This window comes from Pieris napi, chromosome 15, assembly GCF_905475465.1.
Source record: "Pieris napi chromosome 15, ilPieNapi1.2, whole genome shotgun sequence".
Lineage (NCBI taxonomy): Eukaryota > Metazoa > Arthropoda > Insecta > Lepidoptera > Pieridae > Pieris > Pieris napi.
The window spans coordinates 6,095,120-6,239,298 of record NC_062248.1 but is presented as its reverse complement, the minus strand read 5'-3'; the positions used below and the strand labels follow the sequence as shown (position 1 = coordinate 6,239,298).

Sequence of the window (144,179 nt, the reverse complement as noted above, 5' to 3'; positions counted from 1 at the left end):
GATGCTGGTTTCCTCAACATTTTTCTTACGTACGAGCAATAAAATACGCACGTAGTACACGAACGTTCGACCTAATGATTGAAAGTCACCCACTTTCCCAATGGGCTAACGTTCCTCCAAAACACTTACATACATTTACCTTAAAATCTCCCACATTTTAGTTAACGCAAAAATAACTATTTAGTCAAACACAACAAAAAACTCCGACTATTAAGATATTATTCGTCTAGTATAATAATCGTATTATTTTCGTATAATAATTTGATTATATTATATGAAACAACATGTTCAATTCACGTGGAAAACAAACAGAAATGGTAATAACATTTTAGGTAATACCGTCAGGTATCCGTTTCTCATAAAGCCCACTCTCATTTTCGTTACAATGTTAATAAAAAGAAATGGAAAAGTTGTTCGTGTACGCATCAAATGAAAAAGTTATGGAACGTGATTATACTGCAAAGACACTGGAGCCACCTGCCGGTACACAGAACTAATTACCAACTCCCTAACTTCCTCAAACACTAAAATATTCTACGAAAAACGTCACCTCGAAAGACACTCGTACAGAATCCTAATGCGCTCTGTTTATTACCGCTGACATTATTCTGATTACATATAAATATGGATGGGGTTTTTTCTATTCCGCAGAATATTTCTAATGGTATACGTGTATTTGCCTTATGTGAAACCATCAACGTAATTTGTTGAGATATCTTTATCACATTACTTAAATATAACTCGAAGCAGCAGAGAGCAATTAAACAGTTAGAGATTTAATTCTAAAAAGTTAAAATATAAAATCTCGAGAAGTGAGCGATTCTCGATTACTAAAAAATTTATTGTTATCTTAGTCACTACACAAATCAATAAATTAAACGTGTATTATAAGGACGCTGTGTCCTTTTTTAGATTTCATATTCTATTAATATTTATTAGAACGCGATAAAATGCACGACAAATGCTTCAGAAATAGTTGTTAATTTACAAAAAAGCTGCAGTCGCTTGTTACAAATTCACACTGGCTAATAATCAGATAATGCGAAATATATAACGACCAACAAATTAATGACCTTAATAAGTCCATATAATTGTAGGGTTAGAAGAGTCTCCAAGCGCTCGTCATCCTTGGAAGTATGACGCACAGCTACCCTTGAGACCGATGATTCACGGCCAAGATCTCATTACGCAGCGTAATCTGACTCTCATTTCCAAAGATACATTTAATTAGAGCTAGCATTCCCCGTAAATCAATGAATTATTTATTTCACTAATTGTTTGACATCAATTAGTGAAATACTTACTTAGAACTAACTATTTCTTCATAAATCATTTACTATGAATTAAATAGGTTTTTCATAGTTTTTCCTTATTACTGTCGTGTTTCTTAAAAAGTAAATGTACGTGACAAAAGAGTAGAAAGTAGAAGGAAGAAGTCGTAGTAGCTGAAAATACGGGAATGCCCATCGCAACCGCCACTGAACGGATTCTTTTCGACCAGCTCAAGACGATTTAAATTGTAGACAGCACTAAGAAAGGTCAGTCATGAAGACCTGAATTAGAAAAGCCACATTCTTTATCAAATCGAGTTTTATAGTACATTTATGATTAAGACCGTGAGTTCCTAAAAGGTTCGATTCTTTTTGGTTAGTGAAAATATATGAAAAGTTTCCATGACGAGTGGCAGACGTGAAGGCACAGTTTACGTTAAGCTCAGAAGATAAGAACATACAAATTACCTCGAAAAAAGCTTAAACTCTGAGAATCTACTTGTTCCAGAAAAAGTACCTGAGATTTCTAGCAATTTCCAGCACAGATTTCTAGTAAGGTCATTTTAGAGTGAACATTTTATTACAAAAGATACAATTTTAAACTTTTTAAAAATAATTAGTACGAGGCGATAATTAAACTATTTTAGTTCACTGGTAATATTATAATTATCAAGTGTTAAATTAACATCTATTTTCCGATACGGTTTTATTAAAAGCCTAATTGCAAGAGTTGCATTCACTAAGGGCATTTCAAGAATTTTTCATCAATACTTTTTACATTTTTAAAACTGTTTTTTGTCATTTGCCTTTCGACGTCCATTATTAAGTCTTTTTAAGTTTTGTTAACTTTTCAATGGAGAATACTCTTCATATTAACATAAGATTTTAAAGATTTTGATACTCAATAAACAAAGATAAAAATCGTCGCTTATTCAATGATTACTGTATGTTTAAAGGCTTTATAATAATTACACGTTTATCAGCAAGTATTTTAAATATGTATCAAGATATTTTGTTATAAATAAGGAGCAAAACAGCTTTAGCAGAACAATATGAATCCTTTGTAGCGTCCATTCGAGCGGTTATTGGCCACTATACGTCGAGAGCACTGACTATAAAAGGCAATATCCTAGCGCGAGTATTTAAAAATTTTCCCGCGAAAATCAACTCTCCGCTGTTTGCGGTAGAAGCCTTTTTTTAATTAAAATCCATAACAAATATACAGCATGTAATGCCGTTATAATAAAATAAATCAGTGGCCCTACAACCTCTTTAGGTCTTGGCCTCAGATTTCTGAATCTGTTTCGTGATCATTTTTAAATCTAATTGACAAGTAGGTGATTAGCCTCCAGTGCCTGACTACGCCGGCGACTTTTTGAGTCGTTGACTTGTCGGTTTCCTCACGATGTTTTCCTTCACCGTTCGAGAAAATGTTAAATAGAAAGAAAGTCTATTGGTGCACAGCCGGGGATCGAACCTACGACCTCAGGTATGAGAGTCGCACGCTGAAGCCACTAGGCCAGCACTGCTCAATGCCGTTATCTATCTATACTAATATTATAAAGAGGAAAGATTTGTATGTAAGAATGTTCGTAACGAATTGATTAAAAAGTACTGTACCGATTTTAAAAATTCTTTCACCATTTGAATGCTATATTATCACTGATTAATATAGGCTGTTTTAATTGCAAGAAAAAAACATCCCTTCTAAAAGTACAATAATATTACCCAAGTTGTATAAAAAAAGCCTATATGTTTCATCGCATGCGCTGCGAAAACTATTGATGATAGAACAAAAAAATGTTCCACAATATTAAAGAACATATCAATATCTAAAAAAAATGTTTAAAAAATAAATGTCCACCCTTGCGAAGCCGAAACGGGCCGCTAGTTTTTAGTTATATTACGTTTTGAGATTTATTTTTAAAGATTGTTTAAACGTATGTGCCCAAAAACAAAAATATATGTGTGTTCCTAATACAAGAAAAAATCCTACGTTGTTTTTAATATACTAAACCTGGCTATACTTTCAAGTCAAAATAGTAAAAAGTTTTTTATTTAAAAATTATCTTCAAACGCAACACATGAGTGGCTTAAGAACCCCTAGGGGTGAGAATGCTAAACAAAATGACAATACCGCGTTTCATTTGATTGAGATTGATCAACAAAGACTGTAGTCCAATCACGAACGCACGAAACGATCTGTCATTCCGTTTAACCAATCACATTCTAACGAAACGAAACCTCATTCTTTTTTATACATAAAAATAACCAAAAATCTCAATTCCTTTTTTAAATTTACAAAAACAAAACACATTTATATCTATGCATTTCTATCTCAAAAATATAAACATAATATTCTTACAAACATATGTAATTTCCATACGTTGTCCCCTTTCCCACAAAACATTAACATGAGGGGCTGTCTCCTAAGTTGCAAAAAATGTACGTGATTTTACTTCAAAGTCCCTTTTGTCTTTATAGAGGAAGGCATAAAAGTACAGACACGCGAATGGCGCATACAGAAAAATTACGTAGCGTAATGATGATGTGGCGCCCTCTTCTAAACAAAATATTTTCTTTTACAGTGAAGTAAGGAACAAGGTTTACTGATTTGGGTTGCTATAAGAGGTTTTATATGAGATTTTACAATATGCATTGTGTACTTTAGGAAATCTTATTTAATATATCAAATCTTACTTATATTTGTTTTGCATACCTGTTCGATAAAGAAATACGATCTTATTAATTCATACTGTTACCGGTACTAATGGTCAAGGCTAGAGAAATTATTATTAATTACTAAATATGTCAGGTGGAGCATGGTGTAGTGGTTGCAGCTTACAAATGTTGTGAAAAAAAAATGGCGATTAAAAAGAGTGGCGGAGAGTTTATTGCCAGTTCTTTTCTTCCGTTCTACGCCCTTGGTTTGAGAACTAGCAGTAAATGTAAAATTAGAAGCATTAAATATGTATTTCTTTATTGACGAGTCATAAGTGTACATTATGTTACCTATATGACTAAATGATTTCTACTTTACTTTACAGAAATGACTCTTTTGTTAATTGTAGGATATACAATAAATTATTTAAATTATGTCCAATGCCGTAGCATCTTCCGTAGGCAACTTCATTCTGTTAATTTTGTGTCACGGTGCGCGCGCATCGTTAAATTTCACTCTCATCAATTTTTCATAACGCGCCTAAAGAAGTATAACTTCAAAAACGTATACGTCTAATTGCTTTCAGTTTTTGAAGTTGATGAAGAAACTATATCTAAGTTACGAAATTTAGTTCGGATTTGATTAAGTCAGATACAGTGAAAGCCTTTTCATAGTTTTCTATTGAATCTACATGAATTGATTTGTCTTTACTAAATGGCTTAACTCTTAACTTTCTAAACGTTCTATACTATGGTATAATAGTGTGGGTTTGTTTACCAAATATTAGATTAACCTAGAAAGGATAAGGGACGAGACAAACCACATGCGGTAATTTCCTCTCGACGGTTGCAAACCCACAACGGAAATAATTAAACTCACTACATAAATTATTACTACATTTTTAATTCTTATCTTTGATAAAGTGAGTAAAATATAATTCGGGTAGCAGATATAAAAATTTATTCAAATTCAGTTAAATAATTTATATCCTTAGTGGAAGAGTAGAACATAAATCACAAAAAAACATTCTGCTAGATGCGATTATTTCTTAAAACCGTTTTCAGTCATTTTAATAAAATTCTATACTGTCTAGAGGAGATCGAGTGGACTTGTCGCGTCATCCAACCCTGGTTTTGCAATGATGGCTATTTCTTTCTATGTGAACAGGTATTATATCTAATATATAAGATTCTCGTTTCACGGTGTTTGTAATTAAACTGCTCCGAAATCTGTCTGCGGATCGGACAACATCTATTTTTCATTACCCTAAATGTTTAAGGGTGGTCCACTCCTAAATTTATTGTTTTAATTTTTTTTATGATACAACATACAAAAATAAAAAACAACCCTTAATTTTCACCACTCTACGTTCTACCCCTATTTATTATTATAGTCGATTTTTATTGAACTAAAAAAATGTTTCCTAGAAATAATATACATACACGGCAAAATATTGTTTGCCGGGTCAGCTAGTATACAGTATATATTCCTTCAGTTGTAAAGAAAACAGCAAAGTTAAAACTATTGCCATAATATTAAAAAAAAACAGCATATTGTAGTTTCCAAAATTAACGACATAGGTTAGGCACGCGAGGCTTAGGTACTTACTTGCCTATAAAAATAATCATAAAAACCATCTCAGGCTAAGACCTAAAAAGGGTTGTAGTGCCAATGGATTTGAACCCAAGTACCAATTAACAGTACATAACAGTACAGTACAGTACACAGTATATGAGAAAGTATGAAAACATTATTATCGTTTCATAATTGAAAATTTCATCTAATAGTACTTTACACCAAAAGGAATGAGCTTAGAGCAAAACATTTCCCATACATGTACATAACTTATATAAAATATTCAGGATATTTTCATGTAAATTAATATATGAAAAAGGTCGGAATGGCCTAGCTCCTGGACAAGATGAGACACCGGCCATATTTCAATACCTAAGTTTTACGATCGCGGCTCCGACTTTACGACATCACCGTAACTTGTAAACTAATCTTGTACGCAAACATATAAAACACCTTGCTTTTTCTTCTTCGTTTAGTTAAAGAGATCTACATATATATAATACATATTTAAAGCCCGTATGGTCGAACTATTAGCTTTAATCTAAGTTTACCGCTGCTTTGAGAGAACTTTAGTTCTTGTACGTTTTATATTTATCCATTGCTATATTCATCATTCGCTGAGTAACGTGTTATAAAAATATACTTATAATATATAAAGTGTTTATAAATGTCATTTTTCTTTCAAACAAATTTCTATTTACTTAGCTTGGCTTTAATTTCTTTACCAGTAATCAAATTCGTAACTATGGGGGAAAATTATAGTATAATTAACTCTGTTGGTTTTCATAGATAAACTCAAACCCAAAATAACTGTATTTATATAGGTAAACACTTATGAACGTCAGAAAATAAATTAAATTAATTTTAAATTTACATTTACTACCAGTTCGCAAGTCAAGGGCGTGGAGCTTGCAAGAACTGGCAAGAAACTTTCCGCCACTGTTTTTAAGTTTTGAGTCATACAAGTTGTTTGATCTGGAACAAACCAATCTCAAGGATAAGGATCATGTAAATATTCGTCAAATTTATAAGAAGCTTTATTGATTAATTTAAGTATAAAGAGAGCTTTGACTTTATTTAGTGATAATTCTCTAATTTCGCTTGGGAGTTTGTGGTAAAAACGAATACAATTTCCATATAAGGTGTGGTTTATCTTCTTTAATTAGAACAATTTTAAGTTAAACTTTGCATTGCCAAATAAATCGATAAAAATCACCAATTAACGCCCTTAACTGAACAAACAACTTTTCCGTAATAGGCTTTTATATTCTCATTAAGCGTCTCAAAGATGTATTTACAAGGGTAAGACATTTGTATGCGGCGCGAGTCCCGACCGAGGCGATAAGGCAAATTCGCCTGACCGTCTCGTTAATAGAGTTTCACTAATTTATAAGAGTGTTAAGCCGCGAATATTCCGACCCCATAAAGTGTCCGCGGCTCACGAAAAAAGGATTTCAGTAGACCCCGTTACATATTTAATGGCACCCAATCTCTCTGCCGAGGTAAGAACGCTTAATTATGAACAGCTTCTGGAATTTTACGAATTGCTCCAACTCGAGATTGTTTCCTTGTTTTAATTTAATCAAGATCCTGTATACCTACTTTATTATAAATGCTTATGCTGTTGTTGGACTACGTGTCTACTCATATCTTTATATCTATATTTGTACCACTTTAAAAATTTCATGTACCAAAGCAAATAGGCTAGGTACTTGTTTAGATTTAGATTATATTGTAAATTAGGAAAAAGATTATTCCTGGTTTTTACTAAGAATACTCTTTATAATATGGATTTTGAAAAATTTGAAAAAGTTATTATACTTATGGTTTTGTTACAATTTAAAGAAATGAAAAGCTGTCGTAAAACTGTTTCAGAAACAAACTCAATATATTCATAGTACTAATTTTTTTTATATCATGAAAAAATGAATTAATCTAATATTTTTATACTCCCATATAAGAGAGTCAATCTAATTGCACCTTTTTAAGTGTTCTACTTTTGCCTCTTCTTTTAAATTGTGTTTAAAATGTTCATAAGTATCACGCAGACTACCCTTGCTATATCTAAAGTCTGTAAATGTCAAAGTGTCAATATCGATCAATGTAATGTAATCAACGTTTTATTTTTATTCAAATGTTTAGGTTGTAAGTAATAACAAATCAGTATTTTGAACACATTTTTGTATGAATTCTATTTCTATGAAACTGCACTTCATTAGGTAGAACTAACAATCGTAGCTAAGTGCAGTCATAAATATAATGAAAAACCAGCGTTAAAATTGGAATCTAGTACGTAACACTGCAAATAATATCAAAATATTCGCGGAGAGCGAGATAATTTCATTGGTTAATCCAATTTCGTATGCGTATCATATTCAGTCCAACAGAAAGTAAGTTAATTTACAAAAATACTCTGCGAATTTGCCCATTAGTTTTATCACGTTTCGTTATTCAAATATAAATGAAAATAACCTTTATTAAATTATACTTAAGAAGCATACGCTGCGATGGTGTTATTGTGTTTGAAGGTGACAAATAAAATAAGTTTAAAAAGATTAGAGTCGTTTCTGCTTATACCTTTTGAACTACGCAATTGATTGTAATACCATTTAACAAAAGACAGAGGTGATGTAAGACGAAGTGGATTACTAGCTGACCAGGCAAACGTCGTTTTGCCATGTATATCATTTATAATAAAAAATAGGGTTTGATCGTAGAGGGGTGAAAATTAGGGGTTGTATGTATTTTTAATGCTGAAAAATAATAAAAAAAATAACTTAAAATTAGAAAATCATAATTTAGGGGTGGACTGGACTACCCTTAACATTTAGGGGATTGAAAAATAGATGTTGTCCGATTCTGAGACTCACTGAATATGCATAAAAAATTTCATGAGAATCGGTCAAGCCGTTTTCGTTTAACTACCAACACCGCGACACGAGAATTTTCTTTCCGAAGCATAAAATCTCTTTTCATCCGCTTATACCTTTTAAAATGTTTTCTTTCTTCCTCATGAAGCTAGTTTAGTAATAAAAGCGAATTATTTCTGTTTTAGGTTATAAAAACTAATAGATGTCACAATTCCGGGATTATTCTGCAGAATAAGTTGACCTTCTCTTATTCTATGTGTACGGGCTTTGTGCCAAAGTTCTATATTACGATGGGTGATGGCGTCACATGTTTTTGGTAGTTCGGTATTTAAATTAAAAAACTTTAGAAGAAAAGATTTATATTACTTAATACCAAGTTTATTCTGTATTTATTTTTATTTGTCCATTGTTTTAGGGAATTATGGTGTGACATCTTGTTCCAAAAGGACGAGTCGCAAGGGACCAAGAAAAATCGAAGGCTTTTGTCAAATTTGCTATGTATTGTATAGTAATAAAATATTTCATTACTATACAATAATTAGCATGTATCGCCTAAAAATAATTGTAACTTCTAGATTTATTTCATTTTGTTAAATGCTCTTGTAGTGCAAACTCGACTCTGAAACCTTATTCTAATAACAGTGTACATATTAAGCTTACTTAAAAACATTTTAAAGAGGTTTTGAAAAAAAACCTTTGGTATAATATAGTTAGAAAGGCTTTGTTTTTTAGCTTCAATTCCAACGTAGAAGCAATTTCCTACGTAGAAGAACTTGACTGTACAGTGTACGCTTCAATATGTGTCTTTAGATTTTAAAACAAATATAATCCAGCGGAGTGACTACCCTTTATGGCTCTTGCCCTCAGATTACAATTGTTTCTTTGATATTTTATAGAGATGTACGTGATCAGCCATCCGTAACTGATACATGTCATCCATTTTGGTTTTAAACAAACTCTCGCTATTCGCTTTTACCGTTGGAACAAGAGTTACTTACAATTGGTACTTATTATCTAATCTATAATATCTTTGTTACATGTATTTTTAAACTTTCTAAGTTGTTCAGAAATTAGCTTCGAAGTAGACAGTCCCAAGAAGTTTTATAAATACGAGAAAGATCGGAAGAATTTTACAATTTGAAACAAATTATTGTACTATTGTGATAATTTACAAATAAATTATTAGTCAATTGTATTTGTTAGTACATAATGTTCTTCGTATATATGGTGTAATCTGTTTTGCAATATTTTTAATTTAAGAACTGTAAATATTATCTTTAAAAAATCTGTGGATGATCAATAAACTGTTAAATAAAATAAATAAATACTTATAGTTAGAAATCATTATGAGTTGGAAATGGATCAGTATATTTTGCCGTCACGAAAATAAAAATCGTAGAAGATTCTTGACTCCAAATGCCAATTTCCCACCCTGCCTAGTTGTATTGTTACAAAGAAGAGGTAAATTATTTTCCTGTATAAAGTCTAACAAAAGCGTTTAATCTTTACAGTAAGCCCACGCACAGCTTTCACGTTCAATCACTTAAGCAAACATATCTATTAATAAACTGGCGTTTTGGTTCATTAAATGGTTAAGAGAGCAACGTTTTTGTTTATACGGCAGACAAAATACGATAGTTATACTTCTATGAAACGGTTCCACCGATTTTTAAATTTAAATTAAAAATCTTTATACACGCGCGCATCATTGGATACATATTTACGTAGAATCCACTGTATTAACCACTAATTAAAACTTAAATATTGTTCTCAATTCAAATAGTTGAAGAATAGATTTTTTATCCAGGAACACAAAAAATATAGTTTGAAAGTATTTTATATAAATTACTCCTTTAGCCACGAATATTTTATGAAATATAATTTTGCGTTTATCCTCATCAGACCCGTGTCACACTTATGTTTATAAAGAACGTTAAAGTTCATTGTATTTGCTTCTATTATTGTATTGGAATGACCCTTTATAACATATTGTCTTTATGGAAATTCACCAATATATTATATGACCTGACCTGCACATAATAGAAAAATAAACCAGTGGAGTTACATCCTCCTAGGTCTGGGTGTCAGATTTCTGTATCTATTTCGTGATCATTTCTTTTTTTTTTTTAATAAAAATAAAAAATAAAATATGTTTATGACATAGGGTGTAGGCCGAGAAAAAAAGCCGGCGTAAAAAACTCAACAGCAAATCATCAAAGCATACTTATTTTAAAACAAATATCCCAAATTAATTAGAATTAGCCTGTCTAGCACTAGTCCCAGGCCCTTTTATCAACTAGATAATCGTTAACTTTATAGTAAGCCTTTTTAGAGATATTTTAGATTTAATAGACAAGTAGGTGATCAGCCCTCTATGCATGACACACGCCGTCGACTATTGGGGTATAAAGCAGGCCGGTGTCCTCACGATGTTCTTTTGAATGCGCACATAGACCGAAAGAACATTGGTGCACAGCTGAGGATCAAACCTACGACATCAAAGATTAACGTCGCACGCTAAAACCACTGGACCAACACTGCTCTTACTGCACTACATAGATATAGATACACGAAGTAGAAGTAGAAGAAGAAGAAGTACGTTTAATTTGTATTTGCCTTATAAATAAATTATCAAATCAAATGAAAGAAATACCCGTTTAAGACCGAACAAAAGTAATATAGAACGAACGAGTATTCTAACAAGGATTTATATGGCACAGGAAGAGGTTCACTAGAGAACCGGAAATCGTATCAAGACGCCTTTGAGGTTACTTAGAGACCGCCCGCTAAGAAAATATATCCCGTTTTAAGTTGTGCTCTTATTAGGATACCATTATGCCTTAATAGAATTAGCTTATGCATGCAACGTGCTTATGGGTGAACGTGGACATCAGAATGTGAGTTGCTATTAGAAGAACAGTTCCGATTTGATGCCTGCTTAAAAACGTGTTTTTTGTTGGCGCTACAGCCTTTTTCCAATTCCAATTCTGTTGTTGTTGATGTTTTTGGGTTTAAGGTATGCCGTATCCTCACGATGGTTTCCTTCACGTTGCGAGCGAGACTTAAATGCGCACATAGATAGTCCATTGGTGCACAGCTGGGGATAGAACCTATGTCCAGCCGTACGCTGAAGCGACTAGGCCAAAACTGCTCTTTTGGGGAACAAGTCCAATTATTTCTCCCTCCAATTTTGGCCTTCTTTATATTTCTTCTTTACCTTCTATGATTTCTACTTCTTATGTTAAACAATATTAAAAATAAATATTTTATCAACTTAAAAACAACACAACATTTGGTCGGTGATATAATTCGTTTAGCCCGTCGTTCGATTCCTGGCGACAAAATTATTGTTTTATGTTCAAAATAAGACATATATTTATCCACTTAAATAACTTATTAAAAAGAAGAGATTCCTCTTATATTTCATTTTTAACGATTAATAAACATATTTTAAACTATTTAATTATACCTTCCGTCTACCTGTGTCCCCACATTCTTTGTAATATCGCAACCGATCTAAATTCATATGACCGGGAAAAACATTTCCGGAATGCTCTCTCCAAAAGCTTCTGTTTGTATGAAACGCAATTGGGTCTGTTTGCATTTTTATCTACTTATTTTCGTGGAGTGAATATGAATGCTTCGTACGAGGTGCATATTAACAAAGTGTCTAGTTTTTAAGTTAATTTAAAACATTATTTTTATGATTATTTTAATTAATGGTAACTCGTTGAATGTTTGATAAAAAAAAGGGTGCGGGTACTTAAGTACGCGCGTAAGAAGTTATACTTCTTTGGCTTTCTTTATTTTTTTTAAATATTAAATTATAATAATAAATATTTAACGTTAATAATTTAATAATATTTAATATTTAGTATATTATTCAATTATTACTTAATATTAATAATAATAATTATTATTATTTATTATTTTATTATATTATTCATTCAATTTAATAACTAGGTATGTTTTATAACCTTTTAACTAAGTAACAATAGGTCTTTGTGAAAAAGCATTACTAAATTTCTGTGAAAAAATAATAAAAACTCCTTTATTTGTTTAAAATGTACTAAAAAGGTCATTATGGTCATTCAAAATTCTTGGCATAGCTGCTAACTTCACGCACTTGTAGATTGTCTTATTCCCATCTCGCTCGCGCACGCTCGGCGCCCGGCTGGTTTAAAAAGAATTCGTTAGTGGGCAACTTCATTCTGTTAATTTTGTGTCACGGTGCGCGCGCATCATAAAATTTCACTCTCATCAATTTTTCATAACGCGCCTAAAGAAGTATAACTTCAAAAATACGAGAAATTGCTGAATGCGCACGTACAAAGAGAAATCACGACTTCAGTTTACATTCGGACGCTTAATCATTAATATATAGTTCCACGTACAGAAGAGAATATACTTAAACCTAAGAAAAAAAGGAAGTCTTGGTTTGCATTGAAGTAACTACTATTAAAACTTTCCGTGTAATTGGTAGCATTAAAATGTCAAGAAACATATTCACCCGCGAGCGTCGTAAATAATAAACATAAACAAAGGAAGCCACGTCCGCCTCAGCTTTCACAGACGTAATGATAATATCATAAAACTTTTGCACTTCACAGAAAACCTCGAAGCTTCAACACGATGTCTTAGAATCTCGTAATCAGAACTTAATGAAAAGTGCCTTCGACCGTCAGACGTTACCAAATTTTAGGGGTCACGTAAAATATTAAAGAGTCGCGTCAAGTGGCCAGAGATTCATTGCTTTCCTTGTTTTTATTATTCGTGAATAAGACCGACACGTTTGTGTGTTCATAACATAAAATTGCGCCAGTAAAGTTTCTCATTTACATAGCCTTGTGAGTCGTAAATGTATCTTATTAAGCTTCAAACGTTTGTCTTCTGTTTAATTTTATGTAAAAAAATAATACCATTAACTTTTTCTATTTCAATACCATTGCTGCCTTTGTGGCTTAGTTGCACCGCATTATTTTATTTTAGGGAAGCTTACAGCTAAAAAAGGTTCAATATTATATAATTAATATGATGAAGGCCAATTATCAGTTTCCACATTTAGGTATAATTGCATCTTTACATACTAATGCTCAAAAAACTCTCAAGGCAGCCGTATCAAAATCTAAATCATTAAAAGTATTGATCACATAGGGCTTTCTTCATTCTAGTAACACCAGTGCAGAATAAATCCAAATCAACCTCCCGACATGCCACATTAAAAGAACGACATGCTCGCAATAGGTATGAATTTTGTCATTCTGCAAAACAAAGCAAATATAATCATAGAATCATAATCACAAATGTCTAGAGCAAACATGTCTTAATGATCAAAGGGCGCCATCAATTAATACGTTGAAACAAGCCTCAAGATCTAACTTGAAACTTAATTGTACGAAACGATTGAACAATTTAACTCTATTACCATTGACATACATGAAAAACTTCGTTAACTAGAGACAAGAGGTTCGCAGGCTGAAACTACGGCTTTGATTGTATTTTGGAAGCATTCCAGCTCTTTTCATAAACTCGGTCATCGTTTTAAATAGTAAAAATTAATAAAAGAATCCATTCTGTATACAGATGCATATTTTAACAACTGACTTTTAATCACTTATACGAAAGGATGAGAGTTTCTCTGATACTGCGATGTTTTGACGTCTGCATTTTTCCTAATTAGGTTCGGTAACTTTGTTTTTAATATTTTGAATTTCGAGGAATAAAATGGCGGCGTCGGTTGTTTAACAAGGAATATATGAGGTATCTACCGATTTTACATTATTCAACTTCGATTTTGAGTTGTTCTGAAACTATAAGTAAAATGGCTACTAATGAGCTTTGAATATATAGCTGAGCTTTTGCTACCGGAAGCATGCTTTTTACATACGATATTTATCAACCGTACCTATACTAACGTAACGCCCGAGCCCATACGCCGACCATACCTATTATACAAATTAATACACTATCTTAGAGTACCTTAAGGCTTCCTAAAACTCATCGACGAAATATTTAAAAGTACTTAATTACGTCTGTGGGTGGTAATTATAGCTAAATTTATGGTAAAAAATCAATTGTAGCAAAAACATTTATTTTACATACATATTTGCACAGAGATCACAAACCGTTGGTTAGAAAACTGGTAAATAAATTACCATATAGTTTGGGGCTGTAATTCTTGCAATGGGAACTTAGTATAAAAAAGACTTCGTGCTATATCCTTAGTATTTACAAGCTTCTGAATGTAAGAGATAAATGGCGCCTAACCGTTCAACGTTTTCTTTTTCTTGGACACCTTCCAGCTAAAACCTTTGAATGAACGGTGGCTTTTTGACTAAGTACCCGGTTGAGGTTAGCGGATATTTTAAACAAAAGATACACGTTTCTAAGAAAGGTATATCATGCGTTTTCTAATGTTTATATAAACCAATAAACACTTAAATAAATTAAGTATTTTTTCAAAATACCTAATGCCTAAGTTTTTTTTAAATACCTTTAAAATGCAGGAAAAAGACATATTGTTAGTGCCATCTATATTTTGTCTTCAGTTTGACGACCGCGTTATTATTTTGTAAGCGATTCATTATAATGAGCATTGCCTATAATGAGGGCTACCCTTAAATGGTCCACGATCTTATAATTGCAACCTGACTGGATAACATTGGATCCGGGAAATTTATATAAACAAAAATAGTGTAATTGACATTTACAAGTAAACAGTTTTAGAAGTAATTACATAATACATCTGAATTAAAAGATCACAGAGAATAAAAGATTTCGCTCATCGCCTTAATTTAAATGCAAACTCAGTAAGAATTTGAGCCATTTCTAATAAAAAGTCTTCGTCGGGCCCATTAACATAAAATGCACAATACTGATGAGATATTCGCACAACTATCTATTGTCCACAACTTCATCACGTATTTAATTTGATTTTATAATAACTATACTATAAAGAATAGGAAATTCTACTTTGAAATAAAATATTGCGTTAATCAAAAACTGTTTGATTTTACTGTATCACTAATATCACTATAATATTATATTTAAGTAACATTAGTTATCATGCTCCGTAAAAAGCGCCTATAAATCTTTAACTGTAAAGTAAAAAACAATACGATATATGTAAGTTTAGAGTTGAGACAACTGTCTAAATAAACTTATAGAAACGTGTTTTAAATGGTAAGTTATCAGCGGGTTTTATGTTTCTTCTCATACTTTTTTAAATGCAGAATAGACCCGGTAATATAGGTTTAGATTATATTTACGTGTCACCTGCATACGTTCCTAGTTCATCAGCACGAAAATAATTCAATTCAAATCAGTTGTTACTAAGACTAAGCATTTAAGCAAATAAAAAGATTCTACCCTTGTTATTAGTATAGACTGGCAATAGAAAATTCAGAAAGTAACGCTTCTAGCCTCTCCCTAATTAGCCTTCTATAGAGAATAAAAATTCCCGACGTCAAAGTTGAATTAAAATTTTAGCAGAAACTCGTTTCAAATCTATCTATTAGTACCGGTGACCCCAGCTGGTGCTTTCCTCGCTTAACGAATAAATATCACGATACAGGGAAATGCTGCCAGCATTAAAGGTACTGCCACAGGGACCAAACTTTATAAATTTGTTATATTTATTAATTTTTAATTATTAATAGCTGAAAATAATTAAATATATCTACATTAATAAAATTGGTCTTCACTTGCGTCGTTGAAATGACGTTCTTAATGGACTCCCATTAAGACAATACAAGCATTGCATTGCAGCATATTGGGCATTAAAAAATCGACGTTATTCCCTTTAGTCCCTACATCTTTATTACTGTGTAACAGCGTTACATTTTTGATTATGTGAAACTAAACTTGCTCTTTTACAACCAACCATCTGAGCCATTATTTCGATATATATCTGGACGAATTACGTAATACAAATCTCAATATCAAATCGGAATCGCTATTGGAAGACGTAGTACCGATGTATTACTGTCGATAAATATTTATTGTAATTATAGAATCTATAAAACAATACTGGCATTAAAATCAAAGCGGTACTGTATTTCGTAGCACGCAGAGGATGTCACCAGGCCATAAAGCTTTTCTATATAGGGTTCTGAAGAAAACTATTGAGATTTATTCTTCGTAGCGGGCAATAAGTTGCAGTGTTACATGGCGTATAATGGTATGACACGACAAACAACTTTAAGTGCGTAAAATATGGATCGTAGCGTCAGCGAAGCGCAACCAGATTCTAGACTAGACTTTACTGTAACCGGATGTGAACTACTCAAGCGGCTCCAGTGTGCTGTTATACTGTTTTATAGACATCGCGGACGCGCATGGATGTAAAATATTTTACACTAGTATATAAGAGTTTGTTGGTTTTTTTAAAGGCACTAATTTAGGAACTATTTTTTTTTGTGGAAAAATCACGCAGATGAAAATTCATGAAGGTTAATATATTAATATATCACCATATATATTATTTTGTAAATATGGAAGAGTATAATTTATTCTTACTCATGCTACGACCAAATTAAGGCGAGTACAACCACAGACAATAGTAGCCAAAGTAAACGGAATTTGGTAAAATTAAGAACTAATTCTACGCAAGAAGAGCTCCCAATGTTGTCTTTGAATATTTGCATAAATGTCCATTTTATTAAACTATCATAAGAAACAATGTTAAAAATTAGCTGGCGCTGAATAAGTATAGGATCCGCGTTATTGGAATCACTATAAAATATAATTATGACAGGTTTCCGATTATTCGACTTAAATTTTAAATTAACAATTCAATATTAAGTGTTAAATGGCAACATTGCGTAGCCAACGAACAATATTTTATATTAATATTGATACTGGGTAGAACTATTCTATGTGACAAAAGCGTTTATAAAATTATTACCTGAATTCTTCCTATGTAACACAAAAAAGCATGCGCGTCCTTAGTTTCAGCCTCATAAAATTTTTGAAAAATTATTATACGTCAAACTGAAAACCTCCTCGTTATTTTTAAATAAAAGCATCTCCACATTATTGGAATGTAATAAATGACCTTTATCTCATATTAAAAAAAGTCATTCGAAATATGTTTCGTTAGTAAATTAAAAAACGGTCTTTAACTGCCAACTTCTGTAATCTTATAATATGCAAAATTAAACTTTAAAAGATTGACGTAAAGTATAAAATATTGCTAAACTGAAATAAATTAATTTTAAATAGATGGAGCGTGATCTCATGAGAACCGTATTCCCTCACATAATTGCGATGCGGGAATGAAATAAGACTGTGAGGGCTGGCTTTGTTCAAATAAATAATTAATTTATTATACTTAGTATGACAATAAGCCCATTTCCTTATTGTAAGTTAATTTTCCCGAAAACATATTAGAAGTGAGTATATTAAAGAACTCAACAAGGGTGTATTTAACATGAAATAAAACCACAACCGAAATCGTATACTGTATACGATGTTTTGTGATGTGTAGATGAAAATGAAAAAAATACTATTTGTATCGTCAGTCAGTCAGTTGTATAACATACATATATAAGGAATATTTTATTATTTATCGAACGACGTTAACCTAGTGTTGAATATTCGTACCCTGACTGTGCACCGCGTGTGAGAAAAAACCATTGCGAGGATATCGAGTGATGAGTAAGAGGTTTTCTTGAACTTTAGTTTTTATACAAGTGTGTAATCGAACACCTATAGAATATTTCGTTAATACACATAAGCTATTTATATATAATGTTTTTGCTTTCCCTTTTAAAGTAATTTCACTAAAATCTTTAAACTGATAGCCCTAAACATTTTCAATTAAATCAATGTGAATACTTTGGTTTTTTCACCTTAATTAAACCTTTGCCCGTTGAATTAAAACTTGTAAGAAATGTGGGAATACTTTAAAATTTTCAGTGGTTCATAAAAATGTTAAGTTTGAAGTCCCGTAGGTTACGGGAGTGGGGTGTTGATTATTTCTGAATCTGATTCCGAAACAATAATTGTTTTGGTGTGAGTTGAACTTTTATCTCCATGTGTTTAAATATTTACAAAACTACATACGGAACACACTCGACGCTAAACATTAAATTAATAAAGTTTTTTTCATTTGAATCAATGAATCATGAGGCAAACGGCCAGGGCACGGCTTAACTGATAATAATGGACGCTGTCCGTGGACGCTAGTGCGTTATCGCTCACTTAAGAATCGATATGCTCATTGCTCCAGTATTAAATGACGTCATATTGGTTAAAATATAAGAATATATAAGTTCCACATATATGGTATACCATAGTTCCACAGCAGGAAATACCATATAAACGGCTATGGAACCAATAATAATAGAACTTCTTTAGTATACACTAAAATTAAATACTTATGTAAATACATAACTCGACTTTTCGAGTGATTTTTAACAATCGTGGTCGACTGCTCTACAATTTTATTGAGAACTATTTGAAATTGTTAACAGACATATAAACGCCATCTATTGACGACAGTTGGAAGTTGAAAGTTGGAACATTCTGTCGGACCTTTACAAAACCACGTATCCTCCTTTGTATATATTATCTGCGGTTTTAATTTATTTACTACCTTAAACGATATCTATATATTTTAACTGTTAATGAACATAATTATTTACGAATTACCCAACGTTTACTTGGCAAACAACCCACGAATTCGATTTATGATCACTTCTGTGTTTCAAAGTACACGTAAACATTATGTGCACATCTACACATAATGTGCGTGTAAAAAGATATAGCTATCGTAAAACACCACGAGAAATAATTTAAGTGATGTTATTCGCTTTTCACGAGACATTCGCTGGTTGGATACACATTAAACTTGAATATGGCAACCCTAATGGATTAGATGAGTAACTGACACTATTTTTAATGTAACAGTAATAATTTTTATCGTGATTTAGTAATACTGTTAGATTTTCCTGATTACAGTTTTTAAGTAAAATTAACACAGTTAAGGAAGTGGAAATATGTGATTAAGTAATCGTAAGTTAGGTTAATATATAACCGATATAAAGAAAGCTATTTTTCAATATTAACAACCACTTATATTAATTAGTCAACCGAAACAGAGTCAAAGAAAAAGAAATAACGGTCAACAAAAAAGTACGACTTTATGAAAAAAGTGTAGCTAGCAGTCATTTATTCTTTTTACAATTGACACTTAATATTATAGATGTCACACTTCAACGTCAAACAATGCACAGATAAAAGCTAAATTTCATGCCCTTGCGAGCGAATATACCAAAAGCGCCATTAAGTTCTTTATGCCTCTAAATCGAAGTTTAGAAGGTGAATCGTAGTAATCCGGACTTTTTTTATCTGGGTCATTCACTGGCAAATGTGTCCCACTCGATTTATTTCCACTTTTACTGCAATGGCTATCGTCCAATTCTCAAATGTACCGAGGAGACTACATGTGAAGCACATTTACAAAAGACTGCTGTGACGTGTTTTGCACGAGTTTATGCTTTGCAATACATAAGGTATTGTGAACTTTAGCATCCAATTCCGTAGATGAAGAATATAAATGACGTATATCGTACGTGGGTATCGCGCTTTGTAAAGAAAACTTAGATTAAAATGGGTTTATATCAATGACTTATATTATTTGAATTTGGAAGACGAGTTTAGACGAAGACAAATTTAGTGATGTTATGAAGCAGTTTTTTAATGTTTTAATATTTAATTTTCGATTTCTATCTAGTCGAAATATAAATAATAATATAATTCATTAAGAGAGCAAGCTTTAATTTTATATTTATGTTGTTTATAAAAATTATATGTTCCTACCATGAATAGCGTTTCCTGTCCATATTCCGATTTAAATAATGAGTTTTCGTAGTCCCAAACATTATATATATTTTCCATTTTTCTATTACAGCATTTTATAACTTACTCGTTACGAAAAGGCTCACTTTTTACAAAGCCATCCCGATTTGTTTTTAATATTATATATATAGTGTAAACTCTTTATAACGAATTTCAAGGGACCGAGCATTTTTATTCGTTATATAGAGGCATTGTTATAGCTTGCGAAGAATTAATGTATGGGTATTGGTTTAACCAAATAATTTTTGCGTTATAGAGAGTTTTTCTTAATAACGAACGTTATAATGAGTTTAAACTGTATTATTATAGTATCGGGCGTTGTATTACATATGTAAATAGAAACCGCGTCAAAGTCGGCAACGTGGAAAAACATTGTCTCCACATCCAATATATAATTAAAACGTAAACATTTTTTAAACCTAAATACTAATGTTTTTATGTATAAGAAAATAATAATAACGTTCGTGCTAATAAAAGACTATAAAAATGGTATTCCGTAATAAATTCGAATAATATTAGTACAACAACTCATATTTACTTCTCGGCACGTTTGTGTAGAATAAGAAAATTGTTCACGCACTGTGGCTACTTATGCGATTTATGCGCGGGACACAAAATAGGATTTAGATAAAATAACACTGGACCAGTACATCCCTTCTCGTAATTTACATCGTTTTCTTACAATATCGTATTATTGTAATATTAGCTTTTGTGGTCTTTGTATCGCGATGTAGCTATTCCCCAATAGGCCGACCCTTATTATCTCATTTATTGCGGATTGTAATGAAAAAAATGCCAATTTTTATACTACACAGCTTTATTCCTTTATTTACATAATATTATTGCTTGGAAATTTTTCGGTCTCGAGAAAATCGAATTTATAATAGATTTGTGTACTATTTTGATTATGTTAAACTACAGTTATTTTTATTTTCTCAAATACTATTCATTTCATTTAAACAAATTTATATCACTACAATTAACCAGAATCCGCTTAATAGTTATGAATAAATTCTCTTTACGTATCTAAAGTATGGGAAACCGTTAAAAAAACGTTCGATTTATGTACTTTAAAATACTTTTTTGTCAACTTTGAGAACAAATACAAATAAATTAATTGTAAAGTTCGGTAAATTCCAGCACGGCCCCCACGAGACACGTTAGCCACAGACTCTGTGCCACGGGATGTTCTCTCGCTGAATTTCATTTGTACTTCTTTCCATCTATTTTTAATTTATTTAAAGTACTTTTAACTATAAAAATGGGTAGGTATAAATAGAAATATAGGCTTTTGTTTTATTCAGATAAAAGTTTAGATCCTCAGGTCGTGAAATACTCTATCTAATAGATATCTTAGCGAAAATTCGACCCCACATTGAGTACTGTTCTCACCTCTAGGCGGGAGCCTCCAAGCATCAGCACTTCATCGTATCCAACAAAGAGCGGTTGGAATCGTGGACGACCAGTCACTTTCACAGTTGCGTAAAGATGTGGGTCTCTCTGCATCTTCCATTGCATTTAACGTGGGGAATATTCAGAGGAGTTTCATCATCGGATGTCAAAGTGATACGGGTGGAATTTCGTATACCATCGTTCTGAGTGTTAATTTAGGCAGTTTTAGCCGCGTACTACTGCTAAGCAGCTAAACAAGCCTCCGAAGTATTTCCGAACAAACTCGACTTAGGATTCTTCAAGGAAATAGTGTAATAATTTTTAAGAGGCCGGCAACCCACTCGCGAACCCTCCTGCAGTGGGAGAGTCCATGGTCGGCGTGTCCATCACTTAACATCAGATGCGCCTCCTGCCCGATTGCACATAAACCAAAACAAAAATCACTCACTCTACCCCGAATGTGTGGAACATTTATGTATTTATATTTTTGGTCGAAATAGTCAGGAAGATATAAATGATAACCCAAACCAACGCGTATTTTAGATATCAATCAATATAATCAATAATCAATCAATCATCAATGTTTTCACTTAAATATGTATTCGTATAGGTACACGCGTATCAATAATAAAATAAACATTACAAAAATGTATTATTCTCTCATTCTATTTCTAAGTGGGAACATTTAAAACTATAAGGAATCGTTATTCGATCACTGCATTGATAAAGTACATTTTCATTCTTCTGCGGGACGAACTCATCGAGTGAAACTAATAACATTTTATTTCTCTAGAGAAATGCATTAATTTCATTTGCGGCGACCACGACACCGCCTTTATCAACTCTATTTTCTATCAGAAAACCAGTTAGCGTCTTGGAATCTTAATTCGATAATGTACTAGAAACGTAACAACGCTGGTTTCATAACTGTATGGGAAAAACATTCTTATAAAACGTAAAACTTTTATTTTAGAACCGGACTCTTAAGTAGCTTGCTTGGTACGTTTTGCATTTATGCAATCATCCTGTCTCAAGTCAAAAATTATAACTAACAGTTAAATCGCTTTTAGGGAACTAATTTGATAACTAATTCTATAAATCAACAAATTTTACTATCAAATTCTCTTTGTCAAGTATTCCATACTCGTACTCGACATGACAACGTAGGCACAAAGTATTTATTTATTAATAATTGGTAGCAAAAAAGTAATATATGTTCGTTTCTTAGTTCCAAATCTTTCATACAGGAAACTTTTCTAAAACTAGGCCTACGGTATTCTACTGAGGGTGCTGCTGCAGAGGTTCAATCCATACTTGTGCTCCAGAAACCGGCTGTTCGGGTTATTCGTTGTGTTTCCCAAAGGGAATCGGTACGGAATAAGTTTAAGGAATTTAATATTATGACACTACCTGGTCAATATATTCTTGAAGCCTTGTTGTATGTACAAAAGAATTTAAATGGTGACTTTCACCAGTACTCAAAACAGAACTAATATAAGCGTACGACTTACCAGGTTCCAGAAGATAAACCACTCCTTATATAGAAAATGTATTCGTTTTTACAACAAACTCCCAAGCGACATTAGAGAATTATCGCTGAATAAATTCAAAACTCACGTCAAACGTTAATTAATCAATAAACCTTTTTATAAATTTGACGATTATTTAAATGATCCTAATCCTTGGGATTGATTAGCTCCAGTTCAAACTATTTTATGACTCAAACCTTGGCGGTTAAAAAGAGTGGCGGAGAGTTTCTTGCCAGTTCTTCTTGCCCGCTCTACCCTTGACTTGCGAATTGGTAGTAATTGTAAATTTAGAATCAATTTGACATCTTTCCTGTAGACGTTCATAAGTGTACTTGCTTACCTATATGAATGGAGTTATTTTCATTTTGAGTTATTACTTAACATCCAATTTAACGTGGTTTCGTATCATCTTGTATCATCAAAATATAATATTCTTACTAGATTTGCATAAGGGGTTTTATATTAAATACAATGTGTATGCATCTGGTTGACGTATCAGCAAATGGTTGACGTATATAAAAACTGGTTAATATAACGTCAAGGTACATACAAAATTATAATTAAGTAAAATATTTATTTTGCTAGTAAAAACCGTAATATATATGTCAACCGACGGCAAACGCTTCTTAATCATTGATTCTAGAGCCTTCTGAATTATATAAACCCTCGATGCTACCAAGAAGTCAGCTCTGCGGTCCCACCATACTGAATAAGTAATTTTTACCGTCTGCGCAGTGTTACAAACAAATTAACGACTTAATGTTGTTATTTTAATAAAAGTTTCTTGTTAAGTTTCACGAAAGTTCAGTTTTTACGACTCTTGCTATTTCTGTTGTGGGACTGTTTCCTTAAATCAGTTTTATATTGGTTTCAGTTTATTAGACACATTAATTTAAAGCAATTTATATTATGATAAATAATTTAAGTTATATAATATACTCTATATAATTGATACCTAATCTTTTCCATGCTCAAAATTCATTCGTTTTAGTTAATTTATACAGTCATCGGCAGATAGGTTCAAAGTAGTAATGGTAAATTTAATAGAACTTCTTTTGCATCTAAGGTTTTTGGTCGAAGATTTAGAATAATAAGATATCTAATAATTAAATATACAATAATAATAACTTAGAATTGAATCTAACTAACTTAGAATCTATTTACCATCGTGTAAATGTACCCCTTAGATAGAATTAAAATTGAATAGATTAATAATTGGTTGCAAATTTTAATATTAAAAACATTACTAAACTTATTAAGAGAATAATAACAATCACGAACCGTAACTCGGTTTCTATAACATCAATACAATCATCGACTGCGCAAATATCCCTTATTTTATTCCATGGCAGATAAGAAAACGCAATTTGGGTATCAGACAGCAACGTAAGCGCTCTCTACACTTAAAACTCCTTATTCTAATTTATGGGCGCGAGTATTGCACTGCTTATTACTTCCGCTGCAGTTTCAGAAACCGAAAGTACGTTTAATGTCGTTATAAACCACCAGAGACTTAGCGTAACAACATAATTGCTGGGCTCCATTCAATTAGTTTTCACATCAGTTATGCACTTACGGCAATTAAGACGATATCTCTATTGTACTATATATATTCTACGAATTTCTGGGCTCCTCTCAGGGCGCGTTATTATCAAGCTCGAATCACAACACGTGAAACCACGCACACGTGCGTTCAAATTCGTTTTGTAGATTTTTTTTGCTAATTAAAGACCAAAAGAGTTTCAAACATTTGAAACTCAAATATACAATATACAAAGCCAAATGCTTAGTGACGCAGTTCGAACAAACCGTTAACCAATCCATACTTTTAAACGCGAAGTGGATTCCTAATGCAAATGTTAATTGGGCGCCGGCGCCGCAACAGATGGGCGCGACGCGTCGGCCAATTGTCGCGCCAAACATTTGTAATTTAAAAAGCAAAACGAAATAAACCGCTCGGTCGCAGTACATAAATTTCATGTTTGCCTCGGCCGGCGAACTGGCAGTGGATATTAATCAGCGGATATTGAAATATGTTGTTTTTTGAGCCGATTGATAAACGGCCCGTTTCGCTACGGTTGGATTAAACATTGACGTAGCTCGCTCAATTACTGCACTTACCAAGTGCTGTAAGCTTAGCAATCGGATGAAGCACCCTGATTACTTAAAATCCCGCTTCTTTACAAGTAGAACTTTATGTAACAGGTCACCAGTCATGCGCTAAAAATGTTACAAGATTTATATAAGTTGTGAACTGTAATACCTGTTTTATTGCGCGGCAATGGAGTCATTCTCGAATAGTTAAAATTTAATGCCGAGTAAAGAACCTCGCATATCTTTGGTTGTGCTCGTAAATAAAAACAGTACAAAGTACATTGTACCCGCGTAACATGCAAGGAAAATTAAGCTATGTTTCATTAAATATGAAGGCGGAACGTACGGGAATGCAGGTTGTCGCAGCGCTCACAAGATTTATGATGCAACCAACAGGCGAATATTGAAAATCTAGAGCACTCAAGAAACCGCTAGATGCACTATAAATAAAGACAGTCGCCCTCCATATGAACACTCTTTACAAACATTAAACGACACTTGATAAATCGTACCCGTTATTTGGAAGGCGAAAACCAATTAAAAAGTTTCTAACGAAATACTTGTTTTATAGACACTTAAATTATTTTATCGAAAGTTGTTCTTGCTTCTACTGACTCCAGTTGATATGATGAGGTACTCAGTAATAAGAAATGTACAGTTTCATAAACATACATTTGGATTCGCCTTACAATATGAAGTATTTTTCACAAAAATATGTTGGATAACAATTGAACGAGGATTTTATGTTTTTCCTACTAATTTTATTTCTCATTACAAAAAATATATTCTTTTCCACGAGAAACTTAATATTTACGAACGAGATGACGATTTATCGCCATCCGATAGCCGTCCTAATTTTAGTTTAATTATATGTGATGTTGTAGGTTCAGTCTTAAGGTAAGTCTAGAGCCGAGACATTGGGCTAATTATGACTCCAATGTCTCAAAAAGTTACCCTACATCACAAGGGTTTTCTTACGATGTATTCTTTAATCAAATGATAAATTGCACCTATAGAAAAAAAGATATAGCACATCCTTGGTACTTTAGCGTTTAAAACAGCGCGCTAGGCACTGCTACTTATAAAACAATTAACATTAAATTCTGTAATAAAAAGCCTGATTGCAACGGACGGCCTTATAAGCTATTTCTTCCAGAAAAGCTTGCTAAAAGAGAAATGAATGCATGAATGCAAAAAAAATCTTATAAAAAATTTATGATCAAGGCCACATTATCTATATATATAAAAGAAAGTCGTGTTTGTTACAACACTTATAACTCGAGATCGGCTGGACCGATGTTAGTTATGTCTTTTTTGATGGATTTTTCTCCACTCCGAATAGCAGAATAAGTAATAAAATATCGGATAAGTTATCGAATAACAATTAATTAATTAATTAATTTTACGAATGCACACGGCATGTGGTGACATTTGTTGACAAAACTACGCATCATTTTACGTCGAATTCGTGTCACTTCAAGAAATTCCGAACTTGAGGTAAATGAGGAGATGCATAACCAGGCTTTGATCTTGATCGAAAACATGTGTAACCTCATCAAAAAATGTTGTAAAGCAGAAAGTGCTTTAACATGCAGTATCGCAATATTGGCGATAGAGAGAAGAGGCCTAATGTGTAAAACTGCCATTCTTCTTTTGCAATGGCAAGCAATAAAACATTTCTCTATTTGAAAAAAAAAGTTATCACCTTGATGAAATCCTAAAATAAGTTTAACTAAAGTAACAACGACATTATTATTAAGGCGGAACGAAGTTAGCCGGGTCAGCTAGTTTTATAATAATAAAATGTTTTACTGTAAAAGAACTTCAATAACAATCAGCATTTTAGGCAGATGTTCCCTCCTGTATGAGCAATTCATTAGGGACAGTGGAAAATATCTCCATTGTTTATTGCATACAATGCTAGATACTGACCTATCCTGTATTAAAATGGAATTCTGGAAAAAGAAAATCTGCGTCATTCACTTGATTCATATTAAAGTAGGTAAATATTTCATTGGTCGTTTTAAGAATCGTGCTGAATATCAGTAGATACGGAAGCCATTATTCATAGATAATTTAACTTTAGTCGAGCAATAAAACAGTCTCCGTCCATTAATATCGTAGAATCCAGCGTATTTAATTCACGTTTTGTTACACTTTGTCATCGCGTTTCAGTCAGAAGTGAGGGGCGCGTCACAATTGAACAATATCTCATTTGCTTATGATGTATTTTACCAATTGCGTTTTTCCATTTTCCTGTTCAGTGATGTATAAAAAAATATGATTCAGCTTAGTCAAAATTAGACAAAGACCTATATTAGCTTACTCCTTTTCAAGATAATCGATGTAATTTAGCGTGATAAATAAAATATTTACTAGTTCTAGTTAACACACAAACTTACAATAATATTCACTACTTATTAACGGTAAATTGCCATAGGAACTAAACTTTTTAAATTTATTTAAGTTCTCTATTTTTAATTATTATTATTACTATGTAGGTTAAGTTTGTTATAAAATCTATATTAAATCGATCTGTAAACGATGAGCTGCTTTGATTGAGCTAAAATTGTATAAAATCTTTCCAAGTCAATTAATATTTTTAGCCAACACTAAAATAAATATAATTAATTTAAAACTAGGCACAAGTGATTTTTTATATATTTATTTAGACTGTCTAACAATCGTATGCGGCCACAGACTATATTAATAACCCTTTTGATAGAATTGTATTACTGCCTCTTCTTATAGTACCATCACTTTTCATTTTATTAGATTGCGTTGCATATTTTTGTCGTGGTGAAAAATACATATGCGATACTGTCTTCATCGATCTGCTTAGCTGAAACCAAAAAATTGAACAATATTATAGGGCAACCTAAGTGAGTGGTCCTCCTAAACTGCTTTCAGCAGTATGCTTCATATCGTATCATTAATCTGAACAAACACGTCGGTGCAGTGCCGTGCATCTTATCGTACGATGGAATCGCAAGTGGTTATCGCCTGAATGACATTATTTTGCTACGAAGGCATTATGAAAGGATTCTTTGATTATAGAATCGATAATAAGCTTTATTATATTCCATAAAAATAAACACATATACGCCAATTAATAATGGTAAATAATAAAATAAAATGTTATATTCATATTCTTATGGATACCCCCCCCCCCACACAGCCTTCTCCAAGGCATTCCACAATTTTCTTTTTTTTGCTATCTCCATCCATCCAGCCATCTACATCAATTTAAAATGACCCAAGGAATGTGTTTTTGGAACCACTTTTCTAAACCTTAATCCCTACTGAAACTCTATTGCAGAAGTCAGACATAATTATTAGTAATAACGTAGTTGATACTATATATGTTTTTATTTACAATCAAGTATACAGTATTGACAATTTTCTTAACCTACAAAGTAGGTAATAATAAAAATATTTTAAAATTAGATATTAAAAAGAAAATCAAAACAAATTTATAAAGTTTAGTCCCTGTGGCAGTGTATCTTTAACGCTGGCAGCATTACCTCGCTGTATTGCGATGCTTATTCGTTGAGCCAGGAAAGTGCCAGCTCTGGGGTCACCGGTACTAACTACTAGGCGCCAACTTAAATCTTTAATAAGCGCCTGTGCACTTGAACCCCACAGCCCAAGAGTATTAACGTAGTTTGTATATGTACTTATCATATTTAAAAAGTATACATTTCTCCCCTAGGGTGGGGAAGATTGTTGATGTAATGTTAAAGTAGAAATTGCTGCACACCCGATAAATATAACTAATGGAGTGTGTTCGATTCTGTTTATTAAACGTATTAAATATATATTTTGTAGGCAAGCTGATATTTTTAAACTCTGAATTCCTTTAATAGCCGTCGCAATTTTCAGAATGCGTCCAAAACTCGTTCCACATTTGAAAACATACGTAGAAAGCTCGCAATAGAATTGTATTTTCACGTTGAATTTCCCTTTTTCATGGAGAATCCAATCATTTTTCATAGCCTCTAAAACAAACAGCGTGTCCGATTGGGCAGTAATATCATAAAGCAAAGAGCGTGGTGACATATGAAGAGTGGAGAGGTCCACTCCGACATATTTGTATTTCATCATTGTGAGCCTTGGGTGAAAAATCACTGTTCTTGCACTTGTTTTCCAGCGCTATTTCGTCTAAATAATATTTGTTTCAGTGCTATTGTGTGCATTGCTAAGTTCAGGATAGCAAATGCTATGGATTATTTAGTATGGATTACAAATATGCATAATCTTTAAATATGGAATTATACATTGTCAAAAAGAGCAATATTTAATTTAGTTAATATAAAATACCAATTATAGATATATAATTGATTATTTACAATCGAAATTTTTTAAATAATACTGCAGTGATTTTAAACGTAAAAAAGCAAAACAATAGTTTTTAGTTATGGTTTTGGTTATAAAAAATACACCACACTCTCATTGTGAGGCACTCTACGCTTGCGGTTTTGGCTAGTATCAATCAATATTTTTCTATTTTCTAACCCATACATATCATAACATATCGTGTCTGCCGTGTGCGATGAACTCAAAAGGAGAATGAAGCTGAGGAGGGCATTATTGACTAAATGTAACGATTATTGTAGAAGGTCACAAAAAATCTTCTACAAAATAATCGTAATGGTGTACATATTAATCCGACCTAAGGTCAGTATCATTGCCACCTACCTACCACCATACCTATGTACACTATTATGTATCTTTGCCCAACTGTCAAAAAGTATAAGACAAAAATAAAACTTGCCGTTCATAATTTTATTTGTTACGAAATTATCGTATAGCTCAATTGTTAATAATAGTATTGTGCCTAATAAAGATGTAATAACTTTCTCTTTCAGAAAATTTTAAAAGCTACGTAAATCATTATCTAGTTTCAACTAAACGGTAACCTATTTATTTGTCCGTTTCGGCAACAGTAAAGTTTCCATTATGTCCGCAACGTCACGTACGTGACAAACTGCTCGTCTTAGGGATCGCCAAATATCGTTTAGTACGTGCGAGGAGAAAACCAACCCACGGGGTAAATAAAATAAATCAAATATGTAAGTAACAGTCTGTTTTCAAGCAAAATAATTCTTAACTGTTTACGTCGAAAGTGTCTGTCTTAATATAAGAGGGAAGTGAAATAACGCTTCTATCGTAGATATAAAATAAGTATTGCGTAAAAGGCTTTTTTGAAAAACATAAACTAAAAATTACAACTAGCTATTGATATATAAGTTACTAGCTGTTCCCTGCCACGCTTCGCTGTGGCACATTGTGATTGATTGGTTGAAAAATGTAAAACAAAACAAAGAATACTTTTCATATAAGTTTAATTTTGCAATACTTGTGGAAAAAAATGAAACAACAAAAAAACAAAAAAAAATAGATAGAAAACAAGCTGCAGAACTTTTTGAGTTTTTAAAGCGTACACAAACCAACATAACATTTATATATACATATATAGATTTCGTGATGTAAATCATTGTACATTTCACACACTTAACAGTGGTTGAAAAAAACTTGGATTCCTTATAACATTATATTAAGCGCGAGAAAGCTGTGGTGACCACTCGGCGACACGCGATTTCAACCCTGAGGTCGTGTGTTCGAATCACGGCTAAGCACCAATGGATTTTTCTATGTGCGCACTTAACATCCGCTCTCATGGTGGACGAAAACATCATGCCTTAGACCCATAAATCGACGGCGTGGCATCTAAAACAGACACGGATTTTCTTTTATAAGGTCATAAAATTAATACATATTGCAAATTTATTTTCCCAAGTCAAAGTTCTAAATGAATTTTCATCGTTCACTGTCGTGTCAAAACCTTTTTAATACGGATGGATTCCACACACATCGCATTAACAAAGAAAAGCGTGGCTTTTTAGCTTCGCAAAGATATGGAAATATAAAAGATAAAAGCTTTACTCAATTTTATGTCAGGATTCGAAAACAAAATTTCGGCATACTCGTATGTATTACATTAGCGTGTGGGCGGGAGACGTAATAACATCATGTTGTTTTCGCGTACGCTGACCCCATATAAATAAGGACCTCAGTTTTTCAAAGACATGTTGACACGTGTGAAGCATGCCTTTACCCTGGAGAGTAAATTAAATTTTTCCACCGTAAACAGTTAAAGAATTCACTTCTGTTGAGTTTTTGAATAATTTTCAACTATTGCTTACGAATTATTCAGCATAGGGTACAGCTTACTTCATAGGAAAGGTAAGAAAATATAACGGATAATATAGGCAATAATTATCTTTTTACGACACATTGAAAGTATATATTAGATAAAATACTCCTTTGTTATCCTTATTAGATTAAATTCTCGATAAATTTATTAAAAAATATCATAAAAATTCTATTAAATACGACCAAAATACTTAACAGTGTAGCGAATTATTCTATTATTAATTAACGCTATTAAGATATCGACAATCACAGCTTATAAAGGCTGAGAAATGCATAATGCGAAAATATAAACAATATTTTTGCCAAGGATTTTAATTGATTTAACATACCTACTTTTTAATACAAGGTTCATTGTATAGTATCTTGTGATGTTCTGTAACAAGGGGAATTATTGATATAGAACTGATTGAGTAGTAAAAAACCACTAAAACACTTCTTAACTAAAACTACGTATTCCTTCTTGGACATTAATATTTTTATGTAGCTTGTAATTCACTTCAATTATTACATAATATCTATTTTTATCAAATTTTTCTATTATATCGTGGTTAAATGAGAACACAAACGAGGGTAAATGATGGACTTATCAAGCGATCTCTTCAGACAAACTGTAAGGAAAAAATAAGGCAAGCGCAAGAAGTGCAAAACTACAAATAATATTCAATAACTTTAAACATGTTATAGCACTTGTAAGCATAAAGTAAGTATATTTTATTGAAAACAAAGTTAACATGAACTAGCATGACATAAAACTCGCATTTAACTCTAAGAGTTTACCTTAAGTATAACTGATTCTACTTTGAGAAGTTAGTGTTGTGAGTTACAATACGGCAAGGGTGTTGAGAACGCTCAAGCTTCTTAAGAAGTGAATGTTTTTATTGTTTGAAATACCCGCTATTTTTATCATACATCTACGGCGTAAAATTTTAGCGTTGTATTCATTCATTCTTTGCAATGGCGTTAGCAACCTGAAATTAATATAGCAACGTTAATTGGGAAATTTCCGTCTTAGCTCAGTGATAAGCTTGAACAGCTCATTGGTCTAGTGATTAGTACCCCTGACTGCGAATCCATGGGTCCCGGGTTCGATCCCCGGCTGAGACAAACATCGATGTGATGAGCATTTGGTGTTGTGCAGGTGTAGGTGTGGTGGTGTGGTGTTGGTGTTGTGTAGGTCTTGGGTGTTTAAATATGTATTTATATGTCTATCTATCTATAATATGTATTCGTTGCCTAGTACCCATAACACAAGCTTCACCAGCTTAGCATGGGACTAGGTCAATTGGTGTGAATTGTCGAATCAAAAAAAATAAGCATAAGTTACTACACTTGATTTTTGCTTTAAACGTAACGTTGCTTTGATAATACTAGTTCTACAAGATTAAAAATAGCACTATAGCATATAGAAATTAAAATATCTAAGGGTATAATGGAAATAATACTTTCATGGAACGGAACAGATAAATAGGTATTTTTTTGTTTGTTAATTACCGTCAACTTCGTATCAATGCATAAAATCATCTATATTCCTCTATTACATTGAAATATTCACTTTACAAAATAGTAATTATATTCCTTCGTTGAACAGAGACGTCATTCGTAAATAATGCCAACAGTATTAAACAACAAAGCACGTCGTAGGCAAACTTTCGATTCCAATTCGGTGTCAAACAATATTAAATTAAAGGCACCCACGCATTCCTCCCGCGTCTTTTTCCTGTCCATTTGCAAGGACCGTGTAGAACTCGGGGTCACATCTCGCCCGCTCCTAACGCGTCTAAACTCTACAATCTTAGTAAGGATACGCATCGCAGCTATAATTTGTTTATTAGAAGCGTGCAAATGTTTTCGCCGCTGCTTAAAAGTATACAGTAACTAAAAGTACTTATATTAACATTAGTTAAGGAGACGGTCGTCCCTGCTTTTAAAAAACTGTGTTACGCGAGGAAGGTATTTGGTACACCTAAATTTATAGACTTAGCACCGTTTTTTGGGTACACCCAACGAGCCACCAAAAACATTATTTTAAGACATAGACATAAGACATAACATTTACCGAATTTTATTTTGAAATTCTAAAATCTTATAAATGACACAATTCACGAGTTAGTGGAATTAGTCTTGGGTCAGAATGCCTATTCAGTATTATTTATTTTATAAGAGGTGGCGCATGTCCTGGAACTCACGTTACAGTGCGCTTGTGTGGTATCTAGGGTACCACACAAGTGCATGGTATAGGGTATAGTTTTTACGATTTTAAGCAAACATGCTTCATGTGTTGCTTTGTTTGTAATCGATTTTAAATATTAAGAGGGAGAGGTTCATCTCTCTGGCTCTCTGTAAAATTTTCCTCAATCTATTTTCAATAGGTACAACAATTTTTTCATTGTATCTGTTACATTTTATTTAATAATAAATATGATAAAACCAAAACGCATCTACCTTTTTTGACATATCTTTCTTAATCAGCAAGCAATTTTTGACGTGATAACGTCTTTAAAATCGTTTTAGTCGGGTGACATGTTCAGAAACTTGTGTCACACCAAAACCTCACGAGCGCGATCGCAGGTATAATGAGAGAGAGACGGACAGATCTCCCGTCTCATCTCGAGCGCTGCCAGTCATTCCGTGAATGTATGAAGAAAAATGTATATCATAGTCGAATAAGTAAACTTGTCATTTTACACCCGAAATTTATCATCAAAAGTGTGAATAAAACGATAGATGTAATTTAAAATTTGAAAAAATTGTTATCTTCATTAATTCCTTACTTCCCAAAAACTTATATCACCAATAAGACGTTATCACGTAAACATCTCGATCGTAAACCTACTTTACAAACAACCAATATTTTTTTTTTGTTTCTAAATCTTATCAACGAACGATAAAGGAATCAACTGTAACAAATAACTTGAAAAATTCAACTGTTTAATAAAAGAGCATACTCCTCCCAAAAAGGCCGGCAACGCACCCATTAAAATGGGTGCCCATGGACTGCGACGACTGCCCTTTTTGGGCGGTAGGTAGGCTCATTTGCTATAAATAATAAACAATTCATTTACCGAAAATATTTCATGATTTTCTTTACATTGGCGTGTCCATATTATCTAACACAAATTTCTAGGCAAGCTATTGGATGGCAACGCATACTTGAGTGATGGCGGACTTTTTTATTTGATTCGTGTACGAATGCGACCCAACACTATACTGGCTTATACTTTAAACATAAAGTACTATTATTTACTTACACGTTTAACTAGACTCGACAAATGAGATGTTTACTAAATCTTGTATTAATATGAACCCTTTCAGAAGATTCAGTGTATTTAAACTAAATTTAATAGATTTTTTTCCATATTGGGGGTGCTTCTGTGTTAAGAAATGTTTAAAACGCGAGGAGTGAGTCATTTTTCACCTATTGACCGGTCTTGGTCTAGGCTATACAAAATTTATTTAGATTTTAATGTAATCTGTTAAGCAACATTGTTATTTGGAACAGAAATTAACAACACTAGTGTAACATATTTATACTTGAAATTTTAAACACGATTCGGGCATCTCCAAAGTATGTCAATCTTAAAACATAAAATAACAAGTGTTAACTTCAGCTTAATTCCTTATACTGTATTGAACAACAATGTTTTTTTATTAAAGTGATTGCGTTTGTATTTTTTGTATATACACATATACAAAAAATTTAATCTTTAGCTTTAATCAAATAAATATTTTTCATTCTTCCCTAAACCATTCACTGGCCAATAAAATGTATAGTGCGTCTTGGGAATTTAAATTTACTCGCTTCAATACTGTTGAAAAGACTGGAAAATTCTGCACATTCATGTAATTTTCATAAAGAAATGCAGTACACAAGAATATCTTTTGGTTACTTTATCTCGACGGCGCTCAAAGATGTTTGCTGCACACAATGTCTCGCGGCTTACTTTCCTTGAGTTTAAAGCGATAAAACTTGCATGAATAATAAAAAAACTCACCATTTGAAATACGGTTTATATGACAGTTTAAAACATAGTTTACTATTTTGTATACGTTTTGTGTCTTAGGTAATTCTTATTAATTAATACGATATTTCCTGACTACATTTCTTTTATAAGAATTAAAAATCATAATTTATTTATCTCATTTCATGACCAGCGTCTGTATCATTAGCTACCAAATTGTGTAAATTTTTTTTTAAATTGTTATATAATAAACATTACATAAAAAAATATTTTACAATTTACAAATTATTTTAATTGCACCATTTTAAAAGAACTTGTTTAGATTTCATTGAACATTGGATCAACCGCTGCTGACAATGTTGTCCTAAATTTTAATAGCTGAATCGACAGCTCGACCGCTCACTTATTGTTTTATTATAAATACATTAAACTTAAACCATAAACTTTGAAAATAATACCTAATAACCCCCCCAACCCCTAATCGCAATCTTTAGTGATACAGTATTCACTAAAGATTAATAACATGCAAACAACAATAAGGTTTTTCTCTCTGATTCCGCTACAATTCGATCCACATCATGTCACAATACCAGCAAAAAGACTGTAGCAAGAAAAATGTAGCGAGTTTCATTACCCATTCTCGGATCCTATTTTCTGGTAGTGCCTTCTTCACATTTTCGTTAATAGATGTGTCACTAAATTTGCGTTTTCAATTCGGTTTCGGCCGCGGCACGGGCGCGGTTTCAATCAAAACAGGCACGCATTCGCTTCACATCCTCACCAGCCGGAGCCTTTTAGAATAAGAATTGTCTTTTTCGCTGTACTCAATGTTGAGTGAGGGACAAGTATGGAATACAAGAAAATTTATAAGGAATTTCATTAATAGGTCTTTTTGACTGTAGTTTTATTTTAATATTATACGAAGTCCGGTACATCATAGGTATGTAGTAGTAAACAATTTTTATATTTGTCTGGGTTATATAAAAATGATGAGGCATAGTAGTGGCATAGATTAATATACTTATGAATATTATTATTATTTAACAAAAAGATATTATTATGAAATATTCTTTTAAGTTATTCAAAAATGATTTTGAAATTAAATTGTTATTTTATTATTGCGACACAAACAGACTAAATTAGTCTCATTATTAGGAAACTTCGTAAAGAAATATTGGTAATATGTGTACTTTGTACGTTTTTAGTTTTTGAATAATATATTAGGATTAAATATAAAATATTAGAAAAATGTCTCCATACTATCACATCCCTTCTGCCACTCGGGGCCCGTACGGTGCCCACCCGCCATGAAATTAAAGCCGACTCGCACCGAACGAATGATTGAATAATAAACGAAAGAATCCGCGTCCTGCCCTTGTATTACGTATTCATGACAACTGGCCTCGTGGTCCGATACAGAGACAGAATGACGTGCATACGAGCCACATCTGTCGCGGAACAAGATGAAAAATTCCGGATAAAGGCTCTTTTTGCAAGGTAAGCCAAGTACTGAAAAATGCATGAACTATCTAGCAAAACTTTGGCATACCGTAGTATTTAGTTCTTGAACTAAACGATGAATCTAATCACAACATATGTTTACTTGATTAACAACAATTATAAGACAAAAATACTTCTTCTTTACATACGTATGTCATCAAACAATATATTTAAGTAACTTGGGGGAAATTAAAACGGAACATTACACATGTACGATGAAAATGGGAAACAGCCAACACTCACTATTTCAAGAGTTTTGACATGTTACATAATTTTTTGACATATTAGTTTTTTAACTTATGTTTCTTCTTATTAAATTAACTTTAATTGTTTTCAATTAAACCAAAGAAAGGTTAACCAATCGAGGCGAGTGCTATCATTGAATACACTAAAATTACTTCTTACAGAGAAACGAAGATTCATCGTAAAAGTGTTGGGTGCTGTGGGTGGTAAGGGGGTCGTCTGAACGGTTTTCCGTGTTCTGCAGACGTCCACGGCCGACGATTACGCGCACGTAGCGTACGCCGGACGCGTAGCCTAATGTTGTGTTATAAACATGAGAAACCGTTTCGCTAATACCATAAACGTTAACAGCTTTGTATTCCACTTACTGCACTTTTATTCCTTTTTTTATGTCTCATTAATCTTTATATAAAGATTATTCAATATAGGGTGGGCATATACCTCGTGAGAAACAGCTGCCTCTAGGTCATAAGAGTTCTGGAGTGGGGAGAATTAAAAATATAAGACGAAAACAATTGAATGAAGAATTATGATGTTGACCAATCACAGTAAAACAGAAGACGTTTTCTTACGCCATCACCTTGATGGCTGGAAGTCTTCTACGGTCCACACATAAAACTGTGGAATTGACTCCCGGTGGGGGTCTTCCCTGGGAGATACAACCTTCAATTGTTTAAAAAAAGAGTTTCCTCCCTCAAATGCCAGCATTCACTAAAGTGAGTTTCCAAAGGCCTTAACTAACTGTCTTTTTTGACATCCCGTAGGCTCTAACACCTAAGTAGACGGACGATCTGGTGGAGGAACTGGAAGAACTTTCAGAACTTTCTGAATACAGTCCCATGTTACGTGCATTGTACTGTAGCATAGTAAAACCGATTTTAAGTTAATGAGTCAATTGACCAATAATACAGAGGCACAAAATGATTTCCAATAATTAGAGCGTCATCCGAACCCAAATTCATTCATATAATATCCGTAGGAAACATGAAACGTGGAACGAAACTCAATGTTGAAATGGGGTAAGCCTGCTGGTAACTTTAACTGTAACGGCATTAAAATGAATTAATCTTTAAAAACCTAACCACTAAAAATAAATCCCTGTTTATACTGATTACTTATATCTATATACTGTCATTTTGTATTGAACAGAGTCAGCAACGTTCATAAGTTCATCAAGTTTTTTATTCTAAGTTTTATATGAGTACAGCACCGCACACGATATGCCCCGAAAACTGCCAACAAGGTAACTAGTGGCTAGTGAATTTTAAACAGACCAGTCGGGAGTTTTACTGATGTTTTACTGACCGGTCGTTACTCAAACAAAAACTGCTGTCGTTCTCAAAGTGCTACAGCTTCAAAGGGTGTCTTTTAAAATCGAAACTACAGCTATTATTTTACGGAAACAGGGCTGAGTAAAATTTCCAAAAATATACCATAGTTCTAGATTATAAAGGCCTTTTGCATCACTTGGACTTTTGAGTAATCACCATTGTGATCATTACGTGTTACTATATCTCAAAATTATTGCTTGCATATAAGTATTTATTTATAATTAATAAAAACGTTTAAATCTTATTAATAAAATAAACGAACCTGAAATTTCTTATTTTCTTTCTTTATAATAATTATGAGTGTGTTTAAAAATGTTTTCCAGCTTTGGCTATTATGCAATGTGTAATTGTGTAGCTAATATTTTTTTATAAAAAAGTGATCTAAGATTATTCACATAATTCGCCAACGCCTTAATAGATATTTTAGCGTTGATTCTCGTATGATGCAAGGAGACATAACTGCGTCTAATAAAAACACAATAACAAATAAAGAAAATTACTAACCGCACTCCGCTTACGAAACTGCTTAATTAACTATTCAAAAGTAACCGTAATTAAATTTCTCCTGTAGGTATTATTAAAATTAGTCCTACTTTCATAATTAACGAAAAAGCCCCGGCCGTAGAGGTGGAACAAGCGAAAGACAAAGGGTCTTACAATTTACGCGCGTTGGCCCGCCACCTGGGTCATGTCTCCTTTTACTTTATCCCGTAAAGATTAAGTCCCCCGAATACGTGGCTCCCCACACCAAAGTGAGTCATTTAGCTCCTGTTTACTAGATTAGGGATTTTTATACGGCACAGCTTTTGCGACGCCTACCTCACTTGATATAGCCACAAAGTAGCTATTTGTTCGGATTTTTGTATCATTTTTATTTCGAGGTTTACTGAAAACTTATTTTTCTTCTCACCAATTATTTTGGTTTACTTGAACACTACGTATTAACATCAACGTCTAGTTAAGTAAATAATTATTTAGTTCAAAATGTATGGCTCCGTTTCAAAACATATATATATTATATATCTATATAAAAGAACATCTTTTTCAGATAAAATGGGATTGTGAAAGTCGTTCTAGATATATAAGATATATATCATATATCTTATTAAACACAATAGCAATTACTGTTTCGTAGCCAATTAGAAATTAAATACCAATATATTAGACAATGGCCCCAATACGCAAGGAACCAAAATGTTTAGACATTTTATTACGACGTACAGGATAAAAAGAAATTTCCTCTAATTACATTGATACAATGTGTATCACATTCAAGGTCTGAGTTTTCCAAGAACCATTCTCATTACAAAACAACCTTGAAGCATCAAAAAAAAAATATTGTTAAGTATACGTTGGTAAAACATAAGGAATTTATATTCTTATTCTTAAGATAAATCTTCTATATTACTCGTAAAACACCTTTAACGCATTCAATGTATAATATTATATTCACTTATATATTGCTACTATCGGTCGACACTTCATTTGCCTTATTAAATTTTCAAAATGTTTCTAACCTAACAATATAATTATTTATTAATAATATTTGACTTATATACTTATTAAAGAATAATGTTACAAGTGTTATTTAACATATTTTGTTAAAGTGTAATGTATATAGATTGATAAGTCATTTACTAACTTACTCTATGTATAATCCTTTATATTATATAATACTCTATCTCTCTTCTTCTTCTTCAGCCGGTACCTAATGTCTGAGGGTCATGGTCAGCAAGGAAACTTCTGAAGCGGACAATCTATTTTTACCGTGTTCTGTCTCTTGAACAGTTTTGAGGACGATATGTCTTTTACTTTATCGGTCCATCTGTTTGGTGATAAATTTCTTCAAGTTCTTATCGCCTCTGCGCATAGTTTTTTTTGTTGTTGGTATGGTAGACGGGCAAGTCCATATGTGAGTTGGATCAAGATCGATGTAGTGGTGCGCTTCATTTCGTTATACCACATCTTAAAGGCATCAATCCTTTGCTCGTCTCTAAGATAGTCCACGTTTCTACTCCATACGGGAAGATAGGGAATACTAGAGCCCGTATCAATTTGATTTTGGTTGTGATACCAATTCTTATTTTCTTCCAGATGTTGCTTAAACGTGTCATGGTATTTTAGCGATGCCAATTGCGCTTTTTATCTCGGGGTCTGTGCTGCCGTCGTTAAAGATTTGGGATCTTATATTATATGATACTAACTTATATTTATTGGTAGTGATTTTTATGCGAACTGGTATGTATAAATTTCAGTAAAATTTCAAAGTTTTGCTACTAAACAATAAATGTGTGACTTACTGGACATAAACAAACCAGGAGTACTACTAATCATGCTCTCGGCCTCAGATTTATTTATGTATTCTTATTTCTCTATATATCGCTGTTTTTGCGTGTAAAACATGCCGAATTCTCAACCATTCAAACGCACGTCTTCACCGTCGAAATTCGCGAGCCTAAACATCAAACACTGCTTTCCATAAAAGCACAAAATAAGGTAATATATATTTACGTTAGATTTTTAAATAACACGTAAGACCGATGTAAAAACACTCAGATTAAACCTATCCATGTAGTAAAAACGTTAATTCGGCAACATTTGTGTATAGCAATAAATAGCCCTTGAGATCAGCGCCCCAAAATCCAATCAGCTGTTGAATTAACTCGGGCCGTGTGACGGGAATACAGATTTGTCCTGTCCTCACATCAAATGTTTATCTTTCATCTGGCAAACGTTAGTGTAAGTGTGAAGACAACGTGTAATGGAGTCGACCGGGTGCGAATTCACCGCATAATCATGGATTAACACGATTTGAACTATGATTTCTCCTATTTCCAGTTTAATTTCATGTATTTAACCTACAAAATCGCGTAAAGACTGTGTTCCTACATATTTTTCGTACAGCTATTTATGCGAATAATTATAAGTAACAAAAAACTTCTTTTCGCAATATGTATTATCTTATTAGTACTACAGAAGAAAGCTTATGGACATTTTCAGGTTCATCTAAGTACTTATATATTAACTAAAGTAGCGTCTTAAATTCAAAAGTTTTTACGATTTTTTTATTTATAAATAAACTAACATATCATAGAGAAGAAACTAATATAGTTTCTGCATATTGCAGCATATATGTTAAAGACATTGAAATTTATCTTTCAAACATGCTAAGTTTAAAAGCAATTTGATACATTTGCAAACGTAAACATCACGAATCTAATTTCAGAATTTCTTCCAGACAGTACAAATATTATGATTTCAGTGCTATGACTAAACAACGGACAATATTTTGCTAGGCTCCCGCGATATTCAAATGTAACATGTCTGACCCGATCAAAGAATCAACCTGCATAATATTACACATATTGAAATTCTTCCGCCCGGCAAACATCTTTATACATTTCCATGAATATGTTTGATACAAATGCGAAAGATAAACAAAAATAGGAAATATGTATTTTAGAAGTTCTATTCCTTCATGGGTTTGAGCAGACATATTGCTGCGTTGATGTTTTTAAAGCCAGTTGAGTCTTACTCGTCAACCAGAATCAGTAGCCATAAATCTAAGTACTTCCGGACTCTTCTCTATGTTCTTTAAAAAGCCCCAAAGTCGATATGAGTTTAAAAAAACAGGTGCGTGTACTTATGTACGCGCGTAAGAAGTTATACTTCTTTGGCATTATTAAAAATTGTTTTTGATTGCATGCAAATAATTAATTACAATTAAATAATCAAAGACTGGAAAAGGAGTCATTATTGTCAATAAAGTTCAGTTTACATTTGAAAAATTAAATAAATAAATATTTATTTGTATTCTCTTACATTAAGTGTAACATAAATTCTATTATTATTCGAATGTTGTTTTTAAATTATGTCCAATGCCGTAGCATCTTCCGTGGGCAACTTCATTCTGTTAATTTTGTGTCACGGTGCGCGCGCGTCGTAAAATTTTACTCTCATCAATTTGTACGGATAGGTAACATTAAAAGTAAATAATATTTGAAGGAAAAAAGTAACAAAACCACAGATTAAATCTAAGCGATCGGACAGATACTCTATTGTCATGAGTGATCAATAATATGAATGTAAGGGTTCCAATGATTGGGTCAGATGACTAACAAAGCCAAAGGGATTATAACATACTGAGGACATCAAAGCCGTCACTGCTACTTCAAAGCAAAATTTTATTGGAGACATTTACATTTTTATTGGCATCCTATGACACCGCCTGCCGCCATTGCCCTGAAACGTAAGTGATTTTTGAATTTTCTGATATGTATTTTATGTTCTATGCGGTCAAAACGGAAATATTATTTTTATCGCTTACATATATGCCTCACTAGGCCATCCATATTTGTTATATCTTAATAAAGCTGCATATATGATAAGTGCAGGTTAGTCAAATTCGGAGTGAATTATTTTACAAATTTCTTAAACTTCCTATGTATGTATCGTAACTAATATTTTTTAAGTTGCATTCGTAAATTTACAATAAAATAAAATTATCAGGATCCTAAATGGTTTTGATGGCAGTTTTTCGAACCAAGTACATTTTCATTTAAAAATTACAATGTATCAACATAATTTTCGACCCTAGTTAGTAACAGATCACAGAGATCATACTAAACTCTCATAGTTACATCATAAAACTGCATATCGTCACTGCAGAATGATAACCTCGTATGTCAATAAACCATTTATTTTTTATTCTTAGACTTTTATGTCATTTAACTGGTGAACTAATGGTAGGGGAGCCCAAGAGAGGATTTCGGGATTTACTAAAGCGCGGCAGATTAATATATAGGGGGATACCTTGTACCCGGTTAAGTACCTCCACAAAATATGAGGCCCATATATAAGGCCGCCCGTGAAGGAGACAGGATCAGATTAGTAAAAAAAAATTGACCATCAGAAATTCCCGAGCGCGTCAGATTAAGGTAGGGTGAGTTAATTACATCCTAAAAAGTGTATATTTCACTAATCTGACAATTTGAGAGTGACGGAAAAAAAGGGGAGGGCAACAAAGTTGTAAAAAAAAACCGTCATCTCGACATTCTCGAGTGTAGCTAATTTTTTTTTTATTTTGAAGGAAATAATTCAAGAATAATGAAAAATATATAATCTGACGATTTCCGCAAGCCGAAATAACAAAAAATCGTCGATAAAGGTAAATGCGTGCAGCTGCGTGATGCCTACATTTCCTTTAACCGATCGGAATCTACTAAACGGCGTTCTAAATATTTCCCTCAAAATTACATTTCCTGTGAATTTGAACCGATTCGGACCGATAGATTTTGAAAAATCTTAAAAAAATAAGAAATATTTTTTTTTAAAGTGGTTTCTTTATTGATCAACTTCAAAAACTAATCCGCCTTTGAGCTTGAAAAACCACGTCGATCGCCACCAAGCTCGTCAAAAGCGGTTGATCAGTTCGAGAGATATCGTGAACGAAAGAAACCCGAAAAAGTGTTTTTTCGGGATTACTCCGAAATTTGTGGTTCTATCAATTAAAATTACTTATGATGATGATAAAACTGCGTCGAATGCCGCCAACCGCGTGAAAATTGCTTGATCCATTCAAAAGTTATTGCGGTTTGAAAATTCCAAAAATAGTGTTCTATGAAAATTCTATCAGACTTTCGAGCTGGGAGAGCTCAAATGCATAGACATGTTATTTCTTTGAACTCAGCGAGCTCAAAATATCAATTTTAAGCGCCCAGGAATGGAAGTAGCGGGAAGTTGCAGGAATGGCCCTTTCGGTGAATCGTTTTTCTAAAAAAATTTTGTCAGATCAGGCGAATCCCTCTAGATAATCGTCAGATTATGAGACAGTACGTTTAGAACATAAAGATGAACCACATACATCTTAATCTGACGCGCTTGAGTATTTCAAAATTGCGATTTTTTTTGCATTTTATGAAAATGGCCGTGGGTTTGCGTCCCATCGAAATCGTCAGATTAGTGAATGAGAGCTTTTTTTTGGTGCACGTAACACTCCCTTAGAAAATCTGACGCGCTCGATAATTTTTTTTTTTTTCATTTTCAACCCTTAAATACAACCACCCGCATCATGCAAACGATCAGATTAACATACGTACATTATTAAAAATACGTAGGGCATAGATGCTATCAATATCTGACGCGCTCGAGGATGTCCATGCAACAGTTTTTTTTTACATATTTAACTATCTATAGCCGCTTCCCCCACCGATGAAAAGGAATTTATCATATAACATTTTTTTCTTCTTTTTATCTAAGCTTTGCATCCCAATAGGTCTCTACGACGCTCGAGTAAATCCCCATTTAGCATCGTGGGCTCCCCTACCATAATGAAGTAAGGACTTATTTATGTTATTAATAAATAAGTCCTTTTTAACATCCCAAACTATGGACAAAAGCACATAAAAATATTTTATCGAATATTGAAAAATTAAAAAAAAAATCGTTTTCTGTCATGTTTGATTCTCTGGACATACGAGGTTATCATTCTACGGCGACGATATCTGCATTCACCCAGCACCAAAATGCAGTATTTCGTGATAACAGGCATTGAAATCAAATCAGATTAAGAATAGCATCACACGACAATGAGCCTTATTGATCCGACAAATTGAACCAATTTCAAATAACCCTGAAATTTTAAAAGAATTTGTGTATTCGATAAAGGATAAGATATGGAAATCCAAAAATTATTCAGAAACAACTTAGTTCCAATCCGTGCTAGAACTATTATAGTGCCATCAATCATCATGGATCTAATAAAAGAACTTTAATATATAATAATACAGACGCAATAGAGAAAAACGAAGGGAAACTTCCAATATTGTAAAATATACATTAATAGAGAAACTTTATTCTTAATAAGAACACAAGAGTTCTGAAATAATTTAAAGCCAATCAAGGGGTTTCTATAATATAAATTTCTAATATATCTAATTTATTGTTTTATATAAGAGTTTCTCAGTAGTAGATTCTCACTCAAAACACGTTATACTAAGTTATTTATTATCCCAATAAAGGGCACAATGTGTCCTTATCTATCTTCTATATTATCTATGATTAATACCTGCAGCTAAGTCGGCATCGGACATCGAGGCAAAATACGAAATTCCACCAGTATCACCTTGTCTGTTCCATTCCAGAACTGAGTGTTTTTTAAGGCAGTTTTTGCCGCGTACCACCACTTTGTGGAACCAGCTGCCCACTGAAATATTTCCCAATTTGACTTAGGGTCCTTCAAAAAAGTGCGTAGCAACTCTTTAAAGGCCGGCAACGCACTTTCAAGCTTTCTGGCAGTATAAGTGTCCATGGGTGTGACGTAACATCAAGTGTGCCTCCAGGTTGCCCCGTGTGCTATGAAAAAAATCTTGAATATACGAATTTTAAATATCACAGTGCAAAAAAATAGCTGTACAAATTATGTCCAACATAAATGATTAAAGTGTAATTGATATCGATATAAACTTAAGGGTTAAAAGGGCCGACACTCACCTTGAAACACCAGTGTAGAAGTAACGCACGTGCCTCGTTTACCAACGAGATGACAACAGTGCTAATTAAAAAGATCCAAGATATAGCGCATTTTTTCACAAACGAGCGGTAAAAACGCTACTAGTTCGGTGTTAAAATATGGAGTAAGAAGTATTTTTAGTTTGTTATATCTTTACACAGTTACTCCGACCAAAAGTGACTTGGTCTCCGAAGTGAGAAACTTCCAGCGCTCCCTATCCTGTGCCATCTCCCGCCAATTGCTGGCTTTGATCTGCAGCAGGTCTTCCTCCACTCTGTCACTGTTATGCTTTCACAGTTCATTTATTCAAATTCAGTATAAAGTGTGAAAATCGAACACATGACAATTATTGTTATGTATTGTTATATAGCCACATTTTTTAAAATACTGACAGAGTAAAGGATCTTAATTATTTTATATACATACTAGCTGACCGGGCAAACTTCGTTTTGCCATGTATATCATTTATAATAAAAAAATAGGGTTTGATCGTAGAGGGGTGAAAGTTAGGGTTGTATGTATTTTTTAATGCTGTGTCATAAAAAAATAAAAACAAAAAAGAATATCTAAAAATAAAATAAAAATATTTAGGGGTGGACTACCCTTAACATTTAGGGAGATGAAAAATAGATGTTGTCCGATTCTCAGACATACCCAATATGCACACAAAATTTCATGAGAATCGGTCGAGCTGTTTCGGAGGAGTTTAACCACAAACACCGCGACACGAGAATTTTATATATTAGACACAAAACCAACAATCAATCGATGATGGAAGGCTGGTGACCACAGGACTTCGATAGTCGTTTTGTAGGTACTAGCCCCAGGTGACAAAGATGGGAAAGTATCCTGTAAAATTCAAAATTATCTTCATAATAAACGTTTTTTTTTATATTTTTAATAAAACCTTCACGTAAATACTGTTTTGTACTGGCCATTTTATTATGATCTATATAAAATGTGTTTGATCTTGGCATAGTAAAGAGATCTCATATTGTCAAATTCGTTCGATAAATATGTTCCCTTCAAGTAAAGCATAAATGTGGAACAAATTAGCCGCTTTATTTAAAAAAAACGCTTAAACCGCTCGTCTACATTCAACGCAATAACCAGGCGCGAGGGTGACAGGAACTGCCAACAGATATTGCCGTCAATTTGTTCGCCGGCCGCTACTTACGAGTCAGCCTGCTTAGAATTCGAGACGCGCCAACCTAGCCGTCTCAACTTATAAATTAACCCACCAATAACAACAAGAAAGTTGAGACGTCATAATTTTCCATCCTTTGGAGGAAAACAGTAAATAATTGTCTTTGCAATAAAACTGTATATTGCATTTGATAATTTAATGACGTTTCCAATTATTCTATTAACGACATAATATAACGTTCGATATTTAAAATTTAGGTTAGATTTTTAAAATTGGAGCAACAATTATCTTTTATAATAAATTTAAGAATAAAATTATAATTTATCACGTAAATACGCTTTATTTTAGACATGGACGTAAGATGAAGCGGGAAATAAGCCTTATTTGCGACGGGCGCGCGTGACGGGAAACTGGAAACGCATCTTGTATGCCGCGTCGAATTCTCATCAAATCATCCCGCGACAATGTCGCAAATCCCAACACGGGATCAAGAGTATTAAAGCCAAATTGAAGCTAGATTGGCTACGTATCTCACGTAAATTACACTACCAAATAACTTTCTTGAAAACATGCCTTGTACAAAATCACCTTGTGTTGTTATACCATAGAGCAAGCAGTGAGTGATTATAACTTACCAAAAAACATAAAATAAAACCTTGCTAATAAGTTTTCTAAAAAAGTCTAAAAAAAACAATGCCGCCGGCATCCCCGATTTTTCCGTCACCATAAAGCACAGCACAGCCGGTGCTCGAACCTACGACCAAAGTAATGAAATTCGCACGCTGAAGCCACTAGGCTAATCTTAGGGGTTCTATATATCTGTAATACTTTAACTTATACTGGTTTATATTTTGATGGATTTAGGCTACTATTATAAATAATTAGTTTCTGATACTTTTTAAATTAAAAAAAAAACCTTTAAAATATATTCCCTTTTCTATCTAATAATTAAAAGTGAAACAAATGCGACAGATTAGGCCGTCTTCGCTAATTTAAATACAACATTACCTCAATAGATATAAAGCGAGATGGCGATAAGATAATACGAAGCTCGCGGCGCGTTCGCGAGTCATTAATTTTAATTCTTTCGTGACGGCGGCTCTAATGAATTATTGGCAATCGCTGAAGTGTTCACCCCGAACAGTTTCTACAGTTTTTCTTTGGGACTTAGCATAATGTAAAAAAATGTTGTGCGTTCGTCCCGCATACTAATTGCTTGTTGTGCTAAAGCCAAGAAAATTCACCGTACAAAACTTTGTCGACCCGTCCCAAGATTATACTTTCCTTCATCGATCATTTACATCAGTCACTTTTAAGCTTCACTTTTCATTCTTTAAGAAGTCTTATCTTTTATGTGGGGCATAAAATTAACTTCAGTCAAGACCCTTTAAAATTGTTTCAGCTAGAAGTCAGATCCTACTAGCACTATAAATAATAATAATAATAAAAACTTAATATATGACAAAAGGATTGTGACAAAATTCATATATCGCTAGTCCCCACACTAGAGAGTCCCTGTGTTGTGCTAGCGTAGATAACAATTATTCCGTGGTACATGTTTAAAACAGTTTAGTGTTACAAATATTTGTAACAGACAAGACATATACAAGACTTGGGTGTTGTTCCCAAGAGAATGTAAGTGCGTGCTCCTATATGTCACCATGCCCCCTGCTGATAGAGGACAAATCTTTGTTTTTAATTTATTTTCTTAAGATGTCACGTGGAACATCGTGTAATTGTTGCAGCTCCTTACAAACGTTGTGTAAAACAAAAAACTTGGTGATTAAAAAGTATGGCCGAGAGTTTATTGCCAGTTCTTCTCTTCCGTTATACGCTCTTGATTTGAGAACTGGCAAAAATTTGAAGCATTTCATATATATTTCTTTTTTGACGTTCATAAGTGTACATTGTTGTGACCTATGAGTAAGTATGAGTGAATGGGTGTGTATGTACATGTATTTGAGAGTGTAGGTGAGAGTTGTTAAGATCGTGCGCTGTCTGTGTTAGGTTTTGGAACCACAAAGTCATGCCCAGGTACATAGTTTAGGGCTCAGTAGATTCGAAATCCAATTTGGCTGGTGTAATTTTTAATAATAATTAGCAAACTTGCACATAAATCTACCAGATATCAAACATTTTACCGTGAGATGTGTATCCGTAGTAAAATGGAGTGGAGAATCACTCACTTAATGGAGAATAAGTGTTTTAATTACAAATTTAAAATGCTCGTAGCATGGTGCCAATACTAAAAATGAATTGAATAATCGATTTATTAATATTAATAACTTTCTTCTTCTTTTTAATATTCATTATTATTAATAACTTATGTGTGAAGGTGACATTTCGCGTTTTATGGATTTTTTTTTTCATACACAAATAAATGATCAGAGAATCGACTTTCAAATTAAAAAAAGTAGTTGTCTTTATTACCGATAATACCGATATAGTTGTATAAGACACATATATTTAAGGCATTTCATACACACAATAAAATAAAACCCCAATCTTAAAAAAACACGCAATCAAAGTCGTAAATAATTTACAGACTACTCTCACAAACATTCTTAAAAATAAATCTTTTTTAAACTTTCTTGAGTGTACTCTTTCTGACTACAGCTACTAATTATATGTATATATTAACAAGTACCTTCTTGTTATGCACCAAATCTTTTGAAACTTAATGGAGTTGAACTTTTCTTATTCTGAACCAGATTACGGCGAATGGATTCCGAGTAATGAGGGATGAATACCAATTATTATTCTTAAAAACCTTTTGTGTATTTCCGTAAACAAGTTTTATTTTACTTTAAAAAATCTTAAAAAGCACAAAACTTAAAAACAATGCACAAATGACAAAATTAAACACTTTGAAGAAAGTAATTAATATAACTTTTATAATTTTTTGTAATTAAGAGTTTTTTTTAGATATGAATGATAACTCATTAAATGGGAAAACAAGTGAATCGGAAAAATTAAAAAATTTAGGTCCAAATGTAAACTTTAATGGCAAGTAAGTAAACGGCCTTTCATATCAGGCATCATAGCGCACGCTTAGCCACTAGAATAAAATGTATTCCCCGGAAAGTCAAAAACAATATAAGCGCTCAATATCCCAAATATTTTCTTTTTTATACACAAACGAGTTTCAAATTCTTAGAAACAACAACTTGTGTACGTTCCCATAGGGTCTCTGAACGTGTGAACCTTGTGTACACTCGCTAGGCAAACTTGTATTTTTTAAACTTCGCCTTCACGTATGGGACACGAAAGTTACAATTGTATTCCCCACCCCCTTCAATATGTGACCTGTTTATTTATTGCAGAAGCATCGTTGGAGTTTAGACAATATGTCGCAATACACGCAACTGAAACACGCAAGCTTTACCGAGATATAAATGCAAACAGCTATTACTTCTAAGATTATAAATAATTTTAACTGGTTGAAACGGCTGACGAAAGGGATTCCATACATTTCGTTTATGTATTTCCTAGACATAACTTGGACCTATCTAGGTCATTAATGTTCCAAACGATTCATTCCAGGTGGGAAATGGTCTTATAAAGTTGATGAATAGAAAAAGTAATCTTATAAAAACAATACAGAATAAACATTTTTATTGCAAATTTTTTTATAGGAACCCAGGGCCAAAGTACTTAACTACCCAATTTTTATTGATATTCAAACGCACATATGGGGGACAGTTTAGTCATCATACGGCTAGTTAAGGAGTAGCAATAACCTAAAGTATAATTAGTTCTGATATTTTGTTTTTAAACTTAAATCGTTTTTAATATACTCATTTGATTGCCTTTTGTTACATATCCTTTGTTTAAAGAAACTATATTTCAAATTATTTAAGTAAGGTGCGAATAAATAGTAAAATTTCCTGATTGTCCCGTCATAAATATTTAGCAAATTAAGCTACAATGGGTTATAATATAACATCGATTAAAAAAATGCGTACAAAGATGCGTTATGTTTCTTACCATTGTTACCAGTCTCTTGCATGGAAATATACCATAATTATTATTTTAAACAGTGCAAATTCGTTTATGAAATTAAAAATGGCTGACTGGCAATTACAGAATTATTTTTAATAATAATTTTGGGTGGCATTGCTTTCTGAAACGGAGATATCTTAGTATTAAAATTGCACGTTCTGTATTCAGAAAAAGGCAGTGTAGAATAGGAAATGATTCTCTTCCGTAGTACAAGGTACCCTGAGACTGGTCACTCAGTATTCAGAGCGTAGTCGTCATTAGCTGAGCCAGACGGATTCCCACAAGCAGCACGATTGAACCTCAGTCTGAATAATGATTATTGAGAAAGAATATTTATTTCTATTGTAATGGATCTATATTCATTTTACAGGGCAGGTACTAAAATCGCATATAAAGTTCCTTTAAGTATATTTATATACTTAATAATACACTATAATTGCAGAAGTTGATAATATAATATAACATACAGGTAAATAAAAGTATTGCACACCTTCGTAGTTAACAAAGCATGCATATACATATATAGACTTAAATAAGTAAGGAGCAGTGTTGGCCTAGTGGCTTCAGCGTGCGACTCTCATCCCTGAGGTCGTAGGTTCGAGCCCCGGCTGTGCACCAACGGACTTTCTTTCTATGTGCGCATTTTAACATCCGCTCGAACGGTGAAGGAAAAAATCGTGAGGAAACCGACATGTCTTAGACCCAAATAGTCGACGGCGTGTGTCAGGCATTGGAGGCTGATCACCTTGCCTATTAGATCGAAAAATGATCATGAAACAGATTCAGAAATCTGAGGTCCAAACCTAAAGAGGTTGTAGCGCCACTGATTTATTTTTTTATTTACTTAAATAAGTAAGGTAATTAAGTTTATTTTATGTAAAAATAAGTAATAATTAGCTGCTCCTTTTTCATTTCTTCGCTGTAGCGAAGCTTATCAATAACTATGACGTGACTATGCCACATTTACGTAATATCAGCAAACATGACGAAGGGTTTTATAATACTTTAATGACAAACTCCATTACGAATCTGTACATAATAAATAAAATTGCTATAACAAAAAACAATAACCAACCACAAAATATATTATTAAAAGGAGTCCCTTTAGGCATGGATCGGAAGATACTGGCAATTATGAATTATTATTCTATGTCAAGGCTGTTGAACATTTTTAAATATTACAGCTTACGATCTATCGGAACTGCAATACCCTGCATTTAATGTTTGGCGTCGTTTTACAAAACGCCCAAATTTAAATACAGAATCCATTTAGTGTTCAAATGAGTTTTTACAATAGCCAATTAGTTGTTAGCGCCCGCCCGCCCCTGTTTTAATTGCTCTTATTATACGTATAGTTTTTCAAATATTTGAGCCTCTCAAAATTATCCTCTTAAGTCGAGAGGATTATGAAAAAACCCTAAATTGTATATAAAGCAAAATAATACCTTTTAGGATGGTATTACGCTTATATGCGCATAATAAATTTATATTTTTTTTTGTATAGCATTAAATGAACAAGATTATTATGTTTTTAAAGAGCACTTTTTTTTAATGTGAAATAACAATTTAGAGTTTATATTGCAATATGCAACTCAAGGTATATTAAAGGATATTAAATCAAGACGATACGTTATAATTTTTATATACTATGTCATATATATTAACGCGACATTAATATATAACATCCTGTGACAAAATATAATCTTAAATACTTTTTAGAAGTATTCTTGAGAACTTATACAAGGTGAAAAGGAACTATAAGAATTTATTTTATTTGTCTATTTAATATAACAATTTACGTTATTATTTTTTTATGGAATTAAGTTAAGAATATCATAAATACATTATAGTTATTGAATTAATCCTTATATACTATTTTTTTATTATTTTAAGATTCTTGTGAGGTCTACTTCTTGATGAAAGTATAAAATTGATTAAAGCGAAACTGTAATTAAATGTTTACACGGAAATGGATTAGCAATTGTTTGGAATGTGCAATCCCTTTCTTATTTCATAACGCAATCTCCTCCGTTTCTTATCTTGGGGCGAACATATCTCCCCAGCTCTTGGGGAAAATCATCCAATATAAAATCGCTTTAATTTGCGCTTTTCGCACTCAATGGGATGGAATAATATCAGGCAATTTGGTTACCGCTGGCATAAATATGGCGGGCCGCGTTGTAATTGTAACGCGAGCAATTCGCGCCTCGTAACGACCAGGGAGAGAAAACTTCAACCGTTTGTTGTACCCTGGCCATCTCGGAGAGCACGCTTCAGTGACCTCCGACTTTGAGTTCCTGAAGGTCACTTTCAATTTATATATATTTAAATATCGAATAATCGAACTTTTACTGGAAATGATTCTGCCACAGGTACCATAGATAATCCTAATTTACAAGAACCGCCACAGATACGCACCAGGTAATTTTAAAAGGTAAACACACAATGGTGCTGTTTACTATTTCATTATATATACAATACATCTAATACCAATTTCATAAAGTATTTAGGAACATAAATATTAACACTTTCTACTGTCGTAACTATTTATACAAACATTTACCTTTTTCATTTGGGTTACACAGTTGAAGTACTTTTACACAGATTCAGCAGTTGTTTAACATATTTCCTAAAAAATATAAGCAATAAATATTCTTTAATAAATTAAAATACTGTTACGGCAATGAATAGAATAACAAAATGTCATAGACCCTTTCCGCGGTACATGCAGGGTATCCGAATTTCGTGAAATTAGAATAAACCTGTTGTAATTAAACCGAGTCGCTGGCCGCCCATCTTTCTTGTCTGGCCTACGAATTAAACACCGGATTGCTTTAGTAATTCGAAATATATATTCTTGGGATCCGCTTTAATATAAATCACTTTAACTGTCCCGTTTGAATCTTTAAAACGCACCTTAATGTAATTGTAGGTTTATTGTAATTAAGCGTAGTTCTAAAATAAAAAGTCCCTTCACGTACTTCACTCCGGGCCACCGCATGCAACTATATAAAGCGCAAATTCGGCCCCACATGGAGTACTGCTCTCACCTCTGGGCGGGGGCTCCCCAGTACCAGCTCCTTCCACTTGACCGTATACAACGCAGAGCGGTTCGAATCGTCGACGACCAATCCCTCTCCGAGCGGCTTGATCCTTTGGCGTTGCGTAGAGATGTGGGGTCACTCTGCATCTTCTACCGCATTTACCATGGAGAGTGTTCAGAGGAGTTGTTCGGATTAATACCTGCAGCTGAATTTCATCATCGGACGTCGAGACAGAATACGAAATTCCACCCGTATCACCTCGACGTCCGCCGTTCCACAACTGAGCGTTTTTCAAGGCAGTTTTTGCCGCGCACCACCACTATGTGGAACCAGCTGCCCACTGAGGTTTTTCCGAACCAATTCGACTTAGGGTCCTTCAAGAAAAGAGCGTACCGATTCCTGAAAGGCCGGCAACGCACTCGCGAGCCCTCTGGCATTGAGAGTGTCCATGGGCGGCGGTATCACTTAACATCAGGTGAGCCTCCTGCCCGTTTGCCCCCTGTTTTATAAAAAAAAAAAAAAAAACGTGAGGCCTTTTCGGAGGTATTTTTTCACAGTAGTCTTATTGGTCAGTAATTAAGTGTGAATCTATAACTTACGCAATAACATTTGCTTATACGGAGAAGAAAGACATCGTGAGCATAATAATAATAATAAAGCCCGTTTTATTTCCAATCATGTTAAAAAAACAAATTATTATACACAGCTTAGATTATTTTACATTTTTATACATTTTTTTTCCTTTTGCTTGTTATTCTATATTCTAGCTTCCTTCAGTACCGTCGATCGGAACCCCTTCACGGGTAAAGGCCTCCTCCAGCTTTTTCCAACTGACTCTGCCTATGGCTCTCTTTCTCCATTCGTTTCCTGCTACCGCTTCTATTTCTTCTATCCACCTTTTTTTGGGCGACCTCTTCTCCTTCTTCCTCTTGGCCCTTTCCATACGGTTGTCTTTAAGGTCCACCTATTATCGGTGTATCTTGCTATATGCCCCGCCCATTGCCACTTCTGTTTTAGGGCATAATGTAAGGCATCTATAACTTGTGTTCTTCGTCTTATGTTTTCGCTTTTAATGTTATGTATTTTTCTTATTTTAAGTACGCTTCTTTCCATTGCTTTCTGGCGTGCTACTAGTTTAGTTTTTATTTTTGTATTGTAAGTCCACGTTTGGCAGCCGTATGTGTGAGTAATTTTCTTGAGGTGAAGAGGAAATTGACCTTTTAAGATTTCCTTAATGGACCAAAACTTTTTCCAGCTCGTCGTGAGCATAGTTGATCACATTTTGTAAGCGTAGTGGATGAAGGGCAAGAGGAACAATTATAAGTTTGATGTCATTTTTATAGTTTTACAAATAATTAAATTATTTTAAACAATATAAACTCTTCTAACATGTGTCATGTTGAGAGAGGTTTTTCTAGTACAACACCTCCACCGGTGCATCTTAATCTACTTAAAGATATCTCCTATTCCTCTCTAATTCCGCACTTTACATAAAATTTATCTAAAACGATAAAATCATTAATTGAAAGCACGAAAACTATTAATAGAACGGCAAAGTGAAAGTAGTTAGAACAACAGTAACACTATAGTCGAATTTTTAATTAAACGAAGCTATCTGACAGTAGCTAATGTCACTTAGTAAAATAATGTTGCCACATTTAAAGTAATAGTGATGCGTTCAGTTCTTGTTCAATCAGATGAATGAACAATGAGTGTGAATAGTCAATCATTTCAAACAATAAAAGAATATTATTTCTATTTCAAAATTATATAAAAGTGCTCTGATATAAGTTAGGTACTAGTACTATGTAACTACAATCAGTTTTTTGACGTCTTATTACAAAGCGCGGCGCGGCGACTAGTGCCATCACGGATCATTAATTCAGGGGTTTTTACTTTGTCACAACACTATTTTTATTTCATTAAAAACTGACAACACCGTAAACGTCAGTTGATATCGTCTAATTAAAAATTCGACTATAGAGGGCGCCACGAAGGCGACAATCACGACAACGCAACAGTTTAGAACAGACTTCCGCTAGCCTCCAGTCAAACTTGACAAATCCTCAAATTACTTAATAGGGTTGTTCGAAATCAAGTTTTGCTTAAAATTACTTGTTTTTTATTGTCAAAGTACTAACAATAAGAACTATTGATTTTTTTGCGCTTTTCACATACATTTTTATATAAACACCTTTATAATAATAAGGTTAAATCATTTTGTATAGGAACGTGTAGCATGTTTTTTAATAGAACAGGGGGCAAACGGGCAGGAGACACATTGGATTTAAGTGATACCGCCCATGGGCACTCTCAATGCGAGGTCTCTCGAGTGCGTTATCGGCCTCTTAAGAATACTCCATGTGGGGCCGAGTTTGTGCTTGCCGTCTTGCCTTGGTGAGCACACCAAGCTTCATAGACGCTCATTTAGCCGAATCGAAAATTATAAAACAAACTGACTTTACAATTCTAAAATTACAATTCAATTATCTACATTTAGCAATGTGATCACGCTGTACCATATCTAGTCCACGCGACTTATAATAATCACAATCAAGCTATTATTATTTATTAATTTAATACTTCGTTGCAAAGTTCAATACGATTATAATAATTAAATAATAAAGACCGATACGGCTTACCAGCGATCTCTTTCAGACATTATATTATAGTACTAAGCAATAATTAAGACTTTGATTTCCGACATTTCTCCCTACAAACAAAAATAAACTCATGTTATATGGATTTACGTATCAAACTATACAAAAATGTATACCAGTACGAGACATTGTAAACGTTATATCATAAATAATACGTTGGAAACAAGACAAGTTTGAGCGCTGAAACTCGCAAACTATGCAATCGTTGTGCAAACATAAGGACACTGGATGTAAAATAAGTTACGAAATTGAGTTGCTGTAGCCGCGTGAACTGCTGACTAAACTAAATTTTCCAACTTACTAACACGGCCAATCGAAAAATAGAAAGTTCCTGAGAATCGAGACTAACTATGTAACTGGCATTCTTCAAGGAAGTTTAGGTGAGAGTTCCCTCGAGTTATTTACTTGTTTTCTTTACATTGTTCTAAGACGAAATATATCGTAGCAGTTAGTAATATGACAGGGTTACTTCTTGAGAGGGATAGATTACAATAATCGGATGTTGTTATCTCCAAAATAAAATTCATTTAAATTACTTAGTCATGTTTATGTATCATTTAAATATCATTACTTGCTCATCGTAATGATATTTAAAAAAATACTTATTAAAGTTCCTGTACCAGAGCAGTGTTGGCTTAGTGGCTTCAGCGTGCGACTCTCATCCCTGAGGTCGTAGGTTCGATCCCCGTGTACCAATGGACTTTACGTGCGCGTTTAACATTCGCTCGAACGGTGAAGGAGAACATCGTGAACCGGCTTGCCTTAGATCCAAAAAATCGACGGCGTGTGCAGAGGAGGATCACCTACTTGACTTTTAGATTTACAAATGATCATGAAACAGATACAGAAATCTGAGGCGCAGACCTAAAAAGGTTGAAGCCACTGATTTATTTATTTTTTGTTCCTGTCTCATTTAGACTAGAATATTTTCTTCAATTATTATTCTTCCTATCCCCGAATTTGCGTGAAACCTCTGAGATAAATAATTAATAAAATAAACACTCTACACCTTATAAATTGTTCAGTACCAATCCAAACACTATTATGGTTTTTCAGTTGGTAACAAATATCTATCTTATATCCATTTTATAAATATTTAGATTGCGTGTTAAAAATAATTTTTAACGAAGTTTCATTAACCAGGTCTCAACGTGATTCTACCCTAACGACACTCCTTTCAAAGCATGCTCTTTTTGAGTGGCACTTAACGCAACAGAATAAACAGACGCGGCAAGTAAACATGGAAACTCCATCCAGACTGTTATACGCCCGGGGTCATTCAAGTTTCATTACCAATACCTCCACCCTCATAACTTATTCAGTTTGGGCCAGGTAACGCGTTTTTGCATCCAATTTATTGCTCCAAGGAATGTAATACTGTGAAACGATTGTCTTATTCGGTCATTCTTACGATACTTTTTCCTATCCTGTCTTTTTTGACGTTCATAAGTGTACATTGTGTTACCTATATGAATAAATGATTTCGACTTTTACTATCCTGTTCTTTAAAATATTCTAAGGAAGTTTATTAATTTATGATATTTTTTTAATCTAAATGTATTTAAAATAGATCTTTTATAACACTCATGAAAAGTATTCCGTATAACGCAAGCAGGATGAGCTATGAAAATGTATTAAAACATAATTGAAACGTTAACCAATATATTTATTTATATCATACAAAATCACAAGTTCAAGACGTAGAAAAACACAGTACTTATGTCTAAATAATTGATAATTATATAACCATTTATAGTACATAAGTAATATGTATGAAAGTACTGGCGTGGTATATAATTCGTAGTAGTTGATATACGTAGAGTAATACGCGTAACTCGTCAACACCCCACTCAGGTAATAAAACCAAGAAAGTAGTTTTAAGTAAGCTCGCGGCGTTGCCTTATTACCCACAATACCCTTATTACACGACAAACAATTCGTTTCAAATTGAAAACTTCTACCCCTACAGGGCTGTGGGCCATAAATTCCCGCCAATTTTGTTTTATTCCACCATGCACGGTAATAAAAGTAAGCTGGACGTGAGACAAAGCCCGTAGCTAGGATTACGCGGCCATCGCAATGGATCACTGCAGCCTGTGATACGGTGTCTAAACAACGGCGCCTTACTGATGCATTGTAATTTATGGCACTACATCTTTGTCCCTCATTATCACCTTACAATCGGCAAAATAAAGAAAACCTCTACTACTGTAGCCGTAAGGGCCCTAAACCCTGCGTCTATTATTTTACTTTGGAGGAAAATAATTGAGGGTCTCTTTATAGATTAGTCTATAAGTCCCTCCCGATCCATGGACAACACTGACTTGACTTGACGAGGAGACCGAGAGAAGACCTTATATTTAATAACAATAGTTTGATATTAATGTATAACTGTTTTATCTTGTATTTTAGACAATTTGGTGTATCGATAAAGTTAACATAATTAGAGATTAAGTATAGCATTGATACTCAAGTATTATTTTACTGCTTTAAAGAAGATTTATAAATAGTAACGCCTTAAGGAATCTAAAGATTTCAAAATGCAAAACTACATTACAACCAAAAAGTAAGCCGTTATTAAGTGGTCATCATTATATCCGTGGTGTCAATCGAGGGTGAGAATGTGAACAAACAAAACATTTTTTCTCCAGGTACAGAATGTATGTACACAATTGTTTAGCTGTCTCTTGGAGATGAAGAAGCGCTCAGCTATTGCCCCATCATCACCAAATGGCGATGCTGAGGCGCGTTAATAAAAGCATCTATTCGATTCATCTTTCCATTCGATCACAATCAATGTCTTTCATTTTACACGCTCACTCTCGTACGGCTTCGATATTCACAAGGATATCGCGAGCCCAGGTTATAAAGCCAAAACATCTGACAGGATTTCTACATCAAAATGTTCATTCCAAACTTTTCGTTATATAACAAAATTCTAGGTCATCTGTTCTGTTATTTATGAAAGTAATATCATATTTTACTGTAATTACGTCTTGTTGAATCTGGACATGCTCCAATCCCATTTACTTGGATTGGTATTCTTAAAATGGGAGCATGTGTGATCTCCGCTGCAGACTCATTGTTCCATTCCATACGAAACGTGTCGAGTAAGCACAAGTACATCCGAGTTCCGTAAACAACGCTTTTGTTCGCTTATCACTAATTTTGTTAAAAACACTGCAAACTAAGTTTTATGGGTCTTCGAGAATAGTGTTTGCATAGACCAAACTTGAGGTCATAAAACAAGTTTGCGATTGCAGAAGGAAAATAAACTTGAAACAAAATCGAGGGTAATATTATGCAATGTTTGAAACACCGTCTGTTTTACGAATAGCACTGCAAACATTTTGCTGTGTCCGACGGTTATGATCCGTCGTTGGAGCGTCACGCCAAATTTGGTCCCCTCATAAAAATAAAAAGCAGAACAGACTGCGATAAAACACGCCGGGCTCCTAGTTTTAACCGCATAAGAGAGTACAAGTATAAAAATTTCAGTAAGATTTTACTAGTTCACGAAAAATGTTTGAAGATTTTATAACACTCATAATAAAACGCCTTGAACAAGTACTTTGACCTGAAAACGTTTCTAAACAAGCAAAATTCTTTGCTTAAAAGAGGCCAACGTAAATTAAAATGCGTCAATAAAAAATATCCTGTAACTGCTAGCTCCATATAATTGTAACTTATATATAAAATAATATACAGGCAGTGTTAATTTAATCTGTAAATCCGAAAGAGGATTTGCCTTATTTTATCCAAACATTTGTGACAAAACTACGAACATTAAATAACTCCGACATCATATTTCCTTCAGTTAGTTCCATAATAAAAATCATAAGCCAATCGTAAGAATTCATGACAAAATCAGAAGAAAATAAACATAAAACCCGAGTAATAAAAAAGTACTAAACAAATCCTATAAAACCACTATTATTATCAATAGCAAGCTCGATTGGGTAACAGATACAATAAAGTCGCAAACCCTAATGTGCGACAAGAAAGAGCGTGGAAGCCAATTAATTTTTGCTGTGACTACGGTTTATGTTTTCCGGGATAAATAAGATTTAGCAGCGCCCGGGGCAGGCTCATAAAATGGTGAGCTCGTAACCTGGCTTGACCGGCGGCCTTACTAGCTTTTCTCGACAGCATTCGCACTATAAATAAATGGACATATTAGTTTAAACTTTACGTTCCTAATTGAAAGTAAAATTATTTAAATATTATTTTTAAGAATTATGTAATACTTCTTTGCACACAAGAAAACAATAAATCTTAATCTAAACGCTGAGTGCAACGGGCGGAGTAATCGCTTAGCGGCGATCTCTTCTAGGCACGGGTTGCCAAAAGAGAGCTAAGAGCAGGCATTATTTTCAAACGTAAATAGTTGTTATAAGATAGGAAAAAAATTAAATTAAAGCACATTATTAAATAACATATTTATTTGTAAATATAACCACAGCAATACTCTTTCGTAGTATTTTTTTATGCAAGCTAAATTATCTATTTTATCATACTACCTGATGTCCATTTTGAGTGGAATGTTTATTTTTAATTCATTTATTGAAAAGAACTACAGGCCAAACCACGTTGGTGCCCTGATAAATTATATATATATAATACATATATTAATATTTAAAAAAATGCTTTCCTCAACGCAAATTTTTATTCCAGTTAACTACTCAGAAGAGACGATCTTCTTTTAGTTACCATCGGATGTAGGTTCTAACAGAAACAAATAGATAGACCTTATTCCTATTTTGTATGGATTCTTACATTACGTAGGATTTAGAATGTAATATAGCGTAAGACAATATAAATATTTTACGCTGGTGCACGGCATAAAAGTCATTCAGTTGCATTTTATTTTAGACTTGGAGCGGTTGGGTGATGACTAAATAATGACCGGGATAACGCAGTTTTATTGCTGCTTTCGTGTTGCGAATATACAAAATAAACCCTCGAGGGAGTGTTAAAGATGCCTCCGAAGAACTCCTGACGAAACAAGCTCGGAGATACGCCGTAAAGCTCCCCATCCACTGAAACCCGGACTTTATTCCTAAAATGTTGTCTAGACAAGAATTTATTATATCTATACATATAACCTCAATACTAAGGTTTAGCTGTTAAAAACAATATGTAGTTCTAATTTAAGTTAAAGGCTTATTTGTGCTTATAAGGAGTAATTCTAAATAAATGATTTTGTAAATAAATACTTATATACATACGGTATTTTTATAAAGTAGCCTATATGAATGGTTGAGTCCTTAAATTTTGTGTACCTACTAATTTTATCGACAAAAAGTGCACGTCTATTTTTTATTTATTTTTTCAAGTTTACCACATCACACATCATAAAATACTACTACTACTACTAATGTTATATATATAGCTCTTTTATCTTCTTTTTATCTTCTTATATATGACAATTTTGGTAAACATAAATGTTAAACACTTAAAAAATCATGCACCCAAAAATCCTGCCTATATGATATATAAATACCTTCTACTATCTCCACTTAGGTTAAATCAATTCAGCGGTTCAAATTCCATTTAACACATTTCAAGTCAAGTCTGTTCACTTCTGTAAGTAAAGTCTAAATAATAATAAATAAAACGTTACTTGTACTAAGACTAATACTTAAGTCATCGTCGCTGCCGCGAAGCCTTGATTCACTATTAATGCAATTGTTTGAAAACAGCGCTAAGCAATAAAATGTAGCCTTCAGGTGAAATATTCTACCCCACTTTGCCCCTTAGGCTATAATTTTTCGCATTGCAGATCTCAACGAACGTGTTTCTTCGTTTATTTCTTGCTACAAGCACTTAACTTCTAATTATGTTTCTTACTTTATTTTACATTCGTTTTACCCGCGATTGCATTTGCCGTAAAATGTATAGAAATTTTACTATAATTGTTTAGAACAGTTGCAATTTAAAATGTGTTTTATCAACCTTTTTGCTATGGTGGGATCTAGTGATTAGATCGAGGCTCTATCAGCTTAAAACTATTTGTATTTGGGATTCGAACCCACTTTACTTTAGCTCCAAAGATTGACTACGTATTTATGAAACAGGTAACAGGCAAAAATTAACCCCGCCGGAAGTGTAAAAAATGTCAATATAGTTAAATGTCGGCTATATATCAATCCCAATCAAAAGTTTGTTTACCTCGGAAGCGTCGTGTCTGAAACTGGAGGTACTGAAGAGGACATCACTTCACGCATTGCCAAGGCCCGAGCAACCTTTGCACAACTTCGGCCTGTATGGCAGTCACGGATGTTGATGCGTCGAATCAAGTTTAAAATATTCGGATCCAACGTCAAGTCTGTGCTGCTCTATGGGTGTGAAACGTGGAAGGTCACCAAAGACATCTCGCACCGACTCCAAGTCTTCGTCAACCGCTGTCTTCGCCGTATTCTGGGCATCTACTGGCCTGAAAAAATCTCTAACGAGCAACTTTGGGAGCGCTGCCGAGAAACCCCGATCAGCCAGCAGATCAAACGACGCAAGTGGAATTGGATAGGCCATACACTCCGAAGGGATCCCAATCATATTCCCAAGCAGGCGCTTGATTGGAACCCGCAAGGAAAGCGGAAACGTGGCCGTCCCAAGCAAACCTGGCGCCGTACAGTCGCAGACGAGGCAAAGAGAGCCGGAAAGACTTGGAGTGAGGTAAAATACGAGGCTCAAGACAGAACGCGATGGAGACTCACTGTGGACGCCCTCTGCCCCAACTAGGGGTTATAGGACATTAAGTCAAGTAAGTCATATATCAATCCCACATAAATAATTATTTAAACAGTAATATTATGAAATATATTATATTTCTTTCCTTTTTCATACATTCATAAATGTCATCAATTCTCATCCTAAAAATTACTATTAAGAAGGTAAAGAAATGGTGGGGCAACTGCACTTACACAGAATACTGAGTATAATAAGTAAACAAATTATTTTAATTGGTTTATATATTTAATTTGAAATAAAACAATTACGATTTTTAAGCTTAAGGATACTATAGCAAATTTATAACAAGTATAATAATAATTTACAATAACAAAGATACATTTCATCTTACACTAATCATAATAATGACTGTTATGACTCTTCTTAAATACATCACATTAGGATTTAGTATTATAATAATAAAAATATATTTGAATGTACAGTTGAGCTTTTATTGCAAATCGATTAAAATTAATCTTTGGAAGAAGGTGCAGGCTTTTGTTTTGAAAATACATTGAGAGTACATCTGCACATTTTGTACTAATACAAGAAAGTTGTTCGCGTGACCACGGAATGTAATTAAGGCGCATAATTTCATAAGACGATAATTATTCATGCCTTTACCACAGTCAATACATCTCCACTCACACATTTATACTCAGCTGTAAGTGAAATCAGAATGAACATATACATTCTTCTACCCTTTGACTTTGGCTAGTGACAGCATTCTTTGGCAAAATAATTTATAATATTCGTCTCTCGTAAAGGCTTAGTAATTCAGTTGCACCACACAGATAACCTCATTCACAGTACCAGGTTGTTCTGCGAACTTTCTTGTCCCCTGAACAACGAACCTCGCCGGGCACGCCACGAAGGGAATTGTCTGAAATGAAAGAACAATTGCTTTATATTTCTATCGCCATTTCTCAGCTCGAGATAATTCAACGAATTGTCAATATTCATAAATGTGTGAACGAACATTCTGGCATTGTCCATCCAAGGGCGGTTTGCTGATCTTCTATAAAAAGACATTAAGTTTTCATAGAAACAAATCGAACTTTTATCCTACGTTTCGACCTGATTTATAAGTCGACACAGATATACTGGCAAACAAATGTACAATAAAATTTTTACTGAAATGTTTAAGTACAATTTAATATCAAACAGTAAGGCGTACTACAAGAATAAACTCTATAAATCTGGCTATAGACAGATTTCAATTTGAATTTAGAACCTAACGTAGGAAACAAACTATTTTCAGTCCATGTCAAAATCACAATGCTAGCTAGAATATTATAGTCTGAATATTAATGTATCAATTAATATTTGACTTACGACATAAAAAAAAAAGAATAAACAATCCTTGACATTAGGTCACACTGGATCACGTCTCTAATTCCATACGCCTATGCCAAAGTATTTTTGTCTATATCCACAGTTGATATCAATCACTAAATGATTCCATCTGTATAATTATTTTCGATTTTTTTGTTACTTACTATTGTTGTCACATAGAGTGGCCTTAACTTTTCTACCTAAAATATCTATTACTTTGCCAAAATCGAGCTCAAACCCCAGATAATATGGATTGTATTATCTCCTGCTTCATTATTTCACACATCAGATTACAAGGATGTAAAATAGCGCGATTCTTTACCAAACGAAATCGTAGACAGCCAAAAATAATTATTACAATGAAAACAGTTAATTACATTCCCAAGCCACAAAGAAAACCCATTTAAAAGTGGTTCAAAACTTTTAAGAAAGAAGAAGAAAAACAAACCAAAAGCATGTGTAAAGTCCTAAAATTTCTACTGACCTACAAAGTAACTTATTGGTGCATTTTGACGAAAACGAAGTCTATAAAACCTGGAGGAAAAACACTAATAATTAATATGTTAATATTTTAACTGAAAGTGCCATAATTCCCACTTATTTGTACATTTAAATTAGTATTTGAATTGAGATGTTTGAAGAACTAAAATTAATGCTCACATTTATCATCTTTGCTTTCTGTTTCCGTTGAGTTCTGGCTGTCCATTGATGCCATGGATATCCTCTTCTTACGTTGTTGAAGCAAAAGTTCTGAAATATATGAAAACAAATTAGATCTCAAAAATGCTAAAAGGAAAAAATCTTAGACCTACTAATAACTAAACTATTATAGGAGTTAATTTTAAATGATTGTTAGCACTTGTAGGAGAAGTGTTGGTCTAGCCTCTCATCTCTGATGTTGTAGAATCAAACCCCAACTACGACAGTTGGGGTTTGATTCTACACTCTCACTGTGTGGATTAAGCGAGCGCACAGTGAAGGAAAACTTCATGAGGAGACGGGCATGTCTTAGGCCTTAAAAGTTGACTACTTGTCTTTTACAAAAAACAAAAGATGACGATTCAGATACTGAAATATGAGGCCAAGACTAAAGGTTATAGCGCTACTGGAATTTATATTATAACTTGTGTTCAAATTTCACTTGAACATTGACCAACTGCTGACACGGCTCACGTGGCTGTTCCAAAATATATACCTGAAGATGCGCGATACACTGCCAGCTCACAAGAGTAATTTTAAATGTGTGTGAATAGGTGTAAGTACTATTTAAGATGTTGTTTTATAATAATTTTAATAATCGATCTGTCTTATTTATTTCTCGCTTCCTCTCAAAGTGGCAAAGCCAAAGACCAGTAAAAGGCTGGTGCACTATTATCAAATAGTTGTTTTAAAAATTACCGCAATGCATTTTAAATATCTGCAGGTATAGAGACAAATATTATGTCGAGGTCGCACCTGACTAAATAAGTGTGATAACACAGCTGATAAGGCCGATAATGTTCAGTAAAGGGCCTCACTAAATCTTTAAATATCCTATTAGTATCACAAACTTGAAAGTGTCAATGTACTCAATGATGACCTTATAAAATTGGAACAGTTTTATATTCACACATTTATCCCGGCTTTTCTGATGTGGATGGTGTGGACCTTAGTTAAAGATCAGCCCTTATCCATCAAACCTAATGGTCTAATATCCCGATATACAACGACCTTCACCGAGATGCTTATTTAATGAAACGTATTTTATATTTAATTTAATATGTCAATAAATATAATTCATATGGGTTGCCTAGCAAATTTCAGTCCAGAGTATTTTAATTAATATTAAAAATAAAAATATTTTTTTAAACATTTCACCGGTATGATTATTAGATAAATTCTATACCAATCGAAAGTATGAAGCTCATAGAATATGCAAACGTTAGGTTGTTTTTAATCAATTAATTATTTATGTGTATATTTTTTATGTGACACTAAAGTGTGATACATCTTTAGTAAAAAAGAAAGTTATAGTGATACATATATAATACTACCCAGATTAAAAATATTGATTGAAAAAAATTAAAAAAAATTACTACATGCAAATTATAAAAAAATATTTTTTTTTTTAGATATTAATTAAACATACTCTGGACTGAAATTTGCTAGGCAACCCATATGGATTATATTTATTGACATATTAAATTAAATATAAAATACGTTTCATTAAATAAGCATCTCGGTGAAGGTCGTATATCGGGATCTTATACTATAAATAAATTAGTCTAATTGCATCGTTTTAACTAAAGTAGTCAACTGTCTTATTTTATATAGTTACGTAATAGCACTTCAGTTAAAAGAGTGCAACAATTTTATTTTATTATGAGATATAGCAAGTCGTAACGTAATTAGTTTCTTTTCGCTTTATAGTGTTATATGGTTGTGTGTACGTAACGTAAGTTATATATTTTTCAACTCCTACAAATAAATATAAACACACTTTTCGAAATACACATTTAATTGAAATCGAATTGATGATTATGTGATTAGTATAATCCAGTATTGTCCAAATAATGTTCTCACATTGAAATCTAATAACAGCGGAAACGGAGGCCTTGTTTATAAGCTGACATTTGATACACATCAATTTTGCCAATCCATTGTACGGTATCTTGGCATATCACATACTGTCGATTAATTCAAATAATAAGGAATTGGTTATAACACCGATTATATAATATTAGCAGTCTGTCCGGCTTCACTATGCCTAAACTAAATTAAATAAATAAAAATAAAAAATCAGTGGCGCTACAACCTCTTTTAAGTTTAGGCCTCAGATTTCTGTATCTGTTACATAATCATTTATCTAATAGGCAAGTAGGTCATCAGCCTCCTCTGCCTTCGACCGTCACGCACCTTCGACTTTTTGGTCTAATAAAGCCGACGATCTTTTCTTTAACCGTTCGAGCGAATGTTAAATGCGCACATAGAAAGTCCATTGGTGCACAGCCGGGATCGAACCCACGACCTCAGGGATGAGAGTCGCACGCTGCTCAAACATTCATGAATATAAATACAAAATATGTACATAAATTATGATTTGCGTGGAACATGTGATCACATTTTCAATAATTCTTAAATTATTTGTATCAATTTCATTGAAATAGTGTCTTAGCTGTTAAAATATATTTATTTAGACGACAGCTTTATATCATAATTGATACCTATGGTTTTGCTTCATTTTAAGACGCTGACTCTCATCATGTATCAAACATTATTATTCACACAAAATCGTAAGCAAGTATCTAGAGCTGTATGATCATCAAAAAGCATCGATAATGCTTGCAAATTGTCTATTTAGAACAAAAACGAACCAGTTTTTACCGAACAACTAATCAGTTACTTCGATATTTCATGAGTCACTCGGTGACATATTTCCTATGGCACCGACGTAATTTTGCAAAACAAAAGGCTATTGTTTTTCAAAACAGTCTTTGCTTTAAAGAAATTAGTAGTAGTAAATTTAAATTTATGTCGTCACGATAAATTAATTCCCGCGAGTTTTAGAGCGCAGGTTTGTCCCGGTTATACCAATATGGTCTCAGTATGGATATTATGTTCTTCGTATAAACACATATTACCTTAAAATTGAAGAATTTCTGAATGAAAATAAAGAAATGCGTTTGCAATATAGGCTATCATTAAATTGTTAAGATCTAACAGGCTCGTTCAGGGTTAATGAACCATATTAATGAATAATTAAAAATCTAAAATTAAAATAAAGCAACGGTACAACTTAACTATGGAATGTCTGATTCATTAACTACTGATTTAAGTGCAGGTCAGCGGATGCCCATTTTTAGATTGTGATTGTATCTTTATTCTTTATTAATCTTTAGTAAGTTTAAAGAAAACTACTCTGAGTACAGCTGTGTAAATGAACAGTACATAAGCGACATATCTCTTACGTAAAGCATCCGCTTTGCCAATTAATCTTTAATATTAAAAAAAATAACTTCCTGCCGTTCCCACAAGCGCAGACGCATCAAGTGCACATGGCAATAAAACAAGTCAACGACCGCGCATGCGTCACCAGATAACCCTCCCTTGTCACGTACAAGACGGGAGCAGATGACGACCAATTAAAAAGTTTTCTCGCATTAACTTGGACCAGATGCGTATAACATTCTTTATGTTAATACAATCAAACGGCTGTGTGTACTGATCAGTGAAGTTAAACGACACTTTTTACGGCACAAATGTGATGGGTATCAATAGTAAATTTGCTGCTCGCGTTGAAGCGGACAAGACAAGTTCATATGTTTTTTCGATGATAGACAGCTAAGATATATATATATATATATATATATATATATAAAGGCTATGCCGCTATATCACGAAGAGAATATACAATATACATGGGCTTGTTAAATCATAATATAATGCTAATTATTTAAACTGACCTGGCGTATCATTCATTATACAATGGTCACATAAATTTGGCCATTTTTGAAATGGTTGGCAGTATTTTTGCTTAAGTCCAATTCGCGCAAGATTTGCCACTTTATTTGTCCAAACAAAAAACACTAGTAAACACTAAACAACACTTCTGCTTAGTTAATTTCCGCGAAGGCAAAAAATACGCAAGCAAAGCCACGGATGGCTTTATTACGTCAAGTCAGGGCAACGCTAGTGAAGCGTAAAATGAACACTGTTAATAATAATTCAACAAATAAATCGTGTATTGCGGTTTGCGAATCAGTGGATGTAAAATGAAATCCAAACAAACGTATTATGTGTTCAATAATTAGTTTACTAAAGTTTCAATGGTTTCGTGGAGAAGTGACAGATTAACAAACAGTAATGTTGACTTTGGCATTCACGTAACATAATAAAGTAACAAAATTATTGAAGTCTTGTTTCATGATTTGGAAAATATATGCTTGCCGCCGAAATACACACTAAAATGGTTAAAATGAGAATAAACATGTAATAAAAATATATCTTGGGCCGTGGGGTTCAAGTGCATGCGCTTATTAAAGATTTAAGTTGGCGCCTAGTAGATAGTACCGGTGACCCCAGAGCTGGGCACTTTCCTGGCTCAACAAATAAGTATCGCAACACAGCGAGGAAATGCTGCCAGCGTTAAAGGTACACTGCCACAGGGACCAAACTTTTTAAATTTGTTTTGATTTTGATTTTTTTTTTTAATTATTTTTATTGTTACTTTGTAGGTCAAGAAAATTGTAAATACTGTATTATAAAATTAGTTATAAATGAATAATAAATATAAATTATGATAATAATGAAAAAAAAATGTCAAAAAAAATAAAAAATAATAATGATATTCGTAGTGGTAATTATAAAATTGTTTAACTTACAGTTCTTAATTTAGCATAGTTAGCAGATTATATTTTAAACTTTACATATATGTATACTGTATATGCAGTACATTTCATGCATAGCCAACTTCTAAGGATATCGTAAGACGTTGAATTACATTTTCATTTTCCACGCATTATGGTTGTGGACTATTGAAGCATATATTTTTGTTGTTTTAGTGGTAATTTTTAATAATTATTATAACAATTGAGCCTTATTGAAAATCATGTTTTTAATAACTTTATTTATTATGATTTACGGTAATGCCCATGGCACAATACACACAATACTTTTATAGATAAATATATGCGTCATGAATATGTATATCAGGTATGTGCAAATTTAACGCAAACGAAAACACAACGGCCCTTTGTTTGACTAAAGTTGTATATATATTAAGTTTTAATACAGTTATTAAAACCTGATCAAACTGATACTGATTTAGTTGCCATGGAATTTATGTATTTTTACACAACGGGTAAATAGCAGGCTCATCTGGCATTTTAAGAATCGGTAGGCCATGAAAGATCGAAAGTCGATACCTAGATTTGTAATTTTAAAGCTGTTTTGTCTGAATAAACCATACCCTTTTTCTGCATCGCCTGCTCCCAAAGCAGTGAGGTGATCTCTTCCACCCAGCCGTTCCGGATGACTGGGTCCCTTGTTTCAAGTTTGTAAGACTTGAGATTCCTCTGCTTGTACCAAATGCTGAATTTGTATTGGTCGTGTTCTTTTGCCGTTATACCGAGATCATCGACCGGTATGTGATCTTTGTATATAAAGAACTCGACTGTCAATTGCTGGAAGATAACATACATTTTAAGTATTTATTATAATGTATCCTAAGCTGTTATTGACATATTCATGTCTTAATTTATTACAACTAGCAATGTTTCTGCACATAAAATAATAACTTTGATATGAGTACAGAAATATTTATGAATCCATGAGTGTGAATATTGTTGTTGGTAATATATTACTTGCTATTAAATAAAAATGTTAAAACTTAAATTCCGCTATTACACTTAAAATCTATAGCTGTATTCTTAATAGATAGATACACGCGAGTGTTTTAAAGTCAAAGTTAAAAATCTTTTATTCATATAGGCAATGTACATTTATGAACGTCATAAAAAAAAGAACAAGTTTGTGTGTGTTTTCTTTAATTATGTACATTGCTTAACAAGAAATAAGTAAATTACAGATTGTGAACCAATAAAAACAGAAAACCACTTCGTTTTCGCATATCAAAAGAGTTTTATTTTTTCCCTTACTACACGAGATCTAGACTAAAACAAGTCCGAACAATTTCTCTGTCTGCGAAATCTTCCGACGCCACCGAGGCGCGGCCGCGTAATAAACTATTTTTGTAATATCTTCCCACTATTTCATTATACGCAATAAGTGCAAGTATCTACGTAAAAGGTAGTTTTATTTCTACGAATTGTCGTCTCAAAGTCTATACAGTCCAATAATCCGTATTGAATTAAACATTTTGGTCACGAACGTAATTTTAGTAGGATAAGGTCGACCGGAGTTTTTATCTCTATGATTCTTATTTGAATTAATGATAAGGATTATTGAACGGCAAATTACTGTTTAAATATATTAAGGATGTCTCCTGCCAGTGACTAAAGTCGAAATGGGACAGAGGGCAATTACTGCTGTTACTTATGTTTCATTTAAAATTCACTATAAAACAAATATATATTTAGTCTATACCTACTCTTTGAAGGACTCGGTAAACTTTTAATAAAAAATACTTAGACATCTTATTTATATTTATATACCATTTACATGTGTTGCCAGATGGCTAGATATTATATACACGGCGTTCCAAAGTTATGGGACATGAAGGGAAAGTACCTTAAATATCGTAGATAGGGTATTTTACTGAAAGAAGACTTTATGTTATTTTTAAAAGTTAGTAATTCTGCATTTAAAGATTTTCTAAAAATTACTTGCCTCGTCTGGGAATCGAACCGACTTAAATGTAAAAAAATAACAACCCTACTTTTATGATGCCAATCGAAAGAAGGACCAAAAACTAATAACTCTTCTTAAGTAACATAGTATTTTAAAAGAAAGGAACAGTGTGAAATTTGTCATTTTAATCAAATTCAACACATTATCTATCGTATTTGGTCTAAATCCCCTACGAGTCACTGAAACGAATAACCAAGTGCGTTTTGCTGCGTTTTTTTTTTAACTGAACTGACTTTTAAAAAAAACGTATTTTCTGAATCCATTTTCACCAAGGAACCTTGAACACAGCAAAGTATTTAGAAATACTTCAAATTGTAAGAGATGAGATAAGAAATCTTTCCGCGGCGGAGCAAGAAAAATAATTTTCCAACAAGAAGGAGGCTCCGGCTTATAATAGTCGGAGAGTAGCAGATTTTCTAAATGAACGTTTTCCTACTTGGATTGGTACGAATGGACCGATTAGATGGCCGGCAAGATCCCCAAACCTTACACCATTCGATTTCTTCGGTACGTACGTACGTACGTTTAATCTTTGATACGTGAAAGATATGCTATACAAAAAGCGATACGAGAACGTGGGCGAGGTACAAACTGAATTGTGCCATATCAAGTATTCACCATAAAATGATAAGAAAATCAACAGGCAGCAGACTCATTAAAAGATTAGCGATTTGCGTAAGACAAGAGGGATCACATTTTGAATATTTATTTAATTAATTTACAAAAAAATACCCACTTAATTGACTACGGCAGTTTAATGTATGTTTTTAATTTGATTAAAATGAATAATTTCACGCTGTTCCTTTCTTTAAAAATACTATGTTACTTAAGAAGAGTTATTAGTTTTTGGCCATTCTTTCGATTGGCACAATAAAAGTAGGGTTGTTATTTTTTTACATTCAAGTTGGTTCGATACCCAGACGAGGCAAGTAATTTTAGAAAATCTTTGAATGCAGAATTACTAACTTTTAAAAATAACATAAAGTCATATTTCAGTAAAATACCCTTCATGTCCCACAACTTTGGGACGCCCTGTATATGACGTACTCGTACAATGATAAACTTTCTCAATATAGATGAACTTGCTAAGTACTATTTCATAACATTATTATCATTAAGAACTACAATCATATCGCTACCCGCAAAAAATTTATGGTTATAATTTATGAACCAGTATTCATAAAGCATTACAAGGTAATGTATGTAACTCTAGTATACATATGCAATATTTGAATTAAGGTAATTAAGGTACGTAAAGGTTGGAAAATACATTTATTATACTATAAGTGCTGAACGAATTAATAACCCTGGTGTAAGGGATTTGATGTAAGAACGATGCCTATACATTCAAAGACCGAAACTCAGAGATAACTAAGTAGGAACTAAGGGTAAAATTCAGATTCAAGTCTTCACGCTAAGTTACTAATTGCCAAATCCGATAACCAGCTAATATTAATAATTCATATTATACTGCATATTACGACACTAAAATCTATTGAATATGCCAGTAGGGGAAACTGATACGGAATAAAATGTATTCATTTTTAATGCCATTTGATATAATATCAAATTGATGAATCATATGATGAGTCATTATAAATTGTTTACGTTAAGATTGTTTATATGTTTTTTTTAAATAACTGGGACGTTGATTTAACGTACAAATAATCTTTATTGCGAACTTAATAACGCTTAGCTTTCTTGGAAGTTGGTGCAATTTAAAAAACATCATTAATCGATCGAAATCATACTTGAATTTTCTTATTAGAAAACAATTTGTGTTATCGCATTTGAGGTATTTTTGCATTGAAAATGTATCGTACTTATTGCGTTTTGAAATAGTAATTATTTAAATGCTATCTGAAATCTATATATATATATATACGGCTAGTATATATATATATATATATACTAGCCGTTTCGCGCCCGCTTTGCTGGACGAATTAAAATAAATTTTATGTTTCATTATTTTATTTTTTTTTCATATTTTTATTATTCTTCTTTTTAACTTCCCGCTAAGAAAATTGAAATATTTCGAAAATCGAGTTTTTAACAGATGTTGACGTTTAGAGGTTCTAGGAAGCCTCTTTTGTTTTTATTAGCGGGAAAAAATTTCATAAAAGTAAAACAGAAATAAAAAAATGAAGGAACGTTGGAATAAAAAAAAATAAATAGCCATAAACCATCTAGGAAAAATTTCGCATCGAATAGTGGTAGTTTCATGTCGATACGATCAGTGGTTTAAGCGTGAAAGAGCCTCAAACGAACACCATTTTCTTTTTATATATATAGATATACGAGAAGCAGGTGAAATCGGGGTCTTCGTGGTGGGGGTCTTTTAAATTAACAACTACTATTAGACCCAACAGTGGAACTGAAGATGTCAATAGAATCAGAAGTTTTTACTTTAGAATTATTTAACGTTCTCCTTTTATGAGGTATTTCAGGACAGTAAAATAGATTAAAACATCTAGGTATAAATATATAAAGGTAAATTCTTATTTATAATAATACTAACTCGAAACAGAACAAATCTAAGCGTACGACCAACCAGGCTCCAGAAAATAAACCACTCCTTATATGGAAATTGTATTCGTTTTTACAACAAGCGAAATATATATATATAATAAAAATTGAGAATTATCACTGAATAAATTCAAAACTCTCGTTAATCGTAAATGAATCAATAAAGCTTTTTATGAATTTGACGATTATTTAAATCTTGGGATTGATTTGCACCAGTTCAAATATTTATGGTTTCTCTGCTTTACATACAATTTGTATGACTCAAAAATGGCGATTAAAAAGAGTGGCGGAGAGTTTAATGCCAGTTCTTCTTACCCGCTCTAAGCCTAAGCCCTTGACTTGCACACTGGTAGTAAATGTAAATTTAAAATCAATGCAACATCTTTTCTGTTGAAGTTCATAAGTGTATTCGGTTACCTATACGTATATGAATAAAGTTATTATGAGGTTGAGTTTGTACTGTACAAACAAAAGTACCTACTGGCAAAACAAACACTCATTTCAATCATAAACATTTTGCATATTATAGTATGGAATAGAAGAGGCTTAACTAAAAAATCATGAGCCATTTTTATACATTATTTATGAAACCTTAGCCAAATACGATTCTCAGAATAAAGTTAAAATATATTTTATAGTAGAACGACAAACCTTTCTATAAACAGTTGTAATGAGCACCAATTTGTCAAACAAAAAGATTCTCATGAGCTGTCGCCGCCGGCGCGCGTTGTCCATCGCGTAGAACTCACTCTGTCTTAGCAGTCTGCCCTGATTCAACAGGTTCAAATGTGGCTGGAAAATGTATTACTTTATTGTTCAGTTTCTTAATAGATATTGATAGATATCTGTAGCAAGTACGTTCTCGATAGCTTAAATATTACAGCCACAAACACAACAGTTTAGGAACTTCTAGGCTAAAGTTGAGCTCTTATTTCTATGAAAATTAATTTTATACTCAAAGAATTTTAGAAAATTGATTCATGAAATGGTAACAGCCTAGCTTAGAGTGATAGCCCAGTACGATTCCAAACGCAGAAGTCGTATGGTCGATGTTCCGGTGAACTATTATTTCTCTTTTTATAGCCCAATTAAAACTACATACTTTATTCCGAAACACATGAAAAACCAATTTAGTCTTAGGTCCATATTCTAATTCATACCAAATATATCATACTTCATACAGAAAAAATGGTTTGACAGCTCTTGAAAATAGATTTAAGTTTGATTGGTCGTTCTAGAATATCGGGCTTAAAGTGAGACTAGCACAACAGGCTAATCACCTCTTTAAAAAAACTACCAATAATACAGATCAGAAATCAGATATGTACAATGTACATCCATAAAGGGTTGTGTGTCAGTCAATGTATGAATTGTCAGAAAACGATAAGAATTTGCGTTTGTGCAAGCTAGTATAATAATAATAATATTTTTATATTAATCAGACAAATACAGTCTATTGATTGATTATGACGTGTCAATTCAAAATCCCCTTGTTTTCATTTACCGATGGAGTCATAATTATATAATATACTCGACTCTTGTAGCTCGCTTTTTAAATTAAACATGAAACATAAAACACTTTTAGCAAAGTAAACAGATAACGTTCATATAATATAAAGACCTTATCGATTATTAGAAATCCGATTACATACTTGAGGTATTTAATAAAGATTAACAAAATAAGCATATTCACATCGGAATTATTAATATCATAAAATTTTAAATTTAAATATTATTACAAGTGAAAGAAACGGATTTTGATGAAACTATATCATAACGTATATAACAAAATACACAGACTACAGTTTATAATATTTATTTATACTTTATTACCTTATACAATGTATGTTTATACACATAAAAAAATCAGGTTACATAAGTTATAAGGCAACGGGTGGCCTTATCGCTAACAAACGATTTCTTCCAGGCAACCCTAATGTGGAACAATAAAAAAGAAACACCTAATATATAATAATATTGAATACCAAACGACCTTGGTTAAAAAATTTTTGTTCTTTTCTTCATATTTGAATGATTATTAATACTTCATAAAATCATAGTTTTGCACTTCTGGGGCTCTCATTATGTTATTTTTTCTTGCAGTTGTTGCTTGGTTATTAAATTATTTTCATATATATATATAATTTAAATTTATTTAAATTAAAGTAGTGCCTAAAAATTTAAGCCTTCAGCCTAAAGGTAGTTTTCGACTCCTCTACATCGTAAAAAGCGCCGCGTTCTTATAGATCTTAACTACGCGGCGGACTTTAATATGGCCCTTATCAATAGACAGTGATTTAAGAGGTAGTATAAAAATTACTTACAGGGCAGTCCCTTATGTTCTCCAATGCCATAATCCCGTCAACAGCTGTTAGAACACACTCGACCATAGTCTTCGCTAGTTTTAAACTTTCTAAAGGCGTTTCATCACTTTCAGATTCTCCGTTGCTTCCACCTGTCTCGTCACTGTCCACACTTAATTTAGATATTCTAGAGTCGGACTCACATCTCTCATTTTCGTAATTGATGTAAGTTTTCACGAGGTCGTCAAGAAATAGCTTATACCTAGGTATCCTTTGAACCGGCTCTAAAAGATAGCTAGAGAGATCCAATCTATCTCCCAACTCTAATTGTCGTCGCTGCAAAAAAGAAGATTATATGAGGTGCGATAGAAAAAATAAACAGGATGTTTTTATTGCTAAATTGGGTACATATGTATTATGTATATAATTATATATCTTAACTCGTTTCCCGATAAAACAATAGGTACTTCATTACGCCTTGTGGGAACTACCCGAGGTGGTTTAAGTGGGTATTGCTTACCCAGTCTCTGTATAGCAGAGATTCTGGTGGGGATCAAGTACCACATACACGTGCTTTCGTGGGCAGGGGATACGCAAATGCATTTTCACCTTGGATATAAAGAAAGTTATAAAATCTGTCAATACTCGTAAGAATTTAAATCTGTCGTTGCCTGCTTTGGTACTCAATAACTTTGATTGAAGCATTTCCGAAACATCCAGAACAGAGCGTACTAATTCTTAAAAGGCCAACAACGCACTTGCGAGCCTTCCGGCAATGTATCGCTTAACATCAGGTGAGCTTCCTGCCCTTTTGCCCCCAGTTATATGAGAAAAAGTAAAGGATTTATCTTAACTACTAACAACGTTTTAACAATTTTCAAAGTTCAAAAATCTTAATCATCATTCATCGCTCATCACTCATCACTCATCTCATAGTTATGTTAATTAATAAATAAGAAAATGCTTTACTCAGATTAGATATATTATTATTTCACTTATGGTCATGTAATAATCATAATAAGGAATCTGTGGAGCTAAAGAATGAAACAAACATATCCGCAATGTACGATCGGTGGAATTTAGACTAATTATTTTATTTAATAAATAATATAATAGGATGTGCGATCACGATCATGTGGAATTACTGGAGCAGAATTTCATCCAACTAACTAGACTGAGAAGTTTGTTAGGAAGGAAATGGCGCGTGACAGACGTACGAGCTTTCACTACACCGAAATTTATAATTTTATTTAGCCTATATTCATGTTAATGATACTTAATTGCACGATTAGGTATAAACCTAAATCCATCCATCCATTATTATTCCTTTACATATTACATTTTTTTAGTTAAAAGTGATTTAAAAAGCTTTCACACACTAGTACTAATTATATTATCAAAAATTTGTTTTGAAAGTTACCATAATCTACCCCAATCGTCAATACTGCATTCGAACTGGCAGCTGTCATTGAATACACTGCCTGAGTCGTTAAAAAATGTCACGCAAGTGAAGTCGCGGGAACAAATTAATATAAAAAACACAAGAACAAAATATGATTCGTGGGTTGAGGCGTGGTATGAGGAAGTATGTGTATTCGTGACAATTCGTGATGTATATCACATTCTTTCGAATAAAAATCATTATCTCAATAAACGGTTTAGTGTGTAATGTTGATGCGGGAAAACCCTATTTTTACAACTACTCGAAATATTAACCAGATAGCTTGGTTTGACATCCGCTAAGTGACATTGATAGCAATTTCGTAATCATTTAATTCAGACAATTATATATTTTCCTAATGTTGTCATTCGTTCGAGAAAAGTGCTTTTAGGAAATATTTTTTATAACTTAACTTTCTATAAAAATACTACTCTATACTCTGCAAATAAATATTCTATCTATCAAATGAAATGAAAAAAATGAGATGAAAACATCATAAAGAACCGACCTGTCTTAGAACCTATCTACGACGTGTATGCACAGAATGATGATCACCTAACTAAATACATAAGAAAAGCAAAAGCGAAGTCCAAAAAATTACGAAATATCTTTAATAATATGTTCAGTGTTCAGTTCCTCAAACAGAATAAGGACTGCAAATATTTGAGTTTCATTCATAGTACCGTAGTCAAGATTTCAAAAGATACTTCTATAATTATCTATATATTTTTATTCTAATACCATGCGTGACCAACTAAGCTTGTAGGCATTTTAATAGTCGTTACATAGGTAGGTGGATAAAATAATGCAAATAAAAATTACCTGGAAGAAATGCTTGTGTTCGTAAACAAGTTTCGTTGCTCTTTTATTATTTCTAGAATACATCACATACATATTAAACTTTTGTTCCTGCAACAAAAAATATTATTAGCTTGTATTAATACCTATCTGATCTAGTGATTAGATTGTCGTTGAATCTAAGCTACCTTTCAGCAGGTCATATACCTTTTTTTTCTTGGCAATGCCCTTATATAGGTTTGCGAGTAAATCAGGTGATAATGATACACCAAATAGTGTACTCCGTATTCATTTCTGAAGTCGCTCTTTTAGACAAATATGTCAGAATTCTTACAGAAAACTGTTGGCAACAAAATTTGACCTTTTGAAGGGCCTAGTTTTACTATCTTCTATAAAGAATCTTTAAAATATTTTTCTGGTATAACTACATCGATTTCGATTGATCCGTTACAACATGAAAATCTGACACACAAAAATGCATTATATTATAGTATGCATTGATTACTAACATTCGTATTTCATGTCTATTACCATTGTTCACAAATCAAAACAAATAACAGTGGAGTTTAATATATAAACATATTTTAATATATTTACCGCATTATATATATCAACGCAACATTATTTATATATTTATTATAATATGACGCATGTAATTGTTTTATCTGTATTCCGAACATACATCCATCAAGAAGCTATAAATTTTACATCTACAAATAGGGAAGGTGAAAGTTGTTAAAAAGAAAATTCTAAAAAGATAAGTAAAGAATCACGCGCATTAAATATCGGACCATGACACCATTGTTTCGTAACGAGTCCATCGAAATCTATTATTAGCATTTTTACCGATATCCTTGTGATCATGATAATGCATTTCTGTATTGTTAGACAATGTTTTTGTTTGTATTTAACCTATTCTAATTTAAAATATCCTTATGTATGTAATATTGATGTATTAGTTGATTTTAGGCACCAAATTTCTATAACAACATTTTTAAAAATTATAGTTTGTAAGTTAAATTGTTTCAAAAAAATATCCATTTGTTCTCAACTAAGCTTAATGTAGAATAATACCGTGCTAAGTACTTCTATGTAAACAAACTATTTGATAATGAAGATTGTATTTTATGTTTACAAATACACATTGAGTTTTGTCAACTAGACTGGCTTCTAAATTGAAAATACGACGTGATTTCTACATCATGCATTCGTAGATTCATAGTTTTAAACAGCGGACACGACGACTATATCAACCTACTCCAAGTTAAATATTTGTAACCTTTATTTTCAACTAAATCTCCGTCGATATCCCAAAGATTATTCCTTGTATACATAATTCAGTAACTTAAAATAACTTACAAATCTCCGAAAACATTGTCCAAGTTTTCTTAGATCATTTTCGCAGTCTCTCAAAGCGGGCAGAAATTCCTCAGCATGAAACCGACATATCCGTTCAATGTTCGCAAAAATGTCTGTTTTCATACCCATAAGCGTGATTGGTATATCTTCCCGGGACATTTCGGGAATGTAATCCTCCACCACATGCCTGAGTCGTTCCACGTATACGTTTTCTGTGTGTATCAACTCATTGACGCGTTCCGTCATTCGTCTGTAAAATTAGAAAAGGGTATAGGCAAAATGATTTCTTCACCCCGGAAACCCAAAATATTGAGGCTGTCCAATATCCATTTCAATTACAACGGAGATGGTATGCGCGTTAAGTGTATATCTAGGTTTGAAACCAAAACAATAACTGTTTATGATTCGTATGTGTTCGTATTTTAAAAACAATGAAAAGGCAAAATATATCTGCTTTATGCTGCAGTAGTTGCCCCAGAAACAACTATTACGTTGAGCTTTCTTATAAATACAACTTGTTTAATTTCAATGAAACGTTACTTAAACTTATTAGGAAAGATTAAAACTGTGGGAATTATGACGTCACATTGTATAATAGATACAATACAAAATTAGATTTTTCAGTTTAAGTTTTATATGAATTTCAAATGTTATAAGTTTGAAGGTCAAGGATATTAAAATTTGTAGCAGGTAATTTAACTTTCTATCCACATTTTTATATAACCTTGGCTTAGATAGCCCACGCGTTTTGTTTAGAAGAATTGATTTAAAATTATTGGCACTGTCATAATATCGTTATATAATTGTTCTTATGTTTATAAAAGACCTTGATTACCATAATAATTATTAAACTAATAAAATAATTAAGTGAGAAATACATTTACGAAACTATGCCATCTAGACTAGCAGGTTGTGAGTTTGTTTGTATGAAGTAATCTCTGGAACTAATGAACTGATTTTGAAAATAACACCATTAAAAGGTTTATTATACGTGGCATAGTCCATACAGAATAGTGACAGTAAGTTACAATAATTGTCAATTATCAACAGATATTTTCTAAATTAATTACAATTATCGTAAATTATTCCAAAGTTATATAAAATAATAATATATTGTTTTAGATCATAAATAATCTAATAAAACATTAACTGGTAGTAATTACTCAGAAACCATACGTCATTCTGGAAGATACCATGACCATGAATAAACAATTTCTAAAAATATGAAACATACTTTCATAAAGTTATATTTAGAAAATTCATGGCTTGGAAGAGCCAAATGATTTTCAATTACGTGTAAAGAGAGAACTGTGAGAACGGCTTAAGTAAATAGACATTACATCATTTGTAAACGTGTGCGATAGTGACGAAAAATATATTTAAAATAACATTTTAGGTTATTTGTATCTGCTAATTGCTATTAGTTATTTATCAAAGTCACTAAAAACCTATTAAACGCGGTTAGACTCATGATAAACATTTTTACTTTCTAGACAGTTTTTAATGTATTTTATTTTATACTTAATTTGTGGATGTGTAGGTAGAAATTCCTTTATAAATACCAATGTTACACCCTTTCAGATTGATTTAATAACGCGAAATAGATGAAATAAGCCTATATATATATATTAAATAAGTTAAGAGGTAATATCTGCTAAGATAACTACCTGCCTGACTCGTATGAATAAACATCAAGGTGAAACCACATATGTACGTAGTACGAATGTTGTTTATTTGTGTGCATTTATAATTTTGCTTGTGTATTGTGTTCATCAACAATTACTACCATTCAATTTGTTGATACTATCTTTTGCATTGGAATGCATTATAGTGAGTCTGACTATATCAAGCGTAACCAATAGTATCAGAACATGACACTTAGATACAAGAAATAGAACAAAGACACGCTAATCATATCAGCATTTCATTGGTAAAACGATAAATTATCAGATACGCACATACCTATTCACAATCATATACGCAAAATACTCAATATGAAAGACTAGAAAATTGCATTTAGATAAATGTTAAGTGCCTTACCTTCGATATTTTTCCTTTTTTGATTCTACTGGTAATAATACCGGTTCCGTGGACTTTGATACACACCACTCGTTAACTGCACTCACTGTGAGAAACTCAGTGTCGGGAGCATGGCACACCTCGGAGCCAAACTCGTCGGAGGAAACCGTAATACTATCATACTTTTGGTAAGGAACCATGTCAAACGATGATATTGATTTAATGCTAACATTGTCAAAATGACTGGGATCTGCAGATGTAACCGATAAATTATCTGCCTCATCACTTTCATAATCGTTCATTAATGTATCCGTTGATTGGTCTGTCGATATGGCATCTGCCTTGCATTCATCATTACTCACTACATACTCTTCCCCTTCTTTTAATTTATCGCTATCATTGGAATCACTGCTACTACAACTACTACTACTACTACTCCCACTAGACGACGTATCTATTACATTAGGTTTTACTTCTTCTTCATTATCCGACGATTCCGAAAGTTTAAGTCTTAACAATTTCTCTAAATCACTTTGCCTAACACCATACGACCACAATGTTTCTCCACCATGCCCTTGGCCAGCGATTGATGATTTTCTCCTTATAACAGGCGGTTGACGTGATCTTCGCAGAGCTACGGGTGATGTAGAAGGAGTAGCGTAGGAGTACCGTCTTTCTTTAACTGGCTTTTCTTCAGGTAAGGGTGATTTACTGTCAATTGAAGAACTGTCATTAAATGCAGGTGGTGGCGGTGGAGCTGGCCTATGAGGTTTTAATGATGAGGACTTCCTATCCGATACGAACCCAGATGAGCTGGATTCATAACTTCCTTCGGAGGCATTGGATAAAATCGAATTCACCGACACATTAGAATGTCTATCTTGTGGCGTTTTCACTGGACACAAATGCTGGAAATGAGAGTGAATAGGACTTACAACACTAGTTAAACTACTTGAAAACGGATTATTTAGCCTCTCCAAAGATTCACATGAACCATCTAGATGTACACCGGTTCTTTCGAACCTAAGAATCATTTGTTTCACTGTGTTTCTGTGTTTTCTATATACTACTTCGTCATTTTCCGAAACATTACCAGACGAGGGAAGGTCGTTTAAGACCGGGCTGTTAAGGTTTTCTTGTGACATGGTGACGTGCATGAGTTTAGGTATTGCACACACACCGAAAGAATAGAGAAAGCGCGTTCATAACAAACACAATTAATGCAAACGTATAGTGCGCAGCGAGCACTCGCGTCGACAGCGCAGCACAACTGGCGGTAACGGCGCCCGCGCCCCCGTCACCGCGATAATACGATGCATACGTCACTCGTCCATCAAATCTATCTTTGATGCTGAATTATATCATGATTGTATCTGAATACCGACTGATAAGAATTTTTGGGACGTGTCTTTTATGGTGCGTGTTTTATAATTGTTAGATCTTAATACATTTGTAATCGGCTTTATGGAGGCCTACAATTCGACGCTAAGTATTGTTTTGAATATGTGTTTTTATTATAAACGTATGTGTTAGTCGGTATTGGGCCGGACATTTGATTTGTAATACACTTTTATTTACTAAGTAGGTATTTATTACATATTAAGTAGGTTATTAATAAAAAAGCAATCAATTTATCTTTAATAGTCGTTGAGTAGCGTCGTCGATTAAATTATCCAAAAGCTTATTACAATTGTAATTCAACAGCAATTCATTAAAAAGGGAACAACTGGATTAGAAAAAATAATGTACAAGATGTTTATTCGCTTCCAATGGTAAACACCATAATAATATAAAATATATTTAAATGTTTACTGAACAATTAAGCTTATCCTAATATATATATAGACATAATATTATAACCTCTATAACCTCTCTAACGACTATGAGTAGCCAGTACGGCTGTATCTATTTCTTAATCAAAATCCAGTTTTCTGAAGGACCCATCTACTCCGAATAGAGAAGAGGTTGTCTTAGGATTTTCAGGTCTTCGGGACTCGTCTGAACACGCTTCCTCTTCGGCCAGGAACCAATCACGATTACTCTCAAGTATGTGTGTCCAGTAATCTGTATGTTTAATTGTAAAATTTCATTATATTAAAACAATTTTTGGCTAGGTAAAACCTAGAAGTATTGTAAGTGTAAAATACTTAAATTTGTATATACATATTATCCTTACATTTGTATATACAAAACCCTTTAAAAACTAACTCGTAGTAACAAATTAACCTATCCTATAACATGGATGGATTTATGTTTTGGATTCTACAGCATTGGGTTCCGTGAGCCTCTTTACAGGATGTGTTCTACCTTGGATTCTGCCACTAACATTGACCCTTTTTCGCACTCCTCTACTGCTTCATTTAAGAATAAGTTAAAACTCTTAATGTCTTAAGCCTTGTATCTTCCTTGTTTTTTTTTTATAGCTGCTAGTTTGTTTGTCGTTCTCCTAATTTATAAATTTTGTGCTGTCATGTTTTGTCTTGTTTTACTTTGTATTGTATTTCATATCAGAGAAACTTTTTGTGGAATATGTCCAATGTGTTTATTTTATGTTTTACTTTTATTTAATTTTTATTGTATAGAGATGTACAGCATTAAAATGGCGATAGAATTCGATTATTTACGCTTCGTCGTACAAATACCATATAAAATGACGTGGTGGACTAATAATTAATAAGCCATTTCTTTTGGCCCAGGGAAATTACTAATGAGATCCACAAAGACATTATTTACTCTTTGCATAAAAAAATCAAAACATTAATCACCAGAAAGATCTTGTACAGTTCCATTGTTCCCACCGTATTCTTCTGGTAATAACTCTTGTGGAAATCTTTCGTGAAAACTATTCAAATTCTGGCCATATACAAAAATCTGAAAGTTTTAAATAATTTATTAAGTAGTCTTAAAAATGAATACCCCTATCAATCTATCTATCCTAAATAGTAGTAGGTGAACATTGAAGCGCGTAATCTTTGTAGCACTATCCCAAAAATTTCTCATTTAGACGTAGTTTCTGTATGTAGATTTGCTATGTCAATTTCTATATTCCATTCAGATTACATGTATAGAATGTTCAAAATAATCAAATATAAAAAAATATTATAAGTCAACATTACACTGTCTAAACACTTTAGCTAATCTGTCTCCTTTCACCACAACGTAAACAATTACACAGAAAGAGTGTAATGAACGGAAAGGCTCTCTCTCAATTTTGTTGGTGTGTTTGGATTGAATTATACCATTTGCGTTTCTTTCTTTAAATTCATATTTGATCGTGTTTTGCAATTCATTATTTAATAATCCACCTTCTATTTTTTTTGGGAGTAATCGGGCAGGAGACTCATCTGATGTTATGTGATACCGCCGTCCATGGACACTCAATGCCAGAGGGCTCGCGAGTGCGTTGCCGGCCTTTTAGGAATTGGTATGCTCTTTTCTTGAAGGACCCTAAGTCGAATTGGTTCGGAAATACTCAGTGGGCAGCTGGTTCCACATAGCGGTGGTGCGCGGCAAAAGAATAGATATATAATATACAAATAAAACTTTTGCTACTTGATTTTTTCTTCATGACGCTTTGATAGTTGGTGCACCTAAACTGGGACAAAATACAGAATAACTTGATTAAATATACGTACTCTATCCTTTAATTTCTGACTCATAAATGCCTTTACTAAATTTAATACGGTTTCCAATCCTGGTGGTGGGTTTAATATGTGAATACTCTTCATTCGAACTGGCAAAGCCTTTTCAAAAGACATTACGACTTTTTTCGCTAAAGCCGGCGTCCATTGACTCAGGGCCGCCATTCCTATATTCTTTAAGTCCACTATCACTTCCTGGAAGACATTAACTATTTATTATTATGTAATAACCACCAGGACCTCAGCCATTCATGTCTGCATAACATTAATAGAAGGGTTGTGTACGAAGTTTGATATCTGAAATTTAAAATGAAGGTTTTTTGTGTCTACGACAAACAAACACACAAAAACATTGTAAAACTGGCAATACCTGTCATAGTGAGTTCACTATTTACTTTCAAAATCAAAATAATATGTATGCATCAAAGTATGTATGCATCAAACGTAGTACTTATATTAACCTTAATTATTAATTAGCTGGCGCCTGGGAACTTCGTCTATGGGACTAAAAAATAATTACCATAAAAATTGGGACTTTTTTCCTTTTACTCGACATTTACATTTATCTCCGGTACAAAAATTCATCTTATTTTTTTCAGCTGCGCAAGATATGTGTGTGAAGGCGTAAAGAATAATTAGCAGTATATATTTCAGAGATTTCCTAAAATATTATGTTTCCTAAAATATAATATGTTTCCTAAATGTAAAGACACTTCGGACTATCACTCAAGTGTACTTACCCGATGGAAGCGCATTTAATAAGGACAATTTTATTTCTGACTGTGACCATTCACAAACCTAATGTTAAATGCACCTTTTCCTAATTAAACGCTTTCAACCCTGTATTAGTTAAATCGTAATATTAATGATAAAGAAGTTGACTGAAGAACGCTGTGTGTAGGTGCCGAAGTGGCCCTCTATCATCACTCCACGATCTGAGCTGAGCGCGTCCAACGGACGCCTTAATATTGCAGTAAATATAATATTCAGTTTGATAGACGACTTTCCTACAACTGGCAAATTCTCCATATTCCTCGCAAATTCTTGCCAAATTTGTACCAAGACCTAAACGCTAAAAAAATATTAAGTTATACTACCTCTCCACATATAAGGAAATTGTCGTCATCTCGAATCATAATTTCGACAATCATAAATGCAACTTTCATCAGCTGTTCGACTGGTATCAAGGGTCCGTCGCGAAGGTTGAGCCGCACAAACATAGGTCGACAACCATCCTCTTTTGCACATTTCTTCAACGGCAAAAACAAGCTGAAATCCAAAAAAAATTAAAAAAGCCTACGGCGCTTCTATTGACCAGGTTATAAAAACATAAACATTTGAAGAGATAACGATCAATATTTAGTACTTAATTAAGCCAATAAAGCCTTATTTAGAAGGCTAATGTCACAATTTCTGAGCTGCTGTACGGACTACGAACGCAGCCTTTCCCGCTTAATCACGTAGAAATATCGATTAAGTGTTTATTTCACCGATTTATTTTATGTATGCCTTATAGGCAGCTATTGTGTCAACCAACTAAATCAATATTTGTTTCGCCGAAAACTTAATATCTCAGGAGATAGCTCACCATACACCCCGTCCACGACCACGACTGCGGCATATTAATTAAAATTATCAAGTTTAAAATCAACACAGTTGAAACTTATGAAATATAGCTGTTAACGTATAATTGTAAACACCGTTAGATTGTAATCTATCTCGCGAGATTATAAACTGTCGAAAGATTGTGAACCTCAGCGTACTGCTTACAATTTAACGTATTATTATTCGGTAGATTGTACTACACTAACTTAGTTATCCTTCAAACTTCTTTGGTCAATTACAGATTAATTTTACTTCCCAACAATTTCATATCACTACCGAAGAATAATACCTTAAATTGTAAGCAGTTCGTTGAGGTTCACAATCTTTCGACAGTTTACAATCTCGCGAGATATATTACAATCTAACGGTGTTTACAATTTTACGGTGACATAGCCACAGGCAAAATAATAAGGCTTATAAATATTGCTTTTTTGTTGTAAAAGAGCATTTTTACAAAAGGTATATTTTTGGAAAATCAGGCATTAATATTCCAAATTCAAAATACTGTATCCTTAGTTTCTTGATTTTTCGTATATATTTTAATTCTTACCCCTTTCTCAGTACTTCATTTAGTTTCGGATCTAAAGGATCTCTGTTCTTAAATATCTCAGGCACCAAAGTCCTTAAAGTATAACTCATATCCAACTTTTCCTTTGTTCTTTCAAGGCTAAATTTGTTACCACGTAGAAAAGATAATAGCCATTGGTCAGCTAAAAACATTTAATAATCCGATTATTTACATATAAACAGTTTTCTCAAGTTCTCTTTAAAATGCTCCAATCTATTGCATACATGCCAAACTACAAAGACGGTTTTAATGGTAATTCTATTTTACATCGCAACCATACCGAACTAAATTATTTTATGCTAGTTCTAAAGGTAACTGATAGATGTCGTTGTAAGTGATAGGTTCGAGTGAGAAATTAATATCGTTTACGTTACTTCTACAGGGTATTAAAAGATGACGCAAGTTAACATACCTCTAACCTTTAAATAGTTTTATGATGATAAACGACTAGATGGCGTGGTACTACATTTCTATTAACTAACTTCTTTAAATAGTTTCCTAAACAACGAACAGATGGCGTTGAAATACATAAACTAACTACTAGTTGTATTGAAATAATATTAGGCTTTTAAAATTAATTAATAATTATTAATTAAATTGCGAGTTACACTTACATGGTTTTACACTTTGTAAGTGAGGTTGTTTCTGAAGCCAGTCCCTAATGGCTTTTATATCAGAAACTAACCTTTCTGGTTGTTCATTTAATTCCTTTTCACATTTTTCCTGCAAACTCTTTGCTATTGGTCTTAGATTTAACATATTATATATCATATATCTGTGAATGAAATAAAAAATTAATTTTAAATATCTCCTACGTTATACAAATGTCATACGAATAATGATTAAGGACTAGGTATTAGTTAAATTGTAATGGTATCAATTTTGTTGTATACAAATTATTTACATAAGTTTAAAAGAATTTTAAAATTAAATTTACCAATTAGAATACCTTATATGATATTAAAACAAGCTAGCCAACGCCGCAAAATCTACTTTAATGATAAGGTCAAGTTTTATAAATATTTTTAAACACAAATGTTACTCACCTTGCGACCGCTCACAACACGAATTCAAAGTCAACTAATATAAGGCAAAAAATATAATGTTATTGCATTAACCATTAATTTTTTAAAGACTTAATAAACTTGTTTACAACTTGGCAATCAGTTGCGATAGCTAAAACTTAACGTTAAAGTTGTAATAATAATTAGTCCGCATAAAGACAATTAAACTAACTAACAATTTTTCTAATTTAAATTGACTGGTGTTGAAATAATAAGATCCTATTAGTGTAGATTATTTTTAAAACCTTCGATTTATAATCTAGTAAGCAGGACGCTATGGCGAGAGTTTTATATTTTTCATGAGACATTTCAGCTATTATCCTGAAAACTATACACCACGGATCAATCCCCTGAAAATGCAAATCATTTGACATTGTCGATTGGAAAAAAACTGTATAATCTCATCCTGGTTAAGAAACCAAAGTTATTTTTTTTATTTCTCAAATCATTAATTATAGTTAAATGCGGGTAGTCATTTTCCTACTTCCGTTCGGTTACCTGTTCTTCAAATATAAAGTTTTTCTCAATAAATATTATGTAATACAGTCGTGTATATCTGTAATAGTCGATATTCCACTATAGAATTGCAACTAAACGCTTGATTTAGCCATGCCCATGCGCATTGTCAAGATAATATTGCGATGTAGGTACATATATCGCATTAAAATAACTCGTAATACAGATTAACATATTATTCTCATCACGTACAGTAAATCGCATAATTAATTCATATTCATGCGCAAGGTTCAAATAAAACATTATTCTGTCAAATATATTATATTTTTTTATAATCTTTTCAAGTAACACCCTTAAACTTGCTACACCCGATCTAGTGTGGAAGTAAACTCTAAATGCGTTTAAACTAATTATTATTTAATAATCTTATACATTAATCGATTTCAAGGGCTCTGAAGGATCCTGTATTGGAAATGTCAACACCCTGTGGTTTTCCGAGCCGAAGTGACTCATCAGTTCCGAACTTCATTTCGTCTCTCATCCAATCCTTGTATTCAATTATTTTATTTTCCCAGTATTCTGTAAAGATATGAGGCATAAAGCATTTAAAATATAAGGAATATGAATAGAACTAATAGATTAGTACTGAAAACCTTATTATGTAAATAATGCAATAAAATCGCAAAATTTTATTCTTATTACAATCTTTACGTCTTTTAATGCCTTTGTTCGTGTTTTTATAAACATTAACATAAATTTATTTAGTGCCGGTTTAATTAAAGCTGTTGCTTTTTGAAGTGGAATTTAACAAACACGTACATAACCACTCTAATTTCGTCGTTATATCCGGAAGTCGTTACAAGCAAAGGTAGAGATACAGACACGTTCATGTGTATAGTTTATATTAATTTATATTAAAAACATTTGCACAAATAGTTATTCACTGGTAAATTTACACAATTTACACAATTGATTAATAAAAACCGCAAGCCGACGGTTAAGTTTTTCAGTTTTCATATGACTTCCGCCTCTTCTTGAATGAATGACAAACAGTGAATGTGCGTCTAGCAGTCATACTTATTCAATAGTTTACCCTGTTGCTACTTAGAATATCACTTTCAAACTGACCCATAAATTTTACTCCGAAACGCTTACCTACAAACTTAACTGATATATATCTCCACAGTTACTGACCATTTGTGTGAATGTAAACAAAAGATAAGAAATGTTAGTGAAAGAAATAAATATTTGTGTCTTTGGCGGCTGACTCCGATCGCAATATCTTCATGTGATTTCTAGGAATTTGTTACAAACAATTCATTAAAAACAGTCGCTACAACCGAACTCGACGTTCCATCCAAAGTCGCTATAGCCACATGAATTTTGTACTAAAGTATGCTTTAAATTCAAGGAACTTAGATTTAACGTCGTTATAGCTAAATGGTCGCTACAACCAAGGTCGTACCAAATAAATTAAATCCACTGTAGTAATATTGTATTGTCATGTCAGGTTGGAAAGTGTCGAAAGCTTCGAATTCGACAATTAAAAGTGTCTACGCCTCTTCCTGTTGTGGAGGTTTTTCATTATATTTACAAAGACAAACTGTCTTTAGTACTTACTAGTTATATCTGCTACTGTTCCTCCGCTTCCTCCATATTCAACTGGAATCACTTCCTTAGGTAACACCCCGTGTAATTCTTCATATGTTTTGTGTATTTTTAGCTAAATTATTATTAAAATTTGTTAAATGTTTAATTATTTTTTTTACTCTGTTTAAGCTATTACTAACACAATTTATATTATTTAAAAAAATATTATAATTCTAATTTTTAAAGAAAGGGAATAATTTTTTAACTTGTCTAAAAATTTACATTGAACCGAAGAAAATAAGATTTGTAGGCGATCTTAGCACTTTCATATCGCTTATATTTTACATCAGTGCCTTTTATACGTTAAAAGACTTTATTAATAATACTCCTCAATAAATAAATGATGACGATAATGACGCTCTGGTTTAATATACATTTTTAACATATACAAATTGTAATTAAAATCTTAAAATTAATTCTTAGAAATGCAAACCCTTTAAACCTACCCTTTCCTTAGCTTTGTTGTTTAAGAATCCTGATATGAGTTTGAAAATAACTTCAACGCCAGACGGAACATTAAGATGGTGGCTCCCTTTAAGACGAAGTGGAAGTGAATCCTAAAACACACAATTCTAGAAATGCATAAATCAACAAAAAAATTGATTGTAGTATCGTCGTAGGAGATAATAATCTGGACACATTCGTTTGGTTGGTAGATACCAGATAAGATAATATGTAACATGATGCCCAGATTCATTACACGCTCTGAAGTATTTTTTCTACAAACTGCGCTTTCTATAATAAACCAGTGGCGCCACAACCCTATATAGCAGCGTTTCCCAACGTGACACCCACGCCCCACAGGCTTTTCAATTACAATGATTTGGAATTTGTCTTAAAATTTAACTTTCTTAGGTGAAGAAATCAATTTTTTAATATTAAAAATTATGTTATATAGAGGGGCCTTTTTAGAAGGATTTTAAATAGATATTTTTGATATGCAGATTTTGGAGCGATCGTCTCGATTGGTTGTATTGATTTGTATTGATTTGATTAGTTGATTATAGATTTAGTACGTCGAACAAGAAAATTTGCGATTTTTCTACGCAATATTAAAATGTTGGTCAAGTTACTCCTCGTCTGAACGATTGCTAAAAGCTTAAAGATCTATAACATTGATGAAATTTAGTCTATAATTATTGTTACGATGTTATTTCCATAAAAATAATAGCAACCACAGAAACAACCGTACTAACGTCCTCGTTTAATAATAGGCTTATAACCACTTTACATTCGTTATTCCACTTTGTATAGAGAAGACAATTAACGTTAGAACAGTATCTTTGTATAAAAATAAATGTACCGTAAATTATGTTAAGTATCGTGTATCTCTATTGTAAGGTAGCTCCAGTGATCGCCAGAAATATTTGATATCATCTAATCTAAGTCTACTTGTCATAGATAGTAATAAAATAATATGGCTAAGCGCATACTTGGCTGACGGCTACGAGTTTCCGGAGAACACTAGGATTTACTAGAGTTAGATGAGACATCGTACACCCTTCATAGTCCACTACTATTATAGTACCCACTATTGACGCAGCGTCATCTTCCATTACCAATATCTGAAAAATCAACATTAATAAAACTACACATACTTATTAAAGTTATCACTACCTTTTATTTACGTGATCTAGCAATTATACCTTTTTGTAGGATTAAACCAATTTAATGATGTTAACAAAACATGATAATTATTACAAAAAACTAGTCAAATATTATTATTGAAAAACAATATAGATACGAATCTTCGGGTTTTTAGAATTCGGTTAAAAATTTACAATTATTAACCACGATAAAACGTTAACATTCAGCGTTATTTATTATTTAAACAATCACGATTGATATAACAAATGTGTATTATAATAAGTATCATAATATTTGTACCCGTGGTCTTGCCATATAAAAGCGATTTAATCGTCTTTAGTATGAGCCAATGCCTTAATGCCAATGATTAAATTGCTTGTCAATATAAGTTATCAGTAAGAATACATAGGTAGCTTTTAGATCTATGGAAATATCTAGTATTCAAAATCAGCTAGCCTTTTTAAAAACAAAAATCTCAATGATTAAATAAATTTTGATGTTGAAAACACGTAAAATGAGTGACGTAGAGTTAATTTTCAACGCCGACTCCGGAAGCAATAAAACGCAAAATTTTGTAATTGTTCAATTTAACTTTACATGATTAACATAGGATTCCTAATTAATGATTATAATGAGAGTATTAAATGTCTGAGCGGTAAACATCACTAAAGAAACGAAGCCATGTTTGAATGATATTTCGAGACCGCAAGATATTCCAACCAAATTCTAATTTTGCTTCGTTCGTTTGATCGTTATTGGTAAAACGGAAAGACTAACGTGGTGGGACTAGAGATGCTCTTTCTTTTGACAGTTCCTAACAGATCTTAACTTTTACAATAAATAATTTATTTTAATTTTAATTACTATATTAGGTAAGGTAAGCGTACTGGGGAGTATTGTAAATGATAAACCATGTGCACAATTATTAACTATTCCTAAATTTGTAAAATGAAACACTCAAAATTTGGTATATATTATGTTACTTTCTGAAATTTAATTCTAACCAAATCTTGTATCGTGTTACTCCAATTTTGGAATTATTCATATTATTAAATAATAAAAAGTAGTGTACCTGAACCAAGTAATATAAGATACACATAATATCCGTAACATCGTATTTGTTTATGTCAAATCTCCCAGCGCGTATCAAAATAGCGCGAGGGTGAAGTTTGCTTGACTTTGGCAATATAAGACATGTTCTGGAAATTAAAAAAATATTTATTACCTAATGATTCTTATGAAGTAAAATATGAGATAACAAAAAATTCAATAATTATTTAATTAGAGTTCCTAAAGGGACTCCTTTTAATAATATATCTTAGTTATTATATTTTAAGGTTAGTTTTTGTTTTTATTGTTCTTGTTTTTTTGTGCATTTGTGTATTAGAAATAATTAATTATTAATGTTACATAGTATATTACTATAACAGTATATAAATATATATGATTTAAATAACACTTTACTTAACTAGAATCAAGTTGTATATTCACAATTTGGCCACAGCATTATTGTAACAAAACACGAGTAGTCAAAAACTGGCAGTCAATTAAATGTTTTTATACATTATAGCATCATGATTGCTTTTCCACATATCGAAATAACTATTTTTCACAAAAGCATTTTTAGCAGCATCAACTACAAAAACCATTTCTTGCATGATAATAATTTGAAATGAAATGTTATTTTTGCGCAATTAACAAGAATGATTCAAGTGCTATTTTCACATAAAAATCTTTTATAAAGATAATAAATTTACCCAAGTCTTAGAAATTCCAGAAATTCCGGCTCCGTTGGCTTACGGCGAAGTGTCACATCAGCTGCAGTTGTCCGAAGTGTGTAATACAAATCTAACTTCTCTTTGACTCTTTCCAAACTAAACTTACATCCTCGTAGTAAAGCTACAAGCCATTGATCATCTAAAACACACATTAGAAATAATTATTATAATATAGACAACTATTCAATGCAATCTCTGTAGTCTCTCTTTCTGGATCGGGAACTCGTATCGTGGTCAGCAGCCTTGCGATTCTGTAACTCACTTTTCGAACTCACACAGCGGCGGTCGCGCTCAAATCAGTCGTGAAGCAGTCACTTTACGATTTGGCATTCTGATAAGAAGGGAGCTTGTAGTTTATTGTTTCGAAGAGTGAAGTTTTTGTGAGTTCGAAAAGTGAGTTACAGAATCGCAAGGCTGTATAGTAAAATCTGGCGCGAATAATTTTCCACCAATTTCGATCCTTTCTTTTACAACGTTTTATAATTTTGAGGATAAAAAGCTGTAAATAAAACAATCTATTGACCTAATTTTTAAAAGGAGTTCATGGTGTACCTGTTCTAGCCCTTAGATGTGGTTCTTTAGCTAGCCAATCTTTGAGATGCTGAATGTCGTTTGCGGTCCGTTTTGGGTTTTCATTCAATTCTTTTTTGGCGATTTCAGCCAATTCAGGGCTCAATTCTCGTATTTTCGCCATACCTATGAGAAAAATATTAATATTTGTAAAGTTTGCCTATCCCATTTAATTTAACTTCAGTGTCTTCTGACTACTTATACTTCAGTCAGGACAAGAATTGAGTTTATTTATATAATCTCAGAATATATTACAATAACTTATGTGATATTTAATGGTTGTTTTGGAAGTTTTTATACATGTTTTTAACAGCATTTTTGGCAAATTTATCTGCGTCATTTCCCTCTGGAGTGTGAAAATCTCCATAAAAACTTGTTCAATTGTAAATTGTTTAAATAAAAATTCACAGATGACAACGAAGTGCACGGTTTAAAAAAGTATTTATGCCGTGATGAATAGAGACACGTTATTGTTTAAGTTGGTATAAGATTGATTTAGTTTTTTTAGAAGTAGGGACACAATTGGTTAAGTATTGATATGAAGACAGATTTCCTGTGCATTAAATTTATTTAATGTAATTAAAATGTATTGTCTACTATCTAATATACTATTATATCCTTTTTATTTAATTATGTCAATTGTACTATATTAATGTATATGCAACGAAGTGTTAATAAATAAATAAATAATATACTAAGTCTGGCCATAAATACTGTTAAAATTAAAAATAAACAAAATATTACATTTGAATTTGGAATCTGTCATTTTTATATGATTGTTCATTGAGTATTCTCATTTTGGCGCCAGATACATTGTTCAATATTTTGCAATATTAAAATGGCCACTCCATTTTAATATCGCAAAATATTGGTGATAAAGAGAACCAAATCTGCCGAAACCAAACTGAGATTAAGATCTGGCCGTCCACGTAGTGTTCGTACGAAAAAGGTGGTCAAAGCAGTACCTAAGGGAAAGAACCCGAAGAAACCATGTCGCGTATTTTAAAAGATGAGTTAGGAATGTTATTTGCAATAGAACTTTTTTTTTATTTGTTTCAGTATTTATGGTAAGACTAGGTATTAAATAAACAAAAATCGAAGTACACTTTTTGCATCTCTATAAATAATTCGGTATTTTATTTAATCTCCTCTCTAATCCATGTTATAATGTTCAAATACCTTTTCTTTTCTTAATATTTAGCATATTAAAAAATATATCAATTGCACGAATTTATACCCAATCAAATTAACTTTATTTTGATAATAGCTACTTAGCTATCTCCATGATTATGGTCCGTTAGGCAGTTTTTGTTTAGCTACAGTTTTGTCTAACTTACATATTAATTATACTCTGATCTTAATTACAATAGCACTTACCTAGAACTACAAAAATACGAGTTACGCCTTTCGTGTATAATAGTGAGCGTGTTCAATAGACTATCAATAAAATTCACATTTAAAATTTTCCTTAACACGCGCTATTTACTGACACGATTAACCCGAAATGATAAAGATATTATCACTGCTATAAACTGTATGTATTAATAGCACCATTAAAAACGTCAGAGCAATATCAGGTGTCGAAGTAACTGAATGGTTATCAGCTTATCACCGACTCGTTTTCGAGCTATACCTATACATAATATTTACAACAACGCGTTGTCTAATCGAGCGTTGGTGATTCACTATAGGTTTCTATGGCCTTGATGTGACCTTGAATTTGTGCCACCTTTTACCAAAGACAATTACTGTAAGTAAGACCGTTCTCCGACAGCAAGGTATATTTTAACGTCAAGTACCTATTTATATACGAGTATTTTATTGTTTATTTGTTTTTCCCGTTTACTTTTCATTGACATTGAATACCACAGCATAATGCGTGCAATTTATTACATCTGTTAATTATAAACATGACCTCCTTATGGCAGATAAATTTCCCTAGTTCCGCGTCGATTTGAGTACTAACTAGCTGAAGTTCTACGATTTGAAGTTTAAACCGCTTTAATTTAAGACTTGTGCGTAGTAGGTACTTAAGGAGTATTTACTTGCGAAGCTATTGAAAGGCTTCAAAGTTATTTAATATCTCCTCTTCATAATTAACTGATGTAACTAACAATTTAGTATAATACTCGTAACAGTGGCGTAACAATAGGCTGGCAAAATTTCACGGGCCCCCGAACCAAGAGGGCCCCTGCTCAAAAGATATTACGTTCTATGGATGAATGTGAAGTCTCCAATAAGAATTGGGCTAGCGTGGGGACTACAGACCATTCCCTCCCGCCTAACAGAGGAGGCCTAAGGCTATTAGTGGGACATATAGTACGCTGAAAATCTCAAAGATAATAAAATTAAACTGAGTACAACGTAACGATTTTTACTGATAGGGCCCCATCAAAAGCATTTGCCACGGGCCCCAGATGTTACTGTTACGCCACTGACTCGTAACATGTTTATTAAAAATTGATGTCGCAGACATTTTTAGAAGTTGTACAAAAATTTGAATTTTTTCTTTGTGTACTAACTAGGTGACCAAACCAAGCAACCATATTCAAGAATACTTCTAACATATGTATAATATTTATTGTACAGCACTTTGATACAGTTGACATCATGAAAATGTTCACTACCACGTTTTACAAAACCAAGCAGCTTATAGGCTTTGTCAACTATTGTGTCAAAATGTTCATTATAAGTTATTACACAGTACACACACACAAAGGTTTAAGTCTGACATTTTGTAAGCCATCTTCTTTGTTTATTTATAAGTATATTTTTATTATCACCGAACATAAGGTAATTATAATTGTTAATACTATTTATGTCATAAAGATATGCGTTGTATAACAGAGGACCTAACATTGATCCTTGAGGAACTCAAGAACTCATATGAACAAAGTCACTTCTGGCACTGCCAATTGCAACTGCCTGTCCACGATTGGATATACATATATGACCAGAACAACCGATGTAGATATACAAGTAACTCTAAAGGCCGATTTACATTATCTTAGTGTTTAGGAGAGTGCTTTAGTACAACTTGAAAGGCAAGTTCTTTAGCGTAGCGTTTACTAAAGCAAGTAGCGTTTACATGTTTCAACTAAAGTTCTATCCTAAAGCACTCTCCTAAACACTAATGATAATGTAAATCGGCCTTAAGAGTTAGACCTTATGCAATAAGATGGTGTGATCAACTCTATTCAAAATCTTTCTCAAATTCTGTGTAGATTACATCAACCTGTGCACCACCATCCATTCTTTGTAGTACATAGTTCGTGAACACGGTTGAGTTAGTTATCGTAGAACGTTTATTAATAAAGCCACGTTAATTTGGAAGTGAATTATATATTATTGTATTGATGGCTTTATATATTATCTTTTTGAAGACGTTGAATTTTTTTTTATTAGACAAAACGACGATTGTAACTCGGAGATCAAATAAGATTGTTATTTGTTGCGCTATAAAAATTCAATGACCAGATGATTATCGAAATCTTTCATGATCAGTCTATAGAAAGTCAGCGAACCATTCTACTATGTCTATCCACTATGAAAACATAAAGTGATAAATGCAAAGAAAAAATTCAATCAACCCCATTCTAAGTCTGCCCCATTGGTAAGATCGGTACTGTTTTATAATTTAAAATTCAACAATCAAAATGAATAAGTGTATTTTTGTTAAACTTCGATCGGTTTGAGTGCTTTTTGTTTGGAATTTTTACAAAATTGAAATATAACAATTGCTGTCAATCAACCGTACACAACGATTTAGTTATAATGATGTAAATTTTTCGCGTTAGTCTAAAGGTAGAATTTTTGTAATTAATGCTTGTCGTAACCGTCTATCTATTTGCCACAATTTGATTTTAAAAATGCCTATACGAAAACAAGTTTAATAATTTCACCATTATGTATTGGGAATTGATATCAGTTAAAAGGAATAAAATATCATAACGCTATAGAAATATAATTAATTACAAAATATATAAAAATTTGCCTTTTAAACCAATAATATAATAGTGCTACAAATTAAAGTTATCTTCTCCGTCGCTGTGATTCGTCCGATTTGTATTCAAAATCTTCACGTAACCAACCTTCGTACTCTCTAAATTTTCTTTTCCAGTAATCTGTAAAAATTACATTTCAAATAATAGACCTTAAAAAAGTAAAAATATCTGTTTTATCTACACAAGTGTCATAGTTTATTTATTTATTTATTCAGAAGATTCACAGCACAATACAGAAATAGATGTATATATATATATAACACTAGCAGACCGGCCAAGCGTTGCTGTGGCTAAGGTTTTTGTTATATTACATAGTAGTAAACTATTCAAGGGAAACGGTAGGAGAACTTATGTGAAAGGTAGATGACAGCTTATGTGAAACGTTGATAATTTTAACACAGCGCCATCTGTTAGAATTGTATCAAATAATAAACAAATATTTTGCAATAAATTAAAATTGCGACTATTATTTGAGATTTAAACTACCCTATCTTTTAAGTTGGATCAAACTACACACGGTGTGCAAATTTGATTGATATCGGTTCGGTAGTTTAGGAGTCCATTGAGGACAAACATTGTGACACGAGATTTATATATATTAAGATTATGGGCCAATTAAAAATCTTCACATATAGTTTTTTTTTTACAACAAGGTATACATGCCAAATATTTTTTAGTTTATAATACAAAAAAGAAAAAAACAGAATCTAAATCTCAATGCATTTCATTCATCCTGGTTGAAGTAATTTTGTGTTAATGCTTTCCTGGCTGTCACCACACTCTCAGCGAACATATCGATGTCAATCTTTAAGTTATTAAATTTGTTCGCCGCTCTAACCATAAAGTTGTTACGGTAATATTTATAAGCTTACATCCATTGCTTGTCATCCAATGGATCTTGTATATATTATATTTATAATATACGAACCGTAATAATAACGAACACAATAATATCTGTAAAGAGATGTTATCTGTAGTGTGTAGTATACAAGTTTGATAACGCCTTACAAATTGGTTGGGCAAATATGTGTTCATAACTATTTTTTTTACTACATTTTTTTTACCTTTTTTTATTTTTTGTTAGTTGATCAGTTATTTTTGATAATTTGGGCTCCTCTCAGAATTATACATATTATTTCTATTCAATTAAGTTCATCTATTTAAACTAATACATTTCACTACCTATAATCTCTCTCGTGGTGCCACCCTCTCCACCGTACTCAACAGGCAAGACTTCTCGTGGCACACATTTATAAAATTCCACATAGTTTTTGTTGTGTATCTGAAACTGTATTTTAGTTTTTGAAATATAATGAATGACAAAATTTAAAACATTTTAGGGTGCGTCCACATCTGGCGAATGTGCCGCGAATGTGCAGCTCGCGAGCTGCGTGCCTGCAGTCACGGCAATGGTTTGGTGCGCCTCTTTAGCGCAACTCACGCAAGGCTCGCATCTGCGCGCACTCAATTCTCGCGCTCACAGTTGCGTTTACTGGCGTGGACGGAAGGAAGACGCGAGCCGCTTAGATTCTTAGTTCATTTTCCATATAATTGTTTGTTTCATTACCCTTTTTCTAATTTTATCGTTGAGAAAATGCTTGACCAAATTAAAACAGGTTTCGAAGAAATACATAGTATTGAGAATGTGGACACCCTTCATCCGCGTAGCTGCAGCGTCCTGAAATTAATATACCATGATATATGGGTAATGTACATTTCGCAAGCTTGCCGCAATGATAAGCGGGCCACGTGACACAAGCATATATCATTGATTTTGCATACTAGTCAAATAAAACAGTGAAATTTGGCAACTCTAATTCAAGTACAAAGTTTTACCGATATGAATTTCAAACTTTTTGTATTAGATACCATAGAGAGGAAAAATAAACGGATCAACATATGTGCGGAGTCAAACGCATCCAGGCAGTCAGTTAGGTATAATTGGGTATAATAATTCTAAGAAGGTTTTAGTTTCTTAGACGTGTTGCTTTTTTATTAAATTCGATTCTCAGAACACATACTTCGATCAGTGACTTATCTTAATATATATAAATCTCGTGTCACAATGTTTGTCCTCAATGGACTCCTAAACTACCGAACCGATATCAATCAAATTTGCACACCATGTGCAGTTCGATCCAACTTGAGAGATAGGATAGTTTAGATCTCAAATTATAGTCGCAATTTTAATTTATTGCAAAATATTTGTTTATTATTTGATACAATTCTAACAGATGGCGCTGTGTTAAAATTATCAACGTTTCACATAAGCTGTCATCTACCTTTCACATAAGTTCTCCTACCGTTTCCCTTGAATAGTTTACTACTATGTAATTTAACAAAAACCTTAGCCACAGCAACGCTTGGCCGGTCTGCTAGTGTTATATAATTTAAAGGGCTATAGACAATAGTAGTGAATTGTTTACAAGGAATATCTAAAACATTACAGCTATACATTACCTGAGTGACTGTTATCAATTTCCTTATCTCAAATATTGATATTTGTCTAATGTGCGATAGCGAGGTCCCCTTCAAGTCAACCACGTTCACCATCCCTGCCACAGTCAAGTTATCGTCTTCCATGTATGATATCTGATAAATGATTGGTATTTTTTTAGCTTTGTCTAAAATCTCGAGATCACCCAGATTTTAGGTTAAATTTGTTTTTTTTTAATAATGTTAAATTAGTAATAATAATGAAAATTCAAATATCATATATTCATGTGTTTCGGAAATTAATGTACACTTATAGTACACTAGTAAAAAAATATTGGTTCTAAATTGACATTTACTGCCAAAGCAAGTAGAACGGAGAGAAGAACTGGCAATAAACTCGGTCCCTCCTTTAAATTATCCATTCAGATCACACGCTATGATATCATAGGTATGGTTACATTATTATTTTAACGTGAAGAGAAAAAATAGGGTGTTATTACCATGACTTGAACGTGGGATCTGTTACATCTGGTGTTTTTTTCAGTTAAGATATGATATAATAATCTAATATATAAAATTCTCGAGTCACAATGTTCGTTCCCATACTCCTCCGAAACGGCTCAACCGATTCTTATGAATTTTTTTAAGCATATTCAGTAAGTCTGAAAATCGTGTACCTTTCAAACCCCTAAGTGATAAGGGGTGACCACCCCAAAATTTTGTTTTTATGTTTTAGACAATTTTTTATATGATACAGCATACAAAAATACATACAACCCCTAAGTATCATCTACCCCAATTTTTGATTTGTTACTTAAGAACTTATAACTTGAACTCTGAGGTTTATATAGAGAAAAATCACAGAAAAACCTAAGAGTTTTTCGAAAACCGAACAGTCTCTGGGTTAGCATAGCATAATGTTCCATGTTGGTATGTACTAAAAAGGAAGGCTAGGCATTAAGGGGAAACGAAGTTAGCGAGGGCAGCTAGAAAATACATATATAAAATTAAAGGTACCTGGTGTTGAAATAACATAACAGCCATCACTTCCATAAAAGTGAAGTCTGATGGATTACACCATCCTGGTCTTAAGAGTATTACACGGGGGTCTGCTGGTCCTTTGGTCTTAGGCATTGTCAGAATTGCTCTGAAAGAAGTTAAACAATAAGAATAATTTAAACGTAATCCTCGGATAGCTACTGAACGTTTTGTTATTTTTACTTTGATGGCGATGGTAAATAAAGGCTACGGGTACGTATATAAATATTATCAGATTTTTTCCTAGGTATCATCTTCTACAAACTCCATAAGGGAAAATAGCTCTCATAGAATTAAATTATGATTAACTAGCTGGTGCCCGCGAATTCGTCAGCGCAGGATTAAAATAATATTTGTCCAAATGATGTAGCGATATTTTGGACAATTCACACAATATCTTTATAAATTGTAGCCTATGTGTTATTCTGATAAGTGATAAGCTATATTATTGTTAAGTTTCATTAAAATCCATTTAATCGTTTTAACGTGAAAGAGAAACAAACATCCATCCATACTTACAACTTTCGCATTTATAATATTTGTAGGACTTAAATATTATTAAAATTTATTAACACCCAATTTTGGGACTTGCGTATACTCAAAACGCATACATATTACATAGGGCATACGCATACGCATACATTATTACAAATAATTTCTCGTCATAATTATTCGAATAAATTTCAATAAAGGCGGTATATCATACCCAGTTTCTAATATTCTATAGATCTTTGGTTCTGAATATTTAATACAATATACTTCTGGTGCCGTCGTCCGTAACGTGTAGTACAAATCAATTTTTGTTTTCGTCTTATCTAAGTTATATTTACATCCACGTAAAAACGCCACAAGCCATTGGTCATCTGAAAGGAAATTCCGCCTATTAGTAAACGCCTTACCCATAATATATTACACCAGAAACATTATTTCTACGCATTATAAAGCATGACTTATGAATCAACACATTACTTACAGTTAGTTTTTTCGAATATGAAAACAATTTTGTTGTAGGTGAACTAACGTAAAGTTCCAATTGAAAACATTTTGAGAATTTCCAGCTGAAGAACTAGAGGAGACCATCCAACAAAAAGGCCACTGGATATATTTTTAACAATAGATTGTCATGTAAGAATATATGTTACCTGTTCTGACTTTCAAATGCGGTTGCACTGCAATCCATTCCTTTAACAATCTTAAACATTCTTCGATACGCGTTGGTTCTTCGTTCAACTCCTCTCTGGCTTTCGCCGCCAACAGAGGATGAAGTTGTCTTAACGACATTTTCAGGCTAATTATCATACATCATTAGTGTTGTCTACCGCCTGAAAAGTATTTCTTTATATATACTATCACTCTGTTATCTTTAAAACTTGATTTATCGCATAAACTGCAACAAAGTTGCTTAGTACATGTGTTTGTTATCAAATACACTACGTACAAAATAAATAATACGAAATTAGTATTATTTTATTTTCCATAAATAAAATTATAACAAATGAAAAAAAAAATGAAACACAAGTTAAGCACTATCGAAATAATGTCTCGACCGCTACTTCCAAGTCATAAAGTATATTTTAGGCGCATAATTTAATAGTAGATACTATGTATATTCATTTTTTTATAAAAGAAAATTACGCGTCATACAAACGTATTTAAAAGAGTATAAAAGTTGATCACTTCTTATGGAAGTTTGTGAATAATAGAAAATCCTTTTTTACTGATTTTTTTTAGTTTCAGTTGGGTCATTTTACGAAATTAGTATTATTTTATTTTCCATAAATAAAATTATAACAAATGAAAAAAAAAATGAAACAAAAGTTAAGCACTATCGAAATAATGTCTCGACCGCTACTTCCAAGTCATAAAGTATATTTTAGGCGCAAAATTTAATAGTAGATACTATGTATATTCATTTTTTTATAAAAGAAAATTACGCGTCATACAAACGTATTTAAAAGGGTATAAAAGTTGATCACTTCTTATGGAAGTTTGTGAATAATAGAAAATCCTTTTTTATTGATTTTTTTTAGTTTCAGTTGGGTCATTCTTCTAACTCATTTGATTTTGAACTAAATTAAAATGATAGATCTTAATCCATAAAAATAGAATTTCATTAGTAGAGTTTTATTTTTAGTAGAATATATAATATAAAAGATTTTACTTACCAGGTGAAATATGTTTTATTTCTTTTCTTAATTATAGGTAAACAAAAACCATCAGGCGTTTAGTTATGCCAATGTTACCTAATTTAAGGACAAAGACATTGAAATATTAAATTAAATAATATTTTTGTAGAAATATTAAATTTGTCAATTTATTATATATAAAATAAAAAAAATCATCAACCTTAATAATGCTGCGTTAATATTAGTTAAAACCCATTTAAATCTGTTTTAATGTATTAACTACTTTGTTACTAATATAATAATACACATCGTTAAATCTTACCCTTTTGAGATCTTCCTTTGTTACTTTTAATACAAATCCAACCAAAACAAATATTTTGGCTCAAGCAATATAAGAAAGCCAATAATTTTAAATATTTTTATTTATATTTAACACGCACACGCGGCTCTTTGTCGTCAAACCGGTGACTGACTGTAAGATTTCACAATCTACACTCACGTAATAGGCGAGTTATAGGTAAAAAATTATCATTGTAGCTGACATTTATACTACTTTATAGGAATCAGACTTCAGATTAATCTTCTTAGCTCTAAACACAACTCAATATTAATATTGTTACACGTGCTATTAGTACAATAATTGCTGTTTATTACTATTGAACCCATTCTCGAAGGCAACGCTGCGTCACGCTTCGCGCCATAGTGTGTTGTGTAAAAAGTAGGACAGATTTACGTATGAATAAATGTTAACATTTATTGTTTGTTTGACTTGATTAAAAAACTGCTTAATTGAACTTAAATTTATATTTCCCTATATATTCCTCGACTTATTTGTGACGTTTTGGCTTAGTTTTCTACGCACTTAACCCAGATCTTGGGTTCGTTTCCTAGCGAAACAATTATCGTTGCGAGTTCGTGGCCGTAGGAAGTTAATCAAATGCCGCAGAAATGTGCTACATTGGGGTTAGAGCACTCTCAAATATGACCACGCTATCACCATTTAAACAACAACGCTGATATGATTTGATTAAAAAAATACTTTATATTATAACCTTAGATATCACAAACATATATCTACATAGCTACCCATGCGAAACCAAAGCGTCGTACGAATACAATTACTTTGTTTGTTTTTAATGTATGGCACAAATTATAATCTGTAGGTATAATTAGTCTCTGTCTCCGATAAGATATCCTCATACTATCATTCCATGCTGACTTTCTTACTAAAAAGAAATAAGTAATAGGTTAAAATACGGCCGGCGTGACCCAGCTCAGTAATGGAAATAATGACGTCACAGTATTGCTATTATTAAAATCTTCTTCATATACTTGTAGCTTCGTGATGATTTCAAGGATTGTCCAAATAGCGGCAATTTAAAAATAGCTAGAGTCCAACAACCTTTCTATACAAGGCAGGTTATACGAATGTAACATTTATTGGCTACGTCATAAAGATGTAATGCTCTTACCAAGTTAATACTTAAGGTTTGAGCTGCTGAATTACGAGAACCAGCACACTATAATACCGGAGCATACTAGTTCGAACATAAAAATTCCAATGCTCTTTTGCCTTTATCGCATCACAAAAATAATATCTGCCGTTCCCGTTCCGATAAATGTATAAATAAAATGAGTTATTTGCTTTTGTTTATATTAATCGGCGTCACAGCCGTCTATGGAACTTAACTTCTGCATCGGTTTAATAGATTTTTAATGATAGACCTGCCTACAATTTACATCCCTACTATATTATTTCACCGTAAAAGTGTTTATTGCTCACATAGAAAAATAGGTACAGAAGTAGTAGCCATGACCTCAGGGTCAACCACGACACGCTTAACCACCAGTAATAAAACTATTAATAATAATAATAATTGCTACAACCTCTTTAGGTCTGGGCCTCAGATTTCTGATTCTGTTTCATGATTATTTTTCAATTTAAAACGCAAGTAGGTGATCAGCCTCCAGTGCCTGACACACGCCGTCGACTTTTTGGGTCTAAGACATGTCGGTTTCTTCACGATATTTTCCCTCACCGATCGAGCGAATGTTAAATGCGCACATAGAAAGAAAGTCCATCGGTGCACAGCCGGGGATCGAACCTACGACCTCAGGGATGAGAGTCGCACGCTGAAGCCACCAGGCCAACACTGCTCTATTAGAGATAAAACTATTAATACAAGCATATGTTTTGAATTCTTTATTAATACTTCGATCCGTAGTAATGCAAATACGTTGAGTATATATATAGAAATGATATATATATCCTTTAGTCAAACTCCAACTGTCTGAATGACCCATCGAGTCCAAACATTTCCTCTGCCGATTTTGGTTTTCCAGGACGTTTGGACTCGTCAGTACCAAACTGCAAGTCTTCCTCCAACCAATCGCTGTATTCAGCTATCTTTTTCTGCCAATACTCTAAAAAATGGATTAAAAGTTAACACCGAATTCAAATGTCTAAATAATAAACATTATAAGATTTATAACAAGTCGAAGTGTTATTAATACTATACGTTTATAATACTATATGTTTTATATTTTTATTAAAGAAATTCATTATACAATTATCTCTGTAAATCGCTGATGGAATATGTGGTGCCCATGTTAACGTAAAATTGTAAACACCGTTAGATTGTAATCTATCGCGCGAGATTATAAACTGTCGAAAGATTGTGAACCTCAGCGTACTGCTTACAATTTAACGTATTATTATTCGGTAGATTGTACTACACTAACTTAGTTATCATTCAAACTTCTTTGGTCAATTACAGATTAATTTTACTTCCCAAAAATTTCATATAACTACCAAATAATAATACGTTAATTTGTAAGCAGTTCGTTGAGGTTCACAATCTTTCGACACTTTACAATCTCGCGAGATAGATTACAATCTAACGGTTTTTACAATTTTACGGTGACACCCAAATGAGAGACTACATGTGTAGTCTCAACTTTTGTCCAGTTTTCTCATGATGATTTTTTTTATAGCTATGTACATAGAAAAAATGCATTGTTACACAGCCGGGGTTCGAAAGTACAGTCTTTTAAAAACTTCACTAATACCAAAATCAGCTCCATGAGATTTTATTTGTGACACACGTTGCCAATGGCCTTACCAACTATTTCAGCGATAGTACCACCGTTGCCACCGTATTCGACAGGCAAAATTTCTTTTGGTATATGTTGATACATCTCTTCATAGTTTTTGTTATGAACGTGCAACTGTAAGAAGATATCACTCATAATTCCTAGTAATTTAAAAAAGCACTGTTCGCTTCTACTATGCCTCGAATATTTTATCTTTAAGAAGCTGTTATGGTATATTAAAAAGTATCCACAAGGATCTTAATGTGGATACAGTCCTAAATACGGCAAAACGGTTACCATAGTTTAAGCTATTTATTAGTATTGTAGAAAATTATGTCAACATAATATTACTTATTAGCCATAATTATTGTAAAGACTAGATTGTAATTCATGTAAAGTCACACTCTTTTTTGTGAACTTTATAATTTAAAAAAAAAGCTATTAAGAGAATTGTCGAATGTCATTTCAGACCTGAATTTTGTAATAAAATTAAAAATAGCAATACCCTGCTCTTAGTTTTCTCGTTCAAGAATCTCTTCATCATATTATAAATGGTCTCAAAGCCACTTCCCACGTTAATATAATGGCCACCTTTAAACCGCAGTGGGACTGCTTCCTGAAAAAAGAAATAATACTAAATAAACTTTGTCAATCAAAATCAAACAAATACTTAATAAGAAAAGTTTAGTAGGTTGATGTCTGATCTACGTATGAGCAGATGATGTGACCTTTGTTTCATGTTCTTAAATCCAGTAAGATTATTTGATGAAAAGTAATATCTAAGCATATTATTTTAGGTCTATCAAGTGAAAACATGTACCTGGGAGTAGACAGACATTTTCTTCATTAACGTTGGAGTCATTTGAAAGAAGAATGACATGTTAACATTTTCACAGTCCATTACAAAACGTGCGCCCGCTACTACTGTATTGTCGTCTTCTAGCAACATTATCTGAAAAAGATTAAATGGTATTTAAGCACCATAACAATTATGTAGTGAGCGTACCTACTGATCAGCAGAACATAGCAATCCGAAACATATAATGTTCCTCCGAAAATCAGACGGGCTTTTCAGTTTTGCTTGTTGCCTGCTTTTTGTTGCTGGAAAACAGATATGACTTACTCATGTCTCCTACTACATATCTATTATTAGCTCATATCAAGAAGTGATACGGTATAATCCTACGCATTCTTATGAACCTATAAAGAACATAAGATATCGAGTATATATATCATACTATATGTTAACCTATACATACCTTCTGGATCACATTAGTTACGGCCATAAAGTCTGTTACTTTGTATTTTTCAGTATCAAGAACTCCAGGTCTGCCAATAAGGACACTTTGAGCAACCGGCGAAGCTTTCTTCGGCAGAACAAGGCAAGACCTTAAAAAAATTCTTGATAAAATATGACAATTTTATCTACTATGGGATTTTTTATTACTTTTCTTACTAAATAGTAACGACTTCACAAGCACAACGGGTACCATATATATGACATGAAATGGGATAAAACAAATAATTAAGAATATAATAACTGTTATATCCAACAATATGGGATATATTATTATTATTAACGAATAGTACATACCCTGAAGCGAGAATTTCTTGAAATACAGCATCAGTGTGTTTTCTTTGCAAAAACAACTCAGGCGCCAACGTCCGAAAAGAGTAATAAAGATCTATCTTCTCTTTAGTTCTCTCTAAACTATATTTACAACCCCGTAAAAATGTTAAAAGCCATTGGTCATCTGTAAAGTTAAATTCGATTAAATCTCCAAAATATAAAATAAAAATAATAAAAATTAAGCTTTCACGTTTTAAAAACAAGCACTTTTAAACATACGTGTTAAGTAAATAATACAAAATACCATATTCTTTATTTATTTAATTGAAAACTACAAAAACTAAGTCTTATGAGAGAGACTAGCTTCATTAAACGAGATCACACATTTATTACTGGTCTGTCTCTCTTCATCACACCGTAAACACAAATGTCAGAAAGAGACGAATGACTATACACAATAGGACTTTAGTTTCAATGAATTATTATTTATATTACGAAATATGCATTACCTGTTCTTGCACGTAAATGGGGTTGCTTTGCGATCCATTCCTTAATGTGTTCTATATCACTTTGTATTCTCTTCGGGTCTTCATTGAGCTCTAAGCGAGCTTTTTCTGCCAATTCAGGAGACAGAGGACGTATATTCATATTGAATCAATTGACACTGCTCGTACACGTATCAGTTAGCGAATGATTTAGGAATCTTCGATTTAATCATGTAATCAGCTACATTTAGATTGATAACACGTGAAAATTATTACTGCAACATATACCGCGCCTTTATTAATTTTTATCTACTATAGTCATGCCACATTATTATTCATTATATATATATTATGTTACTTCTATCTTGTTCAAAATCTAATTTAAAAAATCCCGAAGGTAGTCCAAACCCTTCTCAATGGATTTTTCTAATTCCATAGTTAAAACATCTGGCTCCGGCCGGCGCGGCGCATGGATCTCTCGGAACTGATGCTGCCGACGAGCTTGCGAGGAGAGGCTCCGGAATGATGCCGGCTGGCCCGTATCGGCTCCTTCCCTTGACCTTCTCGAAGTGCGAACCTGGATTCATCAAAGATCTACAGAACTCCAACATCATGCATGTAAAGCCTGCGAAGTGCCCAGGAGCTTCCTGTGCTTCTGGAAGGAGCTAGGCTGGCTTTGTAAGCCAGGAAAGTCCTGGCAGTCTAAGTGTGGAAACTGAGTCCTCCAACCTTTAACCTTTTAACATCTCGCTCGTATCGTGTGGTTATAAAGAGTGAATATCTAAATATTTTGAAAATTATTACGCGTTTTGTAAGATTCAATATCACAACAAAACCAATTACAGAGTGAAATATTTATCAAAGTTTGTTGTTTGGCCATATAAATAAATAAACGTAAGATATTTTTTATTTGTATACGTTTGTTTGTTTGTAATTTGTTTTTAAAGAACCTGTAAGATGTTTACCTAATTTGGACAAAATCTCGAGTTCGATCGTATTGATTTGATTGATTTGAGGTAAACCATATGGTTTACCTCAAACTAGCACATAAGCATTGAAGCAGTAGCAAATATATTGAATGGTCATAAAATAAAATACAATATTTTATTTAGAATTTAATAAAAACAATTAAGCCCTGTAAACAAATTAAATACTTCTTAAAAAACTTTAAAATATATTTTATAAAATATTTTAATAACAACATCGAAGCAGACTTAATTTACATCAATATATTTTATACAATTGCTAAATATTCCTTCTAATCAAAGTCTAACTTTCTGAAAGATCCATCAACTCCAAACATGTCGGCAGCTGAATTAGGTTTTCCCGGCCTCTTGGCCTCATCCGTGCCATACTTCATATCTTCTTCAAGCCATGAACTATATTCCTCAGTCTTCTTCAACCAATATCCTGTTCAAAAAATCATAAGTTTTTTGAGCGTAAAAGAGAAAGATCGCCAAATACTTTTATAGTAAATGCTTATAAGATAAATCTAAATTATTTCTTAATCTCTAAATAATTAGTATATCTTATTTTTAAATCATGTTTTAGGCTAATGACGTCATGAATAAGTCTTTTATTTCATAATAATGTTTTTTTATTACCTGAAATGTCACTAATTGTACCAGCCTTGCCGCCGTATTCCGCTGGTAAAATATCTTGAGGAATGTATTTGTACATTTCTTCATAATTTTCATTGTGAATAATGAGCTGAAATTAAGCACTTTTTAATACTAAGTACATTTAATTGCCTTGCTTTCGCTGTTTCTTTTCTTTTTAAGGGATTGTTTAATTTGACAGACGTTACTGATAAAACAAAGTTCAAATATGGAACATTCAGATACGCACCCTGCTTTTATTCTTCTCATTTAATAGGCTCTTAATGGCATTGAATACCACATCAAAACCACCTGGTAAGTTTATATAATGTGCACCTTTAAATCGGAGTGGGGCTGCATCCTGTAATAGTAATATATTAGGTATAATATAACACATAGTAAGCTTGTTTACATAACATATTTCTTTAACTATTGAAGCAATACAAGCAACTTAAGTTAACGATTAATTATTTTTAGATTTATATGTAAATTAGTATTTATGATATCGTTTATAGATCTAAAATGATTTGCTCTTACCTGTCCAATTGTCACCATTTTCTTCATAGTAACAGGCGTCATTTGGGTGAAATGTCCCATTGTTACGCCCTTCAAATCGAGTATAGTACGTCTTCCACAGATTACAGAATCGTCATCTTCGGCTAATGCTATCTGTAAAATTATAATTATATAACAAACCACGTGACACGTTTACTGACTTTTAAATTCAAATTTATTAGATAATCTATATATCTTCTTCTATATCTATATATATATAATGAAAATGGTCTTCGTTTGAGGCTCTTTCACGCTTGAACCACTGATCGTATCGACATGAAACTACCACCATTCGATGCGAAATTTTTCCTAGATGGTTTATGGCTATTTATTTTTTTAATTCCAACGTTCCTTCATTTTTTTATTTCTGTTTTACTTTTATGAAAATTTTTCCCGCTAATAAAAACAAAAGAGGCTTCCTAGAACCGCAAAACGTCAACATCTGTTAAAAACTCGATTTTCGAAATATTTCAATTTTCTTAGCGGGAAGTTAAAAAGAAGAATAATAAAAATATGAAAAAAAATAAAATAATGAAACATAAAATTTATTTTAATTCGTCCAGCAAAGCGGGCGCGAAACGGCTAGTCTATATATATAAAAAGAAAATGGTGTTCGTTTGAGGCTCTTTCACGCTTAAACCACTGATTGTATCGACATGAAACTACCACCATTCGATGCGAAATTTTTCCTAGATGGTTTATGGCTATTTATTTATTAAATTCCAACGTTCCTTCATTTTTTTATTGCTGTTTTACTTTTATGAAAATTTATCCATACCGACTTCACCGCGGAAACATTCGGGGAGGCTTCCTAGAACCTCTAAACGTCAACATCTGTTAAAAACTCGATATCATCAATAACGGATTTAAATTTATTCTAGAAGGCCTATACTTGAAATAATTATATAATAGAATTATATTATATTACATGTGTTATTATAATAATATTCGATACATTTCATTAACGTGCTGTTTTAAAAAAGTAACATAAAATTTTACCCTTTCTAGAATAGTTGACACCGCTAAAACCTCGATTATATTGTATTTATTAGCATCGTATGACCCAGGTCGAACGATGGTTACTCGAGTTCCATCAAAGGCTTTAGACTTGGGTAGAATTAAAAATGACCTGCGAATAAATTATCAATAAACACGTGTTTGTTATCAGCACCAGTTCTTTGTCCACTTGCATTACTTACATTGTATGGAAACATCTTACATTTTAAATATATTGTTTTCTTTGATTTAAAGTTGTGTCTAATATTTTGAGACTCAACCATCAGTCATGAAAAGGCAAAAGTTAAAAAATCTATCTAAGATATGAAAAAAAATTGTATAAAGAAAAGTCTATAAACGCTTAAATAAACTGAGCTGCGCCAGTACTGTTTGCTAGTAGATTTATATAAGGCGCATTAACTATAAACTCCCTGTTATATATGTAATATGTATATGGTACTTGGTAGACCATCTACTATCTACTCGTAACAATTACGAATGGTTGAGGATTATAGAATGGTAATTAATTTTTATTATATTATTCCATCGAAAATTCAAAACTCATTGACATACACAATTGAACTATTGAGTAAACAATGTTCTGTTATATTGTCCATACATAACATACGTTAACATACCCAAGCCCAATTATATCTTTAAAAATCTGATCTGTCGGGCGTATACTGAAAAATTCAGGAGTCAAAGTCCGCATTGAGTAGTATAGATCAATCTTTTCCTTAGTTCTCTCCAAACTGAACTTGCACCCACGTAAGAATTGTAACAGCCATTGGTCGTCTAAAAAATCAGTTTATTCATTATTTTTTATTGTTTCCTTTGTGGTATTCATGCATAAGATACATAAAACAGAATAAAACGATAAATATATTCCACATTTTATACATATTTTAGTCAATTTTAATATTGTTTTTAGCCTAATTACTAAGAAAGCGAGCATATTGTTTTTTTTATGATTGAACAATTCACACCAATTGACCTAGTCCCATGCTAAGCTGGTGAAGCTTGTGTTATGGGTACTAGGCAACGGATATACATACATATTATAGATAGATAGACATATAAATACATATTTAAACACCCAAGACCTAAGCACAGCACCAAATTCTCATCACATCGATGTTTGTCTCAGCCGGGGATCGAACCCGGGACCCATGGATTCGCAGTCAGGGGTACTAACCACTAGACCAATAAGTCGTCAATATTGTCGTTATATGATTTACATGACACTAAATTCTATCTGAATCTATTGAAGCTATGATATCTATTGAATTAGTAGTAACCCACTAGAAGTGTTACGTTATAAGAAAGTACCTGTTCTTGCTCTTAAATGTGGCTGCTTCGATAACCATTCCTTAATGTGTTGGATATCACTGGGCGTCCTCTTTGGATCCTCGTTCAATTCCTTTAAAGCTTTCTCAGCTAATTCAGGGCTCAACGCTCTAATAGACATTGTAATAATAAAACAAACAGAAATATAAACGTCTTAACTTGCACGAAATTATAAAACTAATTGCAATTTATCGGCATATCTACCTGATAGAAGTTTAATCGCTGATTACGAATCATTTAATCTTCACATGATTGATACATTAATTGTGTACTTAAATATAAATAAATTAAAGGCGTTTATTCCTTATAATAATTTATTACAATATGTAAGATTTGGGAATCCTTTTAAGTAAAAAATACCTGTGTCAGGGTTACCAGTTCTTTTATAACAAACTTTTTAGTAAATTCCGCAAGAAAGTACTTATGACTTTTTTTGAGCCCTTTTATGCGATATTTGTTTTGGTACTACCATTATTTGATATATGTTTATTTTCTTATTACTAAAAACCTAATAATTAACTTAATTTTTGTATCGGACATAAAATTAAATAACTATATTTTATTTTCGTACAATTAATTTAAAAAAGTTTTGCTACCTTAATCAACTAATTAAATGTTTATTTTAAACACTGTTTTCGCAATTAAATTCTCATATAATCTTGATTCATCGCGAAAGTCGCACGTTGCGTCTTATTATTATGGGTTAATTGCTATCTATTACTTTGTAAAATCATGTATTGGGTTCACTAAATGTTTATTCAAAGCTGAAGAGTTTATTTGCTATAGTCTCCATGATTTTAGTTTGACAGGCAAACAAATGTAATTGAGAAATAAAAGACGAGACGAAACGACGATTGAGAAAATATAAGAGACCCTCTTCCAACTTTGATTTTGTTTCCTTTTGAGTAGAGACTCTTGGGGCGTGAAGTTCAAGTGCACAGGCGCTAATAAAAGATTTAAGTTAATGCCTGGGAGATACACCTGGTACTGGGACGCAATACAGCGATGAAATGCTGCCAGCCAAGGTATATGGCCAGTGACCAAATTGTTAAGGTTGTTTCAATTTTTAATTATTATTATGTAGTTTAAGAATATTCATACATAATATCCATTGCACCCCCTTTGCTCCGCATAAGCAATACCTGCACCCCGCTGACGCAACAGCACTATTTAAAGGAATCGGACAACGGCCTTGCGAATCTGCAACTCAGTAAACTACAAGCTCCCTCCTTATCAGAATGCAAAATCGTAAAATGACTTCTTTACGAATGATTTGAGCGCGACCGCCGCTGTGAAAACCGCAATGAGAGTTCGAAAAGTGAGTTACAGAATCGCAAGGCAGACATCGACAGCTTAGATCGGATACCTCCTATCGGACCGGTCAAATCCTCAATTTAGTAATTAGTCTAAAATAAAGATTATTGATCGTGCACCACATATCGGGCCGATTCAATTGTCATATTTAATTAAGTTCAATAATTCTAATAGTTTAATTAAAGTTCGCCGAGTTTGCTAGTTACTTTCTAAAAATAAATATATTTTTGTTGTAATATAAAAACATCAGGTGACATATATTTTGCGTAACGAAGTTTACATCAGAGACGTACCAGATGCATTTTGGCTCACATATTTCTTTATTGAAACTCTTAAATAAACGATGAAAAATAAAATGTTTATCTGCCGAGGCGGCAAACAGTCTGCATCGAATTGAAATAAACCTTGCACCTTCTCCATCGCTAATCTTAAACTTTACTAAAAAACCTGTTGATTGACGTCTTTCAAACTATACGAAACATAGAAACCAAATGGTCCATTTTGCGTAATAAATAATGCTTAGAACTTTACGTTTGTAGTATGCATTATTTTATACTTGAATTGACGTATACCTTTAATTATACACTGGCGTGAATGTGGGAACAAAAATATATATTATATTATTTAATATTTGATCTTGAAAAAAAACGAAACATCGGTATATGGGTAAATGCTTTTTTTTTATTTTTTTACAGAACTGGACAGACGGCCGGTTGATCCACCTGAAGTGAGATGCCTATATAATCGCCACTTAAATGAAGCCATATTAAACTAGGTTTTCAGTTATTTACATGTGGAACAAAATGAGGAGAAGAAGCTAAGGGTACGAGTTTGAAGTATGATGCGTCGAGTTTAAAGAGTTAGCGCTAAGGCTGCCAGTCCACCAGAGCGGAGCGAGGCAGCGGAGCCGAGAAACGGAGAAATATTAACCAATAGGATTGCACAAAATCTCCGCTCCTCTTAAGTGGACAGGGACTTGCGAGCTAGTTTAAAATTTCATATAAAACCGGTATGCGGAGCGGGGAAACGGAGCGGGGATGCGGAGCGGGGAAGCGAGTACGGGCGCGGGCGCACTTTGCGCCGGCAGTGTGCCGCCGTATTCCGACCAGTGCGTATGTGACCGAAGATAATGGATGAAAAACTTATTGAAAGTGTGAAAAAGTTTCCGTGCATTTGGAACACATCTTCAGAATTTTACAAATGCAACGAAACAAAAGATGCTGCGTGGGACCAAATTATCATTGAAACAAACATATCGGATGGTAAATAATATGTATCTTTATTCTATAATACCTTCTAGTAGGTACATATTGATATCTTTTTTTTTATTTAACAAAATAGCCTATATAATGTAATAGCCTAAATAGTTAAATAATGTCCGCAGCTGGCCAAATTATCTATATCTGTCTCACATCACTGACTATTATAGATTCTTTTCAAAATTCGAGTATCTTGCCATGGTACCTTCCCCTGATTATTAAAGTATGAACAATACATTTCACGAACTTGATAACCATCGTTACTAGAATGTTGTGTTTCTATAATATCACCAACTGATAATAATGATTGCTCCATGTTATTTTCAATATTGTTTATATAATTAGGTTGTCTTTGAATTAAATAATTGTGCAAAACACATGTTGCTTTTATTACCTTGTCAACTGTTTCTATTTTGCATTCAAAATCTTTATGATACACGTACCACTTTCTCGTCAATACACCGAAAGTTGCCTCAACAATACGACGTGCTCTTGATAATCGGTAATTAAAAATTTTTTTTTCTGCGTTAAGTCCATCACGTGGGTAAGGCCTCATAAAATTTTCCATTAATGGAAAAGCTTCGTCTCCTATAAATACGAACGGCATTTTTGCTCCACCTTGATAAAATGGTACCGGCTGAGGTAAATTCAATCTCTTTTCTTTTAGACTCTTTCCGAAAATGCTGTTATCAAAAATTCCTGCATCAGAAAATCTTCCCATAGATCCCACATCAGCCATTATGATTTTCCTTTTGGCATCAGCTAAACACATCAATACTACAGAAAATCTCTTTTTGTAGTTGAAAAACGAGGACCCGGTTTTCGAGGGAGCCTTGATATATACGTGCTTGCCATCAAGAGCACCTATACAATTTTTAAATTGCCATAGTTCATCAAAATCTTTTGCGATTTCTTTCCAGTCGTTTTCTGTTGGTTGTGACATGACAAGAGGTTGCAATATATTCCATAAAGCATCACAAACCTCCTCAACAATTCTTGATACACTTTTCAATCCAATTCTAAAATTCTCTCCCATCGTTGTAAATGACTGGCCGGTTGCTAAATACCTAAAAAAAAACGTATTTAATTGTACTTCGCGTAAGTGATGTAATATTTTTGTCATAAATAGACCATGTAATACATTTTTGTGTTTGTTGATTGTTTCAGTTACAACTGCCAAGTCGCGATGGAAACAACTGAGAGATAACCATCGGGATGCCTTAAAAAGACAAAATGCAACAAGGAGTGGACAGGCTAGAAAACAACGAAAAGAATGGAAATATCAAAAAGCCATGTCATTTTTATTGCCTTACATGAGTAACAGAGACCGGTCAACAAATTTTACGCCCCTGGACCACTCAGTAAGCGAAACTTCAAATCCGCCAAATACCATTGAAGAGAGTTCACGGGAATCATGCAATTTTTTGCCATCAAATTCAAATAATCTTCCTTCTGCCGATGATCCTAAGAATCCAACAGCTTCGGAATCTCTTCCATCAACATCCAAAAAAAGAAAGAACGATGAAATTCTAGATTATTTAAAAAAAAATCAAGAACGCCGCGAAGTGTTGGAACGAGAACGGATAGAACTTAAAAACATGATGTCAGCCAGTGATAAATACGATGAAATAGACTTATTTTTTTTAAATTTGGCTGCATCGACAAAAAAGCTGCCGTATTATTTTCAACTTCAAATTAAAAAAACCTGCTTTAATGCGGTAATGTCAGCTGAAGAAAGTAATCTTCAACATAGTTGGTATTCTCCGAATAATTATGGTTATTCTACAGGCTCAACACCTACATCAGATAACATCAACACTAGTATCGATACTCCTAGTGCTTCAGATAATATCAACACTAGTATCAATATTCCTAGTGCTTCAGATAATATCAACAGTAGTCTTAATATTCCTAGTGCTTCAGATAATACCAACACTAGTGTCAATATTCCTAGTGCTTCAGATAATATTAACACTAGTATCATTAATCCTAGCGCTTTACAAATTCCAACAACCCAGGATATTGAAACATCTGCAGCAGAGCCAACAGAACCCAATGAAAATGCGGTCAATTTTGAGACAGATTACGATTTTTAAATTAATATAACATGGCTTCTATAACTGTATGCAAAAATAAAAGTTACTTTGATTTAAAATGTGTACTTACTTTAAACACACCGCTAATCTTTCACGGCTACTAATTGAATTTCTGTAATTTGTGTCTTGTTTCCGAATATATGGTTCAATCAGGGAGTGAAGTTCATAAAAAGTACATCTTGAAACTCTATAAGAATTTTCGAAAGTTTCTTCATCAGCTGTTTGGAAAAAAGTAAAATATTCACTGTGTTCTGAACGATGTTTGATATGATTTCTTAACCAAAATCTATGTTTCCTCATAGAATTGTTCAAATGGTATATTGTAAGTATTTCGGCTTCTTCTGACTCCAACTCTTCTTCCTCAAGCAATGTAAGGTAATAATGTATCAACTTTTTCGATGGCATGTCTGCTATCACTGACATTTCGCGTAGAATTAAACCAATCGCCCCACGCCGGGAGCTCGAAATCACTCGTCGCGTACTTGCTGCCTAGCTCCGCATATTGAAAAACACAGCAACTCCGCTCCGCATTACTTCCTCACTCCGCTCCGCAGCCTCGCTCCGCTCCGGTGGACAGTCACAGTACGCAACTCCACTCCGCATTAGTCCGTTTCTTGGCTCCGCTGCCTCGCTCCGCTCTGGTGGACTGGCAGCCTAAGTTTGACTCCTGTATGTCAAATGCGTTTTGGAGATACTCGCCGCCTCTTCGACTAAGCGTTAATTATATCGAATGTTAACCTATGGTATAGTATATATATAAATGGGTAATATATACATGCTGTCTATAAAACAACAGAAAAATAGGTCGATGATGAGCGCTGGCAGGGTGACTTTCAAGGCTACATCTACCAACAAATACATTTTTACACGCTTTATGTTAGCTTCACCTGTATGTATGTATGTATGTATGTATGTAACCGACTCCTTCGGACTCGATTTTGACCCACTTTTAACGGACAGATTTAATTCAAACTTTGCGCACCTGTCAAAGATCGATGACAATGCAATAATCCGAAGAAAAAAAAAAGAAAAAAAAATTAACTAAAAAATAAATAATAGTTTAAAAAACTAAAAAACACGCTTTTAAAGCACATCAAACTAAAAAGTGAAAAATAATTCCTAATTTAGGCTGAAAATGGTAATGAACAAAAAATACTGGTATTATTGTGAAAAAGCGTGGGGCGCTCTGTGCCATATTTTTCGTCTATCGAGCAACATTTTATTTTTAAAGGTAACTTGCTAAAAAATATTTACATAGGTTGAATTATATATAATTGAATTTATAGTCAACTGTTTACTGTGGTCATAAAAAGCTTGTGCTCCCAAAAATTTACATATTTTATTGCCCTACAGGTTCCGAGATATCCTTCCTTCTGATGCAAGCGCGTATTAGAATTATGAACAAAAGAAAACCACTAGTATGTATAAAATTTTATTTAATGTCTTAGTATCAAAATATTTACATCAACTATCATTAAATAACATTTATCTGAAAACCCTGTTATCATTTTACATTTCCAAAGTTAATAAATATGCGAAAACAGAGTTTTTGTCTGACTAATAAGATCACAGCAATCACATTAGTTATAACATGGCTAGGAAATACCTCATTATCTATCGTCTAAATTATAATACGAAAACAATACTTAAAAAGCAATAAAAAACAATGTTCCAACGCCTGAGTAAAACTTAATACTCAATGTTCAACGTTCGAGGAGTTTTTTAATAGTAGTATAATTTAGTAATCTTTTAAGCTTCAAATTATATCACTCTAAGCAACTATTTAATTTGTTGTATCCCAAATTAATAAAGTATTTTTTGAATCGTAGTATTTAATTATTCAAGACTTGGAATTGCTATAAAATATTTTGGAACAATTTATATAAAAATTTCATTATTTATAAAAAAAATATGCACGCAACAATAAATAGGTAGTGTGTAACCAAAAAGGTATCTTTAAAAACACGTTTATTTGTCTACTTAACATTACACATTTATTTTAGATAAATATTCAAGCGTTGAACTACAAATTCTATTACAGATTCAAACCACAAAAATATACTCTTACGTATGAAAGGGACGGCATGTTCATACATTAGGACAGATTATTAGAATTACCATACATTTTAGTTACACAAGATTGTTTAACTAAAATTTATATCCGTATTTAATATTTTAGAATATATAATAGACTTTACAAAATTGTTATATCTGATGTCGTGAACTTTATTAAACTAATAAAAATAAGTATGCGTCGCTATAATTACTACTAAATTTTAAGATCAAATCTTAATTTTCATTGTTAAAAATAATGTATTAAGAAAACGCCAGACACATTAAACAAAGTTTAATAATCAATTAAATCTAATCTCGGTATCACTAAGATTTAAGAAATCACAAAAATCCTAAATTTCCTAACACAATGTTAATTACGAAATTGTTTTTGGAAATTCACATCCGAATACAGTTAACCATTCGCGAATTCCACTTTAAATTAGAACCAATGGAGGAATTAAGAATTTCAGAAATTCACGAATAGTTTTAATTCATCTGGATCCAGCGATCGCACGGCTTTCCAGTCTGTTTCGGGGTATTCGTCAAAGTTTGAAGTATCGCCTTCATATGACACGGCTGGTACAATGGGCGGCTAAAAACGAAAAACCATTAATTAGTTTTTGGAAAAATATATTGTTGTTTGGCGTATCCGCTACAATGAAGGACTTTATAACATTCTAGACGACGCCAACATCGTCCAATTCATAGAGTGCAACAGGCTCAAGTGGCTGGGACATGTGCACCGAATGGCGAACGACAGAACTCCAAGGTCCTTACTAAACTCACAACCCGGTGGCAAAAGAAAACCCGGTAGACCGAGACTTCGTTGGTGGGATGGTGTTGTCAAGGACCTCGAAACAATAGGGGTTCGCAATTGGACGTGGGAAGCACTAGATAGATTGCGATGGCGAAGTGTAATTGAGGAGGCTTAGACCCACAAGGGGCTGTATAACCATTGATGATGATGATGATGATATTGTTGTTACGAAAAGACCCCAATTAAGACCCTAATTACTATTATTTTTTTCAAATCTCCTTTATTCGCCAATCATATATGTAAATCCAAAATACCTGTAACTTCTTCAAGTAAACATCAGCCCAGTCCAAATGTTTGAACCAACGATGTCGTTTCACATCTTCCGAGCCACACTGTAAAAGAAAATTATAAATAATTTATTACTCTACATAACTCTACACTTTCAATATTTATGTGTAATCGAAAAATCTAAAATTTTCAACAAAAATAAGCTCGAGCACTTTGAAGCATCATAAAATAAAGTTCTATTAATATAAATAAACAATTTAAAAATCGCACAGTGTTGCCATAATGTACTGACGTCATACTATGAAAGTCGAGATTGAACTTCGGTCATAAAAGTACACAAATAAATCAAATCGTCTCCATTGAAACGATAAACAATCGTACCATACATCAATCACAGAAGCACTGCTGCTAAAATTAGAGCAATTCTGTTATTTGGCTTAGGCACCGCACTACGCAAATGACATCGTAAAGTTGAAATTTTATGGAGCGGATCTGAGCGATTAGCTTGTCTAAGCACGTTTACTGAATAAATTCAATTAATCGGGTTTCACAATACCCTCAAGTGCAGGGCACTAGAATCTTGGTCTCGCTAATAACTAGAAGGAATGTCATACAAGCCGCCATCGTAAATTATCGGTAATAAGCGGTTTATTCATAGCCATGAAATTTAAAGGCCTGTGATTGAATCTCAGTATAACCGAACACTTCTTACAAAGGCTTTCACAATAATATCGATATATGATAGCCATATAGACTACTATAAATAGCTACTTCCACATTAATTGTAATTATAGAAAAAAAAATTAAACTAGTTACCGCATCGTGTAATGTCGGGGTCTTTGAATAGATAATGTTTTATTTAAACGGGATCCTTTAGATCTGGCACCATTTAAAAAAACGTATTTAAATATCAAATTTCCGCTAGGTACAATATAAAAAGGTTTTAATAATGACTTTGCGAAGGTGAATTTCACCCAGTCTCCATAGTGAGAACTTATTAAATATTGTACTTTGATCATTAAACGTTTTTAATAGGATTTATATGTATAGGATAAAGCTTTGAAGACAGCATCTAGTGACAAGACTCAAGACATACGATATAACTCATTGATCTTTGATGTCGCCGATGACTTGACGGATAGCTTTCTAAATATCTTGGCGACATCGCAGAAAAAGCTAAGAGAAAACGTGTGTCCACTAGAAACTACCTTGTGTACATATAGGGAATGATAGAAAATATACCGGCACTTAATGGTCAACAATTATGATGACGCAGAGAAGTAAAAAGACCCGCGCTTTTTAATTTGATGATTTTTAAATGGTGTTCGTTAACTCAACTCCTTTATTTCCCACAATATTTGAATTATCCAATAAGTTTAACGTGCTAATTGGTTTTAGACTCCAGACAATCCGATCCTTGATAAATAATTTTGCGTTTTTGCAAGTGGAATAATGTTAGCTTCTAGCAACGCTTTTGGTCCATTAAAACTTGATGGAAGAGATATAAGATATAATTTAAAGATATTTTTAATAATTATAATAATATTTCCTTAGTACAACAATAAAAGCTTTTAGTCGCTCGCCTGTTAAAACTTGTATAGCAAAATGTTACTGGATCATATCAAAAACTCCTTTATTCAATCATTTACCGTCTCACAGTTGAAAATTATGAATTTCACTGAATTTGATTTGTGAATTAAGGATGCGTAGTAAACTCACGCAAACGATTGCAGGTACAGTAATGAATAAACTGTACAAACAATAACAGTAAGTCCATAAAACATGATATAAACAGTAGTTAGGATTAAACTAGATTAGTAATCACGCTTGTTCAATAATATTGCAGATATAAACATGCATATTAATGTCGATTGTAAATTTCAGAGAACCAGTTTGTTATTATTGAAGAAAATATCTCTATCTTGATTAGAAACGGTCCCTACTTATAGCAATATTCTGGAGACAAGCCAACTGTAAACTGATACGCAATATTTTTGTGTAAACTCAATTGATTTAAATATGTTTGGAGCGAAAATGCAATTCATATCTTACAGTCGTACGCAAATTGTTACGTAATACAATTATACAAAACTTATCAAGTAATTTCAACTAAGTATAAAATGTTCCCTTGGTATTTATGTTCTTTTAAACGACGCGATGGCTAATAATAATGATATCCTTAAATATTATTAATATCTATCCTATTAAGCGATAAACTCAAAAACTACCGAACGCATTTTTATACGATTTTCAATTGATATTTATAAAGGCAGACTAAAGTTTAGATGCATTTTATCGTGGTTTTGTTAAAATTAAAAGAAATCGCAAAAAGTCTTGCAAAATACACTAAATCCGCGCGAATATTAATAGAAGTCTTTATTTTGTAACTTGAGTAGCGTAGATCATTTTAAAACACTTATCTAAATGTCATTGTCAAAAACACAATCAACAATGAATGACGCCTACGTGGCGTTGCTAAGTTACAGACAATACGAGTCATCTTCCGGGTTTTACAGATCTGGGATCGAGTCCGGACCAAAAGCAATAAAAAATATTAAAAATAATAGCAACGGTATGAGCTTTCCCAAATTTTCCGTATGTATATTCCATCCTACTTAAAATCGTCACGACAAGTATTGTCACAACTTTGCTGACTGCTACTAAGCTATATACAGTACAAAGAACAATAGTGACAAAGTAAAATCAAGTGCCAATTTTCCTGTATTTTACCTTCATATTTCCGAGTCTTTTCGTCCTGTCTTGCACTAACAGTTTCTTTATGATATCCTTGGCAACCGGGTCGAGGTGGCGCGGCCAGTCAACTCTGCCATTAAGGATCTTCTCATATATTCCAAAGGGATTGTCGTCGTAGAACGGGGGATAACCGACCAACATCTCGTAAATAAGCACGCCTGTAAGATAATAGGTAATATTTAACTATACAGATCCTACTACTATAGACCTTGTACGTTTCCGAAACATATTAGAATTAAGAATGTTCTTGAAGGTCAGCCCTGCGATTCTGTCACTTTTCGAACTCACACAGCGGTTTTCGCATCGAGGGTCGCTCTGAAATCAGTCGTGAAGCAGTCATTGTATGATGTGGCATTCTGAAAAGGTGGGAGCTTGTAGTTTATTGTTTATCAGAATGCCAAATCATTCGAAAAGTGAGTTACAGAATCGCAGGGCTGATCAAAAGCACCCACATCTGACGAGCGTGTATGGTAAATATTTTCAGGCTTATTATTACTTGTAACATCACGTATCATAATGTATTCAAGGTCAAATACAGATAAATCAAATTGATTCAACTGTTTGAACATAAAATCACGCAACAACTTTACTTTAGATAAGAAAGTTTGTTTATCGAAAGTAAAGAATAAATATTTCAGAACCATGCATTCGACGTCAAAATAATCGTGTAAACAAATATAGGTTTTATTCGGAAAAATGTTTCCTCCAGTATAGAAATTTTGAATTCTAATGATTTCATAGAAGGACACGAGACATCACATATATGATATTATATATAATTACTTGAAGGATATTAAATATAGATGATTCCTGTCTAGACAATAACACGTGTCATATAATTACCGTAGTTCTATGTACTTGTGCCAAGGATTTAAGGAGTTACAAGCACTGATGAGACTGTAAGCAATAAATTATATTCAACTTGGCACCACTATAAAGCTGTCACATAGAACTATATTTAATTGGAACATGAAATAATGATAATGTAAACAACACACGATCTAACATTACACTCCAAGCTACCTGCTACGTATTAAGAAAATTTGATTGGCTAACTATTCTAAAATAAAGCGAAACATCGATTTTGTTATATTACCTGACCTAAAGAACGGTCACATGCCTAACAAACCGACAGTGAAATATAACATCGTGGTTCGTTCTAACCCAACCTTATACGACATTGTTGCTTTAGTTTCTTTGTTGTACATAAGATAACAAAACAATAAATTAATTTAGTCTCACCTAAAGCCCACCAGTCTACAGCTTTATTGTGCCCTTTGCTCTGTATAATTTCTGGGGCTAGGTATTCTGGCGTTCCACACAAGGTCCATGTACGATCCGTGAGCTTTTTAGCGAAACCAAAGTCCGTAATCTTCAAATGTCCATCTTTTGCTAGAAGTAAGTTTTCGGGCTTCAAGTCTCTGTACACGATGTTGCGGGCGTGAAGGTATTCTAGCGCTGACACTATCTCAGCTGCATAGAAATTTGCTGAAACATAAATTGTTTTCTTTGAAACGACCACGCCCCTGCAATCTGCCATCTTATTAAGATGACAGAACCTTATGGGTAAAAATTATAAAATGGCATTTTTTTTGAACAGGGGCGAAACTGGTAGAGGCCTCATCTCATGTTAAAAATGATACCGCCGCCCATGGACTCTTTCGATTTCAAAAAAGTGTAGTGCGTGAACTCATCGCGGTGCTACTAAACACTTATATTTTTTAAACTATTAAGCTCTAAATAAGGCTTGTTGTTGAACCACAGAAGTATGTTGTGTGTTTCCAACAATATAATTTGCCTGTGATTGAATCAACCAGAGTCTATGTAAAAATTATATAAAAACATACCAAATTAATTTGTCAACACATAGCTTTTTTATTAAACAAGATATGTGTCTTAAGTACGGAAACATAAATTTTTTTCGCAATCCATTATCTTTTTATATGGAACTTCCCTGAAATTATTTTTATCGCATTTTTATATCGCGAGTATTACTACGTGTAATAAGATGTCTTTAGGAATATAATAAAAACGTCGTATAGTCAAGACGTTAACGACATAAAGTAATTTATTCTCCATTACGCATACGATTTAGTGTGACCCTTAGGTCAGATGCTACATTCACTACAATTTCTAATTTTCTATGGCTGAAAGAATAACCAGTGCCGGATTAGCCACATAGCAAGAGTAGCAAATGCTACGGGCCCCGCGCTCCAACGCCTGACTGACCGTAATAAAAAAAGTATTAATTTAGATAGTAGCGTAAAATATCTTACATACCTTTAACGTGAAGCGCTTAGTCTATGCTTTACTTCCACATAAAAATAAACTCGACTTCGTCAAGTATAATGGTAAAAATAAGTACGTATTTATCTTTTTAACGTTAATTTTCAAATTATAATCGATATAGATATTTAGACTAGCATGTTATTTGTACCCTTCAGATTTTGATTTTAATTTTTATATAGGTATACATTTATTTTGCGAGTTTACGTAGCCGAGATTGTACTTTTTTAATCGATTATAATATAATATCGATTATAAGTATATCGTGGAAACAGGCGAACTATTTAAAACCTAAAGCCTAACCAAGGGCCCCTAGGCAGAATTTGCTACAGGCCCCGCGCTGGCTTTATCCGGCACTGAGAATAACACGCTGCCTCTATTATTATTATAACTTTAATATTCGTTCACAGTCTCAATTATAACTATTCGATAACATTTCTCTAACATTGAACTGTGTATAAACTTTACACTATTTACACAAAAACGAAAACACATTCGTTGCCAAATGTTAGTCGTTTAATTCTGTCAAACGTCGTGCAGAGACGTTGCAATTATTCTATGTTTACTACTGACGACGAAGCATTACATCTTGAAATAAAAAATTCATTAAGACCTAGGATTCCTAAATTATTTGTGTAGTACATAACTTTCCTATATATATTTAACAATTTGAAACTAAACAAATTTTCGTGTTGAATGAAACAGCCTAATGACTTATCAAGGGTGAGTCAGCAGCGTGGGAGATGTCTGCGTCATTAAGATTCTAACTGGGTATGATATCACCCTTTTAGGATGATATATTGAAGCCTTCATACTATCTTTTTACATATTAAAGACTTGTGTAAGCTTAAAGCTCTACGCCCAACTATTAATTGTTGTTTCGCTTCGTTGAAAGAATCTACGAATATAATCTCTATATTTCTTATTTGAATACAATACTTGCGTCTTTCTTGGAACATCAAAGATTTATTATGATTAACTTGCAACCTAGTGAAAACATCCGGACAATACATAAATCACAAAATAAACGCGATATATTTATTCAGTTTACATTTACCGACTGTAACGATTTAAACTAAATTATTTTATTGGTGTAATTGCCCTTAATTTTATAAGTAAAATTATTGAGGGCACAGTAAATAAAGAACGAAAATGTGTGTCAACGGGAGAACCCCGGGTTGGTGCGCGTGCGCAAATTCAAGCGAGGCGTCACTACGTCTGCCGCTTTCGCCACCTAATCACACAAATAAACTGAACCACAAATATATGTCTCCCAGTATTGTTCCACACAATGTCCGTAAATTTTTATGTGTCTGACGATCAGTGTCGGTTTTCAACACGAGCCAGCGTTCAGACACCCGCGTCATTGACCGACTATTTTTGCTCTTGTCCTTTCCTCCAGAAATAAGCTCTTGCGTATCTCCAGATTAATAGTACTTGTTTTCCTAAATCACAGCACGACTGTTCTGTTTTCACAAATCTTAAATACGTATGTGCGCCGTCAACCGGGTAAACATTCGCTGGTAATTATCCCGAGCGCACTTCACACAAAAAAGTCGCTATTTTTAGTAATGTTAAGTAACGATTTGTGAAGATAGTACTCGTATATAATATTAAATTTTGATCTATATGAAAATGTACGTTATAAAGACTTTAAATATTAGAAAACTTACCTATATTGTTACTAAACCGGCCAGCATTTCTTAAATATGAAAAAAGCTCGCCTCCACACACATAGTCGAAAAGCATATATATGCACGACTCGTCATGCGTCCACCACCGTCTAAAACAAAGAACTTCATTGAAATCATAGTTATTAAGGAGGATTAACATAGTTTTTTCTATAGTCTTCAAAAAAGACAAATATACAGTTTTTGTGGCCGATCACATGGTACATTTAGAAAAAAAAGCTTGAGCTAGTATTGTCTATTTCACAAATTAATTTTTACACAGGTATTGCTGATAATTTACGTACGTCATTTGTTTCGGCGATTAGGACACGACGTAGCCACAATACAATAAACAAAATTCTGCCCGTTTTAGAAAGGTTCATCTGTTTTTACAATAAAGCTAGATTACTAAAATCACCATATAGTAATATAATAAGTTTTGATAGGTGTAACCCTCATTTTTAAACTTAAAAACATATTTAACTTTTTTTATAAATACAGTAGTTCGTGGTGGCTTAGCAACTTTTCAAAATTGGTGGCAACTAAAAAAAATTACTTTTTATTTATTTATTTGTAAAAATATTATTAAGGAAACATACAAGATTTAGTTTCATTGCTTATAGCTGTAAGACGTAACGAATGCATTTTACATAACTAATTAATTAGTGTTTAGGTTGTAGTTTGTAATAAGAACCATAGTAATTGCTGTAATCTTTGATTTATAGAGTTGGCAAACATTGCCACGCTACGTGAGCAAAAAGAACAAATTTATTTTTAAATCAATTACATGTTGGAGTAGTGGTTTATATTATGTCAGACGGTTAACAACAGTAGTCTTAATGCTATTTCGTTAGACAATACATTATCATAAATAAATTAATTAATTAAACAATTTAATTCAATAAACCAAATGTAAATATGAACTAAAATGTTCAAATAGGTTTATATTGTCTGGTTCTCGATTCGATTTTCACTACACCACTCGATACTAGTAGTAAATATATAAACGTATTTATTCAAAAGGCAACTACATAATCAAGGGATACTTTATCATCTTTAAGCTAATTGTTCGTAGACAAAGTCGCGGGCCATAGTAAGTATTGTAACACATAGTGTGCGATCAAATAAAATTCTATAATAACCATTACCTAATATGGTCGAAGTTCAAACTTTAACAGTATAAGAAATTTCTAATTTAGCGGAAGAAGATCATAAATTATATTGTTATGTGAAAGTTTATAGCGATTTGAATTTGACTCGTTTTTATTGATGTTATTGCATTGATTTATTAATAAATTATAGTTACCGCTCATAGCCATTACTATTGAGATGATAATTATGACGTAAACCTTAATAAAACCAAACTATATTTGTAATAAATAACAATATCAACTGCATTCAAGTAGATGAGTTTTATCACAGAACAATGTGGTAAATCACAGAACAGTTTTTTTTTACTTATGTAACTTTAATGACGTTGTGGTTTATGACATTTTTCTTTGAATAATTGTAATGTAGAGGGAGGGTTAAACTTGCTGAGTTTCTTGACCGTTCTTCTCAGAACAAGACCTCCTGGTAGTTTTGCGAACGGATGGCGTCTTGCTCTTTCGTGAATTTTGTAAAGCACCCTAAGACGCATCTAAATTGAATAAACGTATTTTGATTGATTTGATTGATTGAGTTATTTGTTTGGCCTACAATAATTTTAATGCAATATATCTGAAATTCATTAAACTCAATCAGGCATTAAATTAATAGTATGGTAAATATCTTATACCTGCGTTTTTTTTTTTGCCAAGGCAAGCCATATTTTCGGGCACTAATTTTTAATCCCATGTATTTTCTACGTAAGTATATCGTATAGGACAATGATTTATGTCATCATGGATTCTATTTATTCAACCAAAACAATAATTGTATACTTACAGGTTAACGACAAAAGGGTGATTAATCTCAGATAATATATTCTTCTCGTTCATGACATGATCGACCTGTTTCAAACGTATGACATCAGCCATAGACAATATCTTCATAGCCAGGTACTCGTCCGCCGCTTTGTCTCTGCACAAGCAAACGCGACCGAATGTTCCAGTACCTAAAACAAATATATTTGTTTAAAAGAATAACTAGAAACAATATAGACAAAAAAACGTCGAATACCTAAAAAATATTAAATACTATTGTGGCATGAAAACGTCATTGGATTGTAATTCTTTTATAAGGAGATTCTTGAAAAATGTGCCCTCATATACGATTTAAAAACTTCTTTCTTACAGCTCTTGTAAGATCGTGACTTCATTTTTAGTTCGATACACTCTACATATATATTAACCATAGCCTATTGTTAAATTCGTTTTACGAACTTGTGAAAATTAAGGAATTAGACATTATTTATCTAAAGCAAGCTCAGCTCTAGAAATCAAATGTTTCCTTATCTATGATATGATTTCGAATTTTCACCATTTTGGCGCCATTCAACGTTGGTTTGTATTAAAATGTGTGAGAAATTTCATTCTTTTTTATAATGGTGAATAAAACTATATGTAAATGAAATATAACTTGGCTAACTTAAACATTGCGATAAAAAAGAAAAATATACAAATTATAAGGATTGTATTATAGAATATTAAGAACGAGAGGTTTATAAGAAAATTCGATTTGGTAAACGAATTACGTATTAGTAGGTATATAAATATATAAATTAAGATAATAATGACTTGCTTCATTATTAAATCTTTATGTAATAAATATAATCGCAATGTAACTGACATCCAAAATGTATTTTTATTTCCAACGTTTATTGAAATCGTATGAAAATAAATGTAACTGTAAAAATATACGATAAAATAAACTACACATTTTTAATAATGACTCAGTTAGAGATTCCCCATTTCGTCGGACTGAATGTAAACTTTGTATCGCGTGCAGATATTCTTACGCTAAAATCTAAATACAACATATTTTCTTAAAAACATACCAATATCACTAACAGTTTATATGCCAGGGGAAGAAAAGACGACAAGATTACCGTGTCTAGTGATGATTTTTGATTCGATTTCAATTAAATACAGAAATTCAGGTATAATGTAATATTTATATTTTTTCGAAAACCCAAGTAGGTTCAAATAGCCTTAGTTTGTTGCACCAGCCTTTGTGGGCTTCTGATGAAAGCTGATGTACTATTTTTGGTGTGTTTTTTATCTTAGAATACCTTCAGTTCCTGGAGATACGTATCCTACCACGTACCTCTTCTTTATTACCGAGAATATGCATTATTGTAATCTTTAAGAACATTAACGAATTACATTTATTACTTGACTTTTACTTTAACAACTAAATTCTCTGTTGCTATTTGCCTTTCCTGTATGTTATTGTATAACATTTTCTCATATTATTGATAAACTTTGCTTCTAATAATTGAAACACGTGCTGCCCGTGACGCTCAAACTTTCGCAAGATACAACACCCGATCTTATTTCCAACACTCTTGCGCAAGTCCGGTCGAACATATCTAATAATTTAAGGGAATCATTTGTTTTTATAAAACATGTATTTATTTTATTGCTTGTTGAAGGTTGAACAGTTAAAAGCTTTTAGGTCGTGACCTAGCACCAAAATAATATCAAGTATTAGTTATAAATAAACACGATTTCCATTACATTTTTTTTCGATTACATACTAATGCCTCTGGAATAGAATTAAGAGTTTATATCACTGTAAGCCATATCTTACGATTAATTCGCTGTGTTTTGGTAACAGTTGACAGCCAATTAAGGCAAACCAAAGCCCTCATGTCATTTAAAGGGGTTACTACAACATCTCATTGCTTTTATAGTAGTACTAGCCGTTTCGCGCCCGCTTTGCTGGACGAATTAAAATAAATTTTATGTTTCATTATTTTATTTTTTTTCATATTTTTATTATTCTTCTTTTTAACTTCCCGCTAAGAAAATTGAAATATTTCGAAAATCGAGTTTTTAACAGATGTTGACGTTTAGAGGTTCTAGGAAGCCTCCCCGAATGTTTCCGCGGTGAAGTCCGTATGGATAAATTTTCATAAAAGTAAAACAGCACGTTAGAATTCGCATCGAATGGCGGTAGTTTCATGTCGATACGATCAGTGGTTTAGGCGTGATTGAGCCTCAAACGAAGACCATTTTCATTATATATATATATAGATTTAAAATTAACCTGTATCATAGACATTTGATCGAGGTCTTATATCAACTTACAGTTTTGTAATATAATATTAAAATAGTATTAATGCGTAATCATATAAATCCCTAATGGGCACTGACACATTTCGCGACATACAACGCGAGGAAGCTAACTACTGTGTAATGGAAGCAATTGTATTATGCACTGTGCTTTTGTAATAGAGAACAGAGACAAAAAATAATATCCATTGGTATTATGTAAAAGAGTGGGTCCCAAAAAAGCAATACCGTGTTCCAAGAAAAGTGATTTGCATACAAAAGAATTCACACAACGCGATAAACTGCGAATTCTTTCTTGTTGCATAATCGGAAACAACCTTAAGCAAGTAACATCATCGGAAACTTGAACGGAACAATCTTTAATGTGTTTTGTCTCTGTCGTGTATGGCGCCAAAGAGAAAGACCAAAAAGTTATGAGCATAACAATTTCCTCAGGAGTTGACCGACCACTTTCACTTGTCATAGCGCACACTGTTCTTACAATATTGCCTATATGGCGTAGGCTGTGACGTACGCAAAACGAAATTGGTCTTTGATTTTAACGTAGTAACGACTTCCAGAAACCCAAAACCGATATTTAGAACTTTCGTTGAATACTAACTAGTTTAGTAATAAATATAAATATAATTCCTACGTAACCGATGAAATAAATATTTTTTTATTAACGTAAATAGAATTATTATTAAGTTAAGCAAAACTATCGTATTTCATTCTGAAACAGATTAAACTGTAGGTAATCTTAACTATATCCCTTTAATTTAATTACGTCTAAGAAAAAAATAAATTATACCTTCAATTCTCAACTCTTTTGTTTTACTTTATTTTAAAATAGAACGTTACCGAGCAAAGCTTTTCTAACATATCTTACATTGACGATAAAAAAACTTTAGGTTTCTTAATATAGAAATTTGGCAAGGAAAATGTTCATAAATAGATTGAAGAGACCTTGTACTTAACCGAGTGTATTGAAGCAGCACAACCTTCAATCAGTCGTGGCCATTCATACATTTTTTGTTTAAATGAAACATACGTTCACCTGAGAATAGATCGGAATAGATATATAATGGCAATTGTTGTTCTATATGAAGTATTGTAATGCTGATATTCAATAAGCCAAATTATAATTGGTTCAGCTATAAAGATATGTTCTATTTATATTTTGTTAACTATGTATTGTCGGTCGCTCAAAAGAATGCTTTGTTAATTTAGCTGTGATAAGGTTTGATTGTGATATTGTTAATCACAGCCTGAACTGTGGCCTATGGTACTATGAATTCTTTTCTATGGTGACGATGTCCTTCTTGGCAAACCATGTCCCTAACTCTTACTCATCTAAGATCTTCTGGTAGCAAATCTTTTAATAAGATTTGAGTATTAGTTTTAGGACTTAAAAAATAAATTCATTTACTTCAATAAATTCATCAACATATTGCGCGAATTACCGTTGATTCTTATAATAATGAATAAGCGACGCCAAATATCAATTAATACTTATGACTTTATGCTTTATGTCCTCATAAACCTGATTATAGACCGTAAAAATTACACGTTGATGAGTAAACATTTGTATTTTAGTAGTGTTTAGTGTCAAATTAAGTGCTTTTTGGAACTGTCCTTGATCCAAATTCAATCTAAAATAGGGACCTATGTGTCGCAACTGGCGTAGTTTCTGCGGTTTCATATTATATCTTATAGGAGAACGCGCCAAGAAATGTTTATTTATAAAATTGTTAATTAAAATTTACAACAATAAAGCTGTCAATACTTAACACAAGCCTGTCTTGACCACTGGTTTCTGCTTAACTCTGTAGAAATAAGGTTATGGTTATGTATATTTGTAAACTATAGAACTTAGGTCCTTTTGGATTTCTGCGTCGAACTCAGTGGACCAAATAGCAGTCTTAGATGGTAGTTGAAAAAAATTAGCTAACTAACACACAGACTGCCTTTTAAGTACATTTATGTCTCAATTAACCATAATAAGTATATATATTTATTAATCTTTATCTTCTATTGTAAAATAGTTGTAATCTTTTTACACATTATAGGAATCTTTTAAGAAATTTTCAATTTATATATATATCTAATGACTGGAGAATGAAACACGAAAGCTTTTTAAAGTTGTATGACGCAGTTCTTACTCATCATAATTCTACGATACAGAAATAATTTTTCCAGTGACGCTATTTCACGGCTGTCTCTCATGTCGTGTAAGCTACATGTTAGCTCTCGTCCCGTCAAAACATCTTTTTCAATATAATTAATATAAAAGATCCCTCTATCTTATTAAAAGAACTCTAGTTATCGAATCCAAAAAATAATAATTATATTAGTCATTTATTTCTGATAAATGGTCAAAATTTCGTTAAATAAATAACAATTCAGTCTTAGGTGATCTATCTATATATATATAATGAAAATGGTCTTCGTTTGAGGCTCAATCACGCCTAAACCACTGATTGTATCGACATGAAACTACCACCATTCGATGCGAAATTTTTCCTAGATGGTTTATGGCTATTTATTTATTAAATTCCAACGTTCCTTCATTTTTCCTTTTTTTATTGCTGTTTTACTTTTATGAAAATTTATCCATACGGACTTCACCGCGGAAACATTCGGGGAGGCTTCCTAGAACCTCTAAACGTCAACATCTGTTTAAAACTCGATTTTCGAAATATTTCAATTTTCTTAGCGGGAAGTTAAAAGAAGAATAATAAAAATATGAAAAAAAATAAAATAATGAAACATAAAATTTATTTTAATTCGTCCAGCAAAGCGGGCGCGAAACGGCTAGTATTATATAAAGGCATAAATATTCCGCTGGTTTACTGAGTTAATAATAACCGTTTAAGATATATGGAACATCATAATAGACGTAGGTCGTAGACCAACGAACGTGAGAGTGTTAGATGCGGACATTGACAGAAAGTCCTTTGGTACACAGCCGGGGATGGAAGCTACGACCTTAGTGATGAGAGTCGTATGCTGAAGACACTAGACCCACACTGCTTCTATCACCAAAATGTCATACTAATAATAAAATGAGTATGATATTATACCTATATCAATACTTATACCAAACAATGGGATTGAAAATTGCAACTGTCCTTCGAGAGACGTTGACGGAATGCAAACTAAATCCGTTGTCAAAAATAAAGGAAGTTGGCAAAGTGATTTTCCTTACCCATGACAAAAATAATTAATGAGACTGTCTTCTTACAATCTAGTTTTATTAAAAAATCATTTCTACTCAGAGTATTCTTATTATGAAACTGCCTACGATACAGTTCTATTATTATATAATAATTATAGTGCCTATATTTACTTGTTCTTTTAACTCCAGCTTTATTGTTACGGTCGAATTTAGTTTAAATTAAAAAATCCAATAAGCTAATTGTTTAATTTTTAGAGCAACCCCAATATGTCTTATATTTCCCTGTAACCCTTGCCAAAAGAAATACATAATATTTGGTTTCCGCCAGTTTAAGGCAATTTTTTTATTTTATAACGGATATGAACGTACAGTCATGTCACAAACGTTGACGCTTGAAACGTCGAGTATTGTAAATTATAAACGCTTGCGTTGAATTCTTTAAAAACATATTAAATTTCTGTAAATAAGTGGCTATATCGTGGATATAAACCCTTATTCTGCCATTGCTTCTAACGTTTTTTAATTGATATGAAGGCTTTACTTGCCAAGCGCATATTTAGGGCTAATATAACTAGGGCACTTTGATTTATTAATGCACACAGTAAATTAATGATATGTTCATTTAAATTAATTAACACGCGAGGTCAACATATACTTAGAAAATGTGTTTAATAAAATGTAAATTCATAATGAAAGTTTTAATATTAAAATGCTACAAAAAACCTGATTTCAAATGTCTGCTCACAAAAAACTATAAAAAGAAATCTTCTAACTGTTTGTTCCTTGTAAGTTCTAAAAATATATGTATTGGAAAGATTACAAGTTGCGCCACCTGCTGGTTATGTCACTCCAGCGGTAATTTATAGACACGATATTGAACTGCATCTAACGATTGTGTACAATGTTCAATGTCTTCGTGTGACATTGTTTAAAAATTCACCTTCATTATATTTACGAGTATAAAATTAGTGTACCATCAACACAAGTTTCTATTATATGTCTTGCTTGGCATAGTAAAAAGATTCTTATCACAGACCAGGCGAGAAATGTAACCAGAATCTAAAGAGGTTTCATGGTTTGTGTATTATTTTAGTCAGGCTGCAGACGGCACTGTTCGAGTTTATATCGGCTATACTAATCTATCATAATAATATTAAATTGTTTTGCGTATAACGGCTTGTAAAGCCATTCAAAGTTATCTTCCGAGAATAAAATATGACCAGTGACGCAAAACAATTCTTGTTTTACGTATAACATCTTGTGAAATATTTTTAACATAAATACAACTAGGTACAAAGTCAAAGTCAAGTTCGTTTATTGGTATAGAATGTGTGAATTATTGTTAAACTCAAAATTATTATGTCGCATATTCCAGAAATACTTTCAATTATTTTTATAATCTGTTTAACACACACAAACATTAAATTAATTTTTATTAAATAAATTATTAATTTCAACGTTATCGTATACGATACGTAAAATGTTTACAAATCATTTGGTAGTGTTTAAACGTCCCAAATTGGAACGCACAAAACTCAGAGATCCTTCGTTCGTATTCCTGCAATAAATATAATAATAAAAGTGTTTTTAAATTAGGTTATAGCGCAGTAAATCTTTACGCTAATGAACGTTATAAGGCGCAGTAACGTCGTACGTGCTGATATGACAGTTTATTGACTTGACAAAACTCCTAATGAGATTTTCCGAGAAGCGTGGGTTTTCGCGGTGAAAATCACAAGTAGGCCATTTCGCGGAGAAAAGAGCACTCGGCCTCTTCAAATTGCTTCTTATTTTTGTTTATACTTTAAAAATGGATTATGGGAACATTCGGTAACGGATTATTATATATCAATCTCGAACATCTATTAATTCCTTGACCTGTTTACGTAGCTCTGTTGAGGCATCAATTCAGGTTAAACGGCAACAAACTCATGCCAAACGAAAATATTTAGTTAATGCCTATAAAACAATAGTTACATATTTTTAGGTAATCACTTTACTGATTTTTAGTAAAGGTTAATTGTCAATTACTATAATTGTATTATAATCGTAGGTATTCCATTGCTTGTTAATTTAATAAAATACGAATATATAAGCAATTTGTTTAGATAATGATCAGAGAGGAAGTCATACGTTAGCAACTGTGTGTCACACAAGTTCTCATAACTTTCCAGTTACCACAAAACAACTTTTAAAAGCTATTTCCGAAATACGTAATCGTTTGCGTCCGTACTCAGCTTTAGTTCTTTAACATTACATCAACAATAATATCACTCAGTAATAGCATTCCGTTTACAGATTTATAACGGCTATTTTTTTGCAAAATAATAAGTGTTGGGGATCTTACTTATAAGTCTCGCTGCAGGTATAAAAAAATGAATAGGACTGAAGTTATTAACAAAACAATAGGTTACGTGTTAATATATATAACAAAGAATATAATAATAAAACTTTATTCATAACAAAAATATCGTTATGAGAAAATTTATCTGACGCTAGTCCCCACATTAAGGCCGATTTACATTATCATTACCTAGTGTTTAGGAGAGTGCTTTAGGATAGTACTTTAGTTGAAACATGTAAACGCTACTTGCTTTAGTAAACGCTACGCTAAAGAACTTGCCTCTCAAGTTGTACTAAAGCACTCTCCTAAACACTAAGATAATGTAAATCGGCCTTTAGGGAGCCTATGATTTGTGAGTGAATGGATTATAATTATTTCGCGGTACATGGTGCATGTTTTGGAAAATGTATATCTTAATGTTAAATGTAATGAAACAATAGTCATGTATTAAATAAGCGAAGATTTTTGATATGTGTTACAAATTTGTGTACCGCGTATTTTTACATTTGTATACCAAGATTTAAAAAAAAATATAACATAAATTTATCTACATAACGAACATTTGTGTTTGCGCCGTAGGCATTGCCAGCTGCCAACTTTTTTATACTATCAGAGAAAGTGTTCACGTTATTTGTAATCCCATCAAGTAGGTAAATCGGACGTGTTCTTATGTAAGAGCCAGCTGCATCGTGTTTGCGAGGTATATAGCCCTCGGTCAATCAATGATTCATTACGGTAATAGATTTGCATAAAATACAATTATGATGATTAACATAATGGCTTCACACGATAAGTTAATCGGCAAATAGGGTGTGAATTCATTTTCAGTGTTAACGCTAGAATGTGCTCATTCAAAACTCACCTTTGTTATTTTTATGTGAACACATATTTTTGACAACATTTTAAATAATCTCAATTACTTTAAGGTTTGAATTATATTAATAAATTGGATGAACATATTAAAAAAAATGAATTATTTGATTTAAATATACATGAAAACGTTTTTTTATCCTCTTAAAAGTGTCATAAATACTCCACATACCCGCATACAGAAAGGCATGATAATACTGACTTGTGTCTAAAGGAATTGTTGATGATAATATTTCAATAATGTGATAAGAGAAAATCGGCCAAGGTTTTTGAATACGTTGTTGCACAGCTGTATAAGGCACGTTAAGGCTTTATTTGCCAACATCAATAATATTTTAGTTTTCGAAATGTCTTAACAAAATGGAGAAATAATCTGCTCTTTAGTATTTATAAAAATCAATTCCTGTTCTCCAATCAATTTAATTAGCTCCGTACCTCACCTGTCCTTTAAATATAAATAAAAACAATGCCCAACAAATAGTAAACAAAAGTATTTAAAAGACAACGAAATCTTCGCGCGTCTAACAATTGGATTGGATATTCATAGCCCAAAGGTAAGGAAAATGTCGGATCAATTACTACATAGTAGTTTTTAAAATAAAGACGTCCATGACAAATCTCTGTTATTATTACCTATTGTATCCAATAAATAATAAACAATCTATATTTGTTTATATATTATTGTTTGTTTATAAATATGCTCCTAATCCACTGAACATATTTCTAGTTATATATTATAAATATTTAAAGAAAATTGCTAATATAGAACTAGATAATATAAATTAAATAAAAAACAGCGTGTACCGCCGCGCTTGGTTTATAATGTAGTATACGGCTCGGGGTAATTTCCCGGCGAAAAAACAAACACAACAAACAAAAGTCTTATCACCGACTTGTCAATGAATCATTGAAACTGTAGCAAAATCTCTCTTGGGGAATGTGTAACTGTTTAATCCTGTGTCTTTACATTCATCTTATTCGTGAGTATATTACGAACTTTGTAAGGCTAGGAACTGTATGAAAGAAAACCTGGGCGAATATTTATTCAAATGGTGACCGTGGTCTGCATTTATACGCAGGTCGTCTTCTCAGTACGTAAACTATGATATTGCATTGTTTACACAATCACTTTCATCTCTTTTCACTTCATCGTATTTATGTTAAAAGCTTTCTTATTAACTAAAAATTTTCGCGCGCTTTTCAATCTTTGAAAATGAAACGTGGACGGACAACTTTTGTTACACTTTAGGCATTTTTGTATGAAGTGTTTGTATTATTTTAACTAGATATGTTGCCTGTAATTATTACAGCTAGTCATGTTTTACTACAACAAGACCTGCAAAATTGGTTCTAACATAAATATACTAAGGTATATTTAGGTATGTATTAGTTGAAAAATTTACTGCTACAAACTGTTTTGCAAACTTAAACTGTGTTTTAAATAAATTTTATAGTGAGGGTTATTTTTTTTTATGTATAAGAGTATTTTCGAGAATGATTTTATATCTGGGATTTATGTGCTTATATACAGTTATATTATAATTATTGCAACTTTTACCACAGAATTGCTCTAACCTACATTCGCCTTAAATCGAGCGTGACAGTTATTATTTACATAGAACGACTCGTTTGCGTGTATACTGCAGGTTTATTAGCATTTTTCACGTAGATATAATACAAAACACGATACAATGGAATGTGCATTGAAAACAATACAGCTTATTTAAACTGTCACTGCCATTATTTTCTTCAACAACATTCTTATAGAAAAAAAAGAAATTGCTGGAATGATTTGGCCTTATAATAATCAGTTACGAAAACATCTTTATCCTGCGTAATAATTGGTATACATGAATCGCAAAAACCAATACTTTCTCGCTTATATTAGTTTGTTAATTTGGACATTTTTTTTATTTAATCGTAGGATTATCACATGTACATTAGCCGACGAAACTCGTTAAAAATTATTCTAAAATAACCATTAATTAAGTTGACAGGCTTTACGTACTTTATTTTCAAAATAGCAACGCAACTCATGCGAAATGTTGTCTCATGTTCTATTTTGGGTTTTGAGACTCCAAACATGCCTTAAAATATTAACACAACTTTATAAGTACCTAAAACGTCCAATAAACTAGTTGAATGATAGTCTCAGTCACGAGTTGTGCATGAAATATTTCGCATAAAACCTTGATCTAGATTATGATAATACCTGCACAATATAAAGGGTATCCCTCTGACCTAATTAATTTTAAGGACGGCTTTATTAACATTAGCTATTAATAAACTGATAACGAATTGCCATGGGCATTGTTGATTATATGCATATTTTGTTTGAAGAACTTGTATAGTTTCAGCACTGAAAATCGTTGATAGTAGCAATTTTAGTCTCACGGTAATAAGCTAAGGTAATATGCATAAAAAACTAAACTTGATGCGTCTTCGTCAATGAATTTCCGGGGAAATATTCCGAACACCAAAAAATACAACTACCATTGTAGAGTAGAAAAAAATATTAAAACTTTCCTTTAATATACATAGAAGTTATTTTTGTATACAAAATCAGATGCAAAGACGAGACGCGCGTTCGTCAAAAGCGTATTGCGAATTAAGGCCAAAACAGAAACTCTATGCTACTTTAGACTGCAACACACTCATCTTTTCAAGTATTAAGGTGAAACAGAGCACAAAACATCATTTGACATCTGGTTTAGCTATTATCCTCTCCTTGCTCCAGTTACAACGATATCCACCTGTACTATACTTTATACGGTTCTGTTTAAAACAATGAAAATTGTCTTATTTTTTCATAATCTATTAATGGTTCCCCTTTTTTTTTAGTGCCTCTCCGTTACTGTAGGTCGGCCGTCTCATGAAGCGGGTCTTGGCCTTGTTTCGCTGGGAATCGAACTCAGAACATTTAAAAAGATTAATGTAGTGAAAATCTTTAATTTTTTTTTGTATACCAAATGTCTTTCATTTAGGCGGAGAGGTAGAGGTAAAAGTATGAGATAGAAACAAATGAGCGATGTTCTGTGAATTATTTCTTTTTTTTTCCGTGAAACTGTGTATATATATTCAAATGTATGTATTCTATAGTAAAAAAAAAGCCGAGTAAACACGATAATTTACATTTGTTTAATTTTAACATTGCGTGATTTTTCAGATATTGAAATATATTTAAAAACATACAAATATATAGTCGGTCAAAAATGTAAAAAATCTAAGACTATTTAGACATACATACCTATCCCATAAAAATCAAAGTAGAAAATTCAATTCACCGATTATCTCAGTACTAAGAATAAGGCAAAACTTACCAATTGTTTTCAGAATTTGTAAATCATCTAATTCATATTCCTTCTCTTCTTCAGAATATTCCGACTCGGTTGTAGTAGAATCTTGTTCCTCGGTAGAAGACTCAACAGAAAGAGAGCGTACATCCGAACTCAAGTCTGAACTACAGTCCCGAACCAATTTTGCACTGGCCATCATCATTTTTACTGCTTTATTTACCAAAGTCAATAATTAATATCACATAACTCAAATGACATAAATTAAACCTAATTAAATATATTAAATTGTAATATTAAAAGTTTATCGTAAAAATATTTATCACGACTGCGTAACGTTCACTCGCCGACGCGGTTTGTTTCTCACTGCCGCTCTGAGTTCGTCCGCAGTAGCGCAAGTATCAACGCTTGTTCCAAAACAAATATATATTGCAGTATTTATAAAAAATACTTCAGCCATCTCGAGAGGGAAGTAATTAACTTTATGTTGTTCAAGATGCTCGAGTTTTAGTGGTTTTAAAACGTTAATTATTTAGCGTTGGTTTGTTAAATGGCATAGGAGGTTGTAACAACACTTCTGAACTCATATCAGCGTCTGAATGAATGAATTGCAACAAATATACAGTCGTTAATAACTCCCGTTATAGGTTTATTTTAATTATCCGTTTAATGCTTTAAACGGAGTGCGTCTACGGCTACCAATCGTAAATTATTTCTTCGCCGGGAAACGAATTCAGAACCTCCGACTTGTTACGCCAAGCCACGGAGCAATCGTATAAATTATACGATTTTTGCATATGTTAATTTAAATTGTGAGTACACGCTACCACACAAGTATGTAGTAGTAACTATATCTTGCAGTAATAGTGTAACAAAACAATATATAATTTTTCCTGATCCGGTTTATATCTAAATTAACTCATCAAAT

At 32.8% G+C, this 144,179-nt stretch overlaps 7 protein-coding genes and 1 long non-coding RNA gene across 9 annotated transcripts; 2 read left to right on the top strand and 6 right to left on the bottom strand.

The window, feature by feature from the left end:
• Positions 1 to 63,818: 63,818 nt before the first annotated feature.
• LOC125056368 (triple functional domain protein-like) lies at positions 63,819 to 84,007 on the bottom strand. Of its 2 annotated transcripts, XM_047659409.1 has the most exons (9): positions 82,746 to 84,006; positions 80,706 to 80,955; positions 79,371 to 79,457; positions 77,129 to 77,443; positions 75,456 to 75,596; positions 70,879 to 71,092; positions 65,592 to 65,681; positions 65,416 to 65,465; positions 63,819 to 64,479 (listed from the first exon to the last, which is right to left on the bottom strand). In XM_047659409.1, the coding sequence occupies exons 1-8, from the start codon at positions 83,879 to 83,881 to the stop codon at positions 65,428 to 65,430; spliced, it is 2,271 nt and encodes a 756-aa protein (XP_047515365.1). In that variant the 5' UTR covers positions 83,882 to 84,006; the 3' UTR covers positions 63,819 to 64,479; positions 65,416 to 65,427. The 2 variants fall into 2 exon arrangements, with proteins under 2 accessions (XP_047515365.1, XP_047515364.1); XM_047659408.1 differs by lacking the exon at positions 65,416 to 65,465 and having other exon boundaries at positions 82,746 to 84,007.
• Positions 82,799 to 84,808, top strand: LOC125056371. The gene is made up of 3 exons (XR_007118046.1): positions 82,799 to 82,912; positions 83,335 to 83,421; positions 84,708 to 84,808. It is a non-coding gene; the product is annotated as an uncharacterized LOC125056371 (long non-coding RNA).
• LOC125056369 (alpha-tocopherol transfer protein-like) lies at positions 84,456 to 89,733 on the bottom strand. The gene is made up of 7 exons (XM_047659410.1): positions 89,585 to 89,733; positions 89,153 to 89,313; positions 88,521 to 88,680; positions 87,463 to 87,634; positions 86,360 to 86,560; positions 85,490 to 85,595; positions 84,456 to 84,788 (listed from the first exon to the last, which is right to left on the bottom strand). Exons 2-7 carry the CDS (start codon positions 89,307 to 89,309, stop codon positions 84,637 to 84,639), a joined length of 948 nt encoding a protein of 315 aa, XP_047515366.1. The 5' UTR covers positions 89,310 to 89,313; positions 89,585 to 89,733; the 3' UTR covers positions 84,456 to 84,636.
• A 630-nt stretch (positions 89,734 to 90,363) lies between these two features.
• On the bottom strand, positions 90,364 to 105,858 carry LOC125056870. Its single transcript, XM_047660188.1, has 16 exons — positions 105,570 to 105,858; positions 105,287 to 105,364; positions 104,264 to 104,443; positions 103,828 to 103,984; positions 103,101 to 103,230; positions 102,108 to 102,239; positions 101,215 to 101,325; positions 100,830 to 100,935; positions 99,681 to 99,767; positions 95,626 to 95,769; positions 95,053 to 95,212; positions 94,368 to 94,494; positions 93,142 to 93,273; positions 92,155 to 92,265; positions 91,679 to 91,781; positions 90,364 to 90,637 (listed from the first exon to the last, which is right to left on the bottom strand). Exons 3-16 carry the CDS (start codon positions 104,418 to 104,420, stop codon positions 90,492 to 90,494), a joined length of 1,803 nt encoding a protein of 600 aa, XP_047516144.1. The 5' UTR covers positions 104,421 to 104,443; positions 105,287 to 105,364; positions 105,570 to 105,858; the 3' UTR covers positions 90,364 to 90,491.
• Positions 105,859 to 107,437: 1,579 nt separating this feature from the next.
• LOC125056869 lies at positions 107,438 to 115,066 on the bottom strand. Its single transcript, XM_047660187.1, has 14 exons — positions 114,874 to 115,066; positions 114,183 to 114,339; positions 113,548 to 113,677; positions 112,531 to 112,662; positions 112,244 to 112,354; positions 112,000 to 112,105; positions 111,657 to 111,805; positions 110,420 to 110,564; positions 109,935 to 110,094; positions 109,600 to 109,729; positions 109,161 to 109,292; positions 108,846 to 108,956; positions 108,370 to 108,475; positions 107,438 to 107,671 (listed from the first exon to the last, which is right to left on the bottom strand). The coding sequence occupies exons 1-14, from the start codon at positions 115,010 to 115,012 to the stop codon at positions 107,520 to 107,522; spliced, it is 1,860 nt and encodes a 619-aa protein (XP_047516143.1). The 5' UTR covers positions 115,013 to 115,066; the 3' UTR covers positions 107,438 to 107,519.
• A 2,268-nt stretch (positions 115,067 to 117,334) lies between these two features.
• Positions 117,335 to 119,619, top strand: LOC125056781. The gene is made up of 3 exons (XM_047660067.1): positions 117,335 to 117,467; positions 118,632 to 119,348; positions 119,466 to 119,619. Exons 1-3 carry the CDS (start codon positions 117,335 to 117,337, stop codon positions 119,558 to 119,560), a joined length of 945 nt encoding a protein of 314 aa, XP_047516023.1. The 3' UTR covers positions 119,561 to 119,619.
• On the bottom strand, positions 117,454 to 119,874 carry LOC125056780. The gene is made up of 2 exons (XM_047660066.1): positions 119,631 to 119,874; positions 117,454 to 118,531 (listed from the first exon to the last, which is right to left on the bottom strand). Exons 1-2 carry the CDS (start codon positions 119,858 to 119,860, stop codon positions 117,619 to 117,621), a joined length of 1,143 nt encoding a protein of 380 aa, XP_047516022.1. The 5' UTR covers positions 119,861 to 119,874; the 3' UTR covers positions 117,454 to 117,618.
• Positions 119,875 to 120,979: 1,105 nt separating this feature from the next.
• Positions 120,980 to 143,632, bottom strand: LOC125056730 (cAMP-dependent protein kinase catalytic subunit 3). Its single transcript, XM_047660003.1, has 7 exons — positions 143,279 to 143,632; positions 131,297 to 131,465; positions 129,374 to 129,483; positions 126,657 to 126,902; positions 125,391 to 125,572; positions 122,687 to 122,764; positions 120,980 to 122,207 (listed from the first exon to the last, which is right to left on the bottom strand). Exons 1-7 carry the CDS (start codon positions 143,454 to 143,456, stop codon positions 122,082 to 122,084), a joined length of 1,089 nt encoding a protein of 362 aa, XP_047515959.1. The 5' UTR covers positions 143,457 to 143,632; the 3' UTR covers positions 120,980 to 122,081.
• Between the last annotated feature and the right edge of the window lie 547 nt (positions 143,633 to 144,179).

Bases quoted from the DNA above. Each gene is read 5' to 3' on its own strand.
- LOC125056368 (XM_047659408.1), bottom strand. From the start codon at position 83,881: ATGCACGTCACCATGTCACAAGAAAACCTTAACAGCCCGGTCTTAAAC. The intron at 80,956-82,745 runs GTAAGGCACTTA...CTAATTTTACAG, and splicing joins AAAAAGGAAAAATATCGAAG to ACGAATGACGGAACGCGTCA. The intron at 79,458-80,705 runs GTAAGTTATTTT...TTTTTGTTGCAG, and splicing joins GACAATGTTTTCGGAGATTT to GAACAAAAGTTTAATATGTA.
- LOC125056369 (XM_047659410.1), bottom strand. From the start codon at position 89,309: ATGATATATAATATGTTAAATCTAAGACCAATAGCAAAGAGTTTGCAG. The intron at 88,681-89,152 runs GTAAGTGTAACT...AAATGTTTTTAG, and splicing joins CTTACAAAGTGTAAAACCAT to CTGACCAATGGCTATTATCT. The intron at 87,635-88,520 runs GTAAGAATTAAA...TTTGGATTTCAG, and splicing joins AATGAAGTACTGAGAAAGGG to CTTGTTTTTGCCGTTGAAGA.
- LOC125056870 (XM_047660188.1), bottom strand. From the start codon at position 104,420: ATGATAATTAGCCTGAAAATGTCGTTAAGACAACTTCATCCTCTGTTG. The intron at 103,231-103,827 runs GTATGATATACC...AACTTCTTTCAG, and splicing joins TATAGAATATTAGAAACTGG to AGCAATTCTGACAATGCCTA. The intron at 91,782-92,154 runs GTAGGTTTAAAG...ATAATAATTTAG, and splicing joins ACAACAAAGCTAAGGAAAGG to CTAAAAATACACAAAACATA.
- LOC125056869 (XM_047660187.1), bottom strand. From the start codon at position 115,012: ATGTCTATTAGAGCGTTGAGCCCTGAATTAGCTGAGAAAGCTTTAAAG. The intron at 113,678-114,182 runs GTATGTTAACGT...ATTTATTCGCAG, and splicing joins AAAGATATAATTGGGCTTGG to GTCATTTTTAATTCTACCCA. The intron at 110,095-110,419 runs GTAATGCATATT...TTAACTTTACAG, and splicing joins CCATTTACGTGCAAGAACAG to ATGACCAATGGCTTTTAACA.
- LOC125056781 (XM_047660067.1), top strand. From the start codon at position 117,335: ATGGATGAAAAACTTATTGAAAGTGTGAAAAAGTTTCCGTGCATTTGG. The intron at 117,468-118,631 runs GTAAATAATATG...TGATTGTTTCAG, and splicing joins TGAAACAAACATATCGGATG to TTACAACTGCCAAGTCGCGA. The intron at 119,349-119,465 runs ATAATATCAACA...CTAGCGCTTTAC, and splicing joins CAATATTCCTAGTGCTTCAG to AAATTCCAACAACCCAGGAT.
- LOC125056780 (XM_047660066.1), bottom strand. From the start codon at position 119,860: ATGAGGAAACATAGATTTTGGTTAAGAAATCATATCAAACATCGTTCA. The intron at 118,532-119,630 runs GTAAGTACACAT...GTTTTTTTTTAG, and splicing joins AGATTAGCGGTGTGTTTAAA to GTATTTAGCAACCGGCCAGT.
- LOC125056730 (XM_047660003.1), bottom strand. From the start codon at position 143,456: ATGATGATGGCCAGTGCAAAATTGGTTCGGGACTGTAGTTCAGACTTG. The intron at 131,466-143,278 runs GTAAGTTTTGCC...TATTTGTTTTAG, and splicing joins ACAAATTCTGAAAACAATTG to GTACTGGAACATTCGGTCGC. The intron at 129,484-131,296 runs GTAAGTATACAA...TCTTTGTTTTAG, and splicing joins CACCCTTTTGTCGTTAACCT to ACGGTGGTGGACGCATGACG.